General features: G+C 37.8%; 3 protein-coding genes and 1 long non-coding RNA gene across 4 annotated transcripts in view; 2 read left to right on the forward strand and 2 right to left on the reverse strand.

The window, feature by feature from the left end:
• zdhhc9 (zDHHC palmitoyltransferase 9) overlaps nt 1–21039 on the forward strand; it is a 70930-nt gene extending 49891 nt beyond the window's left edge. The window contains exons 5-10 of the mRNA XM_061976771.1: nt 573–710; nt 952–998; nt 3626–3730; nt 16398–16501; nt 16571–16670; nt 19291–21039. Coding sequence (XP_061832755.1) covers nt 573–710; nt 952–998; nt 3626–3730; nt 16398–16501; nt 16571–16670; nt 19291–19476 — 680 coding nt within the window. The 3' untranslated portion in view covers nt 19477–21039. The remainder of the gene's footprint in view (nt 1–572; nt 711–951; nt 999–3625; nt 3731–16397; nt 16502–16570; nt 16671–19290) is intronic.
• Nucleotides 21040–28646: 7607 nt separating this feature from the next.
• On the reverse strand, nt 28647–47487 carry sash3 (SAM and SH3 domain containing 3). The gene is made up of 8 exons (XM_061976774.1): nt 47247–47487; nt 41125–41220; nt 38090–38218; nt 33805–33943; nt 33582–33733; nt 33303–33515; nt 31408–31552; nt 28647–29355 (listed from the first exon to the last, which is right to left on the reverse strand). Exons 1-8 carry the CDS (start codon nt 47301–47303, stop codon nt 29000–29002), a joined length of 1287 nt encoding a protein of 428 aa, XP_061832758.1. The 5' UTR covers nt 47304–47487; the 3' UTR covers nt 28647–28999.
• On the forward strand, nt 41037–61505 carry LOC133617070 (uncharacterized). Its single transcript, XR_009816939.1, has 3 exons — nt 41037–41215; nt 60538–60690; nt 60765–61505. It is a non-coding gene; the product is annotated as an uncharacterized lncRNA (long non-coding RNA).
• On the reverse strand, nt 53889–108851 carry xpnpep2 (X-prolyl aminopeptidase (aminopeptidase P) 2, membrane-bound). The gene is made up of 22 exons (XM_061976773.1): nt 108834–108851; nt 80730–80827; nt 80476–80537; nt 75015–75125; nt 74856–74919; nt 74398–74502; nt 70421–70507; nt 70112–70258; nt 67001–67102; nt 66821–66902; nt 66547–66748; nt 64712–64801; nt 64528–64637; nt 64368–64445; nt 60892–60963; nt 60754–60814; nt 60618–60687; nt 60423–60527; nt 60275–60334; nt 57084–57160; nt 56909–56998; nt 53889–54431 (listed from the first exon to the last, which is right to left on the reverse strand). The coding sequence occupies exons 2-22, from the start codon at nt 80779–80781 to the stop codon at nt 54231–54233; spliced, it is 2028 nt and encodes a 675-aa protein (XP_061832757.1). The 5' UTR covers nt 80782–80827; nt 108834–108851; the 3' UTR covers nt 53889–54230.
• Nucleotides 108852–144179: the final 35328 nt, after the last annotated feature.

Consider the following 144179-nt stretch of genomic DNA (forward strand, 5'->3'; position numbering starts at 1 on the left):
AAAAACTACAATGAATGAACGCTTACATCTCACACACTCAAAAATGGCGGGAACAACAAACCCCCACCTTTGGGAGAATCTCCTGACGGCCACTTAAAGGGGCCGCGCCGAATTACTCGCTCTTAACTGCATATACGAATGCTAAACAAGAATAACATTGTTATGTGCACAATCGAACAGTACAGTGAATAATGATGACAAAGTCAAGTAACAGGTGTGGTGAATTATGTCCTTAAATCAACCGCTACAGTAGAATACTATTAAACGCAACATGTAAGTGTAAAAAAACAACAACAACATTATGATTTGTACATTTTCAGAATGTGCTTGTTCACTTTTTAAACAAAGAAAACAATCTGAAGTTGTCTTTATTTTTAAGTTATCGTGCCGTGATTTTACCAGTACGGCCCACTTGGGAGTAGATTTTTCTCCATGTGGCCCCCCATCTAAAATGAGTTTGACACCCCTGATTTAGACTCTGTTCTGCCCTTATCAACAATATATTCAGTATAACCATCTCATTTCTACATTTTCACCATCTCGACCCTCCTTTCTTTTTTTTGTCCCCTCAGACCGCTTTGACCACCACTGCCCGTGGGTGGGTAACTGCGTGGGCAAGAGGAACTACCGCTACTTCTACTTGTTCACGCTCTCCCTCTCGTTGCTCACCATTTACATCTTCACCTTTGACATCGTCCACGTGGTCATGCGTGAGTATTCCGCCTGTTGTTGAAAGAAACGCCTGCACTCGTGCTGTACGACTGTGACCTCAGAGCCGTATCCAGGCTGTAGTCCCGGGGCATGACATGATGTGCATGTGATGAAAAAAGAAATCCCCCTCTATCCTTTTTTAACCCCGCCAAGACAACATGATGACAAATGTGTTTTTTTGTAGATTTTATTTTGGGGAATTTTCAATACTGTATTTATTTGTTTATTCTCTGTGCACAGGCTCAGTGGATGATGGCTTTCTGAGCACGTTGAAGGAAACACCCGGAACATATCCTTTTTAAGAACTACGATACAGACCCCCAAAAAACTGCTACTGCAGGAAGGGGATTCATATGGCCCCATTCGTCGGGATTTTCCTTGAAACATGAAACGTGACAAATATCCACTTTAGCCGCCAGATGGCAGTAGGGTGTTGAATATCTTGAAATGGGTTTTGTGGCAATTCCAACTTTGACCACAGTGTCAGTTGTGATGTAGAGTTGCAAAATGATTGCCGTATTTTTCGGAATAAGACTTAGACAAACTTTAATGATTCACAAGGGAAATTGTTCAACACAGTAGCTCAGTTACAATGATGGAAAGTGTAAGGATATAAAGGACAATGCAGGTATAAATAGACTAAATATAGCGATATAAAATATAACATATATACGGATATATACGAATATATACATAATATGTGTACAGTATATTATATATACAGATATATAATATTATGTCTAAAACATATATACAATATATAAAAATGACCATGTACAATATTACACACAGCGCTCAAATATCTATCAAAATGTTTTACTACGACTTTGGTAAGCTATGAAGGCGCAAAGCTTGATGGATTGTCGGCGCATTAAACATACGAGTATCATTATGGTGTGTGTATAAGGTAAGACATATTATCTGGCGTTTTGTTTCGCAATATAATGCAAAAGCAACTTTTCTTACTTGCTGTACATGCTGATCTGTATTTGGGATCTGCATAAATCCTGAAAAATTGCACGCGTCCGCCTTTGTAATCCGTGGCAACACCGTAGTCGATAAGCTTCTTCTTGTTCTCGATCTTTTTGTCATGGGACATTCATTCTTCGCTGTTGCCATTTTTAATATAAAGTAGAGTAAAGTTCTTACTTATATCTGTCAGTAAACTCTCCATGAAAGTGCTAAAACATACCGGTGTGGTGACTTTACATTATTCACCCAAGAAACTTTAGTTATTGAGAGTCCCGGTCGGACGTTTTTTCACAATGAAGTGTTTTCAATTTATGAAAAAAAAAAAGGCTCCTTTAATGCGGCCTATAATCCGGTGCGCCTTATATATGATAAAAGACCATTCATCGGCAGTGCGCTTTATAATCCGGTGCGCTCTATGGTCCGGAAAATACGGTGACCCCATCTTCCTCTACCGCAAGAGCCACCCAGGAATGGGTCCGTATGAATCCCTTCCCTACTGTATTGTATTTGAGCAGTATTGAAATTAACTTCTACATTTTCTAACTTTAATTGGTTCTTAAACAGGGTTCGTAAATAGAACATTTTAAGCAAATGTTTCCATAAAAAAACAATGAAAGCATGAATTATGTGTTCCTGCTTCGACAAAAGTACATTTTTTAAGTAAAAGTTTGTACACTTTGAACATAATATAAAGTGCTATATAGTACAGTATATCAAACACACATAACAAGGGGGTGATGCAACCAAAGAAAGGGGTAGGGGAAGATGGGAGGCAGTGTCGACAACGCTGTGGACACGTCCTGATTTTTTTTTAACCACAATTCGCTTGTCCGTTGCTTTCTTTGGACTCATATTGAGCGAGCAAAACTATAAAAAAAAATTGACGCACAAAGTAACAATTAGCAGAGTAGCCAACCACAGAACTGCTGACTGAATGAATACGGAGATCGATAAGCCCGCCCACAATGGCTGTGCTGCCGGGCACGAAATGGCTGCGCTTCGGGCACACAATGGGTGAATTAAACTTTCATACACCGAGACAAGGTTTGTACAACAAAGCATATTTTTATTTGGTCTGGGGTTTGTAAATCTAAAAGTTTGTATAAGGAAGGGTTTGTAAACTGAGGTTCCATTGGAAAACATATTAACGATTAATTGACACACTCGCAACTAATTAAACAGTGAAGCAGTAACATTTTGAATTTGAGTAAACATGTATAGTAATTGGTTATAAATATTTAAGCAGTAATTTAAAAAGAGACCGATTCTCCTTCAAAAAAATTTAAAAAATATCTCCTTTTTTGATAGGTATTGTGTATTTGTTCATGTTATGTTGAGGCATGTCAGTTGGGAAAAAAGTGTAGGCTTTTAACATGATAGAATCATAAAAAAATGAAGAACATTTATTCCCAAAAATTAGTTGAATAGGTTTTTTTTTGTAAAGTATTTGCTTCTAAACAAAAAGTTGGCAACATGGTGCCGCTAACACGCCAGCTTTATGTTTTCAAATGAATAACACTAATTATGTCAAGACTAATAGGTTAATAATACCAACAACTAGATTCAAGTTGCCCACAGTGCATTTTTGTGCTTTAATGTCGTGTTGATAAACAGCAGACTATTAATTATTTAATTATTTTTAATCATGTGGATGCTAGTTTTGAGTGCTATTTGAACTAGCTTCTTGCAAGATGGCAGCCAATGTTAGTTTTGTTGTTAGAGGTTTACTTTGACACTATAGCCATCTAAAACATGTTAAACCTTAATATATTCTGTATTTTTAAAATAGTCAACATGCAATACATTTGTAAAAGGGATACAATAGGGGACAATGGCTGTTCTTCCGCCTCAAAAAAGTAGAACACGGCTCAATTTTATTTGGTATTCATTTATATTTTCAGTGGTTTTAGTGTCTGTGGCTATTTTCTTAACTCCCAATGTCACTGTGCTGGAGTTGCTGGTGTGTTTCTTCACCCTGTGGTCAGTGGTGGGCCTGACGGGCTTCCACACCTACCTGATCTCTCTCAACCAGACCACCAATGAAGATGTAAGTCCGATTAATATTCTATTCTTTTTTTAAGTATTGTTGCTGCATCCCTTCAGTCCGGTTGTTTGAATCACCTTTCACTCCACATTCACTGTGTCGGGTACTTTGCACCTTTTTATTGACATTTCCAACAACGCACACGTGCAGTTACACATTTACAGAGCCTGATTCCTTGTTGCCATCATGCGGTCCTTTAAAATGCAACAACAGAAATTGTCAGCTTCCCAAAAAACGCGAAAGATATTATATTTTGACAATGTGTATATATATATATATATATATATATATATATATATATATATATATATATATATATATATATATATATATATATATATATATATGTATATGTGTGTGTGTATATATATATATGTGTGTATATATATATGTATATATATGTGTATATATATATATGTATGTATGTTTATATATATATATATATGTATGTATATGTGTGTGTGTGTGTGTGCGTGTATATATATACATGTGTATATATATGTGTGTGTGTGTGTATATATATGTGTATATTTTGTGTGTGTGTGTATATATATATATATATATATAAGTGTGTATATTATGAGTGTGTATATTATGTGTGTATATTATGTGTGTGTATATGTGTATATAATGTATAAATGTGTATATAATGTATATGTGTGTATATATGTGTGTGTGTATTGACATATGTGTGTGTATATATATGTGTGTATATACGTGTGTATATATGTATATATATGTGTGTGTATATATATATATCTGTATTTATATTTATATATAAATCATATATATATATATATACATATATATATATATATATATATATATATATATATATGTATGTGTGTGTGTGTGTGTGTGTGTGTGTGTGTGTGTGTGTGTGTATATATATGATATATATATATATATATATATATATGTATGTGTATATATATATATATATATATATATATATATATATATATATATATATATAATGTAAAATGTCCAATTGATTAATATATATAGTATATATTAATCAATTGGACATTTTACATATTTTTTTAATATATGTATACTTTTTTCCTCCCTATTTTAACATACACACAATTACAAACATTAAAAGAGAAAAAACTATTTTTGCATTTTTTTCTGCATGCTTTGAATGGGAACAAGTAGTGCCATCCGGTGGACAGATATAAAAAAGTAAAATTTAATCCCTGTACTGTAGTCCGACTGGAAATGTAAAAATGAAAGGTTGTATGAGAGATGTGACATCATAAATAACGTTTTTAATGCTTTTCATTGGGGGGCATTTAAACACAAAGGTGTATTGTGTATAATTTGAAAGGACCAGCTATGTCAATTCTAAAATGTTTTAGAAAGTAATACTTGGATTTTTTTTTTGTCGTGCCTATTATTATCGTCGCTGACAAAATGTTGCACTATTATTAGGTATTTCTCACCTGTGGTGTCGTATAGAGCAGGTGTCAAAGTGTGTGGCTTCACATGGCTGCATTGATGAACGTTGACAGGGTGTAAACGATTTCTCAGATGACGGCGTGTGTTACCATGACGACGGCAGTGCCTCCTTCACAACTGAAGGACAAGGGGTTGGCGAAGTGTAGCTTGTTAAACACAGCTGTGGCAGTCAATCAACTTCAGAAACGTGCACTTCAGAATAATAGTGCGAAGTCTAATGTTTACATATTATTTTATTGTGGATATACACGGTAGGCACCATGGTGAATTGGCGTCGGGTCTCCATTGAAGCTGCGTAACCGCTCTTGTTGCAAGACCCTGGAGGATTGAATTCGCTTCATACTAAACCAATCATCAGCAACCCAGGCCGAGAACGTGTGTCCAATCAAGTCAGCTGAGTCATGAGATAAATTGGCTGCAAAGCACTTTGAAAGGCTAAAAACAGCCCGAAACAAGGAGCTGGAGTCACCAGGAGGCCAGACATCATCTGATGGGATAAACATCAGCGGGAAGGGCGTCTCCTCCTTCTCTTAAAAGGATGTTAGAATCGAGCTGCCGGGACCAAACAGACCATCTGGTTTGTGGTGTTTAGGGGAAGCTTTTGAGGAGAAAATGTGGAGATGTATTGATGGGTCGAGTAGGGGAGAGGAAGCTTAAAGATCAATATGGCAATGTATGGTATGGTGATGCATTATTGATGCACTGAAGTCCAATAGCGACATTGTTCTCTAAGACACAGGCAGCCAAACACAATTCTTCTTGCCTTTTGGATTTAGGCGCTTTGCAAATAACATAATATAAACAAAGATATTATATAGTACGAGTTACTATAATATGATGTATAGAGATGCGTTAAAATGTAATATCGGAAATTATCGGTATCGTTTTTTTTTTTATTATCGGTATCGTTTTTCTTTCTTTTTTTAAAATTAAATCAACATAAAAAACACAAGATACACTTACAATTAGTGCACCAACCCAAAAAAACTCCCTCCCCCATTTACACTCATTCATACAAAAATGGTTGTTTCTTTCTGTTATTAATATTCTGGTTCCTACATTATATATCAATATATATCAATACAGTCTGCAAGGGATACAGTCCGTAAGCACACATGATTGTGCGTGCTGCTGGTCCACTAATAGTACTAACCTTTAACAGTTAATTTTACTCATTTTCATTAATTACTAGTTTCTATGTAACTGTTTTTATATTGTTTTACTTTCTTTTTTATTCAAGAAAATGTTTTTAATTTATTTATCTTTTTTTTTTTAAAGTACCTTATCTTCACCATACCTGGTTGTCCAAATTAAGCATAATAACGTGTTAATTCCATGACTGCATATATCGGTTGATATCGGTATCGGTAATTAAAGAGTTGGACAATATCGGAATATCGGATATCAGCAAAAAGCCATTATCGGACATCCCTAATGATGTACCGTATTTTCCGGACTATAGAGCGCGTCCTCTAAATTCTACAAGAAAAAAATATGTTTCCATATCATCATCGGCGGTCACTCGAAACGAGTATGACTATCCTCCTGGTAGGGGTGTATCCCTTTATGGAGGATGCCTGTGCGTGACGTAGTTTAACGTGGGGAGACTGGTGCACAGACAGTCACCACACGATCCTTGACAGAATCGGGTCAGGGTCCAGTGGCATGGAGTCCAAGACGACTGGGGGCCCTTTTCTGCTGCAGCCTTCTTCCTGCCATCGCAGCCGTTGTGGTAGTTCTTAAATCTACCGTCTTCTGCCTGCTCCGCCGTTGAGGTCTTCACCGTATCCCTGGCTAGGGGGCAGTCAGGTACTAGGCCTTTGCCAAGGGCCACCTGGGGTAACAGTAGTAAAGGGGTTAACCTCCTAGTGCCCCAAGACCCCATAGAGGAGCCTCCACTGCCGGATGCACTTTAACGTCATGCCCAAGACATTTCCATATATTAGGCGCATCAAACTATAATATATATACGTTGTGAAATTACACAGTAAGATTCTGTAAATGTTTATTTGCATACCTTAATTGTTTCCAAACAGTGCCTGTGACACGGCAGTAAAACGGCTGATCAAACAAAACAGAAGTCATCGTCATGGACCCATTAGCTGCGGAAGCTATCGCTCCAATCAGCTAAACAGACTCGATAACTCCACGGTGACGTTTTGGGGATTTTGTTGAGGAAGTTGTGAAACTGAAACTGTTATGATCCGTTGCCCGGATCATAGTTTGTTTACGTTTATTTAGGTTGCGATTCACTTGTGGTTTCAGTTCTGTATTCAGCACCCTTGAATTTGTGTGTTTTGGTTGTCATGGGTGCTGATTGTTTTCACCTGCCTCTGATTAGTGTTCGGGACGCTCACCTGTTCCCGGGCACTAATCAGAGAGCTACTTAGTCCTGCCTGTCGCTTCACTCAGTCTGGTGCTTTTATTTGCTGTATGCAACTGTCACGTTGTGTTTTTTTTGTGCTAAGTCCTGTATTTGGGGTTCCTTGTGAGCTATCCTGTTAGCTTCCCGTGTGTTAGGCACGCTTGTTTTGTTCTCCATGATTTATGCGAATAAATCATTCTCCTACCTGCACACTGTCTCCGGAGTTCCTGCTGCATCGTTGGGAGAAATCCGCGCATCACCATACGTTCAAACCGTTACAAATACTTAAGGAATGCCATTGTAAGTTAATAATACTAACAAAGACCCTCATAAATGTGTTAGCATATTAGCTAATGCTAACGAAGCTAGCGTCATTACATTACAATAGCACGTACAAATATACAGATATCACACATGGGACGGTTTAGTAAGTATAAACAGTTTTAGTTATATTGTAAATCTTACCAACATTGCTTGGAGTGATGAACGAAGAATCCATTCACGTAGAAACGCTATAGATGGCTAAAAGACTGAACGGTTGAAGAAAAACAAAACAAAACCCACTGCCGGTAAATGGAAGCACCTGCAATGAGCGAACTCGTCCAAAAGATGGTGCCATAGCACAAACAATAAAACCCCTTCTTTGTGTTTCTGCTTGTTTTGTTTTTTTAATATATATAATTATTTTTGTTATGGCTGTCAGCGAACAAATATCCATAAATTAGCTGCTCCACCTTATAAGCCGCAGGGTTCAAAGTGTAGGAAAAAAGTAGCAATTTATAGTTCTGAATTTACGATAATATAATTATATAAAACAATAATGATATAATATTTAATATAATTTATACATCATGTATGTTTGTTTAAATGTGTGTATATATGTGTACATATATATACATATATATGTGTGTGTATTTATGTATATGTGTATATGTGTATATGTATATACTGTGTGTATATATATATATATATATATATATGTATATATAAACATGTATATATTTGTATGTATGTATATATATAAATTATATGTAATATATTTATAATATTATATTATAAATATATATTTATAATATATATTCTGTTAAAAATATTCTGCTATAGTGCGGAAAAACTAAACAAATAATAAAAAAGTAATCAAATTGAGTAGAATGATGAATATTTATTTATTGTATTTATGATTAATGTTGTAAATAATTTTATAAAATATATGAAAAACCTTGCAGAATGGTGAGAACAGTTGTATTTTAGTTGCACAAACAGAGCGCACTCCACCAAGGCAAGTTCCTTGTGTGTTCAACATACCTGCTTAATAAAGCTGATTGTCATTCTGATTAATGACAAAAAAACTTGATGTTATGAGAATACAGTTGTGATACAATGAATAATAAGATAAGAATTATGTTTTACATAGTTTTCTTTCACTCTCTAAGAATGCTTATTTTTGTAAACCTACACATTAATTCCTGTAAAATTGAATTAACAGTAATATATATTTTCTCAAAATCTTGTTGTAGTATCTACAAAGTGTGGTTCTATAACATAATTCACAGACATATGGCTCTTTTTAGCATTTTCGTATGTTTAATGCGCCGACAATTCATCAAGCGGTGCGGCTTCATAGCTTACCAAAGTCGTACTAAAACATTTTGATAGATTTTTGAGCGCCGTGTGTAATGTTTTATATTTTCAATGGAACATATACAATGTTGGTGTTGTTTACTTGAGTCATATTGCCATCGTAATGCAGTCTACACATATCTCTTATGTTTGACTGCCATCTACTGGTTACACTTATCTTTACACCATTGCTTCGAGGTCAGTAAGCAAAACCAGAATTATTCCGTACATTAGGCGCACCGGGTTTTAAGGCGCACTGTCGAGTTTTGAGAAGAAGAAAACAATATTTTAAATGCGCCTTATAGTCTGGAAAATACGGTACTCAATTTACGAACTTTAATTAAAATTTCATACATTGAAGCAAATGTTTCCATAGAAAACAATGAAAGCGTGAATTATGTGTTCCTGCTTCGACAAAAATCAATGTTTTAAGTAAAAGTTTGTACACTTTGAACATGATATCAAGTGCTATATAGTACTGTATATCAAACACACATAACAAGGGGGTGATGCAACCGATGAAAGGGGTAGGGGAAGACGGGAGGCAATGTCGACAACGCTGCGGATACTTCTGTGCTACTACACTGTGGTTCTGTAACATAATTCACAAACATATGGCTCTTTTTAGCATTTTTTTCAATGATTTCTAAAGACACTAAGATCCTTAACGTGTATTATGATAGTTTTTTTTGCCGTGTATTCACTATTACACAATTAGTGTATCATATTAAAATTGTTTTGAAGGACACAATTGCGATTCTTGCACACCCGGCACCCCTGTGAGCGAGTCAGCGCTGTATGAGACGGTGCTTGAACCCGTGTCTTGGCTCCAGTCAGTCGATTTGAGAAGAACACACCGGCCCGAGTTTTCCGTGGCTGAGGAGCAAGAGAGTGGAGTCGTACTTTGTTTCTTTTTGCTTTTAATGTTTAATTCATATCCCGCTGTTTTTTTCTGTTCCACCGCAATGGCTGGCCTTGTTTTTTTTTTGCTTGCATTTAATGAGTAATGAGGCTGTGTAATGTGCACCTTACAGTGTGTGATATTGCTCTGGGAGTGAAATCAATGGCTGTCAGCCTGGCGGTGTTTTCATGGTGTTGATTGGCCTAATAATAGATGAATCCATACCTTCAGGGGATAGGACACCTGCCAAAATGTCCACTGTGCTCGTAATCTAGACTCTAGACTCTAGACTCTGACTTTAGAAAGAGGTTCCGCAGCCTCCGAAGCAGAACCTCCAGGTTCTGTAACAGCTTCTTCCCTCAGGCCGTAAGACTCTTGAACGCATCATAATTAAATTAAATTATCCCCTCAACTCCCCCCAAAAAGGATTAACTCACTGGAATAAAAAAGACAATATAACATGCATCCATAAACGTGGACGCATGTGAAAAAGTGCAATATATTTATCTGTACAGTAATCTATTTATTTATTTATATATATTTATATATATTTATTTATTTTATATATATATTATATATATTATTTATATATTTTTTTATTTATATATGCACCTTATTGCTTTTTTATCCTGCACTACCATGAGCTTATGTAACGAAATGTTGTTCTTATCTGTGCTGTAAAGTTCACATTTGAATGACAATAAAAAGGAAGTCTAAGTCTAATAGAAGGAAGCGGTTTTTTTCACTACTGTAGTCCACAGTAGGTGTAACACTTCGGAAATACTAGTGAGAGGTGGTCCTAATATTTGGCGCCCTCACAAGTAGGTAAGAAACCTCTGTTTGATATGCAAACATACCGTGAATGCTGTTACTATAGCAGGTGGATTTATTTGCATAAATCGCAAAAAAGGACAAGATGTTCAGTTCAGTTTGAGGTTATGTGGAACATGCATACGATACAACGTAATTAGAGATGTCCGATAATGGCTTTTTTGCCGATATCCGATATTCCAATATTGTCCAACTCTTAATTACGGATTCCGATATCAACAGATACCGATATATACAGTCGTGGAATTAACACATTATTTGGGATGATGTTTGATAAGAAATTATCGAGTTCGAGCCCATTATCGAATCCTCTTATCGAACCGATTCCTTATCGATTCTCTTATCAAATCCAGATAGGTTGTTGTATATGGGGAAAAAAACACAATATTTGGTTTAACAAAAGCTCACTTTTATTTTATAAGAAAAAAATAAAATAAAAAATAAATATTGGCTGTTCTTACCTCCCTAAAAAAATAAAATAAATAAATATTGACTGTTGTTACCCATGGTATGGTATTTTTTTTTTTGTCATAAAAAATACAATCATGTGTGCTTACGGACTGTATCCCTGCAGACTGTATTGATCTATATTGATATATAATGTAGGAACCGGAAATATTAATAACAGAAAGAAACAACCCTTTTGTGCGAATGAGTGTGAATGAGTGTAAATGTGGGAGGAAGGTTTTTTGGGTTGGTGCACTAATTGTAAGTGTATCTTGTGTTTTTTTATGTTGATTTGATTTGATTTGATTTAATAAAAACAAAACAAAACAGTGGTATAGGCTACAAGATAACGTTAACGTTATCAGACACATACAAAAAGGCTAACATTAACGTTACCGTTAGCCACTGACTATGCTTAGGTAACGTTAGTCTAGCTGACATTACTGCAATCCTGGATTGACATACGAGGTAACGTTATTTTAGCCTAAAGGCTACGAGTGAGCAGATATGGAAATTAACCGGCAACAGTTAACATTAGTTACTCACCAGCACTATCACTGGAATTGGCGCTGCAGGTTGAAGAGGGGCGTGCTTCGTCGCTGCTTCTCCACGACACCTTTCTCTAACCTTCAGGTTATGTGCAGCCTGAACATGTTTCATCATGCTTGTTGTACTTCCCCCCCTTACATGAGGGCGAAACCTGGCAATAATTGCAGATAGCCGTTTCCTCGTCGTATTTTTTTGTAAAATGAAGCCATGCCTTGAGGCATTTTTTCCGGTCCATTGTTGTTGCTGCTTTCTGTATCTGCCGCCTAATGACTGAGCTACGTTATTTCCTGGGACGTTCCACAGGGCATTTCCTGTGGGACGGGATTCGTTCCCAGGGATTCGAATAAAGAACCACCTCTTTTTCTTTACTATAGTGGCCTCGATAACGGGAACCGGTTCTCAAAAAGAGATTCGAGTCCATGGAATTGGTTCTTTTCTTATTGAACAACCGGGAGAACCGGTTTCGAACATCATCCCTACACATTATTATGCCTAATTTTGTTGTGGTGCCCCGCTGGATGCATTAAACAATGTAACTTTACCATGAATTGATTAATGTGGACCCCATCTTAAACAAGTTGAAAAACTTATTCGGGTGTTTCCATTTAGTGGTCAATTGTACGGAATATGGACTGTACTGTGCAATCTACTAAAACAAGTTTCAATCAATCAATCAAGAACAAGGTCTTCCAAAATAAGAGAACAACTTCAACTCCAGTTATGGAAAAAAGTGCCAACATGGCACTGTCATATTTATTATTGAAGTCACAAAGGGTGGGCGGGGTTGGGGGGGGGGGGGTTGGTGGTAGCAGGGGGGTGTATATTGTAGCGTCCCGGAAAAGATAGTGCTGCAAGGGGTTCTGGGTATTTGTTCTGTTGCGTTTATGTTGTGTTCCGGTGCGGATGTTCCCACGAAATGTGTTTGTCATTCTTGTTTGGTGTGGGTTCACAGTGTGGCGCATATTTGTAACAGTGTTAAAGTTGTTTATACGGCCACCCTCAGTGTGACCTGTATGGCTGTTGATCAAGTATGCCTTGCATTCACTTATGTGTGTGTGTAAAAGCCGCATATATTATGTGACTGGGCCGGCACGCTGTTTGTATGGAGGAAAAGCGGACGTGACGACAGGTTGTAGAGGAATGCTAAAGGCAGTGCCTTTAAGGCACGCCCCCAATAATGTTGTCCGGGTGGAAATCGGGAGAATGGTTGCCCCGGGAGATTTTCGGGAGGGGCACTGAAATTCGGGAGTCTCCCGGGAAAATCGGGAGGTTGAAACCGATACCAATAATTTCCGATATTACATTTTAAAGCATTTATCGGCTGATAATATCGGCAGGCCGATATTATCGGACATCTCTAAACGTAATGCATCACATATTTCTAGTTGTTTCATTACAGCACGTCCGAAAAGGAGTAGGAAGAAGCTGATTTTATTTAATCCTACCCCTTTTCATCCCATAGCAATTTTATTCCATTTCTTTGTTCCCTGTAACAGAACAGTGAATACATAAATAATTTACCATAGTAAGTAAACAAATATTAAATACATAAATAATCTTTATCTAAAAAAAAAAAAAAAGAGGTTCAAGATGTTTATCATAATTCTTGTTCTGTGTACTTTGTGAACACTTGTAGTTTGAACAGTCTCTTAAACTGAATCATATTGACTCCTTTAATGCACCATATAATCCTGTGCGCCTTATATATGAAAAAAGATCAAAAATAAACCATTCATCGGCAGTGCGCTTTATAATCCGGTGTGCCCTATGGTCCGCAAAAATAGGGTACTGTACAGTACTGTAAACGAAAAAAACATGTCACAAATTAAAAAACAAAACATCCTGTAAATGAAAAAACAAAGTGTAAATGAAAAAAATATATAATGTACGAAAACACGTATAAATAACGAAAAAAAAAAAAATCTACTTCTACTACACGGATTTCACTTAAAGTGGGTATTTTTTGGAATGTAACCTCAGTGTCAAACGAGGGAACTGTATTTTTTTTTTTAATTTCCCCGGGCATACTCCTTAAATCACTTTCTGTTGTTGCTCCCGTGTTGCTTGGCATTAATGATAGTGTCCCTAATGTGGTGGCTTCACTTGGATTCTTCCTTTGCAACACCTTTTCTGGTTTCTCTGTGAATTATTTGTTGTGTAAATGCTCCAAAATATTCACATACCGTATTTTTCGGACTATAAGTCGCAGTTTTTTTCATAGTTTGGCCGGGCTCCAGTGCGACTTATATACATTTTTTTCCTTCTTTATTATGCATTTTCGGCAGGTGCGACTTATACTCCGGTGCGACTTATACTTCGAAAAATACGGTATATGGTTTTCTCCACCAAAATTCATCAATTTATTATTATTATTCAACTTTTTCTTCTTCTTCTCTGCCTTCCACATTTTTCATCCGATTCAAACCGTTCCAACGTCAAACTATTCAGCCTATTCGGAAACCGCGGGCTTTCCCTCGACAAATTCCCGGAATTCCCGGTTTTCCGGGACATTTTTCCCATTTAAGTTGAATTGGCCATTTTTCAAACTTTCACCATTTCCACATTTTTCAACCTATTTATACCATTCCACCTTCAACACAGTCCACCATCCTGGAAATGTAAACTACTCTTTTTCCAAGTTCAAAAAAATTCCAGGATTTTCCAGAATTCCTTGTTTTCCGGAACATTTTTCCTATTTAAAATGTATTGGCCATTTTGCAAACTTTCGCCATTTCCACATTTTTCAAACTATTCATACCATTCCACCTTCAACACAGTCCACCATCCTGGAAATGTAAACTACCCTTTTTCCAAGTTCAAAAAAATTCCAGGATTTTCCAGAATTCCTTGTTTTCCGGAACATTTTTCCTATTTAAAATGTATTGGCCATTTTGCAAACTTTCGCCATTTCCACATTTTTCAAACTATTCATACCATTCCACCTTCAACACAGTCCACCATCCTGGAAATGTAAACTACCCTTTTTCCAAGTTCAAAAAAATTCCAGGATTTTCCGGAATTCCTTGTTTTCCGGAACATTTTTCCTATTTAAAATGTATTGGCCATTTTTCAAACTTTCGCCATTTCCACATTTTTAAACCGATTCAAACCATTCTACCTTCAACATATTCCACCATCCTGGAAATTTAAACTACCCTTTTTCCAAGTTCAAAAAAATTCCAGGATTTTCCAGAATTCCTTGTTTTCCGGAACATTTTTCTCATTTAAAATTAATAGGCCATTTTTCAAACTTTCGCCATTTCCACATTTTTAAACCGATTCAAACCATTCTACCTTCAACATATCCCACCATCCTGGAAATTTAAACTACAATTTTTCCAAGTTCAAAAAAATTCCAGGATTTTCCAGAATTCCTTGTTTTCCGGAACATTTTTCTCATTTAAAATGAATTGGACATTTTTCAAACTTTCGCCATTTCCACATTTCTAAACCAATTCAAACCATTCTACCTTCAACATATTCCCCCATCCTGGAAATCTAAACTACCCTTTTTCCAAGTTAAAAAAAATTCCAGGATTTTCCAGAATTCCTTCTTTTCCGGAACATTTTTCCCATTTAAAACTAATTGGCCATTTTTCAAACTTTCGCCATTTCCACATTTTTAAACCGATTCAAACCATTCTACCTTCAACATATTCCCCCATCCTGGAAATTTAAACTACCCTTTTTCCAAGTTCAAAAAAATTCCAGGATTTTCCAGAATTCCTTGTTTTCCAAAGCCCTATTTCCACCCTTTTTGTCTGGCAACTACTCCTCCCACATTTTTCAAACCACTTCAACCGTTCCACCGTCAAAACATTCTTCTTAATCTGGACCTAAAACGTTTTTGTTTTGTTTTTCAATGGAAAAATTCCAGGAATTCTGTAATACCATTTCTCAATTCAACATGTTACTGCTTCAACATTTCTCGACCGATTTGGAAAAATTCCAACACCAGCCATTTCAACTCATTCACACCATTCAAGTTTTTTAACATTTTCCCAAAAATTTGCGCTTTTCCTGAAATTCCCAAATTTTGGGGAAATTCCCATTGAAATCAATGGGACATTTTTCAAAGTTCCACAACTCCCACATTTTTCATCTGATTCAAACGGTTCCAACTTCATAATATTCCGCCTGTTTGGGAATTGTGTGCTCTACTTCAACAATTCTTAAATTTTTTTTCCAGGATTTCAGTTCAACTTCAGCATTGTAGCATTCACACGCAATTCCTTCAGGAATTGCTTCATCTAGTTAATGCATCATTTTTGCAGCTCCTGGCACATAGCATACGTGTCATTAAAGCAGGAATCATTAAATCCTTGACAAGATCCTTTTTAGTAGGTCAAAGCCTTGCCTGTGGGAACATCTAAAAATAGAGCTATGCTTTTGAATAAGGTATAAGGCGGGGGGAATAGTTTTCAAAGGAACACTTGGCTCTGTCAGTGAATTTTTTTGGACTTGTATTATCTTTTTTTAATGTTTTTTTTCCCCAGATCAAAGGGTCTTGGTCGGGGAAGAACCGAGTGCAGAACCCCTACAGTCATAAGAACATCGTTAAGAACTGCTGCGAGGTGCTGTGTGGGCCGGCGTACCCCAGGTAAAGACCACGCTCCTTTGTGATGAAGCGTTAAATCACGTTGGCTAACGGCCGTGTCTCGCTCGCCAGCGTCTTGGACAGAAGGGGGCTGATGCAGGAGGACTCGCCGGTTGCCGCGGCGTCCGCCTTCTCTTTCAATAACAGCAGCAACCCAGCGCTGCAAACCACTGTGAGTCCAACCTGACCCTCCCCCGCTCACACCTGGCCCATTCTCCGGGCGAAGAATAGAGAGCGCCACATAAAACAGCGCCCAAACCAATTAGAGAGGAAAAGGAAAGGCCAGGAAAAAGACGGAATGGTTAATGAGCAAGTGGAGCCATTTTGTTTATAAATATCTAATGTTTCTTTTTGAAGCTGTGATGTAAACGCCAGAATGCAGAATCAGAATCCGCTTTATTAGCCAGGTGTGTTTAACAAAGACTGTGCTCTCTTTGTACAAAACACAAAACGAAGTTGGCACGTTGTGTAAATGGTAAATAAAAACCGAATACAATGGTTTGCAAATCCTTTTCAACTTATATTCAATTTAATAGACTGCAAAGACAAAATATTTAATGTTCCAACTGAGAAACAACATTTTTTTTTTGCAAAGAATCATTAACTTAGAATTTAATGGCAGCAACACATTGCAAAAGAGTTGGCACAGGGACATTTTTACCACTGTGTTACATGGCCTTTTCTTTAAACAACAATCAGTAAACGTTTGGGAACTGAGGAGACACATTTTTTAAGCTTCTCAGGTGGAATTCTTGCCCATTCTTGCTTGATGTACAGCTTAAGTTGTTCAACAGTCCGGGGTCTCCGTTGTGGTATTTTAGGCTTCATATTGCGCCACACATTTTCAATGGGAGACAGGTCTGGACTACAGGCAGGCCAGTCTAGTACCCGCACTCTTTTACTATGAAGCCACGCTGTTGTAACACGTGGCTTGGCATTGTCTTGCTGAAATAAGCAGGGGCGTCCATGATAACGTTGCTTGGATGGCAGCATATGTTGCTCCAAAACCTGTATGTACCTTTCAGCATTAATGGTGCTTCACAGATGTGTAAGTTACCCATGTCTTGGGCACTAATACACCCCCATACCATCACAGATGCTGGCTTTTGGTCCGGAGGACACAACGTCCACAGTTTCAAGAAACAATTTGAAATGTGGACTCGTTAGACCACAGAACACTTTTACACTTTGCATCAATCCATCTTAGATGAGCTCGGGCCAAGCGTTTCTGGGTGTTGTTAATAAATGGCTTTTGCTTTGCATAGTAGAGTTTTAAATTGCACTTACAGATGTAGCGACGAACTGTAGTTACTGACAGTGGTTTTCTGAAGTGTTCCTGAGCCCATGTGGTGATATCCTTTACACACTGATGTCTCTTTTTGATGCGGTACCGCCTGAGGGATCGAAGGTCCGTAATATCATCGCTTACGTGCAGTGATTTCTCCAGATTCTCTGAACCTTTTGATGATATTACAGACCGTAGATGGTGAAATCCCTAAATTCCTTGCAATAGCTGGTTGAGAAATGTTGTTATTAAACTGTTGGACAATTTGCTCACGCATTTGTTGACAAAGTGGTGACCCTCGCCCCATCCTTGTTTGTGAATGGCTGAGCGTTTCATGGAAGCTGCTTTTATACCCAATAATGGCACCCACCTGTTCCCAATTAGCCTGTTCACCTGTGGGATGTTCCAAATAAGTGTTTGATGAGCATTCCTAAACTTTCTCAGTCTTTTTTGTGCCAGCTTTTTTGAAACATGTTGCAGGCATCTAATTCCAAATGAGCTAATATTTGCAAAAACAAAAACAAAGTTCAAACATTAAATATCTTGTCTTTGCAGTCTATTCAATTGAATATAGGTTAAAAAAGGATTTTCGAATCATTGTATTCTGTTTTTATTGACCATTTACACAACGTGCCAACTTCACTGGTTTTGGGGTTTGGACAATGTAAACAATACATATTAGAAATTAACTAAAAATATAAAGAATTACTTGAATAACAAATATATTAAATAATATAAGGTCTTTTGTGCATCATCTGTCAGTCATAAAAAGCATTAATGTAATATTATTATTGTTATTATTCTTATTGGCACTTCTAGTAAATAATAATAATTTTGTTTTGTATTTTTTGTATTGCATTAATTGATGGATTTATTTATTCTTTTAAAGATTCAAATTTTAGTTGTTTTTTTTTAGTTTTTCCCCTTAATGTGGCTTAAATGTGAGTTTCTGTTCATCAAATTGTAACTTTATTCTTGAATATTTTTTATTTATTTTTTTTTCTATCGAAATTTGGATTTATTTGGAAATATGCTAATGTTGTCTTACATGAAGATAACCTGTATTTTCAAAAATGGATTCTTATTGAAAACTATTTAATTAAATTTTTTTAATTGATATTTGAGCGGTATAGCTAGGTTGGTAGAGCGGCCGTGCCAGCAACTTGAGGGTTCCAGGTTCGATTCCCGCTTCCGCCATCCTAGTCACTTCCGTTGTGTCCTTGGGCAAGACACTTTACCCACCTGCTCCCAGTGCCACCCACACTGGTTTAAATGTAACTTAGATATTGGGTTTCACTATGTAAAGCGCTTTGAGTCACTAGAGAAAAGCGCTATATAAATATAATTCACTTCACTTCACTTCATTTTAAAAATTATAAATTGATTGAGAATCGGGATGAACAAAAATCTCGATTCGAATGCGAATCAATTTTTTTTGGTGCACCCCTAATAAATGGTCTGTTGGGTCTCTGCGTGAAAGAAGCTGACTCGTGTCTTCTGCCCCCAGAAAACCACGGCGCCGCTCATCCCAAACGAGCACACGCCGGATGACGCCAAGCCGAGCGTCGCCGCCTCGGCAGAGTCCGACTCGTCCTCCCCCAAAGAGGACCGCCCCTCCTCGACCGTAGTCCCGCCTTTGGCCTCCCCCGAGGCCTACGCCGAGACCTCCGCGGTCAAGGACAAGAGCCACTAGCTGCACCAGGGGCCTCCCTCTTCAGTCCTGTACGGACGGGCACTTGAATTATCCCCCGCTCGAGTGACGCATCCTCCTCGGGGAGAGGAGTGATTTCATGGAACGTCAGCATCTTTGACGAAAACCCACCCGGGTCGAAGGAGTACTACTGGAGGCGGGGTAACAGTGCGCATGACAAACCCACTCAGATTATTATTGAAAACATGAAACGTGAGCGTCTCCTATACTCCAGGGACGACTTCTCCACTCGTGTAAATCCTCATCCGAGTCCAGTGTGTGCACACATACATACCCTATGCAAATCATCGAGGCTGGGTGTAAATAGACACACCTGTGTAGCAGTCATACTCTAAAGGCTCCATACAGTATTCTGAGAATTGCTGCATCCAGTACTGTTACTAGCAATTGCAATGCCCGCCCTTCCCTTTTTGATATATACATGTACAATACCGTATCCTTATAAACACGCTTTATGCACATGAAATATCATCTCTCACCTTCACACTAAGTGCGTTCATGAGCGTGTGACCAAACCCCCTGACTTTTGACGTTTTTAGACGCTAGTAGCAACCGTGCCTTACAATGGACGTCAGCAAACAGTTGAAAAAAAACAAAAAACAAAAACATTTACAGTCCGATGTTAGATTGAGAGTGCGTTTACACTTGTGATGTTTGGCTAGGTTGAAATAAGGCGTAAACACAACCGGTACGGCAAAAAAAAAAGATGCAGGAATGCCAAATGTGTAAGTGAGGTCTTCCTTAAAAAGTGCTCTCTAAAAGTATTTTTGAAAGGCTTTTGGTGAAATCTAAAGTGGAATGTTGGAGTTATGTCACCATCAAGTCCCCACTTGGTCACAAAGTAGCAGAAAACTGCGCAGCTGTTCTCCTCTTGGACTTAAGTCTGTCGCTTCCTTCATCCAAGATCCGCACTTTTGGGTGGAGCAACTCTTAAATGAGGGCGTTCCCCTATTAAATCTGGCTTTGCACCTTTTTATCCCATTGACTTAAGTCAATGTGCAAACTTTTTGACTTAGCATTGGTCTAATATACAGTATATCTACATGTATGTACTGTATGTATATGTGTACAGTATGTATATATATATGTATGTGGATATGTATGTATGTATACAGTATATATGTATGTATATATATATATATATATAGGTATGTGTATATATATATATATATATATACACACATATATATATATATATACACATATGTGAATATATTAGGGCTGCAAGAACTAATCGATTAAATCGATTATAAAAATAGTTGGCGATTAATTTAGTCATCGATTCGTTGGATCTATGCTATGCACATGCGCAGAGGCAATATTTTATTTTATTTAGAACATTTTTTTTATTTTTTATTTTTTTTATAAACCTTTATTTATAAACTGCAACATGTACAAACAGCTGAGAAACAATAATCAAAATAAGTATGGTGCCAGTATGCTGTTTTTTTCAATAAAATACTGGAAAGGATAGAAATGTAGTTTGTTTCTTTTATCCGATTATTAATCGAAGTAATAATCGACAGATTAATCGATTATCAAATTAATCGTTAGTTGCAGCCCTAGAATATATATACACACATACATACACACACATATATATATATATATATATATATATATATATATATATATATATATATATATATATATATATATATATATATATATACATACATGTGTATATATATACATATATGTATATATATATATATATATATATATATATATATATACATGTGTATATATATACATATATGTAAATATGTATATATGTGTATGTATATATGTGTATGTATGTATATATGTATGTTTATATATGTATATATGTGTATATATACACATACATGTATGTATGCACAGTATATATATATATATGTATGTATGTATGTATATATGTGTATATATGTGTATGTATATGTATGTATATATGTATATTTGTGTATATATACAGTGTATGTGTGTGTATATACACACATATATGCATGTATATATGTCTATGTACACATATATACACATACATTTCACTAACGCTTTCACAGCTTTAGTGAAATGTATGGTCATTAACCTGAATTACTCACAATGTCCATAAGTCAGTGGCAAAGTTATAGACATTATGCCGTCCAGCGTTAATTTAGTTCACGAGAAACGTTTGTCTTAGTTATCGTCGACGACCTATTCTCCCCTCACTAAAACAGGTTTTGTTGTGAATTTAGTTTCCGAGACGCTCTGCAAAACCTTCATCGAAGTGGTTTCAAGACAACTTCAAAGATGCGTTATCCGTGATACTTCATATTTTAGTCAACAAAATTGACTGTAATTTTAGTCAACTCAAATGTTGTGGTATTTAGTCGACTGGAACTCAATCAATTTAGATGACTAAATATGATTAAAACTACAAAATTTTTAAAAAACTAAATTAAAAACTGCTGTCAAAATGAACACTGTTAAGACAAACATTTCTAGTCAACAAAATGAACACTGATGTCACCCTCAGATATTGAAATCAACTATAAGATATCAAAATGCGCAGTTGTTTACCTTTTGTGTTTCTGTGAAAGTGGAAAAGAATGAGGGTGCAACCACGGCATTAAAACGCTGTAAGTTTGGACATCCTGGGACGTTAAAGTCAAACAATTGTGTCTGGATCATTGAACTATGCCACTGTTTATTAGAAATATCGTTTCAGATGCTATAAAATGGCCGAGGATGTAATCTCATAACATCAGTACACAAGTGAAATACTATTATCGTTATTAGTAGTCGTGGTATTCACATCCAGCCAGGAAGAAGAAGCTGTTGTTGCGTGCATACACACATTACTTCGCCGTGATGCATAAATAGAAACGTGCTTAAGTGAAAACGTGCGAATAGGAGCCCTAAGTGACCACAAATGTCTTTTTTAATTTTATTTTTTTGGGTCCGGACCAAAGTGCCACAAGTGTGAACGCAGCCAAAGTCAAAATACTGAAATCATTAATAATGAATTTATTAGATTGGCAAATCCTCTAATGAAGCCGATTTCAAGTGCGAGCCAGGAAAACTCTGGGAAAAATGAAGACAAATGTTTTTTCCTAACCTTCCGAGCTAACTTAAGTCACGTCTTAAGGTTTAAATAAATTGTTAGAGCGAGTAAACCGTGTCAGGGTTTGGCAATGAACACAAAAAATGCGCTGGAATTTTTTTTTTCCGGGGACGCTTGAACTGTGTTGTGTTCACTCACTGTACAATTTTGAAAATGAACGCTCCATAATGACCAACATTAAAAATACAGTAGCGTGGTAGGGCCAAGTATTCATAAAAAAAAACAAGGCAGATGTTTTATCTGACAAGTAGACGTAATATTTTGGCCACTAACATTACACACAGTTTGAACAGTAACACTGTGTTACAATATTTAATGAAGTGATCCTCTGTAGCCCGTTGGGGAATCCCTGCTCTGATGTATTTATTGTCATGCTGAAAGTCCTGTGAGAAGATTGAGACTCATGTCTTATCATTGGTAGACTATTGTTAGTTTAGTTTAGCATAGTGGATTAGTGGTACTAAAGCGGGAGTCGGCAACCCAAAATGTTAAAAGAGCCGTATTGGACCAAAAATAAAAAAATGAAATCTGTCTGGAGCTGCAAAAAATTAAAAGTCTTATATAAGTGTTATAATGAAGGCTGATGTAAGTGTCTATATTAGCTATATTAGCCTACTATCAAAATGACTTCAAAAGTCTTATATAAGTGTTATAATGAAGACAACACATGATGTAAGTGTCTATATTAGTTATATTAGCCTACTATCAAAGGCTTACGTAAAATCTTTGTTGACAGAAATGTTGTATTTTAATTTTTATTCTACTCATTTTTGCAACATTGGAAATCATTAGTAAAATGGAGGCTTGTCAGAAGGTGAGATAACTTCTAGAAATTACTGGCTTTTAATGGCCAAAGGTATAGATGTGTGTGTCCAAGTTTAAGAAAACGGCAGGCTGTCTTCTTCTAATGGATTTATTACAATCTTTGCGAGCTGGGTAACGTTTGCTGTGGTCTGGAACAACATGGCACACAAACAAATATGAGAAATGCAGCCAATATTACATACAGGTAATGCAAATATAAATTAAATAGACAGAGGATATAAGTGAAGGAAATTAAATGAGCTCAAATATACCTACAAAGGAGACTAGCCTAAATAGCATGTTAGCATCGATTAGCTTGCAGTCATGGATTGACCAAATATGTCTGATTAGCACTCCAGCAGATAAAAAAAAATCAACAAAGCTCACCTTTTGTGCATTCACGCACAGCATAAAACGTTTGGTGGACAAAATGAGACCAAAGAAGGAGTGGCATGAAACACGTCTTTCTGTGGCAGCATCGGAGGAAGTTGTACATGTAAATAAACTACGGTGAGTTCAAGGATCGCTGAAATTAGTAGGACAAAACGGTGCCTGCCAAGGTATCAGTGAAGCATGTTTAATATAAACAGAGGGATTTCTAATTAGGAAGGTTTGTTCTCCTACAGAAAATATATTAAAACAAAAAAATATATTCTTTTTTTTCATCTTTTTCCATTTTCACACATCTCTGAACGAGGTCCAGGGAGCCACAAGGGCGGCGTTAAAGTACTAAAGGGACCCACTTTGTTGGATTTTATTAAAATAAAGACGTTCATCTTGCTCTTTGAAATGAGTTAGACTGTTCAAAAGTGTGTTTAAATATGCTTTATAGGATGAGCTAGTTTACGTAGCCTCTGTACTTTTGATGAACTGATTAGCATCAGCCAATGGGCTGCAAAAGTCACCAGCAGGGGGCGTTCTTACAAACTTTTAGCACGCCCAAAACGCATCTTTGGTGCATGTGCCTCAATCTTCCCCCGACTTTCAGCAAGGAAACAATTCAAGTGCAGTCTTCTCCCGCGCGCGTTATCTCTTTTTCTTTACGGGATCGGTGTGGGAAAAAAAACTATTTTCCACCGGCGATTAACTGTTCGCTGGGACGTCGATGGAGCAAGGAGAAGAAGAAAAAAAAAGCAACGCCATTGTTGGACTGTACATATATTTACAGGTCGTGCTGACGCTTTGTACCGAATCAAGCAAAAGTTGGAAGTGTTGCCCGAGCGCCGCCTAGAAGCCGGATCATCAATCTTGCCTGCGAGGAATAAAAACGGCGAGATTGAAAGTTGGAGTCGCATGAGGACGGATGTGACGGAGACCCTTTTTTTCTAGTGTTAGTTTGTGATTGTGCACTGTTGTGTGTGGAAAAGAACAAGTGTTCGTGGATTTTACGTGCGTAGAAGTGGGGAATTATTACCACAGATCTGGTGGAGCCTTCTACTACTCAGCATTATTGGTTATTTCCAAATCAGTCAGAAGGAAAGCGGGGATTTTAGGAGCTGGATGGATACTGAAGCCTTTTAATGTTTGATTTCCCCACATTTAGGAAGGAAAACAAAAGGCTGAATGTATGAGACTGATAATGTTATGTATACAGATAGAGTACTAGACCATTTATTTATGTTTGCTAGTAACACTGTGATTCCACTACGTGTTTCCTTCCAGTTACTCTACACATCTTTTTACATGATCAATATGTCTGGTAAATAAACCATATTGTCTTATAATACTGCATATTGATTCATATTGAATTCTAAGAGTGTATACTTTTTTTTTTTTTAGAATGCATTTTTCTGGACATCTGGTAAACCCCCCCCCCCCCCCCCCCCCCCCCCCACACAAATGATGTTTTATTTATTGCTTTGTATATTACACATGTTATGTTTATTTCTAAAACTGAGTATTTCATTTTATTTTTTGGAAACAATTTTATTGTTAATTGCATTATTGTATCCAATAACTACACATTCATTTTTATTTCTAAAAGTATTTTACAATTTTTTTTTTTTTTTAAATCAATCCATTTGACCTTACACCACTTTTTTTTTTAATATTGCAGGCACAGTATAAGAAAACCAGAAAATTATATAGTAACTTATAATTATGTATTCAATTTATTGGTAATTGCATAATCATTTATTTATTTTTTACTAAAAGTCACTGTATACATTCTAAGACAATTTCTTTTTGCAAAAACTTTTGAAGATACATTTTCTTAATATAACTTTATATACAGTATATACATATATAGTATATACATAAGTGTATATATGTATATATATATATATACACGTGTATGTATATATGTGTATGTGTATGGGGGCGGCATGGCGTAGTGGGTAGAGCAACCGTGCCATGCAGAAACCTGAGGGTTGCAGGTTCGCTCCCCGCCTCTTACCATCCAAAAATCGCTGCCGTTGTGTCCTTGGGCGGGACACTTCACCCTTTGCCCCCGGTGCCACTCACACCGGTGAACTGAATAATGAATGGTAGGTGGTGGTCGGAGGGGCCGTTGGCACAAATTGCAGCCACGCTTCTGTCAGTCTACCCCAGGGCAGCTGTGGCTATGAAAGTAGCTTACCACCACCAGGTGTGAATGAATGATGGGTTCCACATGTAAAGCGACTTTGGGTACTTAGAAAAGCGCTATATAAATCCCAGTTATTATTATTATTATTATTATTATTATATATACATATACATTCTAAGACATGTATATATATACATATGTATGTACCGTATGTATATATATATATATACATATGTATGTATGTGTATATATATATATACACATATATGTGTATATATACACACGTATATATACATATATGCGTATATATATATACATGTATATATATACATATATGTGTATATATACACAAATATATATATACATATATGCGTATATATACGTATGAATACATGTATATGTATATATATGTGTCTATGTATATATACATATACATTCTAAGAGACTTTTGAAGATTTATTTTCTTTATGTAACTTTAAATTACAAGTAAATATACATATATGTATATATATATATGTATACATATATATGTATACATATATATGTATACATATATATATGTATACATATATATACATATGTATGTATGTATATATATATATATATATATATATATATATATATATATATATACGTATGTATATATATATATATATATATGTATATATATATATATATATATATATATATATACATACACGTATGTATGGATATATATACACATATACATGTGTATATATATATACGTGTATGTATATGTATATATGTGTATGTAAATATGCATATACATTCTAGGACAGTTTCTTGCAAAAACTTTTGAAGATACATTTTCTTATGTATGTATATATATATATGTTTGTATATATATGTATTTATGCATATATATGTATGTATATATATGTATGTATATATATATGTATGTATGTATGTAATATGTTTATATGTATGTATATATATGTATGTATACATATGTATGTATGTATATATACATATATATATATATGTATACATATATGTATGTATATATATATGTATACATATATACGTATGTATGTATATATATTTATACATATATACGTATGTATACATATTTATACATACATATATATGAATGTATATATAAGTATACGTAGGTATCAGTGACATGCGGTGAGGCTCATGGCTGGTGAGGCACTGACTTCATCACAGTCAGATTTACAAACATATGAACCCTAAAGAGTATCTTATTCACCATTTGATTGGCAGCAGTTAACGGGTTATGTTTAAAAGCTCATACCAGCATTCTTCCCTGCTTGGCACTCAGCATCAAGGGTTGGAATTGGGGGTTAAATCACCAAAAATGATTCCTGGGCACGGCGCCGCTGCTGCCCACTGCTCCCCTCACATCCTAGGGGGTGAGCAAGGGGATGGGTCAAATGCAGAGGACAAATTTCACCACACCTAGTGTGTGTGTGACAATCATTGGTACTTTAACTTAACTTTAACTTTACACATACAAACTGTAGCACACAAAAAAGCACATTTAATTAAAAAAAACATTATTATGGTCTTACCTTTACTTATAAGTGCGGGAACAGTGGTGTTCGTGTTGGAGGAGTTGTGAATGAATGAAATATGAAATCCGTGCTGCAGTCTGCAGGTGTACCTAATGTTGTGTCCCTGCAGTCATTGACGGCTCCTCCGGCGCGAGCATTGTTGTTTTTGCACTTTTTGGCTTCTTGTTAAGTGACTTTTTTTGGGTGGATTCGGTCTTGCACGTGGAGAGTTTGGGTGTGGGCTTTGGTTGGTGTGGCGCTCCCGTCGGGGGGTGCAGTCTGCGGCGGAGGTGCATTAACCGGCACCAGGAGGCGGGGTTACGCGAGCCTCACACAGTGCGTCTTCGCAGCAGTTTTATGATTGCTCAGCACAAGAAATACGTTACACACATACAGTTGTTGACAAAATACACTGTACATTATATACCTCAGCTAACTAAACTATGGAAATGTATAATATAATTCATATAGCAATACGGTCTCACTGCACAGTAGGCCAGCAGTTAGCCGAGTCCGCAATCCATGTTGAGGCACAACTGAGTGACGTGCCTCAACTGGCTGCTGATCACCGCACCGTCTCTTCTCAGTATTTGAATGGCAAATGTGAAAATTCAGCGATTTTGAATAAAAATAATCTAAAACTGGTGAAGTTAAATGGAAAATAACTTTATAGTATAATCACTGGATACATATAACAATTTAATTAATTTTTTTTCTTTACATGATGGCAGGTGAGGCCCTGCCTCACCTGCCTCCAGTGACAGCACATCACTGATATATATATATATACATATATGTGTGTGTGTGTATGTGTTTATATATATACCTATATGTGTGTGTGTGTATATATATATGTATGTGTACATGTATAAATGTGTATGTATAAATGTGTATATATATGTGTGTGTATATATATATATATATATATATATATATATATATATATACACACATTAAAGAAACTTAAAACTGTAAATAATACTAAACACAAAATTAGGAAAATATTTTAATAAAACCATTTTTTAAAAAGTCAAAAATATATATTTTGAAAGTTATGTTATTCAGAATTTCTCAGTTTTTTCTATATAAGTAATAAACTGCTAAATATTTAGCTGGTTTTACCTCACATCAAATGTCATTTTACACAGTACACTAAAAACAGTTGATTTAATTTGATTTGACCAAATAATGCGGAACAAGGTGACAAAAAATATTTGTTTTATTAGGAATTTTAGTTGATGCGTTTTGACTGTCTATAAAATGTGACAGCAATGGCGTACAAGTCTCAGGTTACTATTTACAGAACATCTCACATTACAAGTAAAGACAAACTACCTTCAAAAAACGTTCGGAAAAAATAATTTTCCCCTGCTGCAAGAAGACCTTTGACCAATGGAGAAGGTCACAGTGGGGACATTTCCATGTGAAGTGCGAATGTTGTACAGCAAACGGCATTTAAGACTTTGCAATATGACACACGTTACAGTATACGAGCTTCTTCAGCTCTTAAAGCTTCTGTCCACCAAAACTTTTTAACCATTTCTTCGGAGTCTTTTAAGAACCACCCTCTTGCACACTTAGTTCTTGCAGGTGTTGCTGAACATCATCCAGTGCTTCTGATGGTGTCTCCTCCTTCTTGGCTTCTGCTTCCTCACCTTGGAACTCCTCTTCTGTCTCCTTGTCTGTCTCCTCATCCTCTAGATGTGTCTCCTTGTCTGTCTCCTCATCCTCTGCTTTTGTCTCATCTTCATCCTCGGGTTTTGTCTCCTCGTCTCCAACTTCCAGATGCTCAGAACTCTCAAAGCATCCCGAGTCCCTGGTATCCTTGGCATCCCCCATGGATCTGTCCTCCTCCTCCTCCACCTCTTCCTCATCATCTTCTTGTTCCTCTGGGCTGCATTCATCCTCAGCTGCCAAAGCAATTAGTACATTTCTTAAAATATATAATGTATTTTTTAAAACATCACTAACTTTTTTTTTTTCGTTTTGCAAAAACACATGTTTATTCCCAATTTTATGTAAACATCGTTTTAATTGAAAAAACACATATTTTTAAACAATATCCAGACTTTATTCTTGTAACAATCCAATATTTTTCCTGATAATTTCACAATTTTATTCTTCGACATTAAAAAAAAGTTTATATTATGATTTTAGTTTTTCTCGAAAATGGAGGAAATTCAGGTTTTCAGCACAATTCTGTTCAGGATTAGACAAACATTGTACAAAAGGCAGGTACCGTATTTTTCGGAGTGTAAGTCGCACCGGAGTATAAGTCGCACCTGCCGAAAATGCATAATAAAGAAGGAAAAAAACATAAGTCGCACTGGAGCCCGGCCACACTATGAAAAAAACAGCGACTTATAGTCCGAAAAATACGGTAAGTAAAATAAAAGTCGATCTCAGACTGGGCTCCTGGGTAGGGGGGACCCAGACTGAGGCCAAGAAAAAAACAAAACTCTAGCCATAAGCGCACATAAACATGTTATGTTACACAGAATCCACAAAACTTGCAACATGCTTAATGGCAATATTTTGTTTTATTTTTTTTAACTCTACAAATTTTGTAATTTTCTAACAAAAAAACAGCAACATGTTATATAGTTGTTATATTCTGATTTTATTTCAATAATATATGATTTCTCCGGGCATTCAATCGATGACTGTTTGGTTACGAGCGGTTGAATGCCATGGGAATATAATGACCTAGATGAAGGAGAACATCTATACACAACAATACATGATGATTTTTTTTTTGGAATATCACAGTTTTTTTTTCTTTTTTACAGTAACAGATTTTAAGTCTTACTTTAATGTGACTATCGTTATTGAAAAAATAGATCCTTCTAATAATATTCAGATTTTATTTGTGTAAAATTCCGATGTTTTTTTTTCCATACTATTACTCCTTTTATTATTCTACATTTAAAAAAAAAGTTTTTTGTATTACGATTTTATTATTATATATATTATATAATTGTATTTTTCTAGGAAATGAAGACTTTTTTTTTTCTTGTAGAATCAGGACTTGTACTTTTTTTTCACAATATAACAACTTTTTTTTGTAATTTTCTAACTCCCTTGCGCCCTCCAAAAACAACTACATGTTTATGTTTGCTGTATTCTAATTTTATTTTATAACATTAACAACTTTTTATTTTATTTTTATTATGGCTGCCAAAGCAATTACAGTAAATATTTTTGATACTTAGGCATTTTATTTTGTATCATCACAGCTTTTGTCTTTTTTATGTATTCATTATTTCTTTTTTATTAGTGTACATTTAAAAAAGGTTTGTTATATTATGATTTTATTATTGTATAATTTATTTATTTTTGTCTCGAAAATCAAGCCTTTTTTATATATAAGGACTTGTACCCAAAGCATTGCAGCATTCTTTATGGCAATATTAAAACTTTTTAATATTTTTATTTAAGTTTTTTAAAATTTTCAAGCTTTTTAAAAAAAAAAATATATATATATTTTTTGCTTTTTGTATTTTGATTTTATTTTATTATTACTACCATTTTTTCTTGAAACATTTATGGCTTTTTTTGTGGTATTAAAAACCCTTTTCTTAGATTTGTTTTGTTTCTGTTATATTTGTGACTTTATTCCAGGGCTAAAACAATGTTTTGCACTTAAAATCACAATACAAAATATATTTTTCTAGTTATATTGTGACTTTATTGTCATATTATAAAAAAAATATTTTTTTGTAATAGTACATGTTTTTCATGTAAACTTGCATTTTTAATATGTTTAAATACATTTCTTTAATATTGTGACTTTTTGTCTTAATTATATAATCAAAAGTACTCGTTAGTAATAATGAATAGCATAGTATTATTTTTTTCTTCATGTCCTTTTAGAGTTAATGTCTGTAATGTAATGTATAACGATGATTCTTTGGACTTATTTGCACAATATCTTGTGCATATATTATACATAGTCAACCTACATTCTCTGAGCAGGTCAATGGCGCTCAAGATCTTGGAGCGCTGGTCTGGGTCCGTGATGTTCAGCTCATTGAGGTGAGATTCTCTTAGGCCACTGAAGTCCTCCAGGTTCTGGAAGCCGTGCATGGACAGCAATGAAGTGAGTTCCTGGAGGAGGACAAAGTGTCATTCCAAATATTAATACCAACTAGATGAGGCAATTCCTGAAGGAATTGCGCGGGAATGCTTCAATGCTGAAGTTGAAGTACAAACCCCGTTTCCATATGAGTTGGGAAATTGTGTTAGATGTCAATATAAACGGAATGCAATGATTTGCAAATCATTTTCAACCCATATTCAATTGAATATGCTACAAAGACAACATATTTGATGTTCAAACTGATAAAAAAAATGTTTTTGTGTAAATAATCATTAACTTTAAAATTTGATGCCAGCAACACGTGACAAAGAAGTTGGGAAAGGTGGCAATAAATACTGATAAAGTTGAGGAATGCTCATCAAACACTTATTTGGAACATCCCACAGGTGAACAGGCAAATTGGGAACAGGTGGGTGCCATGATTGGGTATAAAAGTGGATTCCATGAAATGCTCAGTCATTCACAAACAAGGATGGGGCGAGGGTCACCACTTTGTCAACAAATGCGTGAGCAAATTGTTGAACAGTTTAAGAAAAACCTTTCTCAACCAGCTATTGCAAGGAATTTAGGGATTTCAACATCCACGGTCCGTAATATCATCAAAGGGTTCAGAGAATCTGGAGAAATCACTGCACGTAAGCAGCTAAGCCCGTGACCTTCGATCCCTCAGGCTGTATTGCATCAACAAGCGACATCAGTGTGTAAGGGATACCACCACATGGGCTCAGGAACCCTTCAGAAACCCACTGTTAGTAACTACAGTTGGTTGCTACATCTGTAAGTGCAAGTTAAAACTCTCCTATGCAAGGCGAAAACCGTTTATCAACAACACCCAGAAACGCCGTCGGCTTCGCTGGTCCTGAGCTCATCTAAGATGGACTGATACAAAGTGGAAAAGTGTTCTGTGGTCTGACGAGTCCACATTTCGAATTGTTCTTGGAAACTGTGGACGTTGTGTCCTCCGGACCAAAGAGGAAAAGAAGCATACGGATTGCTATAGGTGCAAAGTTGAAAAGCCAGCATCTGTGATGGTATGGGGGTGTATTAGTGCCCAAGACATGGGTAACTTACACATCTGTGAAGGCGCCATTAATGCTGAAAGGTACATACAGGTTTTGCAGCAACATATGTTGCCATCCAAGCAACGTTACCATGGACGCCCCTGCTTATTTCAGCAAGACAATGCCAAGCCACGTGTTACATCAACGTGGCTTCATAGTAAAAGAGTGCGGGTACTAGACTGGCCTGCCTGTAGTCCAGACCTGTCTCCCATTGAAAATGTGTGGCGCATTATGAAGCCTAAAATACCACAACGGAGACCCCCGGACTGTTGAACAACTTAAGCTGTACATCAAGCAAGAATGGGAAAGAATTCCACCTGAGAAGCTTAAAAAATGTGTCTCCTCAGTTCCCAAACGTTTACTGAGTGTTGTTAAAAGGAAAGGCCATGTAACACAGTGGTGAACATGCCCTTTCCCAACTGCTTTGGCAGGTGTTGCAGCCATGAAATTCTAAGTTAATTATTATTTGCAAAAAAAAAAAAAGTTTATGAGTTTGAACATCAAATATCTTGTCGTTGTAGTGCATTCAATTGAATATGAGTTGAAAAGAATTTGCAAATCATTGTATTCCGTTTATATTTACATCTAACACAATTTCCCAACTCATATGGAAACGGGGTTTGTAAAATGCCGTAGATGAATAGAAAAGTGTAAGTGTGAATGTTTGGCGCATCCACACAACTAGAGTGCGTCTTACCAACAGACCGATGCTGTCCAGAACTTCCTCCAGGGTCGACGGTCTGGATTTGGTCCTGCTGATTTTTCTGCCGCAAGGCCTCCCCCTGGCTGGGGGGCTGTCGTCGGGCAGGAGGTTGACGTAGATGAACTTGAAGGAGCCCACCTTGTTGTTGAGCTTCCCCGTCCAGGTGCCGGCAGGTGGTTTGTCGATGATGTGGATGATGTCCCCTTTCTGCGGGAGGACAAGACGGCGTGAGCGTGGTTCTCGGACAACTCGGCCCGCCGTCGGACGACGTACTTGGAGTTTCAGCGACTCCACGTCGTAAGGACTCGGCATGAAGTCGGTGTGCACCAGGGCTCGTCCGCAGAAGGGTCCGTTGTAGGCGCTGTCCTCCAGTCGCAGGCTGTCCCTCTGGCAGTAGCCGCTGTCCAGGCTCTGTCGGTCACTGTCTGAACACGGACCCGGGAGAGCACGCTCAGTTTTTTTCTGACCGAGGACAACGGCGTGAGGAGTGACTTACTGCCGGAAAAAGTGCAGATGAGCGGACTGGACACGGTGTCCTCGGAGCCTGTGGAGCACAGGGACGTCCTCTGGCCTGGACTCGTGGCTGATGGGAGCCAGCCGGGCTGGAAGGGGGACACCTCCTCACTGCTCCCCCCCTGGGGACAATCACATAGTCATGTGCGGATCCTTGTGGGAATATTAATACCAGATCGTTATGCTCTAATATTGATCCTCAAATCAATACATGGATACTTTTGATACTTGAAACTTTTTCCACCAGTATGCAGGGGCCATATTGATTTTTATTTTATTTAAAACAAATCTAAAAAAGAGACATTATGTCAGCTATGTATTATAGTTGACTAAGTATATATTATTATTAATGAAAACATTTAATCTTTTTCTCATTATATACCATTTTTTTGCTCCTTTTCTTACATTTTTACTCTTTTTTTCCCCCATTATAATAATAATGATACGAGTGTTTCACTGCATACAATTTCTACATAATAAATTTTAAGTTCATGTTCATTATAGCTGTTGTAATTTTTTAAATGAATTCAGAAGTTAGTGTTATTTAAAAAAACTAACTAACTAAATTGTTTATATACCTTTTATATCTATTTTGTCATGTCTGTGTGATCATGTTTTGTTTTAGTCATGTTCAGTTTTGTTTTTGGACTTTTTGTGCACGTTTGTTTTGTTTTGTCACCATAGCAACCCATTAGTTTTGACCTGTCACGTCACGCACCTGTTTCACGTTTTGAGTCACGCACCTGTTTTCGTTAATCATGTCGGTAGTATTTAAGTTCATTGTTTTCAGTTCGTCGTTCTGGCGAAATCCCGCATTTATGCTTCTGCACACTCTCCACACACCCTTATGACCCTTGCTGCTCTTTTTTCATGCCAAGTAAGTTTTTGTTTATTAAGCCACAGTTAGTGTTTTTTGTTGTTCATAGTTTCTGCCTTTGTGCAAGTATTTGTTTTCTTAGCCAAGTCGTTTCTCCGCCACTGTGCGCGCTTTTCGTTTGTACTTTTTTTTGTAGTTATAGTGTTTAAATAAATCATGTATTCACCTTCACGCCACATCTGGTCCAATTCACTTGCACCTCGGGAGAACAAACCAAGCCATGGTCCTAGTCATGACATATTTATGTTTTAAGTCTATTTAATTTTTATTTTGAGAGCTTCTATTATTTTAGATCAGGGGTGTCTAACCAAGGGCCCCATACTGAAAAGTGAGTATATATATATATATATATATATATATATATATATATATATATATATATATATATATATATATAGTCAAGGTTACTGTGGTTTATCCGTACAGTGCTCAATACCGAGGTAGAGCGGAATATATTTTAGGTCAGGAAAAAACACAAGAGGCTATATCATCCCTACAAGACTGTTTTCCATACATATATATTTATCCTAAAGAGGATTTTATCCTGAAAAAAATAAAATCCCCTGAAGAGCAGGCAAACCTGCGAAACAGGCTTGTAGGGAGGAAATAGCCTCTGTGTTTTTTCCTGACCTAATGTATATTCTGCTCTATCCCTGAATTGAGCACTGTATAACGGATAAACCACATATTATATTATATATATATATATATATATATATATATATATATATATATATATATATATATATATATATATATATATATATATATATATATATATACACACTGTAATAATAATATTTATAGTTGATTTAGTAATTTGTATGCCTGAAAACTCTACTTTTAGGACAAAATTGTAAAAAGTGCTTAAAAAAATAAATACATTTTATTGTAAATATATATATATATATATATATATATATATATATATATATATATATATATATATATATATATATATATACTTATTTTTTTATTTTTGCAAAAGGTATATATAAAATGTATTTTACTTTTTATTTTATACAATAAAAACTAAATATATATATATATATATATATATATATATATATATACACATAGATACATATATAATATATTTATATATGTATACGTTAGGTCAGGAAAAAACCCAGAGGCTATTTCATCCTTAAAAGAGCAGGCTTCCCTGCTCAGGGGATTTCATACTCTTCAGGATAAAATCCTCTTCAGGATAAAATCCCCCGAAGAGCAAGTTAACCTACAAAACAGGCTTGTAGGGATGAAATAGCCTCTGTGTTTTTTCCTGACCTAACGTATACATAGATACATATATAATACATTTATATATGTGTATATATGTATATATTTAGTTTTTATTGTATAAAATAAAAAGTAAAATACATTTTATATATACCTTTTGTAAAAATAAGTATATATATATATATATATATATATATATATATATATATATATATATATATATATATATATATATATACATACATATATATATATATATATATATATACATATATATACATATATATACATATATATATATATATATATATATATATTACATTAAAATGTTTTTATTTTTTTCAAGCACTTTTTACAATTTTGTCCTGAAAGAAGAGTTTTCAGGCATAAAGATTACTAAATCAACTATAAATATTAATATTACAGTAGTATTGCCCACTAGAGAGGAGACCAAACCAATATGTTCAGCTCAGCATGACTAATCAGATGAAAAGAGGGTAAACGTGACTAAAGGGTGGTTTCATGCCTACTGCAGAAAGCTGCAATAGTGTTGACAAAAATATTTAGAAGACTGTAAAATATATATGTATATGTAATATTTGAAGAACGATGATACGAGGGAAGATCCAGAATACTTTATTTTGGTACTTTACGCGTGTTTCCTGTGAGCATGTTAGCTTTTTTTAAATACATTTTTGCAGGTATGCACCTTTTAGAGTCATATATTTTGGTACTTGAAGCTTATTAGTTTCATGCTAGCTTTTGCAGGTACACACCTACGAATCGTATTTTTTGTTAGCTGACGCTATCTGGCTTTTCGGCGTTCACACGCAATTTCAGTTCCAGTTGTATTTAATTTAATATCACTGGACTTTATCTGAATAATTACACTTCAAAACATTTTGATTAAGGAAATGTTAAATTATGTAATTTTAAGCAGCAATTGTTCTTGTCACAAAAGGACTACAAGAGTATTTGTTGTATGCAGTACATGGCGTAAAGAACCAAATGATGACATCTAGCACCATCAAAAGCCAGAACATTCTGTCCAAAGTGTGCCGGCACCGAATGTTTTTCATGGCCCGCGGCACATTCTAAAAATACTGTTTAAAAGAAACAGGGGAATAAAAGAGTAAACAGGTAAAATGTAAAAAGTTGCAATGTTGACTCTAATAACACAAAGCTGCCAAGCTATTTTCTTTATAACGGTCATTGCTCAAAAAATAATAATAAATCAAAATCAATGTTGATATGAATTCATATTACTTCAGCTTACTTCACATCAAATATTCCAAAGTATTCTTTGACAAAAAAAAAAGAAGAATAAAACAAAATAAAATAAAAAGAACAAAGAAAAAACTTATTTGACACTTTTATAAGTGGGGCCCCTATAGATATATTTTTTGTAAGATTTATTTGTTTTAACTGTCACTACAAAACAACAACATTTAAAATCAATGTTGTTATGAATTGGTGACCTATTTAATTTTCCAATTACTTCACATCAAATATTCCACTTTGAAAATCGTTTGCATATTCTGTGTTTTTGGAATGAAACAAACACACAAAAACTTGATCGAGAGATTTAAGTGTTTTATATATAAATATATATATATGTATATATATATATATATATATATATATATATATATATATATATATATATATATATATATATATATATATGTATGTATGTATGTATGTATATATGAATGTATGTATATATGAGTGTATATATGTATATGTATATATGTATATGTATATATGTATGTATATATATATGTATGTATATATATGTATGTATATATATGTATATATGTATGTATATATGTATATATATGTATATATATATATGTATGTATGTTTATATGTATATATATATGTATATATGTATGTATATATGTATATATATGTATATATGTATGTATTTATATATGTATGTATATATATGTATATATGTATATGTATATGTATATATATATATATGTATGTGTATATATATATATGTATATATATACCCCTGTATATATGTATTGGTTTTGAAAATGAAGACTGGCCCCTGCATGTGGCCCTCAGTCAATTTTGGACACCCCTGTTCTAACCCGTGTTTTGATGTTCTTGCCCGAACGAGAATGTGTGCAATGATAATCACCCCCTCCTCTGACAGAACCTTCTGCACCATCTTGGAGGTTTTGCGCGTCATCGTACGGGAGATGACATTGCGCCACGTCTTGCCCAGCCTGCTGCCGCTCTTGCCTCCATCTGCTACGCCGTCTTCCACCTGGAAAAAACATTGCAAAAATTAGTCCGGGCGAGTGATTTTCGGGGCCGACACGTTTTGTACTTCTTGACATTTGCGGACCCCCAGACACAACAACAAACAACAGTGTTAGCAGGAAGATTGCAGGAAGCTATTAACAACACAGTAGAGCTGTAATAAAAATGTTGCCTTTAAAAAAAGTAATAATGCTCAGTTTTAAATACAAATTAAAGTTGTGGGCAGCGTTAAAGTTAAAGTTAAAGTTAAAGTACCACTGATAGTCACACACACACTAGGTGTGGTGAAATTACCCTCTGCATTTGACCCATCCCCTTGTTCCACCCCCTGGGAGGTGAGGGGAGCAGTGAGCAGCAGCGGTGGCCGCGCTCGGGAGTCATTTTGGTGATTTAACCCCCAATTCCAACCCTTGATGCTGAGTACTGACCGATCCAGCACTTCAGGGTGTCTTCGTCGTCATTTGTACCAATTCTGATCCAGATCGGAGTTTGTGGAGTCGATTTATGAATGTTTGAAGGTTTTGTGGCGAGTGTGGAAAGGAGGCAGATATGATAAAGAATTCTTTCTTTTTAGATAGCCATGTTAGAGTAGCGCCTAGTATTTTACTTATGTGTATTCTACCAGTTTCTTTAGACATTTCAGATGCCTGGTTAAGGGTCGTAAACCAACGGGATGTGAAGAAAACCCCCACGTCTCTCTTATCAGTGTTGAGAAAGAGGGGATGGGGGCTTTCTTTGTGTGAAATGAGTTGCTTTTTCCTTTGGAATGCCAGATCAACTCGAGCAGTCGATATGAATGTATTGATTGAGTTGACCTCCCAAAGCTTTGGAATAAAACTACAATATCCCAAAACTGTCTTGACGGTCCTTCTTACTCAGCATATATGTCATCTAAAGAACTTGAGATTGACCAGTAACTTAGATTCTCAGGAAGGAAGAACTGGTTCGACGCAACACGAGCCATCAGAGCAAAGTTCGACGCCATGCCACGCCCACATCCTATGGTGTCGGCATAATTCATTCTCAATTTATCGACACCCGTCTGCCTGGTATCTGCCATTCTAACAACAACTCGTTCGGTCCAAGTCCCTCGGAGGAGTCCGTTAGAGTACGACCCCCATTTTTGGCCCAAATTGGCCGACTTCCTGTCTGATTAGATATATTAGATTAGATAGTACTTTATTAATTACATTTTCAGCACAAACCCGTTCAAGATTAGACAAACAAACAGTGTACAGCAGGGGTTTCAAACTCAATTTACTTGGGGGCCACTGGATGCAGAAACTGGGTGAAGCTGGGCCGCAAGAAAAGATTTCTTAAAAAAAATCTAACATGCACTTTTTAATGAATTCACCTTCTTTGAATGACTTTCCCGCCCTAGCAACCATCTCACTCACCATGTAGCTAGCTTTGACTGCTGCATCGCTCTTTTCGCTTGCTTTCTTAAAGAAATCTTGTTGCCTCAGTAGACTGATTTTAAAATTTGCAACCTGGTTCACTCTATCATCTCCCTGGTGTTTTGCATACTCCTCAGTATGTCGAGTTGTATAATGACGTTTCAAATTGTATTCCTTGTGCACCGCAACTTTCTCTGTGCAAATAAGACACGTCGGGGTGCCACTGTGCTCAACAAAGAAATATTGCATCTCCCACTTTTCCTGGAATTATCTTTGCTTATCACTAACCTTTCTCTTCACTGCAGGCTTTGAAAAAGACATGTTTGGGGTTGTGGAATATATTTGTATTTAGCCGACGCACGCAGAATAATGTTATTTCCGCAATGTCTGTCGTTCCACTTTTCCTCCCTACAGCAACACGGCGGTCGGCGGAAAGTACCGGGATAGCGAGCGCAAAAAAAGTGACGGCTCCCGGAGTGTTATCCGGCGTCATATAGAAATATATGTAGTGTTCATCGTGTGAGGCAATGCAAATTAAACAATAAAAAAAACAAATAACGGTTTGAATTGGTCCCGGTTATCAGGGACTTTATCACTGACGGACAGGTGTCGCGGTGTGACTGCAGCCAGGCACGTAAGAAAACCCTCGTCTCTATAGCAACGTTTCAGTCGCTTTCACTCATTTGCCGCTTTTCCACTAACGCAGGGGTATTTTGGACCCAAATGACGAGGGGATTGTAGCCCGGAAAAGTTTGGGCTACAAGGGATTCTGGGTATTTGTTCTGTTGTGTTTATGTTGTGTTACGGTGCGGATGTTCTCCAGAAATGAGTTTGTCATTCTTTTTTGGTGTGGGTTCACAGTGTGGCGCATGTTTGTAACAGTGTTAAAGTTGTTTATACGGCCACCCTCAGTGTAACCTGTATGGCTGTTGACCAACAATGCCTTGCATTCACTTGTGTGTGTGAAAAGCCGCAAATATTTAGTCACTGGGCCGGCACGCAAAGTCAGTGCCTTTAAGGTATATTAGCGCTCTGTACTTCTCTCTACGTCCGTGTACACAGCGGCGTTTTATAAAGTCATAAATTTTACTTTTAGAAACCGATACCGATAATTTTGAAACCGATACCAATAATTTCCGATATTACATTTTAAAGCATTTATCGGCCGATAATATCGGCAGTCCGATATTATCGGACATCTCTACTTTTCACTCTAAATTGTCGATGACTGGTCCTCAAATTCATCCTGCGGGGCAGACAGTCCGATGTTATCCAAATCACAAAAGTGTCCACAGTTCTTTCCGCAACCTCCAATCATTTGTGGCAGCTTTGGGGTACTTTGAAGATTGTCAGCAACTTCCAAAAATAACGCAGGGAGCAATTTCAACGAGGGCCCTAATTAACTCAAACATGAAGCTCTTGTGTTCATTATCTTTGCAGGTGCACCTAATAAGGTGAGTGTTTTTTTTTTCTTCACACAAAACTTGTACTTTTGGTTGACAGGTCAACTCACGGTCTCGTCGATGGTAAATTCTTTCTCAGAGGTGACCGGGGAAACCACTTTGGGCTTCATGAAGTCCTTGAAGCTGCTGGACCTCTGCAGGGTGAGCTGAAAAACACACACCATCCACTTTTTTTTTTTACTGACGTCATCATCCTGCACGCACGTTAGATAAGGCGAGCGCACACATCTTCTCATCTCTCCAAACGTGTGAACAAAGTGTGGGAGGTCTTCTCAGAAACACAACCTGCGGATTTCGGTTTGGTTTACTGCTTTCTGTTAAACAGCACTGCTCAGTCTTCTTGTTCACACTCACACAACCTTTTTTTTTAAAAATGAAAACGACTGTAAAAGAAGACTTTTAACATATTTAATATAATTAATACAAACCCCGTTTCCATATGAGTTGGGAAATTGTGTTGGATGTAAATATAAACGGAATACAATGATTTGCAAATCCTTTTCAACCCATATTCAGTTGAATGCACTACAAAGACAACATATTTGATGTTCAAACTTATAATTTTTTTTTTTTTTTTTTGCAACTAATAATTAACTTAGAATTTCATGGCTGCAACACGTGCCAAAGTAGTTGGGAAAGGGCATGTTCACCACTGTGTTACATGGCCTTTCCTTTTAACAACACTCAGTAAACGTTTGGGAACTGAGGAGACCAATTTTTGAAACTTTTCAGGAGGAATTCTTTCCCATTCTTGCTTGATGTACAGCTTAAGTTGTTCAACAGTCTGTTGTGGTATTTTAGGCTTCATAATGCGCCACACATTTTCAATGGGAGACAGGACTGGACTACAGGCAGGCCAGTCTAGTACCTGCACTCTTTTACTATGAAGCCACGTTGATGTAACACGTGGCTTGGCATTGTCTTGCTGAAATAAGCAGGGGCGTCCATGGTAACATTGCTTGGATGGCAACATATGTTGCTCCAAAACTTGTATGTACCCTTCAGCATTAATGGCGCCTTCACAGATGTGTAAGTTACCCATGTCTTGGGCACTAATACACCCCCATACAATCACAGATGCTGGCTTTTCAACTTTGCGCCTATAACAATCCGGATGGTTGTTTTCCTCTTTGGTCCGGAGGACACGACGTCCACAGTTTCCAAAAACAATTTGAAATGTGGACTCGTCAGACCACAGAATACTTTTCCACTTTGTATCAGTCCATCTTAGATGAGCTCAGGCCCAGCTAAGCCGACGGCGTTTCTGGGTGTTGTTGATAAACAGTTTTCGCCTTGCGTAGGAGAGTTTTAACTTGCACTTACAGATGTAGCGACCAACTGTAGTTACTGACAGTGGGTTTCTGAAGTGTTCCTGAGCCCATGTGGTGATATCCTTTACACACTGATGTCGCTTGTTGATGCAGTACAGCCTGAGGGATCGAAGGTCACGGGCTTAGCTGCTTACGTGCAGTGATTTCTCCAGATTCTCTGAACCCTTTGATGATATTACGGACCGTAGATGGTGAAATCCCTAAATTCCTTGCAATAGCTGGTTGAGAAAGGTTTTTCTTAAACTGTTCAACAATTTGCTCACGCATTTGTTGACAAAGAGGTGACCCTCGCCCCATCCTTGTTTGTGAATGACTGAGCATTTCATGGAATCTACTTTTATACCCAATCATGGCACCCACCTGTTCCCAATTTGCCTGTTCACCTGTGGGATGTTCCAAATAAGTGTTTGATGAGCATTCCTCAACTTTATCAGTATTTATTGCCACCTTTCCCAACTTCTTTGTCATGTGTTGCTGGCATCAAATTCTACAGTTAATGATTATTTGCAACAACAAAAAAAGTTTATCAATTTGAACATCAAATATGTTGTCTTTGTAGCATATTCAACTGAATATGGGTTGAAAAGGATTTGCAAATCATTGTATTCCGTTTATATTTACATCTAACACAATTTCCCAACTCATATGGAAACGTGGTTTGCATATATATATATATATATATATATATATATATATCTCTATCTTCCATCCATTTTTTACCACTTGTCCCTTTTGGGGTCGCGGGGGATGCTGGAGCCTATCTCAGCTGCATTCGGGTGGAAGATATATATATATATATATATTTGAGCAAACTGCGAAAGATGAAAGGTTAGGTTCGGATGATTGTTAGTGAGTTAATTAGTTAGTTAGCTACTATAGCTACTTAGTCATTCCCGACTGTCAATTGGCCTGCTAACAAAGCTAGCAAAATTACCTTCAAAATTTTGTTCATTTTTTTGTACAAATTTTGTGTGAACAAAAGTTGGTTAGTTAGTTACATAAGTTAGTTACCAATAGTCATTGACTTAATTTGCTTTTACAAATATAACAGAGTGAGAGGTTGATTTACATTTGTTATTAGTCAGTAAGTTAGCTAACAGGAATAAACAAAAACCATATAAACACCGTTCACAAAATTTTAATCAGTTATTTTAGTTAATTAGCTAGACAACATCGTTATCACTTAAACCGCCGGTAAGTTAGCTTGCTAGCTTGATAGCATGACTGAGAATGTTATCTTTTTTTTCTCAAATCTTGTGAGGGCGAGATGTTATGTTTTGATTGGTTGGTTGAGTAAGCTAATAAGTTAGTTATTTAGTTAGTTTGATGACTAGCAGGGATTGCGCCACAAATCGTATAACTAACTTTACAGTCCATTTCCATGGGGGCTTTCTAGGTGTTGCACCCCTTTGTAACGCACATTGCTGCCACCTACATGACTGGAGTGGAACAGTATTGCATGATGATAGGTCAAGCAGTTTTGGGGCTTGGCGGAGGTCTTTGTTCTCTTCTGAATATTATTACAGCTCAAGTGGTGTCATGTTGTTAAAGGTGTAAATACTTCTTTATTTTAACTCAAACTACCTTCTGCAGCCATGAGTCACCCCGGCAGAATAGAGGAACTTAACTTTGTGTGGCTGTTGTGTGGTTATGTTTGTGTGTGCGTGTTAGTGTGTATGCATTGGTTAGTTCAGCTCAACCACAAAGGTTTGCTCAAACATAAGCAGACTTCCTGTGTCAAAATGCACTTCAAAACAACATGGGCCCCTTCCAGTTGAAGCTGTGGCTCGTAAGAGCCCCACAGCAGCTATAGAAGAAAAACGGTGCCTTTTTAAAAAAAAAAAAAAAAGCTCACTGTCACAAATAAACACAAACTGAATACATCAAATTAAAAACAATTAAATTAAGAAAATAGATAAAAACAAAATAAATCAATGATTGAATTAATAATTGAATTTAATCAAAACAAAACAACGTGGGGACCTTTAGAAGTTTAAGTTCGAACAAAACAGCTCGAAGAAAAAATAAATAAATACATATATATGTTTATATTTTAAAAAGGCTCACACATTAAAAAAAAATATATATAAATAAATAAATATATATATATATACACACACACACACACATATCTTGCATTAAAAGTACTACTTTTAAAATAGATTCAAATATATGATTTAAATTGTTGGCCCTGTGATGAGATGGCGACTTGTCCAGGGTGTACCCCGCCTTCCGCCCGAATGCAGCTGAGATAGGCTCCAGCACCCCCCGCGAAAATGGATGGATGGATTTAAATTATATATATATATATATATATATATATATTTATGTGTGGGGAAAAAAAATCACAAGACTATTTCATCTCTACAGGCCTGTTTCATGAGGGGGGTACCCTAAATCATCAGGAGATTTTAATATATTGCATAAATATATTGCGCTCTACTACGGTATCGAGCACTATTTTTTGGATAACCTTATTAAGACATATATATATATATATATATATATATATATATATATATATATATATATATATATATATATATATATATATATATTAAAATCATTTATTTATATATGTATCCATCCAACCATCCATTTTCTTCCGCTTATCCAAAGTGGGGTCGCGGGGGCAGCAGCCTAAGCAGAGAAGCCCAGACTTCCCTCTCCCCAGCCACTTCGTCCAGCTTCTCCCGGGGTATCCCGAGGCGTTCCCAGGCCAGTATGTACATATATATATATATTCCAGGTATAGAATTTATCAGCCAGAGCTTAAACTTCTAAAGGGCCCAATGTTGTTGTTCTTTGATCAAATGTAATTATCAATTTAATAATAATGATATAAATATATATATATATATATATATATATATATATATAATTATCAATTTAATAATGATATAAATATATATATATATATATATATATATATATATATATATATTTATATCATTATTAAATTGATAATTACATTTGATCAAAGAACAACAACATTGGGCCCTTTAGAAGTTTAAGCTCTGGCTGATAAATTCTATACCTGGAAGAAAAGAAAAAAAAAAAATATATATATATATATATATATATATATATATATATATTTTTTTTTTCTTTTCTTCCAGGTATAGAATTTATCAAGAAAAGAAAAAAATAAAAAATAAAATAAATATATATATATATATATATATATATATATATATATATATATATATATATATATATATATATATTTTTTTTTCTTTTCTTCCAGGTATAGAATTTATCAGCCAGAGCTTAAACTTCTAAAGGGCCCAATGTTGTTGTTCTTTGATCAAATGTAATTATCAATTTAATAATGATATAAATATATATATATATATATATATATATATATATATATCATTATTAAATTGATCAATTTTAAATCAATTTAATAATGATATATATATATATATATATATATATATATATATATATATATATATATATATATATATATATATATATATATCATTATTAAATTGATAATTACATTTGATCAAAGAACAACAACATTGGGCCCTTTAGAAGTTTAAGCTCTGGCTGATAAATTCTATACCTGGAAGAAAAGAAAAAAAAAAGAAAAAAAAAAATATATATATATATAAATATATATATATATATTATAGCCTTATATTATTATATTATATATATATATATATATATTATAGCCTTTATATATATATAAAGGCTCACCATTAAAAAAAAATAAATTAAAAAAAATAAAAATAATATATATATATATATATTACAGTTTAAGCTCTGGCTAAGAAATTCCATACAGCAGCTGGAAGAAAAAAATATTCTTAAACCCCCCCCCCCAAAAAAACTCACTTTTGCAAATAAATAAAAACAAAATACATCAAAAAAAAAAAAAAAGTATAAAAATAAAGATCATTATTAAATTAATAATTGAATTTACTCAAAACAAAACAGCATGGGGACCTTTACAAGTTTCAGCTCTGGCTAATAAATTACATTTTAAATATTATTTACAAAAAAAGCTAATTGAAAATAAATAAATTCAAACTAAATATATCAAATAAAAAATACAAATTTCGAAAATAGATTAAAGCAAAATGAATCGATTAAAAAAACAAAACAAATGATAAGTATTACATGATAATTTAATTTATTCGAAACAACCGGTACAACAGCAGACGCTGATTAAATCTTTACAGAATTAAATCCAAAATAAATAACTCAATTTGTAATGCACATTACTGCCACCTATAGGACTGGAGTGGTGCACAATTAAATGCACTATGATGACTTTAAAAAAATGGTGCCTTGAATTGTACTAAACTAAAAATAAAATACTGTGGTATATTTTTATATTTAAAAGCCATCAGACAAACCAAGATGTACAAATACTAATTCTTTCAAAGCTGTTGACATCAAGGAAAAACTTTTTTTGTCTGGCAAAACAAAACTGACTTTTTTATTGTGAACTGAAGAAAAACAATTGTAAATAAAATGTTGCATCGTGTGGAGGACCCCGACTGACCTTGATGGGTTTTTGTAAAGATGTTTGAAACAAAGAGCTTCTTTTAAGTCAAATACGCATTTTTATGTCAGGTGGTACAACTATAAAATCTGTAATTTTGTCAAAACAACATTTTTATTTAAATAAGTGAAATGTGTAAAGTTGTAAGAAAAAGTTTGCGGAGGTTCAAACGGACGCCTGTTTTGATTTGAAAGGAAGTGAAGAAACATTCTTCAAAATACTTTTTGTAGAATATATTGGTTTTGCACACTTATATTTGTAGATATTTTAAGATGCCACTGTCAAGTTAGGAAAAAAAACACGAAAATACGCCGCTCACCTTCTTCTTTTGCACCTGGTCCTTCTCTGAGGCGTTGGAAGGCCTTCGCCTCAGCATGTCTTCCTGGCTGCCCCGCAGATCGCCGCCACAACAACAACAACAACAACAACCAAAAAACCAGTATCTAATGCCAGAGAGCTAATGTTTCTTTGTCCTTGTTGATGTCAGACATAAACCGATGATGCGGCGGTGCACTCCACTAAGAGCCAAAAGGAAGTCACATGACCGCACAAGCAGAAGAGGCAAACCCGGTGAACTTCTGGCTTTCTTCATGTGCGAACGTGAACATGTAACGACTCCTTTATGATCCAGAAACGGCAAAAAAAACAACACGTAACTTTTAGTAGCGAGGATTTATTGAGTGCGTGCATTTTTTTACAGAGTGTGAATCACGCTCACGCTTTTTAGCTCTTGCTCACCTTGGCCTCATTTTGCTTTTTCAGCGACTTTTTCCTTTGGCAGCATGTCTCAAGTCAAGCATGTGAACAAAAACACGACTCCGCTAATTAACTAACAGCCAACAAAAATGGCCATTTGTAAAAATTTTGCAAGCAAGTTACAAACCCCTTTTCCATATGAGTTGGGAAATTGTGTTAGATGTAAATATAAACGAAATACAATGATTTGCAAATCATTTTCAACCCATATTCAGTTGAATATGCTACAAAGACAACATATTTGATGTTCAAACTGATAAACATTTTTTTTTGTTGCAAATAATCATTAACTTTAGAATTTGATGCCGGCAACACGTGACAAAGAAGTTGGGAAAGGTGGCAATAAATACTGATAAAGTTGAGGAATGCTCATCAAACACTTATTTGGAACATCCCACAGGTGAACAGGCAAATCGGGAACAGGTGGGTGCCATGATTGGGTATAAAAGTAGATTCCATGAAATGCTCAGTCATTCACAAACAAGGATGGGGTGAGGGTCACCACTTTGTCAACAAATGCGTGAGCAAATTGTTGAACAGTTTAAGAAAAACCTTTCTCAACCAGCTATTGCAAGGAATTTAGGGATTTCACCATCTACGGTCCGTAATATCATCAACGGGTTCAGAGAATCTGGAGAAATCACTGCACGTAAGCAGCTAAGCCCGTGACCTTCTATCACTCAGGCTGTACTGCATCAACAAGCGACATCAGTGTGTAAAGGATATCACCACATGGGCTCAGGAACACTTCAGAAACCCACTGTCAGTAACTACAGTTGGTCGCTACATCTGTATGTGCAAGTTAAAACTCTCCTATGCAAGGCGAAAACCGTTTATCAACAACACCCAGAAACGCCGTCGGCTTTGCTGGGCCTGAGCTCATCTAAGATGGACTGATACAAAGTGGAAAAGTGTTCTGTGGTCTGACGAGTCCACATTTCAAATTGTTTTTGGAAACTGTGGACGTCGTGTCCTCCGGACCAAAGAAGAAAAGAACCATCCAGACTGTTACAGGCGCAAAGTTGAAAAGCCAGCATCTGTGATGGTATGGGGGTGTATTAGTGCCCAAGCCATGGGTAACTTACACATCTGTGAAGGCGCCATTAATGCTGAAAGGTACATACAGGTTTTGGAGCAACATATGTTGCCATCCAAGCAACGTTATCATGGACGCCCCTGCTTATTTCAGCAAGACAATGCCAAGCCACGTATTACATCAATGTGGCTTCATAGTAAAAGAGTGCGGGTACTAGACTGGCCTGCCTGTAGTCCAGACCTGTCTCCCATTGAAAATGTGTGGCGCATTATGAAGCCTAAAATACCACAACGGAGACCCCCGGACTGTTGAACAACTTAAGCTGTACATCAAGCAAGAATGGGAAAGAATTCCACCTGAGAAGCTTAAAAAATGTGTCTCCTCAGTTCCCAAACGTTTACTGTGTTGTTAAAAGGAAAGGCCATGTAACACAGTGGTGAACATGCCCTTTCCCAACTACTTTGGCACGTGTTGCAGCCATGAAATTCTAAGTTAATTATTATTTGCAAAAAAAAGATTGACTAAGTAGCTACTTTAGCTAACTAACTCACTAAAAGCAACCATCAGAACCTGGTATCATCGATCATTCTTTATTAACCTACTTACAGTCGTGGTCAAAAGTTGACATACACTTGTAAAGAACATAATGTCATGGCTGTCTTGAGTTTCCAATCATTTCTACAACTCTTATTTTTTTGTGATAGAGTGATTGGAGCACATACTTGTTGGTCACAAAAAACATTCATGAAGTTTGGTTCTTTTATGAATTTATTATGGGTCTACTGAAAATGTGAGCAAATGTGCTGGGTCAAAAGTATACATACAGCAATGTTAATATTTGCTTACATGTCCCTTGGCAAGTTTCACTGCAATAAGGCGCTTTTATTATTATTATTATTATTATTAGCCTTTATTTAACCAGGTAAAATCCCATTGAGATCAAAGATCTCTTTTCCAAAGGAGACCTGGCCAAGAGGGCAGCAGCAAGGTTACATTAAAAACAGTAAACAAATACATAAAACATCACATTTACAACATTAAAACTTGCTCACATGATACATGTGCATACAGACAAGGTAGACTGCAGTCCTTTCACAGAAGCTTTAAACTCATTCAGCGTAACTAGGGTTTGAAGTTTAATGTTCGATTGTAGGTTATTCCAAGCCTTCGGTGCTGAAAACCTAAATGCTTTCTTGCCCAGTTCAGTTCTTACTTTGGGGACAACAAATTGCTTTTGGTAGCCATCCACAAGCTTCTGCTTGAATTTTTGATCACTCCTCTTGACAAAATTCAAAGTTCAGCTACATTTGTTGGTTTTCTGACATGGACTTGTTTCTTCAGCATTCTCCAGGACTTTGGGAAGGCCATTCTAAAACCTTAATTCTAGCCTGATTTAGCCATTCCTTTACCACGTTTGACATGTGTTTGGGGTCATTGTCCTGTTGGAACACCCAACTGCGCCCAAGACCCAACCTCCGGGCTGATGATTTTAGGTTGTCCTTAAGAATTTGGAGGTAATCCTCCTTTTTCATTGTCCCATTTAAAGCACCAGTTCCATTGGCAGCAAAACAGGCCCAGAGCATAATACTACCACCACCATGCTTGACGGTAGGGATGGTGTTCCTGGGAATAAAGGCCTCACCTTTTCTCCTCCAAACATATTGCTGGGTATTGTGGCCAAACAGCTCAATTTTTGTTTCATCTGACATCACATGGACAAAGATAAGACCTTCTGGAGGAAAGTTCTGTGGTCAGATGAAATAAAAATTGAGCTGTTTGGCCACAATAGTGTACGTAAACTTTTGATCGCGACTGTATGTATGTAATTATGTCGGCTCCCTCGAGAGATAATTGTTAGTTTTGAGTTTTCCTTGACGGGTTGCATGTTCGTAAAGCTCCTCTGGGCTGCTGACAAATGACAGCAAGTGCAGAGATGATCTAAAATATATATTTTTTAAATGCATAATATATATATATATATATATATATATATATATACAAAAAAAAAAAACAATAAAAAAAAATAAAAAAATAAATAATGATTCTTGAAAATTATAAATTAATTTACAATTGGAATAAACAAGGATCGTGATTCGTTTGTGAATCGATGCTTAAAAGATTGGATTCACAACCGCATCCCTGATCAATGGTAAATGGGTAATACTTGTAAAGCACTTTTCTACCTTCAAAGTACCGTACTCAAAGCGCTTTGACACCATTTCCACATTCACCCATTCACACACACATTCACACACACTGATGGCGGGAGCTGCCATGCAAGGCCCTAACCACGACCCATCAGGAGCAAGGGTGAAGTGTCTTGCTCAAGGACACAACGGACGTGGCTAGGTTGGTAGAAGGCGGGGATCGAACCAGGAACCCTCCGGTTGCTGGCATGACCAGAGTTTGCGACTTTAAAAACGTTGGCCAAAATTAAGCGTTTTCAAGCTTAAAAATAATTGTACATTTCAATACCACATTAATATTAGATGCTACCATGTCAATACCGTATATATATATATATGTTTAATTTTCTGACTTATTTAATGTCTAAAGAGCTCTCATAATTTAGAATGTAGTATTTAGAAGGATTAACTTCATATTCTGACACTGACTGTAAGAATCTTTGCCTGTTTGTGTGTTTACGCATGTAAAAAGATTTGTTTTATATCGAAAGCACTTTGATGGCGCTATCTGCAGGTGGGAAGTGGTGCCTCTATGACTCCAACAGAGGGCGATGTTTGACAAATCAATTCCCTCAATATTTTCCAGCAGGAAGATGCTTTAACAAGACGTGATGCTGCGTAACAGCACCTTTTAGAAATGCAAATGTACTTACAATGTGCCTGTTATTGTTTCTTAACAATAGGGTTGTACAGTATACCGGTATTAGTATAGTACCACGATACTAATGAATCATATTCTGTACTATACCACCTCTAAAAAGTCGGTCACTTTACTACTAAAAGACAAGTTGTCTTGTATGTTCGATATTTTATTTAAGGACAAACTTGCAATAAGAAACATATGTTTAATGTACCCTAACATTTTTTGTTAAAATAAAGCCAATAATGACATTTTTTGTGGTCCCCTTTATTTAGAAAAGTATTGAAATACTTTTTGGTACCGGTATGTACCAAAGTATTGGTATCGGGACAACACTACTTAACAAACTAGATTTAAAAAGAGTCATATTATACGGTTATGGGTATCAAAAACATTTACTTATCTAAATTTTTTCCTTGCAAGTGCAAAAATTGACGGGCATTTTTGAATAGATTTAAGAGGTTGTAGTGGAATCTATCATCTGGTAGACAACGTTTCCGTAGACAGTGAGTATAGAACACACAGATGTGATGAATTGTGAGGAAAATGAGTAGTAATGGCAGAAAGCGGAAGTGCAGCATACAAGTTGAACTTGTTATGTTTGGGCATGGCATCATAACCACCTGAAACGGATGATGGCCTAGTTTAGCTTCCTGTGAAGATTGCGCTCACACTTTTGCACAACTACAAAAACACACCACAACATTAGGTACACCTGCACAATAATCCAATGGGTAATACAAACCCCGTTTCCATATGAGTTGGGAAATTGTGTTAGATGTAAATATAAACGGAATACAATGATTTGCAAATCCCTTTCAACCCATATTCAATTGAATGCACTACAAAGACAACATATTTGATGTTCAAACTCATAAACTTTTTTTTTTTTTTTGCAAATAATTATTAACTTAGAATTTCATGGCTGCAACACGTGCCAAAGTAGTCGGGAAAGGGCATGTTCACCACTGTGTTACATGGCCTTTCCTTTTAACAACACTCAGTAAACGTTTGGGAACTGAGGAGACAAATTTTTAAGCTTGTCAGGTGGAATTCTTTCCCATTCTTGCTTGATGTGCAGCTTAAGTTGTTCAACAGTCCGGGGGTCTTCGTTGTGGTATTTTAGGCTTCATAATGCGCCACACAATTTCAATGGGAGACAGGTCTGGACTACAGGCAGGCCAGTCTAGTACCCACACTCTTTTACTATGAAGCCACGCTGTTGTAACACTCAGCTTGGAGTTGTCTTGCTGAAATAAGCAGGGGCGTCCATGGTAACGTTGCTTGGATGGCAACATATGTTGCTCCAAAACCTGTATGTACCTTTCAGCATTAATGGCGCCTTCACAGATGTGTAAGTTACCCATGTCTTGGGCACTAATACACCCCCATACCATCACAGATGCTGGCTTTTCAACTTTGCGTCTATAACAATCCGGATGGTTCTTTTCCTCTTTGGTCCGAAGGACACGACGTCCACAGTTTCCAAAAACAATTTGAAATGTGAACACATAACACTTTTCCACTTTGCATCGGTCTCTCTTAGATGAGCTTAGGCCCAGCGAAGCCGGCGGTGTTTCTGGGTGTTGTTGATAATTGGCTTTGGCTTTGCATTGTAGAGTTTTAACTTGCACTTACAGATGTAGCGACCGACTGTAGTTACTGACAGTGGTTTTCTGAAGTGTTCCTGAGCCCATGTGGTGATATCCTTTACACACTGATGTCACTTTTTGATGCTGTATCGCCTGAGGGATCCAAGGTCCGTAATATCATCGCTTACGTGCAGTGATTTCTCCAGATTCTCTGAACCTTTTGATGATATTACGGACCATAGATGGTGAAATCCCTAAATTCCTTTGCAATAGCTGGTTGAGAAATGTTCTTAAACAATTTGCTCACGCATTTGTTGACAAAGTGGTGACTCTCGCCCCATCCTTGTTTGTGAATGACTGAGCATTTCATGGAAGCTTCTTTTATACCCAATCATGGCACCCACCTGTTCCCAATTATCCTGTTCACCTGTGGGATGTTCCAAATAAGTGTTTGATGAGCATTCCTCAACTTTCTGTCTTTTTTTGCCACTTGTGCCAGCTTTTTGGAAACATGTTGCAGGCATCAAATTCCAAATGAGCTTATATTTGCAAAAATTAACAAAGTTTTCCAGTTCCAACATTAAATATCTTGTCTTTGCAGTCTATTCAATTGAGTATAAGTTGAAAAGGATTAGCAAATCATTGTATTCTGTTTTTATTTACGAATTACACAACGTGCCAACTTCACTGGTTTTGGGTTTTGTATTTTTGATACCCTTCTGAATGGTAAACTCTGTAATAATGATTCCAATTGCCGGTTAATCATATTTTAATTGATTTACCAGAAGGATCTGCAGTTTCAGATAAATAATACAACATGAGAATGTTTAATATAATAATGAATAATGAAAATGGTGGGGGGGAAATCAAACACTTAAATGCTATTTTTCAGTTAATGAGAAGCGCCATATAAATCTAATGCATTATGATTTATTATTATTAAAAGTTAACTGTAAACGAGACAACACATGAAATAAGTTACGTCGCCTTGATATGCATAAACATCTTTTTTTCAAAACTCATCCCTGCTGTGGAGTAGCTTAGCTGCATTGTTGTCCATGAAGACTGCACGGTCGTGACGTTAGTATGCAAGTCAGACTACGTTGTAGAGCAAAGCTGCGGCTAAAGTGACCAGGGTCAGCGAAGACGAGCACACGGACGAGGACGATCCAGACTCGCTGAAGGGTTCGGTATGTCTGAACATCCACCGGCCCTCCTCGTGGAGACCCTGCCGGTCTAGCTCGGGTCCCAGCAGCCTGCGAATAGTCTCGTAGTACGTGTTTAGCCACTTGAGCTGCAGAGAAACAGGAGAAAATTGTCCGTTCGGATATATATATATATATATATATATATATATATATATATATATATGGTGCTCCCCAGGGTTGGCGACTAGAACCACTTTTTTTTTTGTCCCTGTTTCTAGTTTTGTGTGCTTGTACTTAGGTTTTAAAACACACTGCTAAATGCAAAGGTGACATTGATGTTCTTAAAAGCAGTTTTTCTTAACCGCGAGGATCGCCCAAAAAAAATCTGTTTTTCAGCTGTGGTCCACACTTTTCCACCACTTGCAACAGTAAAAACAAACAAAAGAAGTCTGTAGCTAAAGTCAAAGAGAAGTTTCTTAAGCGCAAAAATTATGACTAAAGTGTTAAAGCTACATTTTTATTTACTTTTTTTTTTTTGACAGTTTCGTTTAGAGCCATACATTTCAAAAATATTTATTATTAAATTTAGCTAGAATTTATTCATTTTGATTTCATTATTATTTTTTTTTTCTAATTAATCTATTTTTTATTTTTTATTTTAGCACTGTAAATATTGAATAAAATTAAAATCAAGAGTAATATTACTATTTTAGTGTAAAGTTTTGAGTGGGCCCCGGGTTCTTCGGTAGTTGAAAATTTGGGTCCCCAAGTCAAAAATGGTTTGAAAACTCCGCCCTCGAGGGCAGCTAAAAAATGTGTTTCCCGGCTGTGGTTTGTTTGGGGCGCAACAGTACTCAGTTGCAATACACTTTCCCACCACTTGTGGCAGTAATGATAATATCAAACAAACAGAAGAAGTCTGGAGCTAAAGTCATAGAAAAGTTTCTTAAGCGCAAAAAAATATGACTAAAGTGGTGAAGCTGTACTTTCATTTGCAGTTTAATTTTTATTGACAGTTTAATCAAGAAACATATTAAAAATATGTATTATTAAATGTAGTCAGAATTTATTTATTTGTATTATATTATTTTTATTTTATTTACATTTAATTAATTTAGTTATATTTATTTATTTTACCACTGCAGTTATTGAATAGGAGTAAAATCAAGAGTAAAATTACTAATTCAGTGTAAATATTTATACTGTGTATATAAAGTGTAAATATTTGAGTGGGTCCCGAGCTCATCTGTAGTGGAAAATTTGGGCCCCGAAGTCAAAATAGTTAGAAAACCCCGCCAAAAGGGCGGCAAAAAAATGTGTTTCTCGGCTGTGGTTTGTTTGGGGCGCAACGGTACTCATTTGAAATACACTTTCCCACCACTTGTGGCAGTAATGATAATATCAAACAAACAGAAGAAGTCTGGGGATAATAAAGTCACTGAAAAGTTTCTTAAGTGCAAAAAATATGACTAAAGTGGTGAAGCTGTACTTTCATTTGCACTTTAATTTTTATTGACAGTTTGATCAAGAAACATATTAAAAATATTTATTATTAAATGTAGTTAAAATGTATTTATTTGTATTATATTATTTTTTATTTTATTTATATTTAATTAATTTAGTTATATGTATTTATTTTACCACTGCAATTATTGAATAAGAATAAAATCAAGAGTAAGATTACTAATTCAGTGTAAATATTTATATTGTGTATACATAGTGTAAATATTTGAGTGGGCGCCGGGCTCTTCTGTAGTGGAAAATTTGGACCCCGAAGTCAAAATGGTAAGAAAACCCTGCCAAGAGGCCAGCAAAATAATACGTGTTTCTCGGCTGTTTGACAATATCAAACAAACGGAAGAAGTCTGGAGATAATAAAGTCATAGAAAAGTTTCTTAAGCGCAAAAAATATGACTAAAGTGGTGAAGCTGTACTTTCATTCGCACTTTAATTTTTATTGACAGTTTATTCAAGAAACTCATTAAGAAATATTTATTATTTTGAATTTATCTATTTGTATTCATTTTATTGTATTTCTATTTAATTAATTTAGTTGTATTTATTTATTTTACCACTGCAATTATTGAATTTAAAAAAAATCAAGAGTAAGATTACTAATTCAGTGTAAATATTTATATTGTGTATATATGGTGTAAATATTTGAGTGGGCTCCGGGCTCTTCTGTTGTTGACAATTTTATTGACAGTTTATTCAAGAAAGATATATAAAAAAAAAAGTATTATATTTATTTCGAATTTATTTATTTGGGTTAGGGTTAATTAATTTTATTGTAGTTCTGCTTAATTGATTTAGTTATATTTATTCATCATACAACTGCAATTATTGAAAAATATTAAAATTAAGAGTAATGTTACTAGTGTTGCTATACTCCTCTGTTGTGGAAAAGTTGGGCCCTGAGGTCAAGAAGGTTAAGAAACCCTTCTTTAAAGAATATATTTTCAAATGAATATAAGAGAAGCTCAAAAAGAAGCTTTAAGAGGAAGCCAGCACTGATGGAATCTTTAGAGGAAATAAAAGTGACTTTTGTGGCAAAAGAAATAAAAAAAACGATTAACCGTATGCATTTTTTCAAATCAAATATGATCATTCATGACTAAATTACCTGGACTGAGCTTAGAAGAGAGGTGTCAATCAACTTCCTGTCATAAGGCACCAAGGACACGGTGTCAAAGGTCAAATAGTCATGGCCGTACTGTAGGAAGAAGAGACAGCAGCTGTGAGCAGACGCATTAGCAAGCGCAGCATCATCAATAAGAAATGACTCAACAATCAATCACCTTCGTGCGGGCGGGCACTACCACGGCAACGTCTTCAATGCGGATGCCAAAGTCATTCTCCTTGTAATAACCAGGTTCTGTCAACAAGGGTTGCCATCAGATATTTTAATTCCTTTTAAATCACATAATATCAATAAAATAACTTATTTTCTATGACTAAATGTTTTAGTTCTTTCCGTTTTTTTAAAAGAAAAAAAATGTACTGCATGGAATTGCATACCTTTTATACTTTATTATTATCCATTATTGCCACAAATGTTATGTTATCGGACTTTCCATTTTTTTGGGGGGGTTAAAATAAAGATAAACACATAAATATCTGCTTGACTTATGATTTTAAAGCAAGTTATCGAGGAAATTGTTCACTGTAAAAAATTACAACAGATTATATGGTAAAATTTAAGGTGGTTTTACAGCATATTAATAATGTAAATTAAAAAAAACCCCTCTAAAACTGTTTTTTTTACGGTATAATTTTGTCAACTTAGCTTTCAGTTTTTACCATAAAACATGTTGTTGATTACACTGTATTACTTTAAATGGAAAAAAAAACAGTACCACATTTTTTACGGTAAAAAACTGCCAGAATTTAAAAAAACAACAACAAAAAAACAATGGTACTGTTTTTCCTTTTACAATAATGTGTTGTTAGAAAACAAAACAAAAAACAAACAAATAATGGTACTGTTTCTCAATTTTCGGTAATATGTTGTTAAAAAAAACAAAGAAACAAACAAAAACACAATAGTACTGTTTCTCCTTTTCCGGTAATATGTTGTTAAAAAAAAAGCAAAAAAAACAACAACACAATGGTACTGTTTTTCCATTCACAGTAATGTGTTGTAAAAACCACTATAAATTTTCTAATAAAATTCTGGCGAGTAAGCTGACATTTTTTAAAGTAAAAAAACAGTGCTACTGTCTCTCCATTTCTGGTAATATGTTGTTTTTGTTTTTTTTTTAACAACGGTACTGTTTTTCTTTTTCTGGTAATATGTTGTAAAAACAAACAAACAAACTAAAAAAACTTGTATATTTTACAGTAAAATTGTGGTGACTGAGTGGTCAGTTTTTTACAGTGTGTGTAAAAGATAAATAAAAAAATGCATAGGCAAATTCATATATTATTGGCTGTTAAAAACCATAACTGTAATGTGGCCCTTAATGAATATATGATCTGAAAATAAACATGTTTTACACTTTATTACTCTAAATGGAAAAAATAGTACCACATTTTTTTACGGTAAAAAACTGCCAGAATTAAAAACAAAAAACAATGATACTATTTTCCCATTTACAGTAACGTGTTATAAAAACCACCATAAATTTAACAAAAAAATTCTGGCGAGTAAGCTGACAGTTTTTGAAGGTTTATGAAGTAAAAAACAGCGGTCCTGTTTCTCCATTTCCGGTAATATGTTGTTAAAAAAAAAAAAAAAAAAAAGCAATGGCAGTGTTTCTCCTTTTGTGGTAATAAGTTGTAAAAAACAAACAAACAAACAAAAAAAACTTGTATATTTTACAGTCAAATTTTGGTGACTGAGTGGTCAGTTTTTTACAGTGTGTGGGGAAAAAAAAATCAAATGCAAAGGCAAATTCATATATTATTAGTTGTTATAAGCCATAAATGTGATGTGGCCCTTAATGAATATATGAACTGAAAATACCATTCAATCAATAAATCAATGTTTACTTATATAACCCTAAATCACAAGTGTCTCAAAGGGCTGCATAAATAAACTAAACAAACATGTTGTTGTTGTTTAACACTGTATCACTGTAAATTAAAAAAACAGTACCACATTTTTTAACGGTAAAAAACTGCCAGAATTAAACACAAAAAACAATGGTACTGTTTTTCTATTTACAGTAATGTGTTGTAAAAACCACCATAAATTTTACAATACAATTCTGGCAAGTAAGCTGACAGTCTCAGAAGTAAAAAACAGTGGTACTGTTTCTACATTAACGGCAATATGTTGTTTAAAAAAACCCAAAAAACAATGGTTCTGTTTCTCCTTTTCCGGTAATATGTTGTAAAAAAACAAAAACAAAAAAACAATGGTACTGTTTTTCCATTTACAGTATTGTGTTGTAAAAACCACCATAAATTAAAAAAAAATATTCTGGTGAGTAATCGGACAGTTTTTGAAGTAAAAAAAGCAGTGGTACTGTTTCTATATTTCTGGTAATTTTGTTGTTAAAAAACCAACAAAAACACAAACAAAACAATGGTACTGTTTCTCCTTTTCTGGTAATATGTTGTAAAAAAAAAAAAAAAAAAACACTGTACAAAGAAAATCCTATTTTTATGGTTAATTTACTCTAAATTTCTACTGTAATTTTTCTATTTTTTTAAATAGTTTATAAAACAGTAGAATTGAAGACAGTATCTGTAAATAAACAATCCACCTGTTATTTTAAGTAATATGCCAGTAATGACAAACTATGTATATTTCTATTTTTTTTACAGAAAAATACCAAATTAATTATACATAGCATTTTCTGTTTTCTTAAATTACTTTCAAATACATGTAAAATTACAGTAATTATCTTTTATTAAATATGTAGCTTGTTATATAGAAGTCTATGTCCATACTAACAATCTAACCACAGGGGTGTCAAACTCAAATACCGAGTGGGCCAAAATTTAAAACTGAACAAAGCCACAAATTAAACTGCCAGCATTGTCACGTCATTAAAGGTTTTTGATCGTAATAATTTTGAAAAACTCTGTAGAATAAAGGTATTTTTCTGCAGAACTGTTTGCATCGTCACTTTATTAAAGGTGGTTGATCTTAATAATTTAGTAAAAATCTGTAAAATGACGATATTTTTCTGCAAAACGTTTCATGAAAAGTTCTGTAAATATAATGTTTTTGATCATTATTTGGTTTACAATGTTTTACTTTAATTTTATGGTTTTCGTTTGGCAGCCGTAGCTGCCAGTAGATGACCGTTTTTGTACACAATTTTTTTTACAGTGCAACCAAAAAAACAAAAAAAACCTTGTATATTTTACAGTAAAATTCTGGTGACTGAGTGGTCAGTTTTTTTTACAGTGTGTGTAAAAATAAAATAAAATGCATAGGCAAATTCATATATTATTGGCTGTTACAAGCCAGAACTGCAATGTGGCCCTTAATGCACACATAATCTGAAAATAAACAGATACATCAATAAAGTCTCACCTATAGATGTAAACATGCCTTCTCTAAAGGGAATGTTGTTGCCCTGGAAACCAACTGGCCCTGGAAAATAAAATATTACACTCAATAAATTATTTTCAGTGCATTGGCATACTGTATGACATGAAATAAAGGAAAAAGGGGGCCCTACACTCATGAACTCCGAAATAATTCCCGACACCGTGCCCCGTCCCGTGGCCGTAGTTGAGGCCCACTTCCCACAATGCTCTGCGGCCCAGCATCTCCATATTAACACCTGGGAACAGTTTTTGTAAACAGCCTGGCGGACACACGGCGCACCAACAGCGCCCTCTGGTGGTTGACGAGATACTACAGGCAGCCATACCTCTGGTTCCCGCAGGAAATATGGTTCTTGATATTTCAATATTCCCCATAAGCACCCGAGTGAAGGCTTCCTGGTAAAAAAAATTGTAGTCTGGATGTTAAAAACGTGTTAAAAATTGTGTTCTTGATGTGTTTACCTTTTGCATAGCAGTGGGCGTGCCCCAGTGGACCGTCCTGGTGACGTCAGTGGTGCCGTCTCTGGAGGTGTGCAGACAAGTGATGACAGGGATCTACATTTAGGAGATTATGGAGGGCCTCAATGTGTTGTGACTCACAGATATTGACCACCAGAGTCCACCAGGTACATCTCATCTGCTGTCAGCTTCCTGTTTGTTTCCCCCGTGGGGCTGCAGCGTGCAGAAACAGATGATATGACGTCATCTCGTCCAGTACAGCATATATCTTACTACTCTTTTACTGCACAATGTTTTTTGTTCCTATTGGACTCACAAACAAGTGCTATTATTTTACACATAAATAATAAAAAATACAAATGTAGTAGTACAGTATTTCAATTTAAATTAATTGACTTTCTTGTGAATATTAAACAATCACACAATCTCAATTTATACCCGGGAATACAATATTTAAAAAAAAAATGTATTAAAAGTTACCATTAGTTGAATCACCACAATCAAACGTACCGTAAATGATCATAAAAACACTTATTTTTAGAGATGCCCGATAATGGCTTTTTCCCCCGATATGCGATATTGTCCAACTCTTAATTACCGATTCCGATATCAACCGATACCGATATATACAGTCGTAGAATTAACACAATATTATGCCTAATTTTGTTGTGATGCCCGGCTGGATGCAATAAACAATGTAGCAAGGTTTTTCCAAAATAAATCAACTCAAGTTATGGAAAATAAATGCCAACATGGCACTGCCATATTTATTATTGAAGTCACAAAGTGCATTATTTTTTTTAACATGCCTCAAAACAGCAGCTTGGAATTTGGGACATGCTCTCCCTGAGAGAGCATGAGGAGGTTGAGGGGGGCGGAGTTTTGGGTAGGGGGGTGTATATAGTAGCGTCCCAGAAGAGTTAGTGCTTCAAGGTGGTTCTGGGTATTTGTTCTGTTGTGTTTATGTTGTTACGGTGCGGATGTTCTCCCGAAATGTGTTTGTCATTCTTGTTATGGTGTGGGTTCACAGTGTGGCGCATATTTGTAACAGTGTTAAAGTTGTTTGTACGGCCACCCTCAGTGTGACCTGTATGGCTATTGACCAAGTATGCGTGCATTCACTTGTGTGTGTGTGTGTGTGTGAAAAGGCGTAGATATTATGTGATTGGGCCAGCACGCAAAGGCAGTGCCTTTAAGGTTTATTGGCGCCCTGTACTTCTTCCTACGTCCGTGTACACAGCGGCGTTTTGAAAAGTCATACATTTTACTTTTTGAAACCGATACTGATAATTTTGAAGCCGATACTGATAATTTCTGATATTACATTTTAAAGCATTTATCGGCCGATAATATCGGCAGTCCGATATTATCGGACATCCCTACTTATTTTATATGTATCAATGAAAAAATTATTTAGTTTTTAAATATGCAGTTAATGAATTAATAAAAAAGTAAAAGTAAAAAAGTCATACAATTAGAAAAATAAAAACATTGTAAAATACAATTAAAATACATATGTTTAATTTCATCATTACAATTTTACTCTACATATTTTTAAGGGCTAATATTTAGTTTGACACTGTTAGAGAAGTTCTAATTTAACAATATATATATATATATATATATATATATATATATATATATATATATATATATATATATACATATATATATATATATATATATATACATATATATATATATATATATATATATATATATATAATTTTGTAAATACACAGATTAGAAATTCTAATTGAAATGAATTAAGATGAAAATGATAAGATTACGAATTAATATACATTATAATTTAAATACATATTTTAGGAGATACATATTTTTTTAACTGCATATTAGACACAATAACTGTTTTTATTTTATTTTATTTTTTAAATTAATTAAATAATATTTCATTTAATTTTTTGTGTATGTATTTACCCGAACGCACGCACACACACACCCACACACACCACACACACACACACACACCCACACACACACACACATATATATTAATATTTAATATAATTGAATATTAAGAGTATGTGCAAGTTTGACTTCTGCCTTGTTTACTTTTGTTACATTCTCCTTAAAGTTTTGTAATCAATCAGAATTATCAAGCAGCTGAAATACGCTAAACTTTGGTAAGTGTGGAAAGAGGGATTGTTGTTTTTTTTTACCTATCATGCATTGTAGTGGATTTAAATGGGTGTCATTTTGAATTATGTATAGTGTTTGAACATTTAAAAAAAAAAAAAAAAAATCCAAAAAGTTGAGTGAGCAGGTTTGTGTGACCATGTGTGTTGACTTTTTGTGTTGGTTGCAGATTATTTGCGTTATGAGTGGGAAAGTTTGTTTGGACTGGGTCATATATGTAAATTCTGTGCTGTTTAAAAAAAATTCAGCATACAATTAGGGTCATTGGCCTGAAATACCCGCTTTCTCCACAAGATGGTAAAACAATTAAAACATCAGATATTTTAAATTAGACAAGAGGCCTCCCATTCGCTTAAACCTGGGACATCTCGCGGGCCAAACTAAGAACAAGTTTGGATATCGCTAATGTAGTGCAAATCCAAATTACAATGACATAAAATTTTGGCCCCTGGCAGACAAAAATTGGGTACTTAGAAATAGTGGGCTACATTTATCGTATTTTCCGGACCATAGGGCGCACTGGATTATAAGGCGCACTGCCGATGAATGGTCTATTTTTTAAATATTTTTTCATATATAAAGCGCATCGGATTATAGGGCGCATTAAAGGAGTCATATTATTATTATTTTTTTCTATAATGAAAACACTATCTTGTGGTACATAACATGTAATGGTGGTTCTTTGGTCAAAATGTTGCATAAATTATGTTTTACAGAAGCTTTCTAACAGTCGCTTCTGGATGCACCGTTTTGTGGGCGGTCTTATTTACGTGTCAAAAGATGGAGCTAACTGTTTTAATGACATTCAGACTTTACTTAGATCAATAACGCAGCAGCATCTCCTCATCCGGAAACAACAACATCGGAAATGTGTCCCGTGAAAAACCGCCCGACCGGAACCCTCTAATAACTAAATTTCCTCGGGTGAATAATGTAAACTCACTACACCGGTATGTTTTAGCGCTTTCATGGCGAGTTTACTGACAGATATAAGTAAGAACTTTACACTACTTTATATTAGAAATGGCAACAGTGGAAGATGAATGCCCCATAGCAAGAAGATAAAGAAAAAGACGACATGGCCTACAAAGGCGGACGCGCGCAATCTTTAAGGATTTATGCAGATCCCAAATACAGATCAGCAGGTACCAGAAGGTAAGAAAAGTTGCTTTTGCATAATATTGCGAAACAAAACACCAGATAATATGTCTTACCTTATACACACACCATAATAATACTCCTATGTTGAAGCACGTCAAACGGTGCAGCCTACACTTATCTCTTATGTTTGACTGCCATCTACTGGTCACACTTATCATTACACCATGTACCAAATAAAATTGCTTCGAGGTGGGTAAGCCCAACCAAACTCATTCCTTACATTAGGCGCGCTGTCGAGTTTTGAGGGGAAAAAAAGGATTTGAAGTGCGCCTTATAGTCCGGAAAATACGGTAACGTACCTGTAATGTGCCAGTGCAGCATTGGGTCCACTTGCAGAGATTGTTTCAAAGCTTGGACCTCTGTTATCTTTCTGTTTGCTGCAACAAAACATCTCTTCTTAAAATCACAAAGGTTTTTATGGTTCTACTCACCCGACTACAACCAGACGGGTAGATGCACCTGCGACAATGATTGACGTAGGCGGAGGCGCTCAGCTCCGTCTCCTTCCCTGTTGGCACCGCCTTCTCCAACCACATGAGCAGCTGGATGACCGCCACCGCATCTCTCACCTGGACAAACGCACAGTCTCATCCAGGCCGGCAGCTACACAACTCACGTGTGGTGTCGACAACACACAACGTACGTGAGCGTCCCTTAAGATGCGCTGCTCCGTCTCATCTTTCACCGCTTTGGTGGTCAGCACGGGAGAATAGGAGCTGCTCATTAGTTTGTCCTGATGAGTTGATTGTAAACAACAGTTGAAATACTTTTTAAAGCACATGCACAAGTAGATAAAGCTGACGGAGGCTGACCACTGCTATCCTCATTGGGAGGTTGCCTACGGCCATTTACAGCAGGGGTGTCCAAACTATGGCATCTTCAGTTTGACACGCGAGACGGAATGAGTTTGAAAAGGAATCTGGCCCGGGTGTTTTCCAAATTAATTATACATAGCTGACAATTTGATTGCTGCAATTTTGCCTTCTTGCGGATAGCGTTAATAAGTCAAGTCAATGACCATGAATTGTTGGTTGAAGTGCCCTATAGCGCAGCAATTACTTATATGACCCAAGGCAAACAACATTCCCTTGTCATGGCCCCTAAAAATTACACCCATTTAAATTAATTGCAATGCACGATGGGAAAATTGCAAAACACTCATCCATTTTAGCTTTATGATATTTCTGATTGACTATAAAACTTTACGGAGGTTGTCACGGAATTAAACAAGGTAGAAGTCGAACTTTCATACTCTTAATATCTCGTTATATTAATTATTAATTATACGTCCTTTTATATTAATTTGCACACACACACACACACACACACACACACACACACACACACACACACACACACACACACACACACACACACACACACACACACACACACACGTGTGTGTGTGTGTATGTATGTGTATATATATATATATATATATATACATATATGTATAAATATATACACAGTACATATACACAGTACATATACAAATATATATACATATATGTATGTATAGATACATATATGTATATACATATATACATACACATATCTATGTATATATATACATATATGTACATATGTGTATATATGTGTATTTTTACATATATGTTTTATGTTTATGTATATATACACATATGTATGTATACATACATATGTGTGTATATATATACATATATACATATATGTATGTATATATATGTGTATATATACACACACATACTGTATATGTACATATATACATATGTGTATGTATATATATACATATATGCATGCATATATATATACATATGTATATGTATATATATATGTACATATATACATATATATACATATGTGTATGTATATATGTATACATATTTACATATGTATGCATATATATGTATATGTATGTATATATACACACACACACACATATATATATATATGCATATATACATATATATATATATATATATATATATATATATATATGTACATGCATATATGTACAGTGTATATATATATACATATTTACATATATGTATGTATGTATATACATATATATATACATACATATATATATATATATATATATATATATATATATATATATATATGTATATGTGTGTATATATATATATATGTCTATATATATATGTATGTATATATATATGTATATATGTATGTATATATATATATATGTATATATATATATATATATATATATATATACACATTTTCTACCGCTTGTCCCTTTTTGGGGTCACGGGGGGTGCTGGAGCCTATCTCAGCTGCATTTGGGCGTAAGGCGGGGTACATATTATATATATACATGTGTGTATATATATATATATATATATATATATATATATATATATATATATGCTTTCGGCCCCCGGCCACATTTTTTTTAGCCAAATGCGGGACCCCATGTCAAAACGTTTGGACACCCCTGATTTACAACATGTAAACTGTAAAAAACACATACAGTACCTCAGGTTTGATGACCTCATAAAGAGCGTAGTTTGTGTACTCCGTGCCGATCCACACTTTGACCCCTGGCTGGCTCACGTACTTCTTCAGGTCATCCAGGACGGAGTCGTAGCTCTTTACCTGGACGCAGAGCGACCCGCTGCACGAGGCGTTCAGGTACACGCTCAACTCCTCTGACAGTCTGTCCGCGTGTACAAACAGCCTGATGCACGGGCGGTGATTAAAGGTGTTAGCGGCGTACCAAATGACTTGGACAACGACGGGGAGAGACTACCTGATCTCGTCCAGGGTCAGGAGTGTGTAGGAGTAGAAGAAAGGGTTGTACGGGATGTCGTTGCCGCGCATATTAAACAGCCCTGATACATGACACACAGGAGGTGAAGTCATCCTGCACCACTAAACATGCTGAGAGGTTTAAGTCAACAAAGTAAAGTAGACCTGCAAAGTCACTTACAGGCCGTTTCATCCAGCGCTGACAGCAGAAGAGCAGTTGGCTCATAGGGATTCTCCTTCATCTGATGGCGGATTTGCTCTACTTTCATCTGCCAGGACCTTTCTGTGGACACAGCATGCAATAACCAACAATGTGTCCGACATTTTCTGTTTAAACACACAAAAACAAAACACAATTTGTTGCTCAGCAGAATATGACTATACATTTTTTTCCTGCATTTAGAACCAGGCGGCTTATAAAACGAAGCGATTTTTATAAAAAACCCAAGCAAAAACACTGAGAGAGTGTTTTATGGTCTCTGCTATGGCGCCATCTTTTGGACAAGTTTGCTCACTGCAGGTGTCCTTTTATTACCGGCAGTGCTTCTTTTTTTTTCTTTCTACCGACTGTGTCAACGACCAAAAAAAACTCTACAAGACATATTGTGTGACATATTATCATACTCCCACAAATACCATACCATACCAACTTTATTTATAAAGCTCTTTAAAAACAACCATTAAGGTCAACCATGTAACCTTAATATTTGGTTACATGTCCCTTGGCAAGTTTCACTGCAATAAGGCGCTTTTGGTAGCCATCTACAAGCTTCTGCTTAAATGTTTGACCACTCCTTTTGACAAAATTGGTGCAGTTCAGTTAAATTTGTTGGTTTTCTGACAGGGACTTGTTTCTTCAGCATTGTCTACATGTTTATGTCAGGACTTTGGGAAGGCCATTCTAAAACCTTCATTCTAGCCTGATTTAGCCATTCCTTTACCACTTTTGACGTGTGTTCGGGGTCATTGTCCTGTTGGAACACCCAACGGCGCCCAAGACCCAACCTCCGGACTGATGATTTTAGGTTGTCCTGAGGAATTTGGAGGTAATACTCATTTTTCACTGTCCCATTTACTCTCTGTAAAGCACCAGTTCCATTGGCAGCAAAACAGGCCCAGAGCATAATACTACCACCACCATGCTTGACGGTAGGTCTGATGGTTTTGGGATTAAAGGTCTCTCCTTTTCTTCTACAAACATATTGCTGGGTATTGTGGCCAAACAGCTACATTTTTGTTTCATCTAACTTTCCTCCAGATGGTCTTATCTTTGTCCATGTGATGTCAGATGAAACAAAAATTGAGCTGTTTGGGGTTGGGTCTTGGGCGCAGTTGGGTGTTCCAACAAGACAATGACCCCAAACACATGTCAGCAGTGGTAAAATAATGGCTAAATCAGGCAAGAATTAAGGTTTTAGAATGGCCTTCCAAAAGTCCTGACTTAAACGTGTGGACAATGCTGAAGAAACAAGTCCATGTCAGAAAACCAACAAATTTAGCTGAACTGCACCAATTTTGTCAAGAGGAGTGGTCAAAAATTCAACCAGAAGCTTGTGGATGGCTACCAAAAGCGCCTTATTACAGTGAAACTTGCCAAGGGACATGTAAGCAAATATTAACATTGCTGTATGTATACTTTTGACCCAGCAGATTTGCTCACATTTTCAGTAGACCCATAATAAATTCATAAAAGAACCAAACTTCATGAATGTTTTTTGTGACCAACAAGTATGTGCTCCAATCACTCTATTAAAAAAAACAAGAGTTGTAGAAATGATTGGAAACTCAAGACAGCCATGACATTATGTTCTTTACAAGTGTATGTCAACTTTTGACCACGACTGTATGTATTAGAAAGGAAAGCAAAACAGCGTCATCTAGTGGGTACAGACCGTAGTCCCCATTGTTTGAGATGTGTCCACACAAAGACATTGGGGCCCATTCAGCAACCGTTCTTAAGAACACATTTTGTTCTTAGGCCCACTTACAAAGTTTTTAAAGAGATTTTTGTATTCACCAATGTTTTCTTAGCTGGGATTTGTTCGTAGGTGAGAACAAAATCTACGAGTGCTCCAGAGCCTATTTGTTCTTAAGTGTGACAAGTTCCCTTACTTCTATTGTCTAATGTTAAATTAATACCATAGATAGATAGATAGAGATAGATATAGATCAGACAGACAGACATATAGCAAAATGAGCAATATATAGACATTTCAAAATACTGTGTGCGTACACACACACACACACACTCACACACACACACACACACACACACACACACACACACACACACACACACACACACACACACACACACACACACACACACACACACACTCATCAATTACCGGGGCGTTGATTTAGTGATTGGTGACTCTTTAAAAGACCAACAGGCCTCTCACACCCTGTTGTAACTCAACTCACACAATGGCAATGCTTTTGCTGCTACTGCAAGATGCCGCAGATCGTGCCCTGGGGAGGGAGCGCATATTTCACGACCATGTAGACCTATTTGCCCGAAGTGACTAATATTTATTTGAACGCTTTAGGCTACCTCAGCAGTCCCCCCTTTCTTAAACTTACATTTTGACATTATGAATTTCCCCCGCGGGATAATATGAACTTCTCTTCTGTAATCTGTTTGTGTTTTCTCCGCGTGTTTGGTGTTCGGCTTTTCCGCCGGAATTGTGCCCTTATATGGGGAATTAAGGGCGTTTACCTATGCAAATTACGGAATTAAGGGCGTTTACATATGCATATTGGGGCGTGTTTATATGCAAAATATATTAGACACGCACGCGCTAACTATTTGGCATTCAGCAACTTAAGAACAGCAGGTGGGAACAATTTGGCCGTTTAAGAACACGTCATGAATTTGAATGGACTCCTCTTAGGAAGAAAGATACGAGGAAAAGTCAGGAACTTATTGCTGAATGGGGCCCATTATGCTTATCTTATCTTCTTACCTGTAAATTAACTCGAAATGAACTAATGCATTCATATCTCAGCAATGCCCTATCCTCTTAGGGGTCAACAATCATGTTACGTCAAATATGCGTGTTGATATGTCCTTCATTTATTCACAAGCACTAACCATTAGATTTATGATGCTGTGCCTGTGTTTACAGGAACAAGACAACGTCCGTCCTTGTCTCGTCCCTAAAGCTAGCATTGGGTCTCCCAGTCATAAAAAAAACATCAACCTGTATTTTATGGCTTTATTGGCCCCTGTTTAAGTAGCCAGATAAGGGTAAGAGATTATTACTATTATTAATCAAAGAGAAAAACCTACGTATGACTCTGTCCGGCAGGCGGATGAGGCTGTCAGGAGGGATGGGAGGTCTTTCCTCCTTCCAGACTCGGTCTACCAGGTTGCCAGGCATCGACTTGAGGCTTCGATTGCCTGACTCCAGACTCATGCTGTAGTCTTCCTGCGTTTCTAATGGAGGAAGTTGCAGATGATTACACGCGCCCGGGTCAATCAATCAGAAGGGAGCTGTCTGGCGGCGTCGGCGTCCGCCGCCTCCGTCAATATATTCTCAGTCTATCAGGGCTGCGGTGGGGATAATGCGTACTGACGGGGGCGCGGGTAGAGACTTACTGATGGAGAAGAGGAAGGGATCGAAGCCAATTTGACCTCCATGCGGTATCTCCGAGATTAGCCACTCTGCTATGCTGCTTATGGACACTGTGGAACAATGAAAATACTAGACATTAATACGGTCAAATAACACATTATTAGGGACCGCAATGTCCCTTTGGGACAGAGGACCCTATTGTAATTGTAAAGTTTTATTATTATTATTATTCCGCCGCCTCTTTGAGCTGTAATTTGACCCCCTTAACATACTTCAAAACTCACTATATTTGACACACACATCAGGACTGGTGAAAATTGCCATCTAATAAAAACCCAAATCTCAAAACTCAAAATTGAGCTCTAGCGCTCCCTAGGAAAAAACACAGACAAAACTGCTTGTAACTTCCGGTAGGAATGTTGTAGAAACAAAAACCTCTATGTAGGTCTGACTTACACCTAGATTTCATACATTAACATCCTTCAGCAAACATCAACAGGAAGTTGGCAATTCCCCCTTCAAAACAATAGTTTTGTAAAAACAGTCACTTTTGCCTCTTTGAGCTGCAATTTGACCCCCTTAACATGCTTTAAAACTCACCAAACTGGACACACATATCAGGACTGGCAAAAATTGCGATCTAATAAAAAAAACCAACCCCAAAACTCAAAATTGCGCTCTAGCGCCCCCTAGGAAGAAAACACAGACACAACTGCTCCTCTGAAGAAAACTCAGACAAAACTGCCTGTAACTTCCAGTAGGAATGTTTTAGAGACATGAAACAAAAACCTATATGTAGGTCTCACTTAGACCTACATTTCATATATTGAAAACCCCCAGCAAAAATCAACAGGAAGTTTGCTATTCCCCCTTCAAAACAAAAGTTTTGTAAAAACCGGTCACCTTTTTTCAAACATTATCTCCTCTGAGCGCGTTTGTCGTGTCGGCTTCAAACTAGCACAGGAGAGATTAAAAGTTGACCAAAGAGATTTAATTACTGCTCCGGTTTGGATTTCATGTTCCGTCAAAGTCGGTCCCGTCCATCGCTGCTTGCAGCTTTAATTATTACTGATAACTTTATTTAAACACATTGTTACTGTTCAAACTGTGTGTAATGTTACAGTAGCCAAGAATATTCAATATTCTCGTCAAATAAAACCTCTGGCTTGTTTTTAATGACTACGTAGGCCTACTACACTACTGTATTTTAATGTTGTTGTTTTGTTTTTTACTGAGGTGGTACTCTGTGAAAAGTGTTTGAGAACCATTGATTTTAAACAATTAATTTCGCAATGGTGACAATTGCAATTCACGGTATGTGATCATGTAGAGTTATTAAAACTTTTTGTTTTTCCTGCTAAAGAAAAGTACTAAGAACATCAAACCGAAAAGAAAAAAAAAGTAAGGTTAACAATATTTCCTTAAAGTCGGAAAAATTTTGCTTGAAATTATGGATATTGAATCATTTTGAAATGATTTTGAACATCTTTCGTTTAAAAAAAATTTACCGTATTTTTCAGACTATAAGTCGCACCGGCCGAAAATGCATAATAAAGAAGGAAAGAAAACATATATAAGTCGCACTGGAGAATAAGTCGCATTTTTGGGGGGAAATTTATTTGATAAAACCCAACACCAAGAATAGGCAATTTAAAATAAATAAAGAATAGTGAACAACGGGCTGAATAAGTGTACGTTATATGAGGCATAAATAACCAACTGAGAATGTGCCTGGTATGTTAACGTAACATATTATGGTAAAAGTCATTCAAATAACTATAACAAATTGAACATGCTATACGTTTACCAAACAATCGGTCACTCCTAATTGCTAAATCTCATGAAATCTTATACGTCTAGTCTCTTACGTGAATGAGCTAAATAATATTATTTGATATTTTACGGTAATGTGTTAATAATTTCACACATAAGTCGCTTTTGAGGATAAGTCGCACCCCTGGCCAAACTATGAAAAAAACTGCGACTTAAAGTCCGAAAAATACGGTATATTATGTTTATAAACTCAGGAAATATGTCCCTGGACACATGAGGACTTTTGAATATGACCAATGTATGATCCTGTAACTACTTGGTATCGGATTGATACCCAAATTTGTGGTATCATCCAAAACTAATGTAAAGTATCAAGCAACAGAAGAATAAGTGATTATTACATTTTAACAGAAGTGTAGATAGAACATGTTAAAAGATAAATTAAGTAGATATTAACATGTAATGAAAAAGTAGATTAATAATTAATTTTGTACCACTTGTCCTTATTAATTTTGACAAAATAATAGGTAGATAAATGACACAATATGTTACTGCATATCTCAGCAGCTAAATTAGGAGCATTTGTTTGTTTACTTACTACTAAAAGACAACTTGTCTTGTATGTTGACTATTTTATTCAAGGACAAACTTGCAATAAGAAACATATGTTTAATGTACCCTAAAATTTTTTGTTAAAATAAAGCCAATAATGCAATTTTTGTGGTCCCCTTTATTTAAAAAAGTACCAAAAGGTATCGAAATAATTTTGATACTGGTACCGGTACCAAAATATTGGTATCGGGACAACACGAATACATAAATATATATACATGCCTATACATTTATTTATGTACATGTTATTTTAATATGATGGATACATTTATGTATTCTAGTATAATGAATATACTGTGTAATTAATGATTAATATAATTGGATATTAAGAGTATGTGAAAGTTCGACTTCTACCTTGTTTACTTCCATGACAACCTTCTTAAAGTTTTGTAATGTATCAGAAATACCAGGCAGCTAAAATGCACCAAACATAGATAAATGTGGAGAGAGTATTTTGCGTTTTTCCCCATCATGCTTTGTAATGGATTTAAATGGGTGTCATTTTAAATGTTTTATGGTGCTTGGACAGTTTTTTTTTTAATAATATCAACAAAGTTCGATGAGCAGGTTGTGTCATGTGGGACCATGCATGTTGACATTTTTGTTTTGTTTTTGCGCTATGACTAGGGAAGGCTGTTTATATTGGGTCATATAAGTGAATGCTGTGCTGCCGTCACTTAGTTGTCAACCTGATTTGTGCGGCGCTATCCACAAGATTGCGGCACATTTGTGGCAATCAGAATAACGGATTTTTCTAAACGAATCTGGTTCCTTTTTAAACTCATGACGCCCTGCACTACAGCAGTGTTTTTCAACCTTTTTTGAGCCAAGGCACATTTTTTGCGTTGAAAAAATCCGGAGGCACACCACCAGCAGAAATCGTTAAAAAACTAAACTCAGTTGACAGTAAAAAGTCGTTGTCGCAGTTGTCGGATATGAATTCAAACCATAACTATAACCAACCATGCATCACTATAGCACTTGTCTCAAAGTAGGTGTACTGTCACAACCTGTCACATCACACCCTGACTTATTTTGAGTTTTTCGGTGTTTTCCTGTGTGACGTGTTTTAGTTCTTGTCTTGCGCTCCTATGTCATGTACAAATGTACTTTGTGGACGCCGTCTGCTCCACACACTGTAAGTTTTTGCTGTAGTCCAGCATTCTGTTTTTGTTTACTTTGCAGCCAGTTCAGTTTTAGTTTCATTCTGCATAGCTTTCCCTAAGCTTCAATGCCTTTTCTTAGGGGCACTCACCTTTTGTTTATTTTTGGTTTAAGCATTAGACATCTTTTTACCTGCACGCTGCTTCCCGTTGTTTCCGACATCTACAAAGCAATTAGCTACCGGCTGCCACCTACTGATATGGAAGAGTATTACAAGGTTACTCCGCCGAGCTCTAGGCAGCACCGACTCTCAAGAGCAACACATAATTTGCAGACTATAATTACTGGTTTGCAAAAAATATTTTTAACCTAAATAGGTGAAATTAGATAATCTCCCACGGCACACCAGACTGTATATCACGGCACACTAATATGCCGCGGCACTGTGGTTGAAAAACACTGCACTACAGTATTGGAGTGTGCTGTGAAAGAACCATTGATAGGGGCGCACCATCTTTTTGCAGCTCCCAGTTGCAGTCCATCTGTCTCTGGGCTTGGACCCAGTAGCGACTGTCCGTCCACAGCGCCGCTTTGCCGGGCGTGACCACGGCGGTGCCTTGCAGGAGGAGGACGGAGACAGTCAGCCAACAGCAGGAATTACTGTTACCTTTAAGGGGATGGCCATCGACTAAACATGAGGCGGGGCGGCCTTCTTTTATCTCACTGTTCCACCGAAGCTGTGGCATGATTAATCCACTGTAAATCTTCCTTTTTGATCTATGGCGGGGGAGGCTCTTCAAGTGAGGATAAAAGCATCTCAGATGTGGGATGGCGAGTCCCAGAGGAGGAGGAGGAGGAGGAGGAGGAGGAGGAGGAGGAGGAGGAGGAGGAGGAGGAGGAGGAGAAGGAGAAGGAGAAGGAGAAGGAGGAGGAGAAGGAGGAGGAGGAGGAGGAGGAGGAGGAGTGTACCTGCAGAGCCAGTGAAGCCGGTCATGAAGGCCATCCTGGCGTCTCGCGGTGATATGTACTCGCTCTGACAAGGACACACACTGTTTAGCGTCGCACACAAACGCACACAATGAATCCAACACAGGGTCATTCTAACATGATGATTGGCGGGCCAGGTACCAGGTGGGCGTCGGTGCCTGGGATGATGTAGGCGGAGATGTTGGACGAGTGCATCTGCTGGCGTAAGTCCTGCAGGCGGACGCTGGTGTTCACTGCCGTGCTGGGAAGGTGCTGACACACACACACACACACACACACACACACACATACTGGTTATCATTTGGAATGGGGACCAAGTTTTTGATCATCGCTAGTGGGGACCACCCTTTCTACAGGTTGTGGAGGCATAAAAAAAAATTGGTATAATGGCCACTGCCCAGTTAACTCATACACGTCTTTAAATCTCTGGATTGATGAAGTAATGTGCTGATTAGAGGTGCCGATAAATGTTTTCAAATGTAATATCGGAAATTATCGATATGGGTCTTTTTTTATTATCGGTATCGTTTTTTGTTTTGTTTTTTGTTTTGTTTATTTTTATTTTTTTTTTATTAAATCAACATAAAAAACACAAGATACACTTACAATTAGTGCACCAACCCAAAAAACCTCCCTCCCCCATTTACACTCATTCACACTCATTCACACAAAAGGGTTGTTTCTTTCTGTTATTAATATTCTGGTTCCTACATTATATATCAATATATATCAACACAGTCTGCAAGGGATACAGTTCGTAAGCACACATGATTGTGCGTGCTGCTGGTCCACTAATAGCACTAACCTTTAAAAGTTCATTTTACTCATTTTCATTAATTACTAGTTTCTATGTAACTGTTTTTATATTTTTTTACTTTCTTTTTTTATTCAAGAAAATGTTTTTAATTTATTTATCTTATTTTATTTTATTAATTTAAAAAAAGGACCTTATCTTCACCATACCTGGTTGTCCAAATTAGGTATAATAATGTGTTGATTCCACTACTGTATATATCGGTATCGGTTGATATCGGTAACGGTTGATATCGGTAACGGTTGATATCGGTATCGGTAATTAAAGAGTTGGACAATATCGGAATATCGGATATCGGTAAAAAGCCATTATCGGACATCCCGAGTGCTGATCATTGTTACTGGGGACCCTGGGGAAAAAGAGTTAATATGGTTCAATATTTTTTATTCTTTCATTAAGTTTGGCCAAAGGGGGCACATTTCAATTTCCTACACACACTCATGATTACATATGTTGACCAAAAGGTGGAGCACTTCAAATTTTTTAGACACACTTGTTTTTTCATATGTTGACCAGAGGGGGAGCACTTTTAAAAGCGACACACAGTCAATTTGAAAAATCCCTCCTTTTCGGGACTACCCTCATTTTGATAGATTTCACCACCAGGGGTGCTAATGAGACATTCTCTATTAGATGCAATGGTTTTCCGTATTGGGACCATGATTTATGTCCTAACTTGTTCACACCTCCTCATATGGAAGCTACTTTTCCTTGGTGATGTCTCAAGAAGGGTAGAAATACAAGAACACACACACACACACACACACGCACACACACACACACTGGCAGTGAAGGACCGATTTAATAGGATGAGGAACTGCTGAATCATCGCTTCTCGTATCTCCCATTGTTGTAATCATTAACTGTGTGCAGAAAGTCCATTTAGTGCAACAGTTTCACATTCACAACAGCAGTAGCAACTCCTTGCTGAATATTACATTTGTGGCAAACAGTTAGTTTTGCCACCATGCAGACATACAACCAATGTATTTTTATGCTTATTCAACACTGAAACAATTACCGTAGAAAAACAATATTAAAATGATTCATTTTAGATTTTTTTTTATTCCCCGTGCCCCATCAAACAATTATTTATAATAAAAAAGTTATTAGATTTTTTTTGTTAATCAATAAAAACAATTGTTAGCTTTAAATATATGTAATTATTCAACACTGAAACAATTACCGTAGAAAAAAAATAATTCAATTATTAATTTTAGATTTTTTTTCATTCCCCGCCCCCTCCCCCAATTTTTTTATTAATAATAAAAAAGTTATTATATTTTTTTTAATCAATAAAAAAAATTAAAAGCTTTAAATGTATGTAAAAAAATATTAAAAGGATTCATTTTAGATATTTTTTTATTCCCCGCACAACCCCCCCCACCCCCAAAATGATTTATAAATAAAAAAGTTATTAGATTTTTTTTTTAATCAATAAAGACAGTTGTTAAGAGCTTTAAATGTATGTAATTATTTATCCACTCAACTCCCCCCAAAATGGATTAACTCGCTGGAATAAAAAAGACAATATAACATACATCCATAAAATGTGGACGCATGTGAAAAAGTGCAATATACTTATCTGTACAGTAATCTATTTATTTATTTATATATTTATATATATTTATTTATTTTATATAAATATTTATATATTATTTATATATATTTATTTATTTATACATGCACCTTATTGCTTTTTTATCCTGCACTACCATGAGCTTATGTAACGAAATTTCGTTCTTATCTGTGCTGTAAAGTTCAAATTTGAATGACAATAAAAAAGAAGTCTAAGTCTAAGTCTTATTTAACACTGAAACAATTACCGTAGAAAAAAAAAAATTAAAATTATACATTTTTGATTTTTTTTAATTCCCCCCTACAAAAAAATAAATATTAATGATAAAAAAGTTATTATATTTATTTTCTTCTTTTTTTTTCTATTAAAAACAATTGTTAAGAGCTTCAAATGTATGCGATTAAAGGGAAAATGTTTAGTTTTGCCTCAGGTAAAGGCATCAACTACAGCGCTTGCAACATATCAAAAAGCAAAATTTTACCTTTTAAAATTATTTATTTTTTAAACATATTTTGTGTCTGATCAATGCAAAACATGCAATTGATTATCTTTCTAGGGTGTTTTTTTTTTTAAATTAAAAGCCATGCAGCCAAAAATTACACATGAAAACATACAATAAAACATTGGAAAACTATTTCAAAAACACACATACTGTAATAAAATTAAACTAAATAGAAATAAAATAAAATATTTATACCCTTCCAAAAATATTTTGCTATGTAACTATCAAAAAACTCAATATTTATAAAAAATAAAATAATTATCTATCTATCTATCTATCTATCTATCTATCTATCTATCTATCTATCTATCTATCTATAGAATGTCTTTTATTGTCACTATACACAGGTACAATGAGATTAAAAGCAAATCCAGTATCAGTGCGACCAGGGCCGCCCCCCCCCTACCGCACGGTGCGCCCCCTCCCTTCCCGTATCATGACTCTTTTTGGACGTCACCACATCAAAAAATCAACACAAGATGTCAAAACGGCCAAAACTGTCAGGTGCCCAGGGAAGAAAAAAGAGAAAAGAAGAGGAGTAGAAACGAGAAAAGACAGAGGTAGCAGGTAGGTAACGTTAGCCTACATTAAATTATTTGTCTGTTACAGAATGTGATAGTAACCTGGCTTTTTAGCATTAAGCTAATGTTACATGATTCGGCAATTGCTAATCAATAAATAGCTAGTTCTGTTTTAACGTCGGGTTAATATTGTGGAGGGGGCTAAATTGTTATGGAAAATAATAATGTAATGTTAGCTAATTACATTCCTCAGGGACATTTGTATTAGATCTTTTAAGCAGGTGTTTTCTTTGTTTACATTGTTATTGCCTTCTGGTTAGCTAATGTTTGCCTTGCAGGTAATAGTCACTTGTCCAGCCCTTTATATATTAGGTGTAGTTGCAAGTAAAAAAAATGGAAAAGTATTTATAATAGCATTAGTAAAAAAATAATAAAACGAATTACTTTAAAATAATAAAACTATCGTTCTGAGATTTAAGTTGGAATTAAAGCAATCAAACACATGGATGTATCACCTACAGCTCTTGCAACATGTTCAACAAAATAAAACAAAATATTATTCATTGAATTTTTTTTAATTTTTTTTATTTAATTTTATTGGGATAAGCGGTAGAATATGGATGGAGGGATGGATGGATGGCTCCCAGGACGTTATTTGTAGTTTTTTAATTAAAATAACAGTTTATGTTCAGCCTTTATTCCATGAAATAAACAATAAAATAACAGAATGTATATTTATAATAAATTGCATGTATTTAAAAAAAAAACTTTAATTTTTGGTCAATAAAACTATGAGATTTAGGTCAATAGGATTAAAAAGAAAATATTATATTTTTGATCAGGCATTGTAAAACAGACATCATCAACTACAGCTCTTGCAACATTTTTAAAAACTGAAGCAAAATATTATTCATCAAAGTTATTTATTATGTTATTAATTTAATAATGAAACAAATAGATTAAATTGTCTCCCAGAATTTTACAAAACATTTTTTGCAGAATTAAAGGACAATTTAAGTTTAGCCTTAGTGCAACACACCATGAAATAAACAACAAAAAAACATAAATATATTTATAATAAAGTGCATGTACTAAAATTTTAATTAAATTTTTTTTTTTAATTAAAAACATAAAATACAATTCTTATCAATAAAACTATGAGATTTAAGTTAATGGGAACAAAAGGAAAATATTATAGTTTTGATCAGGCACTGTACAACAGACATTGTATCAAATACAGCTTTTGAAACATGTTTTAAAAACAAAATATTATTAATCAAAATTGTTTATTTCATTTCTATTTTTGTATTGAATAATGAAACAAATATATTTACTTGTGTCCCAGAACTTTTTAATTTTAATTTTTATAATTAAAAGAAAAAAAATTGGTACAGCCTTTGTGCAATACACTATGAAATAAACAATAAAATAACACACATATATTTATAATATTTTTGCATGTATTACAATTTAAATAAAACCTTTTTTTTTTAAATTAATTTCTTATCGATAAAACTATGAGATTTAAGTTAATGGGAACAAAAGTAAAATATTATAGTTTTGATCAGGTACTGTACAACAGACAATGTATCAAATACAGCTCTTGAAACATGTTTTAAAAACAAAAAATATGTATGATTCATCAAAATTGTTTATTTGATTCAAATTAAATTTTTTCATTTAATAATGAAACAAATATATTCACTTGTCTCCCAGAACTTTTTTTTTTTTAGAATTAAAAGAAACATTTAGATTTAGCTTTTGTGCAATACATCATGAAATAAACAATAAAACAACATAAATATATTTATAATAATGTGCGGGTGTTAAGATTTTAATAAAACAAAAATGATTATTATTTCAAATTAAACTATATATCAATAAAACTACATGATAGTTAATGGGAATAAAGGGAAAATATAGTTTTAATCAGGCATTGTACAACAGACATTGAAGCAAAATATTATTTATGAACATTCTTACTATTTTTTATGTATATTTAATTAACAATTTATTTATATTATTTCTCTAAGCTTATTTGTAATTAAAAGTAAAATTTAAGTTTAGCCTCCATGCAACCAAAAAAACCCAATAAAACAAAAAAATAAATGAAATATAACATTAGATGACGGTAAATACTTTCAGTATATATTAATGCTGCATTCAAGGATTCACGTAAAACTCACCGGTGGCGACAGAGAGCAGTTCCTCTCGGTAGCTTCAAAAAAAGTGCTGCCGCTGACATGGCCTGAAATGAGGGGTCAACATAAAAAGTGACTATATTGTCAAGTCAGCACTTTTTGTTTTGAGTGGGAAAGAACAAAACCTCTTATACTGAAGACCACACATTCAGCAAAGTATCCTGTTCTCATCAACTCTTATTGACTTGAACTCTTTTTTTTTTTTTTTTTTTTTTTTTGTAATTTCAAAATAAATGTACCTGCAGTTATGGCCGCCAGGAGCAGAGCCGTCATCCAGCAGTAAGAGACCATCTTGGCTCTCGGTGCTGGAGCAGGTGCAGCGCTGAGTGTGCGGTGTCTGTGGGTGTGTGGTGAGAAGTGAATGTGTGGTTTATCTCTTTCTCTCCCTCTCTCTCCTGTCCCTCCAATCCTGCCGTCTCCTCTCCCAGCAGCCTCGTGACACTTGTGCACACTCGTCCACTAATTCATTCATTTTTATAGTGTGTGTCACAGCTTAGCCTCCTGCAAATGGCTCACATTTCACAATTTAAAAGGCACTTTCCTGGGGATGTTCTTTAGAGAAGCCAGTGTACAGCTCGCATGGCAGCGCAGACCCGCTGGAAAATGAGTCGACACAGCCATTATTGTGTAAACAACTGGCAACATGTGCCGTCAGCCATATGTTGCAGCTCAGCGTCATGGCACATAAATCAGAAGAGGAAGTGAACACAGCTGTATCCTGCTGAGCACACTTGTTGGAACATCTCATCCCACTGGATGGATGTCATTCCGACACCTTTCTCCAGCGGGACAGTGCGACATGCTGACTGCCGCGTAAAACATGGAGAAGTTAAGTATTGAAATTAAGGAGAAAATTGAAAAAATTACAATATATATATATATATATTTTTTAATAATAATTTTTGTTTTGTTATTTTAGTACATGCACGTTATTATAAATATATTTCAGTTTTTTGTTGTTCTACCGCTTGTCCCTTTCAGACATACAGGTAAAAGTGTTACGGCTCAGGCTCCTGCCAACGCCGCTCATCCGTCTGTGCGCACCTCGGGACACGCCCACGGGTGCGCACATCCAGGGACGCGCCGCGCACGTCACCGCCCTGCAGCAGCCACCAGCTGCATTCACTCACCGGCAATCTACACTCCTGGGTCTGATGAGGGCAGGCTCAATAAAGGACCAGTGGACCCAAGGATCGGCGCGGGAACTTAGTTTTCTCATGGTGTACCGTAAGCCTTATGCGCTCTTACTGTGTTGTTTTTCCCTCCGTGATTCTGACGTCTGTTGCTCTTCCGCAGTGCCTTCCCGAGTCTGCCCTCCTCGAGATCTCCCGTTGTTTCCCCGGTGTTTTTGGACTGCCTTCTTCGTTTCCCGACTCCTCACTCGCCCCTGGACTCTGACGTCTCTCTCTGCCCCACGGACCCCTCGCTGATCTTGGACCCCTTTTGCCTTGCCCTCTTTGGACTTGTCTGCCCTTTTTCTCATCAACACTTGGTAACACACTTCAGATATCTACACACATAGTCTTACAACACACACACTCTTGTATTTTAGTCACACACTCTAATTCTATAGTTTAGTTGTATTGTTTATTATTATATATATTTATTATATATAATAAATTATTGTATATACTGCCCCCTGGTGTCTGAGCCGTCACCTCCCCTTTAGTCTATACACAACAGTAAGTTCCCGCCAAAATTATTAAAGGACCTGATGGCACAGTTCCTTAGCCCCTCCCCAGTGACTTTAGTTCCGCCCCTGTGATTTTTTTTTTTTTCTGCCTCTTGCCCCATTCACCATGTCTTTTTCTTTTTTTCGCTTCAAACCAGAGGATTTGTCTTGTCCTGCCGAGCAGTCTTGGAAAGGCATGTTCAGTAGCGAGATAAGCAAGGAGGAATTTTCTCGTCGCCTGGACACCCTCCTCCCACCCTTAGAGACTCAGTCAGCAGGAAGCGTCTGGCATCCGCTTTCAGAGGGGGGGGGATAGTACTGGTGGCTGTGCTGGTGTGGTGGCGCAGTTGCACCCAGCCAGGCTACCCCCTGCCAGACAAATACCATCTGTCTTCCGCTTTTCCCAGCCGCAGCCACCAGCCCCCTGGCTAGCCCCTGAGCTAGCACCTGTCCCTCTGCTAGCGTCCGAGCTAGCACCTGTCCCTCGGCTAGCGTCCGAGCTAGCACCTGTCCCTCGGCTAGCGTCCGAGCTAGCACCTGTCCCTCGGCTAGCGTCCGAGCTAGCACCTGTCCCTCGGCTAGCGTCCGAGCTAGCACCTGTCCCTCGGCTAGCGTCCGAGCTAGCACCTGTCCCTCGGCTAGCGTCCGAGCTAGCACCTGTCCCTCGGCTAGCGTCCGAGCTAGCACCAGTCCCTCGGCTAGCGTCCGAGCTAGCACCAGTCCCTCGGCTAGCACCCGAGCTAGCACCAGTCCCTCGGCTAGCGCCCGAGCTAGAACCAGTCCCTCGGCTAGCGCCCGAGCTAGCACCAGTCCCTCGGCTAGCGCCCGAGCTAGCACCAGTCCTTCGGCTAGCGCCCGAGCTAGCACCAGTCCCTCGGCTAGCGCCCGAGCTAGCACCAGCCCCTCGGCTAGCGTCCGAGCTAGCACCAGCCCCTCGGCTAGCGTCCGAGCTAGCACCAGCCCCTCGGCTAGCGTCCGAGCTAGCACCAGCCCCTCGGCTAGCCTCCGAGCTAGCACCAGCCCCTCGGCTAGCCTCCGAGCTAGCACCAGCCCCTCGGCTAGCCTCCGAGCTAGCACCAGCCCCTCGGCTAGTCTCCGAGCTAGCACCAACCCCTCGGCTAGTCTCCGAGCTAGCACCAGTCCCCAGGCTGGCCCCCACGTCTCCACCAGCTCCCAGGCTGGCCCCCACGTCTCCACCAGCTCCCAGGCTGGCCCCCACGTTTCCACCAGCTCCCAGGCTGGCCCCCACGTCTCCACCAGCTCCCAGGCTGGCCCCCACGTCTCCACCAGCTCCCAGGCTGGCCTCGACCTCAGCACCTCGGCCTGCTCCGCCGACTCCAGCACCTCGGCCTGCTCCGCCGACTCCAGCACCTCGGCCTGCTCCGCCGACTCCAGCACCTCGGCCTGCTCCGCCGACTTCAGCACCTCGGCCAGCTCCTCAGCTGCCCTCCTCGTCTCCGGCTTTGACGTCCGCCGCTTCCACGGCGCCGATGACGTCTGCCGCTTCCATGGCGCCGATGACGTCTGCCGCTTCCACGGCGCCGATGACGTCTGCCGCTTCCACGCCGCCGATGACGTCTGCCGCTTCCACGCCGCCGATGACGTCTGCCGCTTCCACGCCGCCGATGACGTCTGCCGCTTCCACGCCGCCGATGAAGTCTTCCTCCACGCCTGCCTCGCCGATGACGTCTTCCTCCATGCCGCCGCCGATGTCATATCCTCGTTTCCGGCGAGACGCACCATGGCGCCAATCACGTCCGCCTTCCCGACGGCCAAGATGGTGGCCGTCCCTTGGTCGCCCGCCTCGCCGGCTTCAGCGGCGTTCTTCTCGCCGCCGCCATCAGACTCGTCCTCGGTGGATTCGGGGACACTGGGGCCGGCGACCCACCACCAGTTCTCCCCTCCACCCTCCCTTGTTTCGTGAGTATGTTGGACATCTGGAATCTGTCCATAGGGGGGGATACTGTTACGGCTCAGGCTCCTGCCAACGCCGCTCATCCGTCTGTGCGCACCTCGGGACACGCCCACGGGTGCGCACATCCAGGGACGCGCCGCGCACGTCACCGCCCTGCAGCAGCCACCAGCTGCATTCACTCACCGGCAATCTACACTCCTGGGTCTGATGAGGGCAGGCTCAATAAAGGACCAGTGGACCCAAGGATCGGTGCGGGAACTTAGTTTTCTCATGGTGTACCGTAAGCCTTATGCGCTCTTACTGTGTTGTTTTTCCCTCCGTGATTCTGACGTCTGTTGCTCTTCCGCAGTGCCTTCCCGAGTCTTCCCTCCTCGAGATCTCCCGTTGTTTCCCCTGTGTTTTTGGACTGCCTTCTTCGTTTCCCGACTCCTCACTCGCCCCTGGACTCTGACGTCTCTCTCTGCCCCACGGACCCCTCGCTGATCTTGGACCCCTTTTGCCTTGCCCTCTTTGGACTTGTCTGCCCTTTTTCTCATCAATACTTGGTAACACACTTCAGATATCTACACACATAGTCTTACAACACACACACTCTTGTATTTTAGTCACACACTCTATTTCTATAGTTTAGTTGTATTGTTTATTATTATATATATTTATTATATATAATAAATTATTGTATATACTGCCCCCTGGTGTCTGAGCCGTCACCTCCCCTTTAGTCTATACACAACAAAAAGCCAGTAAATTAGAATATTTTGAAAAACTTGATTAATTTCAGTAATTGCATTCAAAAGGTGTAACTTGTACATTATATTTATTCATTGCACACAGACTGATGCATTGAAATGTTTATTTCATTTAATTTTGATGATTTGAAGTGGCAACAAATGAAAATCCAAAATTCCGTGTGTCACAAAATTAGAATATTACTTAAGGCTAATACAAAAAAGGGATTTTTAGAAATGTTGGCCAACTGAAAAGTATGAAAATGAAAAATATGAGCATGTACAATACTCAATACTTGGTTGGAGCTCCTTTTGCCTCAATTACTGCGTTAATGCGGCGTGGCATGGAGTCGATGAGTTTCTGGCACTGCTCAGGTGTTATGAGAGCCCAGGTTGCTCTGATAGTGGCCTTCAACTCTTCTGCGTTTTTGGGTCTGGCATTCTGCATCTTCCTTTTCACAATACCCCACAGATTTTCTATGGGGCTAAGGTCAGGGGAGTTGGCGGGCCAATTTAGAACAGAAATACCATGGTCCGTAAACCAGGCACGGGTAGATTTTGCGCTGTGTGCAGGCGCCAAGTCCTGTTGGAACTTGAAATCTCCATCTCCATAGAGCAGGTCAGCAGCAGGAAGCATGAAGTGCTCTAAAACTTGCTGGTAGACGGCTGCGTTGACCCTGGATCTCAGGAAACAGAGTGGACCGACACCAGCAGATGACATGGCACCCCAAACCATCACCCAACCATGCAAATTTTGCATTTCCTTTGGAAATCGAGGTCCCAGAGTCTGGAGGAAGACAGGAGAGGCACAGGATCCACGTTGCCTGAAGTCTAGTGTAAAGTTTCCACCATCAGTGATGGTTTGGGGTGCCATGTCATCTGCTGGTGTCGGTCCACTCTGTTTCCTGAGATCCAGGGTCAACGCAGCTGTCTACCAGCAAGTTGTAGAGCACTTCATGCTTCCTGCTGCTGACCTGCTCTATGGAGATGGAGATTTCAAGTTCCAACAGGACTTGGCGCCTGCACACAGCGCAAAATCTACCCGTGCCTGGTTTACGGACCATGGTATTTCTGTTCTAAATTGGCCCACCAACTCCCCTGACCTTAGCCCCATAGAAAATATGTGGGGTATTGTGAAAAGGAAGATGCAGAATGCCAGACCCAAAAACGCAGAACAGTTGAAGGCCACTATCAGAGCAACCTGGGCTCTCATAACACCTGAGCAGTGCCAGAAACTCATCGACTCCATGCCACGCCGCATTAACGCAGTAATTGAGGCAAAAGGAGCTCCAACCAAGTATTGAGTATTGTGCATGCTCATATTTTTCATTTTCATACTTTTCAGTTGGCCAACATTTCTAAAAATCCCTTTTTTGTATTAGCCTTAAGTAATATTCTAATTTTGTGACACACGGAATTTTGGATTTTCATTTGTTGCCACTTCAAATCATCAAAATTAAATGAAATAAACATTTGAATGCATCAGTCTGTGTGCAATGAATAAATATAATGTACAAGTTACACCTTTTGAATGCAATTACTGAAATTAATCAAGTTTTTCAAAATATTCTAATTTACTGGCTTTTACCTGTATGTACATATATATATATATATATATATATATATATATATATATATATATATATATATATATATATATATATATACTGTATGTATATATACTGTATGTATGAATTTATGTACATATGTCCGATAGGTACAAGCGGTAGGAAATGGATGGATGGATGTACATATATATGTATATATGTGTATGTATTTACTGTATGTATACCTGTGTGTGTGTGTATATATATATATATATATATATATATATATATATATATATATATATATATATATATATATATATATATATATACTGTATGTATGAATTTATGTACATATGTCCGATAGGTACAAGCGGTAGGAAATGGATGGATGTACATATATATGTATATATCTGTATGTATTTACTGTATGTATACCTGTATATGTATATATATATATATATATATATATATATATATATATATATATATATATATATATATGTACACATGCATGTAAAGTAATGATATATATACATATATATGTATATATGTTTTTATGTATGTATGTATACATATATATGTATATATGTGTTTATGTATGTATGTATATATATATATATATATATATATATATATATATATATATATATATATATATATATATATATATATATATATATATATATATATATATATATATATATATAGTTACTTTACATGCATCCCCCAGGACAATTTTTTGGTATATATATACATATATATATATAGTTACTTTGTATATATATTTACATATATATATATATATATATATATATATATATATATATATATATATATATATATACACGTGAGAGTATACACCAGGCTGTAATTTTTTTAAATTTTTTTTATAAATGTTTTTTATTAAATTTGACAGGTATTACAATATACAATAAAACAGTAATCACATTTTCCCCTTTTTTTCCCACCCACTTCCAAGAACATTAACCCAACACAAACCCCATACACACATAACCCCCCCACCCAGGTCCTACATAAGTTAAAGGTACAGTCACAAATGGAAAATAATTAGTACATCACTTTCTTCTCAACATAGGCAGATAGTAAATATACACCCGGAATAAATATAAATAAAATAAATGAAATGAGGGAAAAAAAAAAAAAAGGAAAAAAAAAAGGAAGCTGGTTTATGAAAGGTGAACTTTTCATGTGTCCTGTAGCGTCTTTAAATTAGCTATGTAGTCAACCACACAGCCCCAAACAGAATAAAACTTCCCATGTGCCCCCCTAAGATTGAACTTTATTTTCTCCAGATCTAAATACATCATAAGGTCTTTAAGCCATAAGGAGGCTTTGGGGCAGACTGGTGACTTCCACTCCAGCAAAATTCTCCTACAAGCTAATAAAGATTCAAAGGCGATACTATCCTTAAATTTTCTCCTTATTTGGGGATCTGATACTGTCACAAAAATAGCCATTTCTGCACATGGTCTCAGATTTAAATCCAATGCTTTAGCAAGGTGTTTGAAAATAGTTGTCCAATAATCCAGCAAATGGGGACAAGACCAAAACATGTGCGTCATGTTTGCAGGTGACATGTAACATCTGTTACAAGTATCCGAGATATTGGGGTATATTTTGGAGAGTTTGGAATTAGTGAAATAAATACGGTGGACAACCTTAAATTGTATTAAATTAAGCCTTGAACAGGATGTACTGTTGTTAATTCGGGTTAAGGCAGAATCCCAATCTCCATCATTTATAGATCTGCCAAGCTCTTCTTCCCAATTCCCTCTGATTTTATCAAGAGACGTTTTACAAAACTGAGATATTAAGATGTAGATTTTGGAGATTAGGCCTTTCTGGTTTGTGGGAATATCTAAAATTGAGTCAATTAGCGAATTAGGTGGAGTATTAGGGACAGAGAGACTATTTGATTTAACAAAATTACGAACCTGAAAGTATCGAAATAGGTGAGATTTTGGTAGGTCAAATTTTTCACACAGTTTACTGAAACTAGCGAAGACATCACCAATATATAAGTCCTTTAGCCTGCTAAGGCTTGACTGCTTCCATAGAGAAAACGCTACATCTGTGCTAGGAGGGAGGAAGAGGTGGTTATTATGAATGGAGCTGTGGTTGGATAAGCCCTGCAGGCCTAAAGTATTTCTAAATTGAGACCAGGCTGTAATTGTTTGAATGCAAAACTGAAAAGGACATTACTGTACTGAGACGCATAAAACAGGCTTTATTTCTAGGGCATGTTAAGGGTGCATCTTTTGTAGGTGGTTTTTGTCATTTGCTGGAGGTCTTAGAAAGGAAATGGATTATAAGTACAGGACAAAAGTTTGGACACACCTTCTCATTCAATGCGTTGTCTTTATTTTCATGACTATTTACATTGTAGATTGTCACTGAAGGCATCAAAACTATGAATGAACACATGTGGAGTTATGTACTTAACAAAAAAAGGTGAAATAACTGAAAACATGTTTTATATTCTAGTTTCTTCAAAATAGCCACCCTTTGCTACGATTACTGCTTTGCACACTCTTGGCATTCTCTCGATGAGCTTCAAGCACACCTGTGAAGTGAAAACCATTAAGGTGACTACCTCTTGAAGCTCATCGAGAGAATGCCAAGAGTGTGCAAAAAAAGTACAAACCCCGTTTCCATTTGAGTTGGGAAATTGTGTTAGATGTAAATATCAACGGAATGCAATGATTTGCAAATCCTTTTCAACCCATATTCAATTGAATGCACTACAAACACAAGATATTTGATGTTCAAACTCATAAACTTTTTTTTTTTGCAAATAATAATTAACCTAGAATTTCATGGCTACAACACATGCCAAAGTAGTTGGGAAAGGGCATGTTCACCACTGTGTTACATCACCTTTTCTTTTAACAACACTCAATAAACGATTGGGAACTGAGGAAACTAATTGTTGAAGCTTTGAAAGTGGAATTATTTCCCATTATTGTTTTATGTAGAGCTTCAGTCGTTCAACAGTTTGGGGACTCCGCTGTCGTATTTTAGGCTTCATAATGCGCCACACATTTTCGATGGGAGACAGGTCTGGACTACAGGCGAGCCAGGAAAGTACCCGCACTCTTTTTTTACAAAGCCCCGCTGTTGTAACACGTGCTGAATGCGGCTTGGCATTGTCTTGCTGAAATAAGCAGGGGCGTCCATGAAAAAGACGGCGCTTAGATGGCAGCATATGTTGTTCCAAAACCTGTATGTACCTTTCAGCATTAATGTTGCCTTCACAGATGTGTAAGTTACCCATGTCTTGGGCACAAATGCACCCCCATACCATCACAGATGCTGGCTTTTCAACTTTGCGTCGATAACAGTCTTGATGGTTCGCTTCCCCTTTGGTCCGGATGACACGATGTCGAATATTTCCAAAAACAATTTGAAATTTGGACTCGTCAGACCACAGAACACTTTTCCACTTTGCATCAGTCCATCTTAGATGATCTCGGGCCCAGAGAAGCTGGCTGCGTTTCTGGGTGTTGTTGATAAAAGGCTTTTGCTTTGCATAGTAGAGCTTTAACTTGCACTTACAGATGTAGTGACAAACTGTATTAAGTGACAGTGGTTTTCTGAAGTGTTACTGAGCCCATGTGGTGATATCCTTTAGAGATTGATGTCGGTTTTTGATACAGTGCCATCTGGGGGATCGAAGGTCACGGTCATTCAATGTTGGTTTCCGGCCATGCCGCTTACGTGGAGTGATTTCTCCAGATTCTCTGAACCTTTTGATGATATTATGGACCGTAGATGTTGAAATCCCTAAATTTCTTGCAATAGCACTTTGAGAAACGTTGTTCTTAAACTGTTTGACTATTTGCTCACGCAGTTGTGGACAAAGGGGTGTACCTCGCCCCATCCTTTCTTGTGAAAGACTGAGCATTTTTTGGGAAGCTGTTTTTATACCCAATCATGGCACCCACCTGTTCCCAATTAGCCTGTTCACCTGTGGGATGTTCCAAATAAGTGTTTGATGAGCATTCCTCAACTTTATCAGTATTTATTGCCACCTTTCCCAACTTCTTTGTCACGTGTTGCTGGTATCAAATTCTAAAGTTAAGGATTACTTGTAAAAGAAAAAATGTTTTTCAGTTTGAACATCAAATATGTTGTCTTTGTAGCATATTCAACTGAATATGGGTTGAAAATGATTTGCAAATCATTGTATTCCGTTTATATTTACATCTAACACAATTTCCCAACTCATATGGAAACGGGGTTTGTATATATATACATATATACTTTTGAGACACATAATTATTGCCGCTACATATTTAAATTTAGCAGCATTTGCTGACTGTGCTTACGATTTAGTTCATTTTTTCAAAAATGCTAAAACCACATGGCATGTTTATGACTTCACTATTCAACATGACCGAAAAACAGAGGAAGAAGCAGAGCTGAGTGTAAATGCTCCATTCACATTTAGTCAAGCCAAGGTGACAACATTCAACATTTGTTCCATAAACCTGATTTAAAAAAAAGTTGAATGTATAACATGACATCCAAGGTCATGCAAATTTGCATTTAACTATAAATGATCTAAAACCATGAATACATTCCGAACAACATTAAAAACATTATAAATGAACAAATCAATTAGAGTAGGGGCGTCAAATGTACGGCCCGGAACAGATTTTATCCGGCCCGCGGGATGAGTTTGCTAAGTATAAAAATGAGCCAAATTTTTTGAATGAAAGAAACTGCAGTTCTAAATGTGTCCGCTAGATGTCACAATAGCAATTCTTTGTATCTTTGTAGATGATGCTACATATGTACAAAAATAAACCATCTGATGTTCGTGCACAAGTTGATATGATTTTATTTTTTTGTATCTTGATAGATTGAAAATGAACACCAATGAGTTGACTGATGAACATTATCACATCATTTATTCAGAAAACGACAAATAAAGATAGAATACTATTAACCGCAACATGTAAGTGTAATAAAAACCCAATTTGTACATTTTCAGAATGTGCTTGTTCTATTTTGAAACAAAGAAAACAATCTGAAGTTCTCTTTATTTTTAAGTTATCGTGCCGTGATTTTACCAGTGCGGCCTACTTGGGAGTAGATTTTTCTCCATGTGGCCCCCGATCTAAAATGAGTTTGACTCCCCTGAATTAGAGTATTTATCTCCTCAGAATACAGATCATCATTTTTTGCACTTATTTTTGTTTTGTTTATTGTAATTACCATATTATCTTTGTGATTATGTTTAAAAATTGAGAGACCACAGGTATCTGCATACCCCATACCTCCACCAGGGGTCACTGTTACCAAACTAATCATCCACCTCCAGTGGGCACTGAGCACCTTATGCTTCAAAAACAAGCCACACATTCAGCTGGACTCTGAGCCCAGTGTGTGCGTGTGTGTGTGTGTGTGTGTGTGTGTGTGTGTGTGTGTGTGTGTGTGTGTGTGTGTGTGTGTGTGTGTGTGTGTGTGTGTGTGTGTGTGTTCTTGTATTTCTACCCTTCTTGAGACATCAAAAAGTAGCTTCCATATGAGGAGGTGTGAACAAGTTAGGACATAAATCATGGTCCCAATACGGAAAACCATTGCATCTAATAGAGAATGTCTCATTTGCACCCCTGGTGGTGAAATCTATCAAAATTAAGGTGTTCCCAAAAAGGAGGGATTTTTCAAATTGACTGTGTGTTTTTAAAAGTGCTCCCCCTCTGGTCAACACATGTAATAACAAGTGTGTGTAAGAAATTGAAATGCGCCCCCTTTGGCCAAAATTAATGTTGAATCATGTAATAATTATGTATATAGAGACATACTGTAATAATTTGAAGTAAATAATGAAGATTAAAAACCAATTACAAACAAATTAAAAAATAACTAAAAGCCGTCTTTTTCTCACAATGTGTCGACTTTTTTCTTATAAAATTGGGAGACATTTCTCATATTCTCTGTTTCTGAAATATTGCAATATTTTCTCGTAAAATTATTACTTTTTTATGCAAAATGGTGACATTTGTCGTATGAAATTGTGACTTTTATCACAATTGTTGTGTTTTAATGTGTTCCTGCCTTCTTTTTTGTCTGCACCTGTGTTTTTTGTGATTCGTCCTCGGCGAGGGGCGGACCTTGAGGCACACCTGCTCGCAATTAGCCCGCCAGTATTTAGGCTCGTCACCTACAGCTTGACCTTGCTGATTATTGTGTCCTAAACTCCACTCGTGCATGCACCTGCTTACATCACCAGACCTGGTACGTTGTCGATACTTAGTCCTGAATTCCCTAACCTCTTCTGTGTTTATTCTCTAGCCCCCCTGAGGTAAAAGGGATTCTTTTGTTGGACTCTTGCCCTGCTCACTGCGCCCTGGCCTTTTCTCCTGCCGACCTCTGAGGAACCTATTTTGTCCCGGTTACATGGTGTGCGCTTTTGCCCCATCGCCCTTAGTTATCCCTTTTTATCTAATTACATTTTTTCATTTTTGTAATTCCATCTTGTCTCCCGTCTTTGCATCCCGGGGTCACACCCTTGATCAATTCCTAACAACAATATTGCCAATTTTTTGTTGTTCCTGTGAAATAGTGACATTTCTTTGAGTAAAATGACGACTTTTGCCGAGTAAAATTCCGATTATTGTTATAATATTGCCAAAATTTTTCTTACAAAATTGTGACTTTGTCGAGTAAACTTACGACTCTTTTCATAAAATTGCCAAAATGTTAAGCTTTTCTTGTAAAATTGCGACTGTTATTGGGTAAAATTCCAACTTTTATCATAATATTGCACAAATGTTCCGTTTTTCTTGTAAAATGTTGACTTGCGTTGAGTAAAATGACGACTTTTATTATAACACTGCCAAAATTCCAAGTTTTTCTTGTGGAATTGTGACCTTTTTCCTGTGAAATTCCAACTCATTTTTCACAACAAGCTTTTTTTATATTTGCATAGTATGTATATATTATTAATATTGTAAATACAAATTGTTAGAATAATTGTTTCTAAGTTATCACAAAAACTTTGTGTTACATTGAGTGACCGGTAAGAAGACAAAAGCTATCTTTGAAACCTACCAAGAAGAAGGCTCGTAAAACTCCACTGTGTAAGGGGGAAAGCAATATAAAGGGTTTTCTGTTTTCTTTCATGTATTGTAATCAAACAGAAAGATATTGTCTGACCCAAGTACTACAAAAGCGAAGGGGAAGCAGGACCAGACTACCCTCCAGTCGACCTCTTTTTGAACCTCCTTTTTCAACTGTTTTGCGAACCTCTTTTTGAACTCGTTTACGACCTTTTCTTTTGGACTGTTCTGTAACCAAAGCAACGCTGTTTACGACCCACTTCCCTCTGGAAGCAGCTGTGGTCATGTGATCAGGGAAAGTCAAATAAAGGAGGAGTTGTACAAACGTTTGTACAATCTTTCGCCAGAGCGTGCTGGAGATTGTACGAGGGTACAGTGTCCAGGCGACTCTCCTCAATATTGAGCCAAATTGAATTCTGTCTCTGTTTGATTCTTTGCTTCTTGTCTTGTTTAACAGATGTCATCAGTGTTTGAATCTGACACAAATCTTTATACATCTAGAACAGTGGTTCTTAACCAGGGTTCGATCGAACCCTAGTGAGTTGGGCTCAGGGGTTCGGCGGAGGTCAAGACACACCCGACTCATCGTGTAAATAAAAACTTCTCCCTATCGGCGTATTACGGATACGGCAACAGCAGAAGTCAGACTGATTTGCAGGTGTGTAATTTCTTGTGAGTTTATGCACTGTGTTGGTTTTGTTGTTTGAACAAGGTGATGTTCATGCACGGTTCATTTTGTGCACCAGTAAAAAAACATGGTAACACTTTAGTATGGGGAACATATTCACCATTAATTAGTTGCTTATGAACATGCAAATTAGTAACATATTGGCTCTTAACTAGTCATTATTAAGTACTTATTAATGCCTTATTCGGCATGGCCTTATTATAACTCTAAACCTGGTTCTAACCCTCTAACCCTAACCAAATAAACAAACCAAAAAACATATAACTTTGTCTTGAATTTGAAAAAAACGACTTATACTTATACTCTGAAAAATATGGTACTTATTAATGCCTTATTCGGCATGGCCTTATCATAACCATAACCCTAACCCTAACCAAATAACTCTAAATTAAGTCTTTGGTACTTAGAATACTAAAGTGTTACCAAAAACATATAACTTTGTCTTGAATTTGAAAAAAACATTTTATTTTTCACGAAAGAAGGGTTCCGTGAATGCGCATATGAAACTGGTGGGGTTCAATACCTCCAACAAGGTTAAGAACCACTGATCTAGACATTTTTCGGAGGTCTCAAGAAGGTAACAAATACAAGAATGTGTGTGTGTGTGTGTAAGTGTGTAAGAACGAGAGCAAGGCATCGTCACACACTGTGCAGCTCGGTGATGAGGCACAAAGTTACAAATCAATATTAATAAACGGTAACCCTGGCAACGGGCGAGAGTGCATGAGTCAGAGCTCAGCCAGTCAAAAGGGGACGGCACGTCTAAAAGAGCCAACATGGAGTCCCTATCTCCGAGAAGTAGACAATTATTTTCAACTGGGAGTGTTGTGAGTAAAAAAAAATAAGGATAAAGTTCAAAAAGGCGCACGGAGTTAATTAGTAGCAGATATGCACCGGTATCAAGGCCTTGGTGACCTCAGTGATAGTGCAAAGACTCTCTACTGAGTAAACAACGAGGGGTCACTCACTGCCAAACATCAACGTCAGCCAGGATAGCAATCGTAGATTAGAAGCTCCGAGTGGCTCAATATGCGCTTCCTCGTCGAAGGTTGTTATGGAATTAGTTCAATCATCGCAAGTCAACGTTCGGCGGTAGAAAAAGGTGAAAAGGTCAGCGGCCATGCATCTAATATCATGGTGAATTTGGGGTACTGGAGGGATCAGCATTGATGCTGGCGGCGGGTCACATGTGCACACGTGAGGGCGTGATGGCGGAGGATATATAGGACAATAATATCAAATCGTGTAAGATCTTAGACGACGTTGGATCAACAGGTTAAGGTTATGATAATAGTCCAGGCTATAGCTGAATCATAAACCAATAGAATTGCTTCAGGTATTTTTTTTCCCGGTCATGTCACAATTGTTGCTAGGCAGAATAGAAAAAAAAAAAAAAAAAAAGAGAAACAGGTCTGTGGTTTAAAGTCCCATCGAAACAATGACACAGGTGTAATCCATCCTGTTACCTTGGAAACGGAGCAGAACAAGGACAGGGAAGGTTGACAGGGACATAGTCCTGTACACACAAAATAATTTGGCAATTACATTAAAGATGAGGACTATGCTGAACAAATACACAATTAGGACTATGTGACATGTTCATTAAATAAGAAATAATTAAAATGATGCTGTATGAAATGTAACATATAACAGCATCTATTGTTGGCCACATTTGGCCAGACTGGGTATGCTCCTGCACACTTGACACTTGTTGCTAGGCAAAAATTGGTCCTGCACACTGAAAAATGCTGGGAGGGGTTTCTCTACCCAAATTCTGGGTTGTGCCTGTTGGATCATATTTATGGGTTATTTCTAAGGCATACTTGCCAACCTTGAGACCTTCGAATTCGGGAGATGGGGGGGGGGGGGGGTGTATATTGTAGCCCAAAGAGTTAGGTATGCAAGGGATTCTGGGTATTTGTTCTGTTGGGTTTATGTTGTGTTACGGTGCGGATGTTCTCCCGAAATGTGTTTGTCATTCTTGTTTGGTGTGGGTTCACAGTGTGGCGCATATTTGTAACAGTGTTAAAGTTGTTTATACGGCCACCCTCAGTGTGACCTGTATGGCTATTGATCAAGTATGTCTTGCAGTCAATTTCGTGTGTATGCAGAAGCCGCATACAACATGTGACTGGGCCGGCACGCTGCTTGTATGGTGAAAAAGCGGACGCGTAGACAGGTTGTAGAGGACGCTAAAGGCAGTGCCGTCACGGCACGCCCTTAATATTGTTGTCCGGGTGAAAATCGGGAGAAATTCGGGATAATGGTTGCCCCGGGAGATTTTCGGGAGGGGCACTGAAATTTGTGAGTCTTCCGGAAAAATCGGGAGGGTTGGCAAGTATGTTCTAAGGAGTTGGGTAGTTTTTGCGACCCAACCAATAACCCGGCCAAAGTGAAAGAAAAGTTTTGTATGTACTTTATAAGTTACCTTATAACCCAGACCTGGGTAAATTAAGGCCCGGTAAATTTTTCAATCTGGCCCACCGGACATTGCCAAATAATTTTTTTTGGTATTTAAGATGGTAACTGTAGCCGCCATTATGATGTGCAGTGATGTTTTCAAATGACCGTAAGTCTTGAACTATACAAAGTATTTCAATGGTTGGAATCTGCGCTTTTACATTATATAATAGTTACTATGGTCATCTAATTAGTTACTATGGTAATCTAAGTCACAGCAGCTCAGACGAGGCACCAAGCAGTGTGGGTGGGGAGCGTTTCCACAGAGTGTTTCCAGAGCGGCCAGCCTGAAATGGGTGTCAGGGACAGATGCGGAAGGAGATTTTTACAACAAAGTTTTAAAGCTTAGTGATGTATCACATATAGCAGATTGTAGGTGGGTTTATTTTTTTACCCTTCGCTGTTTGTTGCATTTTTGTTGCGTTTCGCTTGATTGTAAAATATGTGGATGGAGAGGGGGTGTGATGTTCATATGTTGTCATTATCCAGTGTTTTATGTTTTATATAGAGGTCGCAAAATCATCACATCTGGTGATGGCCGACAGCTAAAAAAACTACAAGTTGCAATACCGACGTGCGCCTGTATGGGTAAAGGCTTGACTTCCATTGGGTGAGTCTTTTCTGCGATGAGGTGGCGACTTGTCCAGGGTGTACGCCGCCTTCCGCCCGAATGCAGCTGAGATAGGCTCCAGCACCCCCCCCCCCCACCCCCCACCCCACCCCCCACCCCCGTGACCCCAAAAGGGACAAGCGGTAGAAAATGGATGGATGGATGGGTGAATCTTTTTCCCAGAGTGCATCGCAGCGGCATTTTGTGTTTTTGATTAATTTAGAGATTGATGTATTGTTATTCCGTTGCTACAAATATATTACTTGCTTGTTTGGAACACTTGATTGCAATCAAATCAGTTGTAAGGAGAAAAAATGTTAAATATACCTTTAAGAAGAAGGAAAAGTTGGAACTATGAGTGAGGAATAGCTATGTCCTTGGGTGAGTCCCTCAGATAATCGTGATAGTAAGGTATTTAAATTGTTCATTGTCTTGATTATTTAAGACTATGCTGGATAGACTTCACATTAATCTATAACTCTTGAGATGAACATTTGTGATAGCAGTTCCAAAATCACCCATAAATTGATCTTACAATTGTTCAAAAATACATAATTATAGACTAAATGCAGTGTAGTGTATCAGGTCTGCAAAAGAAAGAATGCGGACAGTTTAACCCAGCGTTGGTTTAGTCCAGGGGTCGGCAACCCAAAACGTTGAAAGAGCCATATTGGACCAAAAATACAAAAAACAAATCTGTCTGGAGCCGCAAAAATGAAAAGCCGTATATAAGTGTTATAATGAAGGCAACACATGACATAAGTGTCTATATTAGCTATAATAGCCTACTATTAAAATAACTTTGTGTCGCAGGCTGAAGCAAATATTTGTTGACAAAAATATTGAAATGTAATATTTATTCTACACATTTTTACAACATTAGAAAACATTAGTAAATCAGAGGCTACTCAGAAGGTGAAATGACTGGAAATGACTGGCTTTTAATGGTCAAATGTATAGATGTGTGTGTCCAAGTTAAGGCTGTCTTCTTTTAATATATTTATTACAATCTTTGGCAAGCTAGGTAATGTTTGCTGTGGTCTGGAACAACATGGCACACAAACAACTATCCGAAATGCAGCCAATATTACAGACAGGTAATGTGTCATGAGACATGCAAAACTAAATTATATGCAAAGAGGATGAAAGTAAACAATATTAAATGAGGTCAAGTATACCTACAAATAAGGTATAATGATGCAATATGTACATACAGCTAGCCTAACTAGCATGTTAGCATTGATTAGCTTGCAGTCATGCACTGACCAAATATGCCTGATCAGCACTCCAACAAGTCAATAACATCAACAAAGCGCACCTTTGTGCATTCACGCACAGCATAAAACGTTTGGTGGACAAAATGAGACAAAAGAGGAGTGGAAGATTTTACATGTAAACAAACTGTTGCGTCACAGTCCACACTATGGTGAGTTCAAGAACCGCCGAAATTAGTAGGACAAAACGATGTTCACCAAATACTCTCATCAGTGAAGCATACACACAAACATATTAAATTGTGGGCTTTCTAACAAATTGGAAGGTTTGTGTCATGTTTGTCCTCAAACAAAAAACATACTAAAACAACCCCCCCACCCATCTTTTTCCATTTTCCATCCTTTTTTAAAAATGCACTAAAGAGCCGCATGCGGCTCGAGAGCTGCTGAGTTGCTACCCCCCGGTTTAGTCTAGTTGCACAGTAGCTGGGTTGAAAACTACCAAAATTGGGTAGTTTTGAACGCAGCAATTTTAAAAATTTGGGTTGAAAAAAATATTCACATCAAAATTAAATTAAAAAATTTACTTACTACTAAAAATTACCTTTATGTAACCTACCCAGTTGCCATGACGACATGTAGTAAAACAAGGACAGGGAGAGCAGGCATAAACATGGCCACAGAAAAAACATTGAGCAAATCACAATAAAGATGACAATTGTAATAGAGGTTCTAAAACAAGTTAACCAAACACAAATTTAATTTGATTTACTCTGTATTAATTATAAATAAAGCACATCAGAATCTGTTTTTCTCATGATGCAAGGTACACCACGGCTCAGCTCATATACGAAGAACTTTGTGCCCTTTTATGCAACCAAACAAAAAATGGAATTGCAATCGAAAAAAATATTTGCAACTGAAAATGTGTTTTTCTCTAAAAGCAAAAAATTAATAATACAAAAACAAAAGGTTGCAAATAGTTATATTTGGTTACAAATCTATTTTGTAATAACAAGTATTCTAACATCACACAACCCCAGCACAAAATTGAAGTTGAGTCATAACCAAAGAAATGATTTGTAACCAAAAAATATTTCCAAAAAAAAAAAAAAAGTTTTTCCAAAATGTTTTATACATCAAAACCATTTTTGTGTTTGCAAATATTTTTTGGTTGCAAATCCATTTTTTCTTTGGTTGCCTAAACACACATTTGTCTTCATGTGTATGCTGCTGCACACTAAAACTGATCAAACTTGTTGCTAGGCAGAATAATGCAGGGCCAATTTTAAAATATGAGCATGCTTTTTCATACAACCTATCCTGTTCCTTTAGCAAAATGTGCAACCTCACGATGCAGAGAAAGGACAGGGAGAGTACCAAATACATCCAAATTGTGGTAACTGCTCTCTATTAAATGCAAAATGAATTAGAATCTATTATGTTTGCCTCTAACTTCCGCACTACTGCGCACAAAAACAGATGCATGTGCAAGAGTATCAGCATGCATTCACACACTCACACAAATTGCTTACTGGGCTGAGCTCCAAACGGCACGATTAATGCGGCCTGTATCACATTTTACTGTAAAACACAGCATAGGGCCTCCAGGGAACACACCAGCTGGAGTCTGCAATCCTTCAAAGTCTGCCTTCAATAATTGAATCAACTTTCCGGCTGGTAAAAAAAAAAAAAAAAAACTTGCTGTAAAGTTAGTCCAGAAGAAGACCTTCATACGCTATTTCCACAAAACCTCATGAATAATTTCATTGGAGAATGGGAATGATTATGACAGCATTCACAACGTATTGAGTGAAGAAACATTTTATTCTTTAGGGGGGAAAAGTGTTTAAATTGCTTAAAATAATATTTTTTAACCCCAAAGCTTTCATTAAAGCACAATTAAGAAAATATCTGCAACAATCGTTTTACACAAATTGTGCACTGTGCTTTAGTACCACACTGATTTATGTTCCATGTTTTTTACTACTGTTAAATAGCATGCCAACATCTCCCAACTTCTTTAAAATTACGATAAAACATGATGTTTTTTGGTAGAGCATGTTATATAGCAATAGTAAATATTTGGTTATACGATCATTTAGAAGTTGGCACACAATATTTAATAACTAAAAGCTATGTTGGACAACCTTGTAAAGAAATAGCACTTCCGAAGAACCCTTGAAACTGGTCATTTCTCAATTGACCTTTCTGCTAAACATCCCACTTCTGACACCAGAATACCTTAGGGCAGGGATCGGCAACCCAAAATGTTGAAAGAGCCATATTGGACCAACAATACAAAAAACAAATCTGTCTGGGGACGCAAAAAATTAAAAGCTTTATATAAGTCTTATAATGAAGGCAACACATGATGTAAGTGTCTATATTAGTTATATTAGCCTACTATCAAAATGACTTTAAAAGCCTTATATAAGTGTTATATTGAAGACAACACATGGTGTAAGTGTCTATATTAGTTATAATAGCCTACTATCAAAATGAATATGTGTTGCAGGCTGAAGCAAATCTTTGTTGACAGAAATGTTGAAATTTAATATTTATTCTCCACATTTTTACAACATTAGAAACCATTAGTAAATCAGAGGCTACTCAGAGGGTGAGATAACTCCTGGAAATTACTGGCTTTTAATGGCCAAAGGTATAGATGTGTGTGTCCAAGTTAAAGGAAATGGCAAGCTGTCTTCTTCTAATGGATTTATTAACATCTTTGGCAAGCTGGGTAATGTTTGCTGTGGTCTTGACCAACATGGCACACAGACAACTATCTGTAATGCAGCCAATATTACATACAGGTAATGTGTTATGAGACATGTAAATATGAAGTATATACAAAGAGGACATAAGTAAAGTAAATTAAATGAGCTCAAATATAGCTACAAATGAGGCATAATGATTATGGGTTGTACTTGTACTTGTATAGCGCTTTTCTACCTTCAAGGTACTCAAAGCGCTTTGACACTACTTCCACATTTACCCATTCACACACACATTCACACACTGATGGAGGGAGCTGCCATGCAAGGCGCTAACCAGCACCCATCAGGAGCAAGGATGAAGTGTCTTGCTCAGGACACAACGGACATGACGAGGTTGGTACTAGGTGGGGATTGAACCAGGGACCCTCGGGTCGCGCACGGCCATTCTTCCACTGCGCCACGCCGTAATATGCAATATGTACATACAGCTAGCCTAAATAGCATGTTAGCATTGATTAGCTTGCAGTCATGCACTGACCAAACATGCCTGATTAGCACTTCACACAAGTCAATAACATCAACAAAGCGCACCTTTGTGCATTCACGCACAGTATAAAACATTTGGTGGACAAAATGCGACAAAGAAGGAGTGGAAGATTTTACACCTAAACAAACTGTTGCGTCACAGTCCACACTATGGTGAGTTCAAGAACCGCCGAAATTAGTAGGACAAAACGATGCTCACCAAATACTCTCATCAGGGAAGCATACACACAAACATATTAAACAGTGGGCTTTCAAACATACTAAAACAAAAAAATTACTTTCACCCCCATCATTTTCCATTTTAAATCCTTTTTAAAAAAATGCTCCAGCAAGCCACTAAGGCAGCACTAAAGAGTCGCTTGAGGCTCGAGAGGTGCGGGTTGCTGACCTCCGCCTTAGAGTAATACACAATTTTAATCCCGATCTACAGGAGTTCAAAACAACTTTACATTGTTCAACCCAAATGTCCCATATTCAGAGTGTCAGGGATCCCTCATATTGGGCACAGTGCAAATGGCCTTGTGGCATCCCACTTCTGACACCAATTTGTCACATAACTCTTAGTAGTAATCTCCTCAATTACATCTCAGCCATTGGGTTAATAAAACCTTTACACTGTCTCACATGTGTCCCTAATTCAGAGTTTTATGGATCCCTCATATTGGGCACAGTGCAAATGGCCTTGTGGCATCCCACTTCTGACATCAATCTGTCACATACCGCTTAGTAGTAATCTCCTCAATTACATCTCGTCCATTGGGTTAATACAACCTTTACACTGTCTCACACGTGTCCCTAATTCAGAGCGTTATGGATCCCTCATATTGGGCACAGTGCAAATGGCCTTGTTGCATCCCACTTCTGACACCAATCTGTTACATAACTCTTAGTCGTAATCTCCTCAATTACATCTCATCCATTGGGTTAATAAAACCTTTACACTGTCTCACACGTGTCCGTAATTCAGAGCGTTATGGGTCCCTCATATTGGGCACAGTGCAAATGACCTTGTTGCATCCCACTTCTGACACCAATCTGTTACATAACTCTTAGTCGTAATCTCCTCAATTACATCTTATCCATTGGGTTAATAAAACCTTTACACTGTCTCACACGTGTCCGTAATTCCGAGCGTTATGGATCCCTCATATTGGGCACAGTGCAAATGGCCTTGTTGCATCCCATTTCTGACACCAATCTGTTACATAACTCTTAGTCGTAATATCCTCGATTACATCTCATCCATTGGGTTAATAAAACCTTTACACTGTCTCACACGTGTCCGTAATTCAGAGCGTTATGGATCCCTCATATTAGGCACAGTCCAAATGGCCTCTTGGCATACCACTTCTGACACCAATCCGTCACATAACTCTTAGTCGTAATCTCCTTGATTAAATCTAGTTTGTTGGGTTAATAAAACCTCTACACAGTCAGTCGCCAGTCCTAAATGTCCCTCATATTGGGCATGACACCTACCTGTGGCTATGTTTTCAAACAAGCAGGCGACATGTACCACTTTTTATGGGTATTTTAGAAGCAGTCCTACAGTGCCTCTATTTTTTTTTTTTGGCACTGAACGAAAAGCATACTTCAAGAAGTTTTTTTCCGTATAGGAGAAATGTTAATCATGACAAATCTGAACGTTATTAAAAACACTACAAAACACCAAAACGCACCAATTGAATTGAATTTAATCAGCCCTTAAGTAATTTACAAGCTACAATATCAAAAAAGGATGTTCCGACCATCTATAATCTGTAACACCTTTTCTGAATTGCAAAGCAGACAACAGAAACATTTTTAGCACGCTGTGTTCTGTTCAATGAATGATGCAAACATAAGAAAATGCATAATTAAATATGTTTTTTCATATCGGAGATACAGCAAAAATAATATGAAGATATTTTTAAAAACAACAACAGATAAATCCAAACAACGGTTCTTTGCAAAAACAGTCTAATCCTATGCGGTGCCAACCTGGTCGTAAAAATGATTGAAAGCAGATTCAGAGGAATGCTTAATCCATTTCATCCAAACAAGCACCTTTTTTGGGTGATCCCTGGACACTGGACAGGAGGGTTTACATTGACAGCTGCACCATGACACCATTACATTGACAGCTGCATTTGTGGAAATTTCAAGGATTTTGTGCAATCACAGTCAACATTTTCTGAACCGAATTATTGCGTGTAGAAGATTAGGAAGGAAGAGGACAAGTATGTTGGCTCTCGCATTTGTACGTGATATTTCGCTTTGACGTCTGCTCGAAGAGCGTATCTTTGGGACAGTTGTGATAAAACCTTTTCTGTTTTCTGCTCCGTTGTCGACCATTTATTTTGTAACTGTCTATTATGGCGAATAATTATGAAACGTATCGCTTTTTGATGACGTCGGGGTTGGATGAATGCAAACTGAGCAAACTGATATATATATATATATATATATATATATATATATATATATATATATATATATATATATATATATATATATATATATATATATATATATATATATATATAGTCGTGGTCAAACGTTTACATACACTTGTAAAGAACATAATGTCATGGCTGTCTTGAGTTTCCAATAATTTCTACAACTGTTATTTTTTTGTGATAGACTGATTGGAGCACATACTTGTTGGTCACAAAAAAACATTCATGAAGTTTGGTTCTTTTATGAATTTATTATGGGTCTACTGAAAATGTGAGCAAATCTGCTGGGTCAAAAGTATACATACAGCAATGTTAATATTTGCTTACATGTCCCTTGGCAAGTTTCACTGCAATAAGGCACTTTTGGTAGCCATCCACAAGCTTCCGGTTGAATTTTTGACCATTCCTCTTGACAGAATTGTAGCAGTTCAGCTAAATTTGTTAGTTTTCTGACATGGACTTGTTTCTTCAGCATTGTCAACACGTTTAAGTCAGGACTTTGGAAGGCCATTCTAAAACCTTCATTCGAGCCTGATTTACCCATTCCTTTACCACTTTTGACGGCAGTGTTGGGTTAGTTACTGAAAAGCAGTAACTAGTTACAGTTACTAGTTACTTCATTTCAAAAGTAACTCAGTTATTAACTCAGTTACTTACACCAAAAAGTAATGCGTTACTGTGAAAAGTAACTATTTAGTTACTTCTTTTCCCCCCCTTTTTTTAAAGCTCCAATTAATGCCCTTTTAGCCTTCATTTCAGTAGTGTTATTGCACTGGAGAATAATACAATGTGTTGATCAACTTGACATGCATTTGCATCACTCAACTCTGCTAAGCCATGTGGTCTACATACAACACACAAAGACAAAGATATGTTACAAAGGCCAATTTGTTTCTGGCCAGAACAAATTGACAAAACTATTTTAAATAGCTGCAACATAACATACATAAGTAACAAACAGCATAATAACAGCATAGCTGTAAAGCAAGAAAGGCACACACTACATACACAAAGTCTAACCAGGCATTTTCTTCCTCAAGTAATTCTTATACAAAATCATGTCTGAAACCCAGAACACTACACATTTCCCCAGTTTTAGTTTAGAGATAAGGAAAGATTGGCCTGGCCCACTAGCATCCCTCTTTATGTTTGTGAACTTTATAGTCTATACATTTAGAGTGATGTGATAATCAAACACTCTAGAAGTCTAGAATGAAAGAGTATATAAGAGAATTGACAGCAACGTTCCCTCTAAGGAGTGCGCATGTGCAATTGCGCACTGCTCAAGCGTCCTCTGCGCACGGCAAATCTATGCCATGCACAAAATCAAATAAAAAAATAAGCGCATAACAATTTTCGACACGACACGGACACGACAGAGAAAACCATTTTCGTCATCATTGTTCAAATATTGTAACGTCTGTCGAGACGCTTTGAGGACATGAATTCCATCCATCACTTTACTGAGCAAAACTCTTTACTGTCGGCCATAAACACATCACCAAAACATTAGTAAAAAAAATTATATCTAGCAAAACTGGTCATTTTCTGCAGTACAAACCAGACCAAAAGCAACTTTGTTATATCAACAGCAGCCGCTCGCTCTCTCACGTGCGCCAACACTTGCACATATGGCACTTAGCCAGTGATGCGTTTACAGCCACACAAAAAGTCGGACAACTCCAACACCACACATAAAGTGTTTTCTTCCTCAAGTAATTCTTATACAAAATCATGTCTGAAACCCAGAACACTACACATTTCCCCAGTTTTAGTTTAGAGATAGGGAAAGATTGGCCTGGCCCACTAGCCCTTTGAGACACTTGTGATTTAGGGCTATATAAATAAAGATTGATTGATTGATTGATTGATTCCAGGTCGTTACACTATGATTTACCAATCAAATGTGTGCTTATTCTAGTGTCATTTATTAGGAATCTTAATTTATAAATATTAATCATGAAATGCTGTTAGTATATTAAATAAATACTAATAAAAATATATTTTTTACAAACAGGAAGTTGCAGGAATGTACACATGATCCCCTGCTTACATCTCATTGTGCAACATGTGAATGTTTTAATGGGAACTAAATGCAATGTCTGAAAGGGGTACAAATTATTTCCAAAGCAGGACCTCCGCCCAGACAAACAATACAAGTACACAGTTCATGAAAAACAATATTTGTTGCTATTGTCATTGTAAGTGGGCCTAAACACTTATATTAGAAATGGAAATGACTGCTGTCATTTGATTATAATAATAAGAGAATGTTGTCTGTCTATCTGTGTTGGCCCTGTGATGAGGTGGGGACTTGTCCAGGGTGTACCCTGCCTTCCGCCCGAATGCAGCTGAGATAGGCTCCAGCGACCCCGAAAGGGACAAGTGGTAGGAAATGGATGGATGGATGGAGATGTAAGTTGTTATTTAGTCAGGTTTGGGACAGGTGTGCTGCTGGTGTAGCCACAGTGTGCACGTCTAAAGTTGCTCACATGGACTCCACTCAATGCTCAGGGACTTTTTGCATTTGCTCACACACATCAACAATTAAAGGGAACATTGATTGACAGAGTGTGTGTACCTTCAACGGTGAATGGTGGTGGTGGAGGTGAAGTGGCATCAGAGTCTCTGTCTCTCTTTACTAGCTTCGTCGAAGCATGTTGCTATGTAGCTTGTTTCAGCAGATTTGAATTGCTGTTTTGGGCAGTAGATGGCATCTTTGATCCAAAGCACAATTTACATTTAACTAAAATGTTATTTTCTTTGTGCTCGACAAAAGAAAAGTAGTGAAAATATCTCCATGTTAGCAAACTCGACTTCTGGCTCCGCCATGATCAGACACGCCCCCCCCTCGCTCCCCACACTCACACTCAGACACACCCACACAGAGCGCATGTCTCTCTCTCTTCTCCGGCTTGTGACACAAGAAGAATCAGAACGACACAGCAGCCCTCCGATAAAACACACTTTATACTACATAAAAAGTAACGTAAAATAACGCAGTAACGCATCATGTAGTAACGGTAACGGAGTTACTGAATATAAAAAAATAACGCGTTAGATTACTAGTTACCGCCGAAACTAACGGCGTTACAGTAACGCGTTACTTTGTAACGCGTTAGTCCCAACACTGGTTTTGGGTCATTGTCCTGTTGGAACACCCAACTGCGTCCAAGACCCAACCTCCGGGCTGATGATTTTAGGTTGTCCTTGTTTTTCATTGTCCCATTTCTGTAAAGCACCAGTTTCATTGGCAGCAAAACAGGCCCAGAGCATAATACTACCACCACCGTGCTTGACGGTAGGTATGGTGTTTCTGGGATTAAAGGCCTCACCTTTTCTCCTCCAAACATTTTGCTGGGTATTTTGGCCAAACAGCTAAATTTTTGTTTCATCTGACATCACATGGACAAAGATAAGACCTTCTGGAGGAAAGTTCTGTGGTCAGATGAAACAAAAATGTAGCTGTTTGGCCATAAATTCATAAAAGAACCAAACTTCATGAATGTTTTTTGTCATCACTGCAGATGCCACATCGATCTCAAGTTCCACTCTTCCGTCACTCGTGAACAAAACTCTGAGGTACTTAAACTCCTCAACTTGGGGAAAGATCTCCTCCCCAACCCAGAGAGGGCACTCCACCCTTTTCAGTGCGAGAACCATGGATTCGGACTTGGAGGCACTGATTTTTGTCCCAGTTGCTTCACACTCGCCTGAGAGAGCTGAAGATCCTGACCAGACGGAGCCAGCAGGCCCACATCACCTGATGAAAGCAGAGACCTTATAAACTTAGACTTAGACTTCCTTTTTATTGTCATTCAAATTTGAACTTTACAGTACAGATAAGAACGACATTTCGTTGCATTAGCTCATGGTAGTGCAGGATAACAAAATCAATAAGGTGCAGATATAAATAAATATATTACTGTACAGATAATTATATTGCACTTTTGCATATGCATCCAGGTTTATGGATGTATGTTATATTGTCTTTATATTCCAGCGAGTTAATCCATTTTTGGGGGTTATTGAGGGCATAAATTATGATGCGTTCAAGAGTCTTACGGCCTGAGGGAAGAAGCTGTTACAGAACCTGGAGGTTCTGCTACGGTTATCTTGCAGCCACCAAACCGGATCCCATTCAGGCCCCGACTGCGCCAAGAGAGTCTGTCCATAAAATGTTATGAACAGAACAGGTGACAAAGGCCAGCCCTGTCGGAGTCCAACCCTCACTGGAAACGAGTCCGACATACTGCGGACCAAGCTCTGACACCAATCACACAGGGAGAAGACCACCACAATTAAGAGTGGTCATTGTTCGGTACTTTATTATTACCGGTATACCGTACAACCGTAGTTTGCAAATGTCTTTGTACACACAAGCATTTTAGTAGATCAGGCCCCTAAGTATCGCACTTCTGACACCAATTTGAGCCGGAACATGTTTTTTTAAGGTGCTTTTTTGAAACAATGCAGAAAGTAAGTAAACTTGAGAAATGTTGGTGGTCATTGCAGCAGGTGGTCATGTTGGTGCATTGTTTGGCCGCCAGCCAGTGATGTGCACAGTGTGACTTCTGGCTGTGAAGAGACACTCTTGTTCCAGCACCGCAGTGTTCTGGACATTCACCATGCGGCTTTGCGGCCTCCCCGTGTGTTTGTGTGTGTGTGTGTGTGTGTTTTCTTCTGCCAAATTCCAAACAGCTGAGAGACTCACCCAGCTTGAGGTATCAGTGAAGAGCATGGTAGGTGACGGTGACTGGAGGCCTGATAACAGGAGTGAGCGGTTGTGTCAGACAACTAATCCGCCGTTTTTCAAAGTTATCTGTGTGTTTGTTTCCTGTCGGGATGAAAGAAGAAACGCAGCTTAGTGGTGGTGTGAGCAAACACAGAGTGTGTATTCGTGTGTTATCTTGCACAAATGGCAACACATTTCTCATCTTCTTTTCCCCCCAATCAAGGGCTGGGTGATAAAAGGATACCAATATGTATCGCAATAAACACATAGTTGATATCAATATAAAATGCGTTCGATACAATATTCAATATACACTATATTGCCAAAAGTATTTGGCTACCTGCCTTGACTCACATATGAACTTGAAGTGCCATCCCATTCCTAACCCATAGGGTTCAATATGATGTCAGTCCACCTTTTGCAGCTATTACAGCTTCAACTCTTCTGTGAAGGCTGTCCACAAGGTTGCGGAGTGTGTTTATAGGAATTTTCCACCATTCTTCCAAAAGCGCATTGGTGAGGTCACACACTGATGTTGGTCGAGAAGGCCTGGATCTCAGTCTCCGTTCTAATTCATCCCAAAGGTGTTCTATTGGGTTCAGGTCAGGACTCTGTGCAGGCCAGTCAAGGTAATCCACACCAGACTCTGTCATCTATGTCTTTATGGTCCTTGCTTTGTGCACTGGTGCACAGTCATGTTAGAATAGGAAGGGGTTCGCTCCAAACTGTTCCCACAAGGTTGGGAGCATGGAATTGTCCACAATGTTTTGGGATCCTGGAGCATTCAAAGTTGCTTTAACTGGAACTAAGGCGCCAAGCCCAACAACAACCCCACACCATAATTCCTCCTCCACCAAATTTCACACTCGGCACAATGCAGTCCGAAATGTACATGTTTTCCTGGCAACCTCTGAACCCAGACTCGTCCATCAGATTGCCAGATGGAAAAGCGTGATTCATCACTCTAGAGAAGGCGTCTCCACTGCTCTAAAGTCCAGTGACAACGTGCTTTACACCACTGCATCCCACGCTTTGCATTGGACTTGGTGATGTATGGCTTAGATGCAGCTGCTTGGCCATGGAAGCCCATTCCATGAAGCTCTCTGCGGACTGTACGTGGGCTAATTGGAAGGTCACATGAAATTTGGAGCTCTGTAGCAACTGACTGTGCAGAAAGTCGGCGACTTCTTTGCACTATGCGCTTCAGCATCCGCTGACCCCTCTCTGTCAGTTTACGTGGCCTACCACTTGGTGGCTGAGTTGCTGTTGTTCCCAAACTCTTCCATTTAGGGGTGAGGAAATTTCACGACTGGATTTGTTGCACAGGTGGCATCCTATGACAGTTCCACGCTGGAAATCACTGAACTCCTGAGAGCGGCACATTCTTTCACAAATGGTTGTAGAAACAGTCCCCATGCCTAAGTGCTTGGTTTTATACACCTGTGGCCGAGCCAAGTGATTAGGAAACCTGATTGTCATCATTTGGATGGGTGGCCAAATACTTTTGGCAATATAGTGTATGTTTATATTTTGGTCGGAAAAAATCAGAAATGAACATAAAGTCACTCGTGCTTTGGGAGGCCAGGAAACAGGAAGTATCACTGAGCAATGGGAGGGACACGCTAGCAGCCAATCACGTAACAGTATCAACTACAAAGGTTGGTTGCGCCGTCTTTCTGTCTCGCTGCGGGTTCTCTGCATGGAGTGAGAAGAAAAAGTGTAATATCTTGACACATCAACTCAATAACAGAAACTTGTAATTAGTTATTTTTGGTTTTAATAAACATCCTGACACTTTCATTGTGTCGGTTTGATGAGTAGCTTCCCTTACTACTCTGTGTAGTGTTCAATATACCGTATTTTTCGGAGTATAAGTTGCACCGGAGTATAAGTCGCACCTGCTGAAAATGCATAATAAAGAAGGAAAAACACATATATAAGTCGCACTGGAGAATATGTCGCATTTTTTGGGGGAAATTTATTTGATAAAACCCAAAACCAAGAATAGACATTTGAAAGGCATTTTAAAATAAATAAAGAATAGTGAACAACAGGCTGAATAAGTGTACGTTATATGAGGCATAAATAACCAAGTGAGAACGTGCCTGGTATGTTAATGTAACATATTATGGTAAGAGTCATTCAAATAACTATAACATATAGAACATGCTATAAATCCGATGAAATCTTGTACGTCTAGTCTCTTACGTGAATGAGCTAAATAATATTATTTGATATTTTACGGTAATGTGTTAATAATTTCACACATAAGTCGCTCCTGAGTATAAGTCGCACCCCTGGCCGGCCAAACTGCAACTTATAGTCCGCAAAATACGGTAGCTTATACACTACTGCCACCTAGTGTCCCAAATCTGCAACTGCCTTATACTATAATTATTTTATTACCTTATTCTACCTGGCTGCCAGACACCCTCTCCACTGATTAATAGCACCCTTGGTGAGTTGGAAATTAATGCACTGTATTTATCGGCAGGCTTAAATAAGTCATAGAAAGTATCAATAATTACTGGTATCGAGCAATATAAAAAAATAACGTATATCGTGATATACTTTTCAGCCATATCGCCTAGCCCCGGGGTCAGCAAACCTGTGGCTCTCAAGCCGCATGTGGCTCTTTAGTGCCGCCCTAGTGGCTCCTTGGAGCATTTTTAAAAAAGGATTGAATATGGAAAAAGATGGGGGAAAAATTATTTTTTTGTTTTAGTATGTTAGAAAACCCTCTGTTTGATATGTTTGTGTGTATGCTTCACTGATGAGAGTATTTGGTGAACATTGTTTTGTCCTACTCATTTCGGCGGTTCTTGAACTCACCACAGTGTGGACTGTGAAGCAACAGTTTGTTTACATGTAAAATCTTCCACTCCTTCTTTGTCTCATTTTGTCCACCAAACGTTTCATGCTGTGCGTGAATGCACAAAGGTGCGCTTTGTTGATGTTATTTACTTGTTGGAGTCCTAATCAGGCATATTTGGTTAGTGCATGACTGCAAGATAATCAATGCTAACATGCTATTTAGGCTAGCTGTATGTACATATTGCATCATTATTCCTTGTTTATAGGTATATTTGAGCTCATTTAATATCCTTTACTTTTATCCTCTTTGTATATAATTTAGTTTTGCATGTCTCATGACGCATTATCTGTATGTAATATTGGCTGCATTTCTGATAGTTGTTTGTGTGCCATGTCGTTCCAGACCACAGCAAACATGGCCTATTTTCAGAATCAGAATCAGAATCAGCTTTATTGTCATTTCGCAAGGTAACGAGATTGAGGCCATTCCATACAGTGCGATGTGTGCATGCTAGAAAAACAATGTGCAAATATATAAAAATTTAAAAAAATGTAGAAGTGCAATGAATATGGTGTGAAATGAATATATACATGAAAAAACAAAACAAAAACAGGGTGGTTGGTGGAATGGGTTATTGCACCGAAGAGAAGGCAGTTATGAGGGACAATGGGGCAGTCCGTTCAGGATGGTTATGGCCCTGGGGAAGAAGCTGTTCTTTAGCCTGTTTGTTTTGGTTTTAATGCACCTGTAGCGCTTCCCAGAGGGCAGCAGGTGGAACAGGTCAGAGCCAGGGTGGGTGCTGTCTTTGATGATAGCACTGGCCCTGTTGAGGCAGCGGGAGGTGTAGATGTCCGTCAGAGAGGGGAGAGGGCGGCCGATGATCTTCTGAGCCGTCTTGACCACTCTTTGCAGCCTCTCCCTGTCTGCTGCAGTGCAGCTGCCGTACCATTCCGTAATACAGTAGGTCAGCAGGCTCTCGATGGACGAGCGGTCAGCAGCAGGTCAGGCTTCAGGTTGTACTTCCCGAGGACTCTAAGGAAGTGTATCCGTTGCTGAGCCTTCTTGATGATTGATGTGGTGTTGACTGTCCAGGAGAAGTCATTAGAGATGTGGACTCCAAGGTACCTGAAGGTGTGGACCCTCTCTACACGCTCGCCGTTGATGTAGAGGGGGGCAGGGTCGGTGCTGCTCCTCCTGAAGTCGACGATGATCTCTCTGGTCTTGCTGGTGTTGAGAGCGAGGTTGTTCTCCGAAGACCAGGCCGTCAGCTTCAGGACCTCCTCTCTGTAGGCAGCCTCGTCACCCCTGGAGATGAGCCCGACCACTGTGGTATCGTCGGCAAACTTGACGGTAAGGTTGTCACTGTGGGCCGGACTGCAGTCATGGGTGTAAAGGCAGTAGAGGAGGGGGCTCAGCACACAGCCCTGTGGGGAGCCGATGCTCAGCGTGCGGGAGGATGAGAGGTGCGGGCCAAGTCTCACATTCTGGGGTCGGTCCGTTAGGAAGTCCCTTATCCAGGCGTTTGTGATAGGGGGGAGGCCAAGAGTGTCCAGTTTATTGCAGAGTCTGTCCGGAATTATTGTATTGAAGGCAGAGCTATAGTCCACAGAGAGCATCCGGACGTAGCTCTGCTGCTGCTCCAGGTGGTTCAGAGCAGAGTGGAGAGCAACAGCGATGGCGTCCTCTGTGGACCTGTTCGCCCGGTATGCGAACTGGTGGGGGTCGAAGTCTGGAGGGATATGGTCCTTGATGTACTGGAGAACAAGTCGCTCGAAGCACTTCATGATTACCGGAGTGAGGGCCACTGGTCGGTAATCATTCAGGCTGGTGATGGGAGACTTCTTCGGCACCGGGATTATTGTAGATGACTTCAGGCAGGATGGGATGACCGCCTGAGCCAGGGAGAGGTTGAAGATCCTGGTGAGGGGGGGAGCGAGCTGGTGGGCGCACGTCCTGAGCACCTTTCCAGGTACTCCGTCTGGTCCGGTAGCCTTCCTGGGGTTCACAGCCAGGAGCGCTCGTCTGACACTGTGCTCCTGTACAGTGAGTGGAGTGGCGCCGGAGCCCGGTGGGGGGGGCGGGGGCAGGGCTGGAGCAGATGAGTGTCGCTGGGGGGTTTCGAAACGATTGTAAGATTGTAATAAATCTATTAAAACAAGACAGCTTTAACTTGGACACACACATCTATACCTTTGGCCATTAAAAGCCAGTCATTTCCAGGAGTTATCTCACCTTCTGAGCAGCCTTTGATTTACTAATGGTTTCTAATGTTGTAAAAATGTGTAGAATTAATATAACATTTTAACATTTCTGTCAACGAAGATTTGCTTAGGTCTGCGACACATAGTCATTTTGATAGTAGGCTATTGTAGCTAATATAGACACTTACATCATGTGTTGCCTTCATTATAAGACTTATATACGGCTTTTAAAGTCATTTTGATAGTAGGCTATTGTAGCTAATATAGACATTTACATCATGTGTCGCTTTCATTATAAGACTTATATACGGCTTTTCATTTTTTGCGGCTCCAGACAGATTTGGGTAAGTCTGCCTTTTTTTAATCGCTCTGACAATGTAGTTCGTAAAACACAGTTTTGTGAACATAAGTGTCATTTCTGTCCATTATAACCTTTCTTGAGTTTATATGAGTCATAGTTTACACTTTTTGAATTGTTTTGTTAACGCGTGGACTTTATTTCGTCAAGTGTGTTTTGCGTGACACGGCCACAAATATGTTGGTAGCCATGAGGCTAACGGACGAGCTAACTTTTTTGTTTGTTCTCCGATACATGATGCAGGTGTTTTGCACTCTGAGAAGCCAACGTTTGTCCGCTATCATCAGGTACCCTTTATTTTTCATTATTTTACATGTTGGTTTGTTAACCTGTGGACTTTAATTCGTCAATTGTTTTTTGTGTGACAAGGCTAACGAGGAGCGAACTGTGGTACCAGTACCGGTACCAAAATGTATTTCGATACATTTAGGTACTTTTCGATACTTTTCTAAATAAAGTAGACCACAAAAATTATTATCATTGGCTTTATTTTAACAAAATAATCTTACGGTACATTAAACATCTGTTTCTTATTGCAAGTTTGTCCTTAAATAAAATAGTGAACATACTAGACAACTTGTTTTTTATTAGTAAGTAAGCAAACAAAGGCTCCTAAATTAGGACGAGGATTGGTGAATTTGAAGTAGCTACAACACTGCAGACTGCGGATGGACTTTAGCCGCTATGCTAGCTAGCCATGTCTTTCAATGGAACATATAAAATGTTGGTGTTGTTTACTTGAGTGATACTGCCATCATAGTGCAGTATACATGTATCTCTTATGTTTGACTGCCATCTACTGGTCACACTTATCATTACACCATGTACCCAATAAAATGGCTTCAAGGTCGGTAAGCAAAACCAGAATTATTCCGTACATCGGGTTAAAAGGCGCACTGTCGAGTTTTGAGAAGAAGAAAAACAATTTTTAAGTGCGCCTTGTAGTCCGGAAAATACGGTTATTTACTACCATTATTATCATTGAAAATGTAATGTAAAACTATATAATACGCATGTAAAGAACTCAGAAAATGTTTCACAGTTGGCAACTCTATCCTGTTGCCACGCCCCTTCAGGTGATATACTTGCGGTGTTGTGACCTCCGTCACGTCAAAAATACACCTTCTCGCTGGCTACTATTAAATACTCTACCACTGCAACGGCTTTGGAACTAACAGTGTTCAATGTGTAATCATCCAAATATAGTTGGCAGCAAAGTGGACAGCCGTCAACGTTGTGGCTCGGAGAGCGAACGCAGGCGACAACAAGTAAGCAAGCTGTATGGTTCGCTAATTAGCGATCGTCTCCCCGTTCTGCAATTCTAATAAAGTATATGATTGATTTAATGATTGATGATTGAATTCAGTGTAGCGTTTAGGCAAGAGGAACAGCGAGTACAAATTTTAGATCATATTTTTCTTGATACTTCATTTAAAAAAACACGGAAGTGATATTTTGACGAGAAAATTAATTTTTTTAAACGCAGGGAAATTTCACATGCCTGCTGACTTGCCGACATCTATCATGGTCTTAAAGTGTAACAAGAAGTTAACCACTCGTGCTGTTAAGACATAAAAACAATAATAGCACTCAGAATGAACCACAATGATGAAGCTAAACGTCAACTGTTTATATTAAGACAGGTAAACAATACACCACTGTTATTTCTTGAATGGAAAATGACAGAGGTGTTAAGGAAAAAAAGAGTTGCATTTCAGATTTTTTTGACATTCTTTGTTTTATCAACAGTCGAACTACTGAAACTCACTGGTCACGCCATAAAGAGCCAACACTCAGCTTCCAAACAATGCGATGGTTCAGCGTGGCGCACAGGAAGTTGTTGACTTGAGGCACCTAAAAACACCCAAATAAGGAGGTCAGTAAACAGGAAACACACACACACACACACACACACAGACACATGCACACACACACAAAGGAAGGCACCTGGTCGAAGAGCGTGTTGCCTTCAGGGACCCCAGGCCAGCACATAGTCGTGCTCATGCTGTGTTGTTTCCTATTGATTCACAGGGTTTCCTCATTGACGGATATCCTGTGTGAATCTGACATTGTCTCGGCCCCTTTGTGCGGCCATATCTATAATTGGTATCGTTCATTTCACTTTGGAATTTTCTCCATTTGAATAAGGAAGCTCATGTGGAATGCTTTGTGTTTGCTGACCTTCACGGCCAGCCCAAGTGGTTGCACAGAAACGTGCACACACACACTTCTGGAAAGACATGGCTCCAACTTGATTATTCCAAGGAGTTCTTTTATTTCTTGCGAGTAATGAATATGTTTTAGGCAAAGTGATATGCATGCGGGGGAAAAGAAATCATGCAGAAATTCCCGAAAGAATCGGGTATCTGCCAGATTAATCAGCAAACAACTTCTGCTTAGAGAAGCAATTTTTTTGTGCTTATGAAAAATGCAAATCTACTGTATATATTTTTTATATAAATTAAAAAAAATATATGTAATAAATGTATACTTCATTACAATTTTTCCCCCTATTTTTAAAGATAATAACCCTTTTTTATGATAAGAAAAACAGAACTGCACCAATTTTGTTAAGATGAGTGGTACTAATACTAATACTGGTATACCGTACAACCCTACATCATAAATGTCCCTTTCTATCAGTACAACTGTGTGCGAGCGTTTTAAGTGTTGTGTCACGGCTCAAGTCCTCCTTGACCTCTGACCCAAAGTGGCTACTGGTGAGTATTTAGTCACTAAACTGTTCGAAAAGTGAAGAGAACGTAAGATAATAAGGAAGTGTCATTTGGAGATGTTTGGGTTGGACTTCTGACTCTAAGAACAGATTCAGTGTTCACATGCAGGAGTTCATGAGATGCTTGAGAGTGGATTAGTGCCTAACTCGATCTCCTGACCTTTCAATGGAAGCCAGGAGGGGGTAAAAAAAACACAAAACCTGCAGAAGCACATTCCTCTTTCCCTCCGACACTTGTAAAGTGCTCTACCTCATGACAAAAGGAGCCGTGCATGTCAAAGGCGACCAGTCGAGTCAAGCAGTGACGTCAGAGGGGACGTTAAATCCATGAGCTGCTTTCACAAGGCGGATATGGCCCCTATGAAGAGTTTACGTGCTGCCACTTCTCCTTTTTCTTCGCTTGGTGACCTCATGCCTGCCCCTGTCATGGGGCAATGAAGGAAACCTCACCCAGAAAGACTTTATTTGAGCTAAAAAAAACGTCATCAATCAAATCAATCAAAGTTTATTTATATAGCCCTAAATCACAAGTGTCTCAAAGGGCTGCACAAGCCACAACATTTTCGGCTCAGATCCCACATCAGGGCAAGAAAAAACTCAACCCAATGAGAAACCTTGGAGGTGACCGCAGATGTGGGGGTTTGAGCAGAACATGTCTTATTGCTGTTCTGTATTTGGGTGTTTCAGTCGTTTAAATAGAGATATAGGAAATAGCTTTCATAGAGTCCCGAAAGAAGTGGTTCATAAAGGTAATAAAGTCAGCGAGAAAACGAAATTACGTCAAAGAAAATAGCTGTTAAAAATATCACTTTAATCATCTTGTGGAATACAATCTGACCGCTCGTGTCTGCAGCGATCACTTTGTAAAAAAATTTAACATTTGATTTGTTCGAGAAACTTTCTGTGTTGCATTTAAGTTTATTTTCTGCTGTATTAATAGTGTTTGAGAGCAGAACTAAACGTAAAAAAAGGACAAGGGATCGCATTACTTTGTATTCTTTTTTGGTTGCTATGTCTAAATATAACTACTGTGATCGACGTTGTGGAAATGTCTCACGCCTACGTAATGGTTGACGCACGCACAGGCCGTAGTTGTTAGGGCGTTGCCAACATTTGATTTTAACAATGTAAAAAAAATCGGGGCATGGACACAAATTAACTTTTTCGCCAATTATTTAGAGCTTCATGATTATGTCAATATTTGTGAGGACCTTGATTAATTAATCTATGCCAGGGGTGTCTAAACTACGTGTTCGTTTTGGCCCACAAAGCGAGTTTAATTTGGCCCGAGGGGTGCCACCAAATTAATATTAAATATCTGACTGTATTATTGCTGCATGTTTGCCGCCATCTTGTGGACAACATGAGTAATTCAGGTTAATGACTATGAATTGCACTTGAAGTGTTGGCAGCGCCATATTTTTATGACCGCAATACAAACAACCTTTCCCACTCATGGCTCAAATAAACCAACACAAAAGGTCAACACACATGGTCACACATAACACAACCTACTCACTCAACTTTGTGAGTATTAACACAATTCAAAATCACACCCATTTAAATCCCCTGCATTCACGATTGGAAAATACAAACCACTCTCTCCCCACTTATCTATATTTTGACGCATTTGAACTTCTTGATATTTCTGATTGATTACAAAACTTAAAGGAGGTCGTCACGGAAGTAAACAAGGTAGGAGTCAAACGTTCACATACTCTTACTATTCAATTATATAGATTATATATACATTGTGTGTGTATATATATATATATATGTGTGTGTGTGTGTATGTATATATATATATATATATATATATATATACACAGTATATGTGTGTATATACAGTATATGTGTGTGTATATATATATATAGATATATATGTATATATATATATATATATTTATTTTATTTTTGTATGTATGTATGTACGTGTGTGTGTGTGTATACCCTTTACATAATAATGTGTGTGTGTATATATATATATATATATATATATATATGTACGTGTGTGTGTGTACCCTTTACATAATGTGTGTGTATGTATGTATATATATGTATGTATATATATATATATATATATATATATATATATATATATATATTCACACACCATCAATTCCACATTAATTGCTATCTAAAAAAAAAAAGTGCTAGGATTTGTGCGTGCGCACACATCAATACATCGATTTTTTACTGGCGTACGTAATTTTCTGGATTCGAACGTACGTCTTTTTTTTATTAAGAACGCCACACAAATGTAGTTACATGAGGCCCCTTGCCCTTAGTTGTTTCCTTTCATGGGAAATTGCCAATTAATGGCCTAGCATGCACACTACAAAGTTTTTGCTCGTTTAAGCGGCCCCATGCGGGATTATCGTCCGTATGAGAAAACTTGCCGTTTTTAACTAGGTTGTAAAATAAAAACGCTTCCAAATCTTTTTGCATCTTCCAAAAAAAAGACTCTCCTATAAGTCAGATACAATTCTTTTTAAAGCCGAAATCAAAAAGAGCACCGTTAAACGCTAAATCATGTCACTTCAAAACAAAAAGGATGAGATTTATGGGAAATTCCGCTCGTAGAATAGCTTCGGGCTCAGGTTTTAAAAGGTCCGTAAGGGGAAATAGAAGAACGTAAAGCTTCTAACAGTCTTCTGAAGGGACATAGAGCGTGTCATCCAGTCCGCCTGTTAGCTACACCTCCACTCTTTCTTAGGACATTTATTTCTGCCCTTATCTGTTCTTTAGTGCAGATTGAAACAGCACACATCTGCCAAGTGCTGACAGGCTAAGCATATTATTGGATGTCATGTTGAAAAGAAACAAAGAGAGGACTGTATTGTCTCATGATATGTTGACATGATGCTGGACCGCCTATGCATACGCTGTTTTTACAATGAAACATGATGGGCTGCTTGCAGAGGTGATTCACTACAGTATTTAAATGTGCAACGTCCGTAATGTTAGGAGAATTCAACTTGAATTTAAAATGCCTGAAGCAGTGTATTAATATTTTTTATGTTTTTTTTTTATAGCATTAACACTGTGCAGAATTACTGTGTTGCGTCATTAGAGGACTCACGGGAGGATTAACTGAAGACTTTTTGGAAAATTCATGTTTTTAAATAAGAATTACTGGAAATATGCAGTATGTGGTTGTTGTAACCACACGTGCTGTCACTATGGTTTTGTCAACTACTCTACATTAATATCTCTGTTGAGACCAAGCTGCCAGATTAATCAGCCGTTAGCAGTATGTATTTCTATAATACATTACTTAGACTGTATATATTTGATATAGGGCTGGATGATATATCGAATATACTCGATGTATCGCGGGTTTGTCTTTGTACGATGTAGAAAATGACTATCGTGAGTATTCGAGTATACGTTCTCAGGCAGTTGCTTTCATCTGCGGACATTACACTGCAGGCTTTTCTCACTCTTTCTTGTCTCTCCTTCTCACAGAGACATAAAACAAGCGCACCTTGTCACATACGTCACATACTGTCGCGCGTGCACCTCACCGGGCAGAGAGGTAGCGGCATGGGTAACGTTAGCTGTGGCAGGTGGTGCAAGCGGAGCGGTGCGAGTGGTAATACGAGAGAGAGAGAAGGTGCAAATCTGGTAACAAATGGAGGAAGAAGAATGAATTCTGGCGGTGGTTTTTGGTTTCACGCGGGAAGATGTTGAACAGACAACTGTAATATGTAAAGTATGCGGCAAAAGCGTTTCTACAAAAAGTAGCAGCACTACTAATTTGTAGCATCATTTGAAAAGTCACCCACTCGAGAATGAAGAGTGCTTGAAACGCCGCATGTCAACATCTCTGGCCGGTGCCACGCCAACAAAATGCCGAAGCAACCAGCACTGACCCAATTGAGCCTGGCGTCTTCCATTTCCACATCAACACCGCATGAAAAAAGAGATAACGTCCGCAGGAACCTACCACATAGCGAAGGACATACACAATTTGATTTCCTATTATGCAGCTCATTTTTATTTGACAGAAATATCTTGTGTGACATTATGCACAAAAGTGCACTTTATTTGTTTTAAACTATTGTAGTGGCGTTCTGTATAAAAAGTGCACTTTAATTTAGTGTTGTTTTGACATGTCATCTTAGTGACATCATGCACAAAAGTGCACTCATAGCTTGTTTTAAAATGTCTCTGACAATCTTGCACTTCCTGTTTTGAAATGACATGAATGTTTGTGCCACTGCTTAATAATTGTTTAATAAATACAGTTTTGGTAAATTTACTTGGTTGTTATTTCCCTCTCTGCATGAAAGTTTAAAATGAGCATATATTAATGCAGTATGAACAAAAATATTTTAATGTAGACACATAGAATCATCATACTGCTGTGATTATATGCATCAAGTGTTCATTCAAGGCTAAGGCAAAATATCGAGATATATATCGTGTATCGTGACATGGCCTAAAAATATCGAGATATTAATAAAAGGCTATATCGCCCAGCCCTAATTTGATGTTATATTGTATCAAGGATGTCCCGATCCAGGTTTTTGCACTTCCGATCCGATACCGATATTGTTTTGGCACTTCCGAACCGATACCGATACTGACCGATACAGATACTGGCCTATCCGAGCATGTATTAAAGTTTAAAGTTATTTAGCCTACTTAGTTGTCAGAATCATGTTGAAAAGGGTTTTAGTACTCTTGATAACAACTAGCCAGCTGAATTAGGGGAGTTTGAATAATACACAATGGTTGGTAACAAGAAACTGACCTGTTTATTCAAGGATAAACACAAAATAGACAAAATTATACATGACAAACAGAAATGGCATCATTGAAACTAGGGCTGGGCGATATGGCCTTTTTTTAATATTGCGATAATTTAAGGCCATATTGCGATACACGATATATATCTTGATATTTTGCCTTAGCCTTGAATGAACACTTGATGCATATAATCACAGCAGTATGATGATTCTATGTGTTTTGATTGATTGATTGATTGAGACTTTTATTAGTAGGTTGCACAGTGAAGTACATATTCCGTACAATTGACCACTAAATGGTAACACCCGAATAAGTTTTTCAACTTCTTTAAGTCGGGGTCCACTTAAATTGGTTCATGATACAGATATATACTATCAGATATATACTATCATCATAATACAGTCATAATCACATTGAATTATTTATAATCCGGGGTGTGGAGGGGGGCGCCTGATGTAAGTGTCAAAAAGACAGCCAAAAGAGTTTGATATGAGAATAAATCTAAAGTTAAAATATAGGGTAGAAATGCACCCATTTGCAGGAAATGTAGTCTTGATTTTCAAAATGTTCTTTCAAGGCTTGTATGTCGACATTAAAACATTCTTCATACTGCATTAATATATGCTACTTTTAAACTTTCATGCAGAGAAGGAAATCACAACTAAAAAAATCACTAATTTTTTCATACGGTGTTGATGTGGAAATTTTTGCCTCGGCATTTTGATGGTGTGGACGTGTGGCACCGAACGGAGATAAGCGTCTCGACAGACGTTACAATATTTGAACAATGATGACGAAAACTGTTTTCTCTGTCGTGTCCGTGTGTCGAAAATTGTTATGCGCTTATTTTTTTATTTGATTTTGTGCGTGGCATAGATTTGCCATGCGCAGAGGACGTTTGAGCAGGCGCGCACCTTAGCGGCTGCGCTAGCATCACAGCTAACGTTAGCCATGCTGCTACCTCTCTGCTGGGAGAGGACGTATACGTATGTGACGTATGACATGACAGTATGTGACGTATGACGTGACAGTATGTGACGTGTGTAAGAAGTTGCGCTTGCTGTCTGTGAGAAGGAGACAGAAGAAGGAGTGGGAAGAGCCTGTAGTGCAATGCCAGCAGCTAAAAGCAACTGCGTGAGAATCCACAGACCTGTGTATGTGTTGAAGGTGTGCTGGAAAATGTGGAACGGAAATAGGGAGCAGCAGAAAAGTGGAATGTATTATTTGAATCTGTGCGTTGGAAAACACGGACTGGAGTTTTTTTTAAACTGGATCTGGATCGGCATTTTCCCATGCTTTGCCGATACGCATTTTTTGGCAAATATCGGCGGCCGATCCGATCCAAATATCGGATCGGGACATCCCTATATTGTATATTATTATGTGATAACGTAACATTAAAAAAACCATCCATCCATCCATCCATCCATCTTCTTCCGCTTATCCGAGGTCGGGTCGCGGGGGCAGCAGCCTAAGCAGGGAAGCCCAGACTTCCCTCTCCCCAGCCACTTCGTCCAGCTCCTCCCGGTGGATCCCGAGGCGTTCCCAGGCCAGCCGGGAGACATAGTCTTCCCAACGTGTCCTGGGTCTTCCCCGTGGCCTCCTACCGGTCGGACGTGCCCGAAACACCTCCCGAGGGAGGCGTTCGGGTGGCATCCTGACCAGATGCCCGAACCACCTCATCTGGCTCCTCTCGATATGGAGGAGCAGCGGCTTTACTTTGAGCTCCCCCCGGATGGCAGAGCTTCTCACCCTATCTCTAAGGGAGAGCCCCGCCACCCGGCGGAGGAAACTCATTTCGGCCGCTTGTACCCGTGATCTTGTCCTTTCGGTCATGACCCAAAGCTCATGACCATAGGTGAGGATGGGAACGTAGATCGACCGGTAAATCGAGAGCTTTGCCTTCTGGCTCAGCTCCTTCTTCACCACAACGGATCGATACAGCGTCCGCATTACTGAAGATGCCGCACCGATCCGCCTGTCGATCTCACGATCCACTCTTCCCTCACTCGTGAACAAGACTCCGAGGTACTTGAACTCCTCCACTTGGGGCAAGATCTCCTCCCCAACCCGGAGATGGCACTCCACCCTTTTCCGGGCGAGAACCATGGACTCGGATTTGGAGGTTTAAAACCATTTTTAAACTATCTGGTAACTTACAGAAATGTTGTGGTGTGTGGAGACCTATCTTGGAATACCTGAAACTGTAGTCAACCCCCCTAAGAAGTATCTGTCTTGGCATAATTGATGTGATTGATGACAATGGACATTCAACTGATATGTTAAGCCTCTTTGTGTGTATTTTGTTTTTACACGTTATGATCTGTGTAAAAACCTTCTTTATTCATTATTTTTATTTTCATATTTTATTTATTTATTCATTTATTTTATTATTATATGTGTTTGTTTGTCTGTTGTTTCAACTATTAAGAAAACTGACAATAAAAATACTTGGAAAAAAATATACATATATATTTTTAATCAAAGACATTATTTACAATAAATTAATAATTGAATATAAAAAATATTTTAAAAAAAAAATTTAAATTATGATTATTATATCAAGCATTAACTGATTATTTCATTAAATAAACTATCATAATTTACAATAGATAAATCAATTGATTATTTTAAGAAGTAATGTTTTACTAATTAATATAATTTTTTTTAATAAATATGGACATAGAAAGTAATATTACATTTTATTTCAATTTACAAATGTATTAATTGGTGTCATTAGAAACAGAGAAAAAAACTATGTATTTTTACAAGATTAAAGGCCTACTGAAATGCGATTTTCTTATTTAAACGGGGATAGCAGGTCCATTCTAAGTGTCATACTTGATCATTTCGTGATATTGCCATATTTTTGCTGAAAGGATTTAGTAGAGAACATCGACGATAAAGTTCGCAACTTTTGGTCGCTGATAAAAAAGTCTTGCCTGTACCGGAAGTAGCAGACGATATGCGCGTGACGTCACAGGTTGTGGAGCTCCTCACATCCGCACATTGTTTACAATCATGGCCACCAGCAGCGAGAACGATTCGGACCGAGAAAGCGACGATTTCCCCATTAATTTGAGCGAGGATGAAAGATTTGTGGATGAGGAAAGTGAGAGAAGGACTAGAGGGCAGTGGGAGCGATTCAGATAGGGAAGATGCTGTGAGAGGCGGGTGGGACCTGATATTCAGCTGGGAATGACTAAAACAGTAAATAAACACAAGACATATATATACTCTATTAGCCACAACACAACCAGACTTATATTTAATATGCCACAAATTAGTCCCGCATAACAAACACCTCCCCCCTCCCGTCCATATAACCCGCCAATACAACTCAAACACCTGCACAACACACTCAATCCCACAGCCCAAAGTACCGTTCACCTCCCCAAAGTTCATACAGCACATATATTTCCCCAAAGTCCCCAAAGTTACGTACGTGACATGCACATAGCGGCACGCACGTACGGGCAAGCGATCAAATGTTTGGAAGCCGCAGCTGCATGCGTACTCACGGTACCCCATCTGCGCATCCGACTCAAAGTCCTCCTGGTAAGAGTCTCTGTTGTCCCAGTTCTCCACAGGCCAATGGTAAAGCTTGACTGTCATCTTCCGGCAATGTAAACAATGAAACACCGGCTGTGTTATCCGGCACAACAGTCAAGGGGTGCATTCTACGGCGGGGGTGCGTTTTCCGGCACAACACCTGCCGCAATACACCACTTCCCACCTACAGCTTTCTTCTTTGCTGTCTCCATTGTTCATTGAACAAATTGCAAAAGATTCACCAACACAGATGTTCAGAATACTGTGGAATTTTGCGATGAAAACAGACGACTTAATAGCTGGCCACCATGCTGTCCCAAAATGTCCTCTACAATCCGTGACGTCACGCACAGACGTCATCATAACGAGACATTTTCACCAGGATATTTTGCGTGAAATTTAAAATTGCACTTTGGTAAGCTAACCCGGCCGTATTGGCATGTGTTGCAATGTTAAGATTTCATCATTGATATATAAACTATCAGACTGCGTGGTCGGTAGTAGTGGGTTTCAGTAGGCCTTTAATATGTTTATGAAAATGTTTTTGGATATAAATGTATATAAAAAAAAAAAAAAACATCAGTATTTTATAAAGTGGAGATATCAGAAGTATACATTGTATTAATACAATACAAATATATTTTTAAATGGATAAATAATAAAATACACATTTTTAATTAAAAAAAAAGATAAAAAAAAGATAAATAAAATATATGTGTGTGTGTGTGTGTGTGTGTGTGTGTGTGTGTGTGTGTGTGTGTGTGTGTATGTATATATATAAATATATATATATATATAATATAGGTTATATTCTAATGGAAAAGACAACAGTTACAGTCATCAAGATATTAAAGGTATTAATGTGACATAATAATTCTACCGTGTAGTAGTGTAGCACAGCACTGCATCATACCGGGAACAGATTGTGCAGGTGTTCCTAATGTTACGGCCGGTCAGGACTTCTTCCCAGCATGTGTCAGAGAAGAAAACTTAACGGCTTACTGGAGGATTTCATCTTCGAGGTCATTCTAAGTGGCTGACCTCCATCGCCGCTCGTTCACCGTCGTCCCTCGCAGCCCGGCAGGAAAAAAAAAGTGGCACTCATAAATCCATCAGAAGGGGGAACAGCGGGGGACGCGGCGACACGCTGAGCTGCTGCAGACCATCGCCGGGAATTTTCTGACTGTATACGTAACCTTTGGGCAGCATACTTCACACTCGTGTTATGACAACACAAGCTCTGCGCTTACACTCAAACTGGATCCATTTTTCACGTAAAAGGGGACAGGGTGCTTTATTTCTAGGTCTAAAGAGCGGTGAATGTTTTCACAAAATGGGCCTCATGGTCGTGTTTGGGTCTGTGAGAGGATGAAGTGGTTGCAGATATACAGTATCAGGTGTCCGCGGAGCAGATACGTGGACAATTCATCAGCCGTACTTTTAAAACACACTAAGGAGGTGCTGAGTCACTTGGACACTTGCTGATAGGCTCTGTCGTTTATCAATAACACTTTTAACAGACTTTAATATTGGACTCTGCAAGATCCACTATATTGCCAAAAGTATTTGACCACCTGCCTTGGCTCACATACAAACTTGAAGTGCCATCCCATTCCTAACAATATGATGTCGGTCCACCTTTTGGAGCTATTACAGCTTCAACTCTTCTTGGAAGGCTGTCCACAAGGTTGCGGAGTGTGTTTATAGGAATTTTCGACCATTCTTCCAAAAGCGCATTGGTGAGGTCACACACTGATGTTGGTCGAGAAGGCCTGGCTCTCAGTCTCCGTTCTAATTCTTCCCAAAGGTGTTTTATTGGGTTCAGGTCAGGACTCTGTGCAGGCCAGTCAAGTTCATCCACACCAGACTCTGTCATTCATGTCTTTATGGACCTTGCTTTGTGCACAGTCATGTTGGAAGAAGAAGGGGCCCGCTCCAAACTGTTCCCACAAGGTTGGGAGCATTGAATTGTCCAAAATGTTTTGGTATCCTGGAGCATTCAAAGTTCCTTACAATAAAATGATCCACAAACCAGACATTATGTGAGTGGTGGATTGTCCTCCCACGTCATAGAATTGGGCGGGCACTACTACGAGTAGTTTTGGACATCGCTATTTTTATTTAGTAACTTGCAGTCTCTTCCGACAAAGAAAATAAATATTCACGATGCAGTTGTTTGTCTGTGCTCTTTTGTGCTACTTTGTCATCAAAGCTAAGCGCTATCTCTTTTTGTGTGCTTCTAAATATTTCATAGCCTTCTTTAGCCTTTCTCCAACACATTTTGTTGTCTTATCGAATTTACAAAGCACTTGGTCTCTTTGGTTTACAGCTTCACCTTCAGCTAGCTAGCTGCTAAGCTAGCAAAGCTCCAAAGCCCCCAACTCTGTGAAGGAAAAAAACTTGAGTATGGTTTTGTGTTCTTCTTGCACTGTTCTCATAGAGAGGTTGTCCCTGCTATATGGACATGTCCAAAAGTTAGAGCAGAGTAACTTTGTAACTTTAAATGCTGTGGACACGCTTGCTAGCGTTAGCCGTGTTGAGCTAACTAGCCCAGTTTGTTGCAGCCCTAAACAGCTCACAACCAACGTTGAGCCTGCTAAGCATGTAACAGATTTAGCTCTCTAGCTAGTCTTACATCCCATTCAACACACTGCGATGTAAATGGGCGTAAATTCGGAGTGCATAGCCTGATCAGGTTTTATAGAATATTGCATAAAATTTCAGAAAATGTGGGTGTTCAACAACTATAAGCCAAGATCATCAAAATTATAATAAACAAAAGTTTGACATACACTATATTGCCAGGAGTATTTGGCCACCCATCCAAATGATCAGAATTAGGTGTCCTAATCACTTGGGCCGGCCACACGTGTATAAAATCAAACGCTTTGGCCTGGAGACTGTTTCTACAAATATTTGTGAAAGAATGGGCTGCTCTCAGGAGCTCAGTGATTTCCAGCGTAGAACTGTCATAGGATGCCACCTATGCAACAAATCCAGTCTTGAAATTTCCTCACTCCTAAATACTCAAGTCAACTGTCGGCTTTGTTATAAGAAAATGGAAGAGTTTGGGAACAACAGCAACTCAGCCACGGCCATGTAAGCTGCCAGGCCATGTAAACTGACAGAGAGGGGTCAGCGGATGCTGAAGCGCATAGTGCAAAGAGTTCGCTGACTTTCTGCACAGTCAGTTGCTACAGAGCTCCAAACTTCATGTGACCTTCCAATTAGCCCACGTACAGTATGCAGAGAGCTTCATTGAATGGGTTTTCATGGCCGGGCAGCTGCATCTAAGCCATACATCACCAAGTCCAATGCAAAGCGTCGGACGCAGTGGTGTGTAAAGCACGTCGCCACTGGACTCTAGAGCAGTGGAGATGCCTTCTCCGGAGTGATGAATCACGCTTTTCCATCCATCAATCTGATGGACAAGTCTGGGTTTGTATGTTGACAAGAGAAAGGTACATTCCGGACTGCATTGTGCCAAGTGTGACATTTGGTGGAGGAGGAATTATGGTGTGGGATTGTTTTTCAGGAGATGGGCTTGGCCCCTTAGTTTCAGTTAAAGGAACTTTGAATGCTCCAGGATAGGAATGGTATGGCACTTCAAATTCATATGTGAGTCAAGGCAGGTGGCCAAATACTTTGGGCAATATAGTGTATCTCACTTTGCATGTAATGAGTTAATATCACATAATAGTTTCCCATTTAAAGTTGAATTGCTGACATGAATGGACTTTTACACCATATTCTATTTTTATGAATATCATCTGTATAATGGAAATGACCGTGGAAATGTGGTGTGAGGAAACTCAACTGTTCTCTGACTACAATTGAACATTCACCTACCGAAAATCAGGAGCATCTACTGTGGCAAATGGGTGAAAGTCTTTGACCACAAACTTAGTCGCTGCTCGGTGACATTCGTCTAGCGGCAGACGTGAACTGGGTCAAGTACTGCCCGCCTCGGAGCCAGTCAAAACCTGTCTCTCATCATTTTCATCTAAATGTGAAATTGAAATTAATGCCTTTTCAAGTAAAAGCCATTATAGGTGGTGTTGGTCCAGTGTGTACCGCCTTCCGCCCGAGTGCAGCCGCGATAGGCTCCAGCGCCCCCTGTGATCCCTAAAGCGTTAAGCGTTAGAAAATGGATGGATGGATGATTAGTGCCTGTTGCATTCAGATGACGTGCGAGTGTTACTGCTGCTGGGATGGGATTGGAGCGGAGCAAAAACGCGACTGCTGTATGTTCAAATGTTTCAACATAATGCTCGTATGTCATACTCTTCAGGAAATTGCAGCCTTGCAAATCTTACAAATAGCACTATTGCAATATTTTCTTGCAAAATATAGCCAAACTTTGGAGTGTTTCCGTGGCCTTTGCGCCATATTGCTGTCTGACATCACTATAAACGTTGCGTAATGAAGTCATTCCCACCCGCAGGAATTGTTAGAAGAAACGTTTAGGGAAAAATAGCAAGTGTTTCCAAGGAATTGATACACTAGGAACCGTTTCTGACCAAGGACCGGTTTTCGATTCCCTACCCTAGAATCAGGTGAGTCTCCTGATCACTACTCAGAGGCGGGTGAGGTCGGCGCACCTAAAACCAGGGGTAGCCAAGGGAAGGAGTGCTGAAACAGAAATAAACCACAACAAAAGCAAAACAATTACAGTCGTGGTCAAAAGTATTAAATAATGTCATGGCTGTCTTGAGTTTCCAATAATTTTTACAACTCTTATTTTTTGTGATAGAGTGATTGGAGCACATACTTGTTTGTCACAAAAAACATTCATGAAGTTTGGTTCTTTTATGAATTTATTATGGGTCTACTCTACTGTGGCCAAACAGCTAAATTTTTGTTTCATCTGACCACAGAACATTCCTCCAGAAGGTCTTATCTTTGTCCATGTGGTGTCAGATGAAACAAAAATTCAGCTGTTTGGCCACAATACCCAGCAATATGTTTGGAGGAGAAAAGGTGAGGCCTTTAATCCCAGGAACACCATGCCTACCGTCAAGCATGGTAGTGGTAGTATTATGCTCTGGGCCTGTTTTGCTGCCAATGGAACTGGTGCTTTACAGAGAGTAAATGGGACAATGAAAAAGGAGAATTACCTCCAAATTCTTCAGGACAACCTAAAATCATCAGTCCGAAGGTTGGGTCTTGGGCGCAGTTGGGTGTTCCAACAGGACAATGACCCCAAACACATGTCAAAAGTGGTAAAGGAATGGCTAAATCAGGCTAGAATTAAGGTTTTTGAATGGCCTTCCCAAAGTCCTGACTTAAATGTGTGGCCAATGCTGAAGAAACAAGTCCATGTCAGAAAACCAACAAATTTAGCTCAACTGCACCAATTTTGTCAAGAGGAGTGGTCAAAAATTCAAGCAGAAGCTTTTGGATGGCTACCAAAAGTGCCTTATTGCAGTGAAACTTGCCAAGGGACATGTAAGCAAATATTAACATTGCTGTATGTATACTTTTGACCCAGCAGATTAGCTCATATTTTTAGTAAACCCATAATAAATTAATAAAAGAACCAAACTTCATGAATGTTTTTGTGACCAACAAGTATGTGCTCCAATTACTCTATCACAAAAAAAGGGAGTTGTACAAAGTATTGGAAGCTAAAGACAGCCATGACATTATGTTCTTTACAAGTGTATGTAAACTTTTGACAACGGCTGTACCTACTGTGACAGGTCATGACAGATTATTCCAATACTTTTGATATTTGATATCAATATTAAAAGTTGGACTTTTTTATTAAGTGTTCACCATGTGTATGAAAGTCCAGAAGGGATAAACAACTTAATTTTTACATACAGAAGGTCCCCAATAGTCAAAGGGATGTTCTGAGAACATGAACCAAAAAAGTGTGAATAATAGACAGACCCATAACATGCAGATTATTGACATTCACACACCGTTAAAATAATACAAAAATAACGTAACTAATAAATGCTAATGAGAAGAAGAGATGAAATTGGTGTTCCGGTCTATAAGCAAGGAGCGCCCACACTTGTTGCCTCTTACACCTAAATTTCACGCCATTGCGTACATGTATGTTGTAATATTATGCTGCACTTTTTATGCTTTAAATGCACAAAACGTCTGGTTTTCCTACATATACATTTATTTTCATAATAAATCTATGAATAACCAAATATTAACATTGCTGTACTTTTGACCCAGCAGATTTGGTCACATTTTCAGTAGACTCAAAATAAATTCATAAAAGAACCAAACCTCATGAATGTTTTTGTGACCAACAAGTATGTGCTCCAATCACTCTATCACAAAAAAATAAGAGTTGTAGAAATTATTGGAAACTCAAAACAGCCATGACATTATGTTCTTTACAAGTGTATGTAAACTTTTGATCGGAGAAAATAAAGCTACTTAATAATAATAATAATAATAATAATAATAATAATAATATTACTATGTATTACATTTGTCAAGCACCTGGTCCCCACTGTGGGCATCTCTGTTCTGGTGTATATCATACATGTCACATGTCCTTGCATGAGAACAAAAACATCCTTCTTTTGTGACCATGTCATATTCAAATTGAGGTGAACACCAGTTTTTGGCCTGCTGCCGCGTCTAAATACCAATCTCTTCACCTTTGCCCCACCACTCAAAGCAAACAACGTAATAAAGAATATGAAGTCTACAGGTGCTCAATATCAGCGAAGGGGCGCTTCAAACAAAACAATAGCCACATTCTTGGCTGCCAACATAAATGTGGATGCGCCACTCGCGCTGTCGGCCGTTTCCTCGACGCACGCCTGCATACTTTCCACATCCGACATCACCCACAGAGAATCCGACGGCTTTCAGGCGGCAGGTGTGAGGTGGGAGCGGCGGACTTTCCAAGGATGTAAAGTGAATAGAAGACTTGTGAATGTCCTTCCCTTTTAGCGCGGCGAACAAAGGCGGTGGAATGCAGGAAGATGATGGAGGAGATACCTCTGAATAGGACCTGATCACCACTCACAGACACTTCTCTTGAGGCTTTTACAGCCTTGGTGATAGATAAATAAATACAAGTGCTAGAAATCCTTGATATCGAAGCCATCTGGTGGTTACCTTTCTGCAATTGGACCACGCAAGTGAAGCGAAACCTCATTTAAGACCGTGAAAAGGCTTATGGGAAGGGCGGAGTTTGTGCAGAAATTGCTTAAAGCTCCAGAGAAGAGGAGGGCGGCTCTCGCTGAAACGGTATCAAGAGTCTCGGGAAGCGGGGACCAGGACGTTTAAATAAGGCTGGAATTGCTGCAGGTCTTTCGGCCTGAGACACAACAAAAAATCAGAAGACGACATCGGAACCAGAAAAACATACAAACCTCATATAAAGATCCTTTTCGTTATTAGCAAGAAACAAAAAAATTGGTCTTTAACGTATCCTTCCTGACATTTTTATATTTACAGAGTCTCACATTTAACCCAGCATTTTTTTCCACTCTTAGGGGGAAAAAAGGCTGACTTTTTTTGTCCTTTCACTACATTTTTGCCAACATTTTTGTTAACTTTTCGAAAGAGGTTTTTTTTTCATGTAAAATTTAAAAATGTCCATGTCCAATTCTGTACGACACACTGACAGTTAATCCACATACTCCAGAGCAAACAGGACATGAACAGCCTTTATTTTTCAAGGGGCATAAAAGCACCTTGGATTCATATATATATATATATATATATATATATATATATATATATATATATATATATATATATATATATATATATATATATACTGTACATTTTTTTGTTTTCTTGCTCAAATCTCTCAATTAACTTAAAAAATAACAAACATGATTTATTTTTATTTTTATTTTAACCCTTTGAAGGCCTTTTGATGAAATTGTCAGTTTTCAATTATATATACACTTGCATAGCATGAGTTATTTCAGCAACTATAACTTGTGTGTGTGTGTGTGTGTGTGTGTGTGTGTGTGTGTGTGTGTGTGTGTGTGTGTGTGTGTGTGTGTGTGTGTGTGTGTGTGTGTGTGTGTGTGTGTGTGTATGTAGGTGTTTGTGTGTGTGTGTGTGTATATATATATATATGATGTGTATATATGTATGTGTGTATATATATATGTATGTGTGCGTATATATATATATATATATATATATATATATATATATATATATATACTTACGGATTCAAATCTACCAAGAACCCACCCACAGTTGAGGAACTAAAGGATTTTGAGAACGACATGCTCAAAATGATACAATCAGTCAAATTCAAGCCAATCCGCAACCCACTCCTCACCAAGCTGAAAAATGACAAGGAGCGCATCAAGAAAGTAAACAACCTCATCATAGCTGCCGATAAAACCACAAACTTCTACAGAATGGACATACCAGAACACCACACCTTACTGGACAGAAGCATCACCAAATCATACAAAAAAGCGCAACCCAACACCTTACAGAACATCCACCTGGAAAATAAAAGGATCGCGGCTGAACTGGACATTGAGGACAGGGTGGACGCCACAGCCAACAAGGAAGCCTTCATCACATTGAAGGACCACAAACCCAACTTCGCAAATAACCCAACATGCCGACTAATAAACCCAACTAAATCTGAAATAGGAAAAATCAGCAAAATAATCCTGGACAGAGTCAACACAAAAATCAAGGACAAAACACCACTCAACCAATGGAGAAATACAGCAGCAGTAATCAAATGGTTCAACAACATCCAAGACAAACAACAGCACAACTTTATCTCCTTTGATATCGAGGAATTTTACCCTTCCATCACGCAAGACCTACTGACTCAAGCACTAGACTTCGCCTCAGACTACGACTCAATCACAGGCAACGAAAGAAACATCATCATCCACGCAAAAAACTCCATTCTCATCCACAACAGTACACCATGGCAAAAAAAGAACAATGCAACATTTGACGTCACTATGGGAAGTTTTGACGGAGCAGAAACGTGTGAACTTGTTGGGAGTTTCCTCCTCTCCCAGCTCGCTAGCCTCAATCTGAACCTTGGTATTTACCGTGATGACGGACTGGCAGTGTGTCGCGCCTCGCCAAGGAGCAGCGAGAATACCAAGAAGCGCATATGCCAAATTTTCAAAGAGAACGGCCTACGGATCACGATTGAAGCCAACAAGCAAACCGTCAACTTCCTTGACGTCACTTTCAACCTGAGAAATAACAGCTACCAACCATTCACGAAACCCAACACAACACTCCAATACGTGCACCATGACAGCAACCACCCACCCACCACCACGAAAAGAATACCTACCGGAATCAATAAAAGGCTATTGATGCTGTCATCTAGCAAAGCTGAATTTGACCAAGCAACCCCCCCGTACCAAAAAGCCCTTGATGAAAGCGGATACAATTTCACCCTCACCTATGAACCCACGCCAGGAAACCAGCCAAAAAAGAACAGAAAACGAAACGACATCATCTGGTACAACCCCCCATACAGCAAAAACGTCTCAACGAACATTGGACACAAATTCCTCAATCTGATTGACAAACACTTTCCCAAAGACAACACCCTAAGAAAAGTATTCAACAAGAACAACATTAAATTGAGCTACAGCTGCATGAACAATATACGACAAATCATCTCAAACCACAACAAAACAATTGCAAATGAGCCGTCGGCCCCCAGACAGAGCGACTCCAAAGGATGTAACTGTCGAAAGAAACCTGATTGCCCTCTCAACGGGGGGTGCTTACAAACATCAGTTGTCTACCAATCTAAGGTAATACGCAAGGACATTAACACATCCGACACATATGTAGGATTAACCGAGGGAGAATTCAAAACCAGATGGAACAATCACAAGGCTTCTTTCAGGAACAAAAACCTGCGAAATACCACAGAACTCAGCAAACACATTTGGGACCTCAAAGACAATAATGTTGAATATTCAATAACATGGCAAATTCTTGCATCCAGCTCACCTTACAATAGTGGTAATAAAAGATGCAAACTATGCTTGAAAGAGAAACTGTTTATTATTTACCGTCCAGACCTGTCATCCCTCAACAAGCGCAGCGAAATTGTAACAACATGCCGCCATAGACGGAAACACCTCCTAGGTAACACATGAGCCAATCACCACGCCCCTAGGCCAGCCTGTACCCACCCATTCTGTGCCCTATATAAACCATGGTATGCGAATGCTCCCATTAAAATCTCCTGATGATTGAAGGTACCCCCCCTCATGAAACAGGCCTGTAGAGATGAAATAGTCTTGTGATTTTTTTTCCCACACATACATATATATATATATATATATATATATATATATATATATATATATATATATATATATATAATATGCATGTGTATATATATGTATATGTGTATATGTATGTACATAGGTATATATATATTTATGTATGTGTGTATATATGTGTGTGTATATATGTATGGATGTGTGTGTATATATATATATATATATATATGCATATGTGTGTGTATATATATATATATATATATATATATGCATGTGTGTGTGTGTGTGTGTGTGTGTATATATATATATATATATATATATATATATATATATATTATACGCATATGTATATGTATGTACAGTATATAGGTATGTATATATATATATGTATGTAGCTATATTTATGTGTATATATGTGTGTATATATGTATTAATATATCTTCTATACATACATCAATCAATCAATGTTTATTTATATAGCCCTAAATCACAAGTGTCTCAAAGGGCTGCACAAGCCCCAACGACATCCTCGGTACAAAACCCACATAAGGGCAAGGAAAAACTCACCCCAGTGGGACGTCGATGTGAATGACTATGAGAAACCTTGGAGAGGACCGCATATGTGGGTAACCCCCCCCCCCCCCCCCCCCCCCTCTAGGGGAGACCTAAAGCAATGGATGTCGAGTGGGTCTGACATAATATTGTGAGAGTCCAGTCCATAGTGGATCCAACATAATAGTAAGAGTCCAGTCCATAGTGGGGCCAGCAGGACACCATCCCGAGCGGAGACGGGTCAGCAGTGCAGAGATGTTCCCAGCCGATGCACAGGCGAGCGGTCCACCCCGGGTCCCGACTCTGGACAGCCAGCACTTCATCCATGGCCACCGGACCTGTGTGTCCCCCCCCCCACAAGGAAGAGGGGAGCAGAGGAGAAAAGAAAAGAAACGGCAGATCAACTGGTCTAACAGGGGGGCTATTTAAAGGCTAGAGTATACAAATGAGTTTTAAGATGGGACTTAAATGCTTCTACTGAGGTAGCATCTCTAATTGTTACCGGGAGGGCATTCCATAGTACTGGAGCCCGAATAGAAAACGCTCTATAGCCCGCAGACTTTTTTTGGGCTCTGGGAATCACTAATAAGCCGGAGTTCTTTGAACGCAGATTTCTTGCCGGGACATATGGTACAATGCAATCGACAAGATAGGACGGAGCTAGACCGTGTAGTATTTTATACGTAAGTAGTAAAACCTTAAAGTCACATCTTAAGTGCACAGGAAGCCAGTGCAGGTGAGCCAGTATAGGCGTAATATGATCAAACTTTCTTGTTCTTGTCAAAAGTCTAGCAGCTGCATTTTGTACCAATTGTAGTCTTTTAATGCTAGACATAGGGAGACCCGAAAATAATACGTTACAGTCGTCGAGACGAGACGTAACGAACGCATGAATAATGATCTCAGCGTCGCTAGTGGATAAAATAGAACGAATTTTAGCGATATTACGGAGATGAAAGAAGGCCGTTTTAGTAACACTCTTAATGTGTGATTCAAACGAGAGAGTTGGGTCAAAGATAATACCCAGATTCTTTACTGATTTGCCTTGTGTAATTGTTTGGTTGTCAAATGTTAAGGTGGTATTATTAAATAAATGTCGGTGTTTAGCAGGGCCGATAATCAGCATTTCCGTTTTCTTGGCGTTGAGTTGCAAGAAGTTAGCGGACATCCATTGTTTAATTTCATTAAGACACGCCTCCAGCTGACTACAATCCGGCGTGTTGGTCAGCTTTAGGGGCATGTAGAGTTGGGTGTCATCAGCATAACAATGAAAGCTAACACCGTATTTGCGTATCATGTCGCCTAGCGGCAGCATGTAAATCCTAAAGAGTGCAGGGCCAAGAACCGAACCCTGAGGAACTCCGCACGTTACCTTAACATAGTCCGAGGTCACATTATTATGGGAGACGCATTGTATCCTGTCAGTAAGATAAGAGTTAAACCACGACAAAGCTAAGTCTGACATACCAATACGTGTTTTGATACGCTCTAATAAAATATTATGATCGACGGTATCGAAAGCAGCGCTAAGATCAAGAAGCAGCAACATAGATGACGCATCAGAATCCATCGTTAGCAGTAGATCATTAGTCATTTTTGCGAGGGCTGTCTCCGTAGAGTGATTTGCCCTGAAACCGGATTGAAAAGGTTCACAGAGATTGTTAGACACTAAGTGTTCATACATACATATGTGTACATATGTATGTATATATATATATATATATACAGGTAAAAGCCAGTAAATTAGAATATTTTGAAAAACTTGATTTATTTCAGTAATTGCATTCAAAAGGTGTAACTTGTACATTATATTTATTCATTGCACACAGACTGATGCATTCAAATGTTTATTTCATTTAATTTTGATGATTTGAAGTGGCAACAAATGAAAATCCAAAATTCCGTGTGTCACAAAATTAGAATATTACTTAAGGCTAATACAAAAAAGGGATTTTTAGAAATGTTGGCCAACTGAAAAGTATGAAAATGAAAAATATGAGCATGTACAATACTCAATACTTGGTTGGAGCTCCTTTTTCCTCAATTACTGCGTTAATGCGGCGTGGCATGGAGTCGATGAGTTTCTGGCACTGCTCAGGTGTTATGAGAGCCCAGGTTGCTCTGATAGTGGCCTTCAACTCTTCTGCGTTTTTGGGTCTGGCATTCTGCATCTTCCTTTTCACAATACCCCACAGATTTTCTATGGGGCTAAGGTCAGGGGAGTTGGCGGGCCAATTTAGAACAGAAATACCATGGTCCGTAAACCAGGCACGGGTAGATTTTGTGCTGTGTGCAGGCGCCAAGTCCTGTTGGAACTTGAAATCTCCATCTCCATAGAGCAGGTCAGCAGCAGGAAGCATGAAGTGCTCTAAAACTTGCTGGTAGACGGCTGCGTTGACCCTGGATCTCAGGAAACAGAGTGGACCGACACCAGCAGATGACATGGCAGCCCAAACCATCACTGATGGTGGAAACTTTACACTAGACTTCAGGCAACGTGGATCCTGTGCCTCTCCTGTCTTCCTCCAGACTCTGGGACCTCGATTTCCAAAGGAAATGCAAAATTTGCTTTCGTCAGAAAACATGACTTTGGACCACTCAGCAGCAGTCCAGCTGGTGTCGGTCCACTCTGTTTCCTGAGATCCAGGGTCAACGCAGCCGTCTACCAGCAAGTTTTAGAGCACTTCATGCTTCCTGCTGCTGACCTGCTCTATGGAGATGGAGATTTCAAGTTCCAACAGGACTTGGCGCCTGCACACAGCGCAAAATCTACCCGTGCCTGGTTTACGGACCATGGTATTTCTGTTCTAAATTGGCCCGCCAACTCCCCTGACCTTAGCCCCATAGAAAATCTGTGGGGTATTGTGAAAAGGAAGATGCAGAATGCCAGACCCAAAAACGCAGAAGAGTTGAAGGCCACTATCAGAGCAACCTGGGCTCTCATAACACCTGAGCAGTGCCAGAAACTCATCGACTCCATGCCACGCCGCATTAACGCAGTAATTGAGGCAAAAGGAGCTCCAACCAAGTATTGAGTATTGTACATGCTCATATTTTTCATTTTCATACTTTTCAGTTGGCCAACATTTCTAAAAATCCCTTTTTTGTATTAGCCTTAAGTAATATTCTAATTTTGTGACACACGGAATTTTGGATTTTCATTTGTTGCCACTTCAAATCATTAAAATTAAATGAAATAAACATTTGAATGCATCAGTCTGTGTGCAATGAATAAATATAATGTACAAGTTACACCTTTTGAATGCAATTACTGAAATAAATCAAGTTTTTCAAAATATTCTAATTTACTGGCTTTTACCTGTGTGTGTGTGTATATATATATATATATATATATATATATATATATATATATATATATATATATATATATATATATATATATATATATATATATATATATGTATATATATATATATATACTGTATATTTTTTTGTTTTCTTGCTCAAATCTCTCAATTAACTTAACAAACATGATTTATTTTTATTTTTATTTTAACCCTTTGAAGGCCTTTTGATGAAATTGTCAGTTTTCAATTATATATACACTTGCATAACATGAGTTATTTCAGCAACTATAACTTGTGTGTATATGTATGTATGTGTGTGTGTGTGTGTGTGTATATATGTATATATATAATATATATAATATGCATGTGTACATATATATATGTGTATATATATATATATATATATATATATATATATATATATATATATATATATGTATGTATGTATATGTATGTACATAGGTGTATATATATGTATGTGTGTGTGTGTATATATACCTGTATATGTATGTGTGTGTGTGTATATATGTATGTATGTATGTATGTAGGTATATTTATGTGTATGTGTATATATGTGTGTATATATGTATTTATATATCATCTATGCATACATATGTGTACATATGTATACATATATTAATATAATGGATACATAATGAAATTGGATATTAAGAGAATGTGAAAGTTCGACTCCTACCGTGTTCACTTCTGTGACAACCTTTGTAAAGTTTTGTAATCAATCAGAAATATCAAGCAGCTAAAATGCGCCAAACATAGATAAGATAAGAGATAGTGTTTTGTATTTTCCCATCATGCATTGTACTGGATTTAAATGGGTGTACTTTTGAATTATGTGGTACGTGATTTCTTTTTTATATAATAACTACAAAGTTTGGTGAACTGGTTATGTGTGACCATGGGACACATGGTCTTTTTGTGTTGGCTGCAGTTTGCGCCATGAGTGGGAAAGGTTGTTTGGATTGGGTCATATGAATAAATGTTGTGCACACTTTAAATGTGAAAGTTCATGGTCAGTGATCTGATCTACTCAAGATGTCCAAAGTTGCAGTGATAAGATTCTCAGCAGTTTAAAAAAAGGCTGTAGACACTCCGCTGACCAGATTCCTTTTTTTTGTGGGCCAAATTAAAGGCGCCGGCGGGCCTGATTTGGCCCACGGGTCACAGTTTGGACACCACTGGTCTAAATACCTTGCAACACAAAGAAAGAGCAAGATCATTGTGTCATACCCACAGTCAAGCATGGTTGTGGCAGTGTGCATGAGTGCTGCCATCGCAAAGGAGCTGCGGTTCTTTGAGAGGAAACATGGATTCCAACATGTGCCGTGACTTTAAGCAGAAACTTAGCCACATGGCCGTTTTCCTACATGATACCAAGCTCTTGTCAGTGGATAGTAAAACTGTACTGCGGTACAAGCTGATTATTCTAAAGTAAACTAAAATATATCTAAGTTTACTTTGTATTGTCCCTTGAGAAGATATGAGAAACTGTCTGCTGAAATATGAAAAATATGAAATAATGTCCCATTAGTGCAGGGGTCGGCAACCCAAAACGTTGAAAGAGCCATATTGGACCAAAAATCCAAAAAACAAATCTGTCTGGAGCCGCAAAAAATGAAAAGCCGTATATAAGTCTTAAAATGAAGGCAACACATGATGTAAGTGTTTAGAAATGTAATATTTATTCTACACATTTTTACAACATTAGAAACCATTAGTAAATCAGAGGCTACTCAAAAGGTGAGATAACTCCTGGAAATTACTGGCTTTTAATGGCCAAAGATATAGATGTGAGTGTCCAAGTTAAGGCAAGACAGCCTTAACTTGGACTTTATTTATGGATTTATTACAATCTTTGCAAGTTGGGTAAAGTTTGCTGTTTAGGGATGTCCCGATCCAGGTTTTTGCACTTCCGATCCGATACCGATATTGTTTTTGCATTTCCGATCCGTTACCGATACTGACCTATCCGAGCATGTATTAAAGTTTAAAGTTATTTAGCCTACTTAGTTGTCAGAATCATGTTGAAAATGGTTTTAGTACTCTTGATAACAACTAGCCAGCTGAATTAGGGGAGTTTGAATAATACACAATGGTTGGTAACAAGAAACTGACCTGTTTATTCAAGGATAAACACAAAATAGACAAAATTTTACATGACAAACAGAAATGGCATCATTGAACTAGGGCTGGGCGATATGGCCTTTTTTTAATATTGCGATATTTTAAGGCCATATTGCGATACACAATATATATCTCGATATTTTGCCTTAGCCTTGAATGAACACTTGATGCATATAATCACAGCAGTATGATGATTCTATGTGTTTTAAATGATTGATTGAGACTTTTATTAGTAGGTTGCACAGTGAAGTACACATTCCGTACAATTGACCACTAAATGGTAACACCCGAATAAGTTTATCAACTTGTTTAAGTCGGGGTCCACTTAAATTGATTCATGATACAGATATATACTATCAGATATATACTATCATCATAATACAGTCATCACACAAGATAATCACATTGAATTATTTACATTATTTATAATCCAGGGTGTGGAGGGGGGCGCCTGATGTGTCAAAAAGACAGCCAAAAGAGTTTGATATGAGAATAAATCTAAAGTTAAAATATAGGGTAGAAATGCACCCATTTGCAGGAAATGTAGTCTTGATTTTCAAAATGTTCTTTCAAGGCTTGCATGTCTACATTAAAACATTCTTCTTCATACTGCATTAATACATGCTACTTTTAAACTTTCATGCAGAGAAGGAAATCACAACTAAAAAAATCACTAATTTTTTCATACGGTGTTGATGTGGAAATTTTTTGCCTCTGCATTTTGATGGTGTGGGCGTGTGGCACCGAATGGAGATAAGCGTCTCGACAGACGTCACAATATTTGAACAATGATGACGAAAACTGTTTTCTCTGTCGTGTCCGTGTGTCGAAAATTGTTATGCTCTTATTTTTTTTATTTGATTTTGTGCGTGGCATAGATTTGCTATGCGCAGAGGACGCTTAAACAGTGCGCAATTGCACAAGCGCGCACCTTAGAGAGAACGTTGGTCGCACGGCTGCGCTAGCATCACAGCTAACGTTAGCCATGCTGCTACCTCTCTGCTCGGGGAGGACGTATACGTATGTGACGTATGACGTGACAGTATGTGACGTGTGTAAGAAGGTGCGCTTGCTGTCTGTGAGAAGCACAGACACAGAAAAGAGTGAGAAGAGCCTGTCGTGTAATGCCAGCAGCTAAAAGCAACTGCGTGAGAATTATGGATCTGTTGAAGGTGTGCTGGAAAATGCGGAACGGAAATTACGAAGCAGCAGAAAAGTGGAATGTATTATTTAAATCGGTGCGTAGAAAAACACGGACCGGAGGTTTTTTTTAAACTGGATCTGGATCGGCATTTTCCCATTTCTTGCCGACAGGCCCGGCCCTAATCAATCTGGCGCCCTAGGCAAGATTTTAGGTGGTGCCCCCCCCCCACATCGGCAGTGAAGTGTATATACTCACAAGAACCCGAATAGCTTTGTCTTTGACCTTTTTTTTTTACTTACAACTATACCTAATATATAAAGGGGTGGAAAAGTGACTATTACCTGCAGGGAAAACATTAGCTAACCAGAAGGCAATAATGTAAACAAAAAACACCTGCTTAAAAGATCTAATACAAATGTCCCTGAGGAATGTAAGGTGGGAGTACTGTAATTACCTAACGTTACATTATTATTTTCCATAACAATTTAGCCCCCTCCACAATATTAACCCGACGTTAAAACAGAACTAGCTATTTATTGATTAGCAATTGCCGAGTCATGTAACATTAGCTTAATGCTAAAAAGCCAGGTTACTATCACATTCTGTAACAGACAAATAATTTCATGTAGGCTAACGTTACCTACCTGCTACCTCTATCTTTTCTCGTTTCTCCTCTTCTTTTCTCTTTTTTCTTCCCTGGGCACCTGACAGTTTTGGCCGTTTTGACATCTTGTGTTGATTTTTTGATGTGGTGACGTCCAAAAAGAGTCATGATACGGGAAGGGAGGGGGCGCACCGTGCGGGGGGAGGAGGGGGGGCGTAATGTTGTAACAAATAATATTTCTATTAAATAGGCTTTACTTTGCATTTTAATTAACGTGAGATTATTTTTTGTATTTAGAAATAATAGTAACAACTTTTTTTTTTTTTTTTTTTTTCTCCAACATTTGTGGCACTGGCATGGCGCCCCCTGATGGACGGCGCCCTTAGCATTTGCCTATACGGCCTATGCCACGGGCCGGCCCTGCTTGCCGATACGCAATTTTTGGCAAATATCGGCAGCCGATCCGATCCAAATATCGGATCGGGACATCCCTAGTCTGGAACAACATGGCACACAAGCAACTATCAGAAATTTAGCCAATACAGATACATACAGATAATGTGTCATGAGACATGCACAACTAAATTGTATACAAAGAGGATAAAAATAAAGGACATTAAATGAGCTCAAATGTACCTACAAACGAGGAATAATGATGCAATATGTACATACAGCTAGCCTTTATAGCATGTTAGCATGGATTAGCTTGCAGTCATGCACTGACCAAATATGCCTGATTAGCACTCCACACAAGTCAATAACATCAACAAAGTGCATCTTTGTGCATTCACACACAGTATAAACTGTTTGGTGGACAAAATGAGACAAAGGAGTGGAAGATTTTACATGTAAACAAACTGTTGCGTCACAGTCCACACTATGGTGAATTCAAGAACCGCCAAAATGAGTAGGACAAAACAATGTT

Source organism: Nerophis lumbriciformis, linkage group LG16 (assembly GCF_033978685.3).
Source record: "Nerophis lumbriciformis linkage group LG16, RoL_Nlum_v2.1, whole genome shotgun sequence".
In the NCBI taxonomy this organism is placed as follows: Eukaryota; Metazoa; Chordata; class Actinopteri; order Syngnathiformes; family Syngnathidae; genus Nerophis; species Nerophis lumbriciformis.

Excerpts from the sequence above, each read along its gene's own strand:
- sash3 (XM_061976774.1), bottom strand. The coding sequence starts at position 47,303 with ATGCTGAGGCGAAGGCCTTCCAACGCCTCAGAGAAGGACCAGGTGCAA. Across the intron at positions 41,221-47,246 it reads ACCAGGTGCAAAAGAAGAAG|CTCACCCTGCAGAGGTCCAG; the intron begins GTGAGCGGCGTA and ends TGTGTTTTTCAG. Across the intron at positions 31,553-33,302 it reads TGGACAGCATCGGTCTGTTG|GAACTCACTTCATTGCTGTC; the intron begins GTAAGACGCACT and ends GTCCTCCTCCAG.
- xpnpep2 (XM_061976773.1), bottom strand. The coding sequence starts at position 80,781 with ATGGTCTCTTACTGCTGGATGACGGCTCTGCTCCTGGCGGCCATAACT. Across the intron at positions 75,126-80,475 it reads ACTGCTCTCTGTCGCCACCG|CACCTTCCCAGCACGGCAGT; the intron begins GTGAGTTTTACG and ends TGTGTGTGTCAG. Across the intron at positions 74,503-74,855 it reads CGGCTTCACTGGCTCTGCAG|GCACCGCCGTGGTCACGCCC; the intron begins GTACACTCCTCC and ends TCCTCCTGCAAG.